Source organism: Balaenoptera ricei, chromosome 6 (assembly GCF_028023285.1).
Source record: "Balaenoptera ricei isolate mBalRic1 chromosome 6, mBalRic1.hap2, whole genome shotgun sequence".
In the NCBI taxonomy this organism is placed as follows: domain Eukaryota; kingdom Metazoa; phylum Chordata; class Mammalia; order Artiodactyla; family Balaenopteridae; genus Balaenoptera; species Balaenoptera ricei.
Window position 1 is genome coordinate 67,577,679 of NC_082644.1, and position 116,530 is coordinate 67,694,208.

Here is a 116,530-nt window from a genome sequence, read left to right on the forward strand (position 1 = left end):
TTGATGACACAGAAGGACGGTGAAAGACAGAAGCAGGGCCTGGGAAATGACAGGAAGGCACAGGCCGTGATTCTGCCATGAGCCCCAGAACATCACACATGTATATGCCTTTAAAAAAAATAAATCACTAGTCTCGCTCAACTCAGAGTGGTCTGTCTCTGTCAGCAGAGAGGAGTGGACAGGTCAAGATAGAAAGCCAAGCCCAAAATGCTGGAATCTCCCATCAAACTGCACCGGGGGTAGCTGAACCAATCAGGAGCTAAGCTAAGAACAAGGCAGAGAATGAAGGCGCGGAATGTCACTAAGATGTACCAGCAACTTCTGCCCAAGGAGTGCAATCGCTTCTCTTGGGCACCCGAGAAGGGGCTGGCAGCAGGCTGTTTAAATAAATATTAAATTTGTCCTCCTATTGGCAATAGCATCACCACTACCACTCCAGAAGCAGCTGTGCCAGATGAGGGCTGGGACACTTCCGTGTTTACAGCAGAGAGGGGCACACATCCCTTCTGCTGCTTGCAATGATCTGCCTGGAGTCTACATGCCACCCTAAACTGACCAACAGTACCACTTCCAGAGCTTGTCCCGAGGGACAGGAAGCCCCTGTAGGACACAGCCAAAGCCCTGTGGTCCCTCAGTTCTGTATCTGAGCATGGGCAGATCTGGATTCAAACATCAGCAGCAGTAAATAAAACTGCAGTATGTGTGGCAGGCAGAATTCTCAGATGTCCAAGAGTCCTGGGCCCTGGCTATTCAAACACTAATATAGGTACTGCTGTAATCAGATGACCTTAAGATAAGGAGATTACCCTGGTATCACAAGAAGTCAGATTCAAGCATGAGAAGGATTCAATGCCACAGAAGGATTCAGTGCATTGCTGTTGGCTTAAAGATGGAGGGAACCAAGTTGCAAGGAATGCAGGCAGGCTCTATAAGCTGAGAATTGTCCCCAGCTGACAGCCAGAAACAGGGACCCCAGTCCTACCACCTGAATTCTGCCAACAACCTGAATGCAGCTGGAAGCATATTCTTGCCCAGAGCCCAGCTTGGCTAACACTTTGACATCAGCCTTCTGAGGCCGTAGCCAGAGAACCCAAGCAAACCTACCAAGACCTCTGACCTACAGAACTGTGAGATGATAAATGGTATTCTTTTAAGTTGCTAAGTCTCTGGTAATTTGTTATGCAGCAACAGAAATCTAACATACTACATAGAGCTCTCAGTAAGTAGAGAGCCACAGTTCAAAATGGCCTGACCTCCTTCAGTGTTAGCCCTTCACCTCCGCATCCTCCCACATCCCCAGACACGAGAGCACCGACTCCTTCTGGACCCCTTTTACTGAAAAAGAAAAGGGTAGCAAGAGAACTGGGGAGGTAAAGACCTTTCCTTACTTCAAAAGCCCACCCTAGGTGGAAAACACCATTTGGAATCCTAATAGAAAGAATCAGATATTTCCCCTTCTACCAATTCTGACCCCTTACACACACCACGTGTAGCCTCTATTAGTTGCAGACGAAACCACCACAGGTCCTGAGTGTTCCTGCACATTCTTGCTGGGGAGGCCTTTACCACGACACTTTCTCATCATGTGTTCATAGCAAGCAATGTTGAGGGGTGAAGTAATGTCCCCATCTGGAACAAAGAGCAGGCTTGCTGCAAGAGGTGGAGTGCCCAAGTGTGCATGTTCCTCGGCTCTGACGCAAACCCCCGGCCTGCATGGCATCTACCTGCGGCCCCTACACATCACCAGTGTGGGACTTAGGGAGAAAGAAACCAATACTAACATGAAGCTCACGCGGCTTGCTGTGCTCTGAGTAATAACGTTCTCTGTCGCTGACCTGAGATATTCACGTCTTCTGCTAGCATCCATGAAACAGTAATAATCTAACTTATTAGCTTGCAAGCAGGGTAAAATTCTAGACTCTGACACTATTACACTTAGATCTTTTAAATCAGGGGATCTACTATCTTTACATTATCAATTTCAAAAGAACAAAATACCCTTTTTAAATTTTTCTTGTGGAGATAATAAAACCTACATCACTGGGTTACTGTGGGAATAAAATGAGAAAACACATAGCACACCTGAGATATAGAAAACATCCAATAACTTTAGTTAGATCCCTGCTCTCCCTAGTCACTCATCCTCCCCAAAATCCATATACAATGAACCAGATGGGGAGCAGTACGTCTCTAAGATAGCAGTCCACTCAGAAGACGAGGGATAAAATAGTCTACTACACCAATTTCTGACATTTGCATAACACTGCACTACTCATAAAGGGCTTCTACCAATATTATCTCATTTAATCCCTACACAGAAACCAAGGTTCAGAGAGGTCAGTCCTTGCAGAACGAACAGTAACTCCACAGGTCTGGAAAAATAGCCATATGGCAGAAGCCTGGGGATGTGGGCCGAGGAAGCATTGCTGAAATGCAGCTGTGATGTTGTTCTAGCAGCACGACTGTATCCTGAAGGCACACCTTCATCCAGGTAAGCCAAGGGAGCTCCCATCATGACTAGGCCTCCTGAGGAATGTCTGCCCTGGAGAAATGGCTGGAAACCACAAGATAGAGAGACATCTTTTATTCGGATATCCTGATTGTTTTTAAATGGAAAATTTTAAAAGTCCTTAATACAAGAGGCCATCCTGTCCTGGATGAACTTGGTCCCTTTGGTTCCTTGGCAGCTTCTGCTGTGTCTAGAGGCCTTGGGGCCTTTCATCTTGTGACAGTGTCACTTGAGGGTCTTGCTGAGGTTGGAGAAGCCAATGCCAACACAAGTCATCAGCACTTTATCCCCTCCCTTGAGTTCTTCACCACATGGCTTGGTTTCAATTTTAAACATAATCTGGAAAAAGCTCTTCAAATGCCGCAAAAATTCTATCCTAAAAAATAAAAATAAAAATTTAAAAAAGGGAGGGAGAAATGAAAGAGGAATTCGGTTTTTAAAAACTTCTTCTCCAGCCTAGAACTGAAGCTTTTAATTTCCCAGATCAGGAGGAATAACTGAAATTAAGAACTTCTATCAATGCTGATTAAACAGCATTTATTTACAGCCTGCCAGATTCCAAAGATGATTTTAAACAGCTTGCAGAGATGCACACAACATAAGACAAATTAAGTAAAGAAAAAGAAAGAAAAAGGTTAGAGGTTAGTCCTACACACGCATTAGAGTGGACATGAATACGGCATTAATCTTCAAGAGCTCATGCAGAGAGAGAAACACGTGCTTTAATGAGTCACAGTATCATGAGATTAAAACCAAGCAGAGTGACTGCTGCTGATGCTGAAAGAGAGAAGTCTCTCTCTCCATTGTTCAATCCCGACAGCCCTTTCATTCATTCAACAAATATTTATTGAGTGCCTACTATGTGCCAGGCACTGTTCTTCGTGCTGGAGATATTGCGGTCAACCAAAAATCCCTTCTCTTATGAAGCTTTCAATCTATATCCTTGAAATATATATATACTTCCTCCATAGTCAGAAATTTAAATAAAGTAAACAAGGCAGATGAGAAGGAAATGTAGGTATAAAATATTTGTGTGTATATGGCAGAAGGCAATACTAAATAAGGTGGCCAGGGAAGTGCTCACAGTAAACATGCAGAGGAGGTTGAAGGGGCTCTTTCTTGTCATCTCCCTTAAGACAGAGCGATGGCTTCACCCCAAGAGTACCTTGGGAACAGCAATTCCGTGGAAGGACCATGGTACTGGTCTGGCCTAGCAGATTCAGCATCAACCCAGCTAGACTGACCATAGGACTCACCTGCAGAGTTCATTTAACAAGCAGATTCCTGAAGGTTTCAATCAATTGGCAACTGGTGGAGAGGAAGTGTCCATGTGGAAGAGCCCAGAATCACAGGCCACATGTCCCCTCCTCACCCCTTACCAGGCCGTGTCTCCCCAGGGCACAGGGGCCAGAATCCTCCCTGGTGATTCTTACCAGCCCAGTTTGCAAAACACTGGTTTAGTTAAGGACAGATGATCTGCACGTCTTTAATGAAGTAGTTCAGCAACCCTGTGTTGTGCTGCCTCCCAATCAAACCATCCAAACAGTTCTCACCCAGAATGTACATGGAATCACCCACGGAGCTTTCAAAATACTGATCCTGACATGCAGATCAATGGAACAGAATTGAGAGTCAAGAAACAAGCCCACACACTCATGGTCAACTGATTTTCAAAAAGGTGCCAAGATAATTCAAAGAGGAAAGAATGATTTCAACAAATGGTGTTGTAACAACTTCACACGCAAAAGAATGAAGCTGGACCCTTTCCTCACATCACGCACAAAAATTAACTCAAAACGGATCAAAGACCTACATGGAAGAGCTAAAGCTATGAAACTCACAGAAGAAAACACAGGAGTAAATCTTCATGATCTTGGGTTAAGCAATGATTTCTCAGATACACCATCAAAAGCAGAGTGATAAAAGAAAAAATGGATTAACTGAACTTCATCAAAATTAAAATCTTTTCTGGACACTATCAACAAAGTGGAAAGACAACCCCCAGAATGGTAGAAAATATTTGCAAATCACTTATCTGACAAGGGTCTGGTATCTGGAACATATAAAGAACTCATACAACTCAATAATAAAAAACCAAATAACCTAATTTTAAAATGAGCAAAGGATCTGAATAGACATTTCTCTAAAGAAGATATGCACATAGCAATAACCACATGAAAAGATACTCAACATCATTAGTTACTAGGGAAACGCAAATCAAAACCAACAGAAAGGCTACGATCAACAAAAAAAGATAATAACAAAAGTGTGGGTGAGGATGTGGAGAAATTGGAACCCTCAAACACTGCTGGTAGAAATGTAAAATGGTACCACCACTGTGGAAAACAGTCTGGCAATTCCTCAAAATGTTAAACAAGGAGTTAGTTACCATATGATCCAGCAATTCCACCCTAAGGTATATACACAAGAAAAATGAAAACATACATCCACACAAAAACTTGTACACCAATGTTCATAAGAGCACTATTCATAATAGTCAAAAAGTACAAACAACTCAAATGGCCATCAATTGATGAATGGATAAACAAAAGATGGCTTATCTGTACAATGGAATATTATTCAGCCATAAAAAGGAATGAAGTACTAATACATGCTACAATATGGATGAACCCTGAAAACATTCTGCTAAGTGAAACAAGCCAGTCACAAAGAACCGCATATTGTTTGAGTCTATATGAACTGGACAGAACAGGCAAATCTATTATAGCGACAGAAAGCAGATTAGGGGTTGCCTAGGGCTGGGGGGAGTGAGAGGAATCAGGAACAACTGTAAATGGGCAAAAGGGTTTCTTTCCGGGGTGGTGGAAATGTTCTAAAATTAGACTGTGGTTACATTTACACAACTTTGTGAATATACTAAAAACCCACTGAATTGTACACTTTAAATAGGTAAACTGTGTGGTATGTGAATTATATCTCAATAAAGTTGTTTAAAATAACTATTTTATTTGTGAAGTTAAAAAAAAAAAGAAAAAAAGAACTGATACATGGCTCCCGTCCTCACACAGTATATACCAAACTAAGTATAGAGCCTACTGCAACGCATTTTCCACCCTCTCCTGTCCCTTTATCCTAGTTAACCTAGTCAAAGGAGGAAAAGGCAAAAAGGGGAAAAGAAAGTCTGAACAATTCCACATCCTGTCTGCCTGAGATGGGCTAAGAGATGGAACAGTAACTAGCCTGGACAGTAGGAGTCCCAGTGATAGCTGCACGCTCACAGAAAAATTCCTCACTTCTTTGCTCTCTCTTCCACCTTGGATTGTGTTACTTCATCTCCGTCTTTAAAATAACGTCCCATTTGCCACCTATTCTTCGAAGCCTTCTCTAGCCAGTAGCCCCTCTGGGTTTCCATAGCATTCTTGGCTCTGCTTATGGAGTCTAATTAAATGCTCATGTGTAACTGTCTCACAATTGCCCTTGCCCCGCTCTTGGTAAATTATATAAGCACCTCCAGGGCAATGACCTTAACCCATTACACCTTCTAGGCACTATATATATAAGGCACTCAGGAATGGGGCACCCAACAGAATGTGGGAGTTAGGGTTTAGGGATACTTTTGAGAAATGACTTCAACATTCTTAGCAATTAAGGGAAGTCAATTCTTCCCCTGCTGGCTTTCCCATTTTACTAACCAATTGAAATTTTCAGGTTTTTGCTCTGTCCCAGCCTCACAACCTCCCTAACCCTGCCCTAAGAAAGAAAGAAAACAAACACATCAAAAAACCCCATAGATAAACAGTCCACATCTGTGGGCATAGCTTCCAGCTGGCAGCAACGCAGAAAAAGCCAGCCATCTCACCCACTTGTCTGCATTCTAAGGAGGAAACAGCCTGTTCTCTCTCGCTGCTGCCTCGGTTCTAATACAGGCCCGAAGCACGCTCTGCTCCCAGAGCCTCCCCAGCCTACTTCATGCTTCACCTTGAATCATTCAACTGTGCTGGAAAAACCAGACACCCTCCCCAGCTGGCAGAATTCCTAAAAGGCCGCAGCCTGCCTCTGATCTCTTGGAGAAGGAGGGGAGAAACACAGGCTTGAGTGTGCAGGCCTGCATAGTTGCAGCTTTGGGGTATTTGTAGCCCTTGGAATCGTTAGAAAAAGCAAAGTCAGTTCCACTTTTTACATAATGTTCTGCCAACCCTTCAGCCTGTCTGAGGAAGACTGTGTAAGGACTGAGTTAAGGTACATTTCATGATGCCCTCCACTGCCAGCCCCATTCTCCCTAAGTCTCCTGTGGCTGGGATAGCAAAAAGCAACCATGCTCAGAAGCTGAGAAATAACCTCAGGCGATATGAAATACTAACAGTATCCTTAAGAAAATGAAAACCAAACAGAATAAACTCACCCACATCTATATGCAGTTGAACAAAGTCAGGTCCAGGGCCAGCCTGCATCCTTTTCCACAGCTCCATGCGGCACTGCTCCCCTTTCTTTCTCTTCCAAACACCATACAGTAGACCCACACTTTCTAGACACAGCCCCCCGGCCACAGAGCCAGGCAGAAGAGGCACCCCCGGGACACCGAGGGCAGCTCTGCTCCTCTACAGATAATCCCCGCAACAGTGTGACTGGAAGATTTTCAGACTAACCCTTTTAGGCAACTGGGACCCCTGACTTATGAGAAGTATCCTTAGCGAGCTTTCTTCCCCTAGAACAAAGTGATTTTTTTTTTTTTTAAAAATGAAAAAACAAAAAACCACCAACAACCTACTTTTCATGAACGCCTCCAGTCCATCTGACAAGTGGGTTTCAGAGAATCCTGGAGCACAGAGGTAATTTTTCCTGTGCATTTTCCAAGAGCGGGTTGTTCCCACCACCATTGTTGGTCAACAGGTGAAGGCCACTGGGCTCACAGTCATCTGCCCATTGGATCCCAACTGCCTGCAACTTGCCAGGTTGCCTGGCCCTGCCCCTGAAAATACAGCCCCTCATACCAGGTCCCCCTCTGAAGCCAGCTAGAGCATGGTGGTGACGGGGATCACGACGCGCTCTCTCTGGCGGCTCTACAACAACAAACCATGATAGAGGGTCCCGCCTCCTGCTCCACCAAGCCACTTGGACACTGGGGTCACCTACTTCTCAGATCTAAGGAGTTGCTCTGCAAATTGAGGGGATGGAAGATCTGGGGGGTGGGAAGAGAATCTGCTCAACAGGGCCCCCTGTAGTCACTACACGGCATCTTTTAAATATATCGGTGGTACTTTTTCTGCCAAAGAGCTGTTTTCCCAAAGACCAGCTGACCTCTGCTCCAGGAATGAAGTTATTAAACTCCGTTATAAAGGCAGCAGGAAACAGAGAGCCAGGTTGGCTGCACTCTCAGGAGACATGGATCCCAGGCCAAGTTCAGCCAAGAACTCACTATGAGCAGGTGACTGACCTCTTTGTCATCTGAAAAGTAAGGATATCACTTGTTTTACTATATGCCAAATATGTCCTGCGGCTCAAAGAGCATAATAAAGGAGACTGGGCTTTGCAGCGTTTAAACCATTTCCCAGATGTAAGGTGGCGTGTGCTGTGCTGGCTCCCAGAGAGGAGTTAGGCAACTGAACCCAAAGAGCAGCATCTCATTGATCTTCACATCACTGTGCTACACACTGGGTGAGCCAACTACCCCCATCAGTCTGTGTTTACAAGGACCCTGGGCTCTCGCTCCCCAGCACGTCACAAAAGTGAAGAGGTCATTTATTAAAACTAGAATAAAACAAAGTGACGTAGTTTATTTTAGACTTCCAATGAAAGACCGAAGGAGATCATTTTATGACAATTTGAAACGAGAACGCTGAAAAGATACAGCAGGGCACCCTGGGCTCAGGCAGGGAGGTGCCTGGAGTCCAATAACATGTGTGAAATCCCAGCTTTTACTAAATAGCACAGTGGGTCAGGGAAGCGTGCACTCTGGACGAGACGTCAGAGTCCGAACCCCAGTTGCTGCCTGTGTGACCCTGGGCACACGACTTGACCACTCTGTGTCTCAATCCGCTCACCAGTAAAATGGAGTGTACCTGCCTTCATCACTTTACCACCCTTGTGGGGTTATCATGAAACCTGAAAGAGTTCGTGTTTGTAAAGTGCGTAAAACAACATCTGGCCCACAGCGAACACTGTTAAGTGTTGTTAAATAAACATCCACTCACAGAATTCTCAGGAACAGTAAATAAGATGTGTGTAGTTTGTTTAGTAATGTGACTGCAGGAAGTTAGTCATAAATTTAAAAATCAGTGGATACAGGGACTTCCCTGGTGGTGCAGTGATTAAGAATCCGCCTGCCAAGGCAGGGGACACAGGTTCGAGCCCTGGTCCGGGAAGATCCCACATGCCGTGGGGCAACTAAGCCCATGCACCACAACTACTGAGCCTGCGCTCTAGAGCACGCGAGCCACAACTACTGAAGCCCACGTGCCACAACTACTGAAGCCTGCGGGCCTAGAGCCCGTGCTCCACAACAAGAGAAGCCACCGCAATGAGAAGCCCACGCACTGCAACGAAGAGCAGCCCCCACTCACCGCAACTAGAGAAAGCCCGGGTGCAGCAATGAAGACCCAACGCAGCCAAAAATTTTAAAAAATAATAAATAAATAAATAAATAAAATTTTAAAAAGTCTTTAAGAAAAATAAAAATAAAAATTAGTGGATACAGATTTAGATAGCTGAGCAGACGATTTACAGCTGACTTCAGGCCTGAGGTTACCCAAAGCAAGTTTACCAGGCCTCCTGGTGTTCAAAGTGAACTTCACAGGAGAGTGGACGTCCATGTGCGTCCAGCACTGATGGAGCTCTGCCAGGCACACCGCGCTGCTGGGAGAGCTAAGTGCCCAACCTCGTTTAAGCCTCGCTCCACCTTCCCAAGCCCATGACTTCAGGACCATTCACTTTCTCTGTGGATGAAACTGAGGCTCAGAGATGCCAAAGACCTTGTCCATGGTCTCCCAGTGCTGCAAGGTAGAGCCAGAACTGAAATCCAGATAGGCTGGACTCGAATACCTGTGCACTGGCAGAACGCAGGAACTTTTCTGGTCACCGCAGTCTCTGGTCATTAACAATTTCTGAAAGTGCTAATTAAGATGCTCGTTGATATATACTCTTACTTTCAAATAAAGTATAAATCATCCTTAAACTGTAAAATTAAGCTTTTTGAGGGGAAAGTAGAACCACCATCACTAATTGTAAACCACCTAAAACTCAGCAAATTGAAAAGAAATAGATTCTCCACATACCAGCACGTTATCCAATACTATTTTATTCTACTGAAAAAAAAACTCTCTGGCCTTCCCAAAGAATTTCACACATATAGATTTACTTTCTCAAATAACACAGAAAACCATTACCAGCCACGTCCTGCAGTAAAACAGAGAGAAGAGGAAAGGGGAAAAACAGAAAGACCCTTATTTTCCAGAAAGGGTTTGAAAGCAACACTGCTAGAAAACACTATCCTGCTTAATCCCAGTGCTCTGTAAATAGACATTTAAAAAGCTATTTATACAAATCAAAACATGCAAACTGCCAGAAAAAATACATTTCTTTAAACCAAGGAGGGTCTTGCTTCTGGTTTTCTTTAGAAATCTGAGGTTACAGAAAGCAGATTTTTATGATTTTAACTGCACATAAAAATACGTGTGATATTATGGTCTCCAAAGCTCTTGAATCCAACTAGGATAAGCTGTTCCCTCACCATGATCATCCTGACTGTGGATTCTGTCCTTTTCACCCTTAACTGTATGCAAACGCATGATGATAACTTTGCCTGTCCTGGAGCACGCCTATTTCTTCCCACCTTTGCCCTTCATCTCTTTGGGCTTCTAGAGCTTTCCACAATGATTAAAGGCAAGAAGGGTCCCAAACAGATAGAGCTTTCAAAAAGAAACTCCCTCCTCCTCCCTTGTGCTAGCTTACTGAAAGAAGGGAGGCTGCCGTTTCCAAGCCCCTGGCCGCCCCTCTTGCAGGAAGCCCTGGGGGGTGCAGGTAATCCAGAGGAAGACTGTCCTGCAAGTCCCAGCCCCAGGGCTCAAAACACAAAATTTTGCAATTTGTCCCACTCCTGTAAAGCTCCATTCAGAGCAGACCACTTTGTTTTCCCAGGAGATGTGTAATTTTAGGCAAGGTTTCTGGAAGACAAGACACTGCAATTAATGTTTGGTGAGGGGGTGTGTCAAGGACACAGGAACTTTTAAAAATGTCCAGTCACATCTTGACGGTCTCCACAGAGTTTGCTGACTTAAAAAGATTATACAAGGCCCTGTAGCCAAACTGAAAAAAAATCTTTAAAAGCAAAAAAAAAAAAAAAAAAAGTGTCAAGGAAAAATAAAAATATACATTCCATTTTTCACATAATGTTCTGCCAAACCCCATGCCCCACGACCACACACATTTCTAGACACCGCCTCATGCTGTGTGAGCAGCCAGGCCTTCTGCTGCCCTGAAGCCAAGGCTGGGAAAGCAGCAGACATGAGACCAGCTAAGAGGGTGAAGGGCACTGTGGCGGCCACACGGCTGTCAGCCACTTCCAGCAAACTCGCTGGGAAGCCAATCTCTACACTTAAGGTGCTGTGCTCCCAGCCCTCACCTCCTCTCCAAGTGCCTTAACTACAAAGTCTCTCTCGGCAATGTTGATTCCTGATGTCAGCATGCCATTTAGGACTACTCAATTTCAGGTTTCCTGTCCTGTGAAATACTTTACACAAGTTATCGGGAGATAATGTGGTCCTCACCAGTTCCCTGCTTTCAGTCTTCCCGCAATGCTAACAATGTATTCTCTTCCATTTCCTTGTTCCAAAAAGCCTTCCACCACCAACTTACAGAAAAAAAAAAAAGTCTCCAAAAGAATCTCCTGGGGCTTCCCTGGTGGCGCAATGGTTGAGAATCTGCCTGCCAATGCAGGGGACACGGGTTCGAGCCCTGGTCTGGGAAGATCCCACATGCTGCGGAGCAACTAAGCCCGTGAGCCACAACTACTGAGCCTGCGCGTCTGGAGCTTGTGCTCTGCAATGGGAGAGGCCGTGACAGGGAGAGGCCCGCGCACTGCGATGAAGAGTGGCCCCCGCTCGCCGCAACTGGAGAAAGCCCTCGCACAGAAATGAAGACCCAACACAGCCAAAACTAAATAAATTAAAAAAAAAAAAAAAAAAAAAAAAAAGAATCTCCTGGTCACTATACTCCCAGCGCCGGGGTCCAATGGTACACTGCCCCCTCTACAGTGCCCGCCCCTTTCTCAATGTGATGGCACCACCATTCTTCAGTTATCACAGTACTGTACCTTTCAGATATACAGCATCGGTACCATGATAACCGAAAAAGGACAGTTCAGTCTCATATCTACCTGAATATTTCCTCAAACTCAAGGCCCATTCCCCCCGCCAGCTTCCCACCCACAGGTGGCCACAGAATGATCTTCAAGTATATAGACACATGTACAGAGATGTCAGTGTTCAAACAGGTTGTTTCACAGCAACCTCACTATCAACAGGAGTGCTTCTTTCATTGTGCTGTTTAGAATTCAAGTCTTCTGAGGATCTGCTCTTTTTCGGAGAATACCTGCTTTAATACCCCAACAGTCAACTTCTGATAACATCTCATGGCCTCAAACTCACCTCTGCATTTCCCTCCTAGTCCAGTGGTGTTACTATGAACTTTGCCTCCTGGACAAAAAGGCAGTCCTTTTTGCTAAAGCTCGGAAAAAGAGGGATTTTTTAAAACTAACAATAAAACCCAAGCTATAACAGAAGCAGGAGTTTACCTCCAAAATGGAAACAATATCTAAAGCACAGACAGAACTGTCTAGTGTAGATCACGCAGTTTTAATGACACAGAAATGACAGATGGGAAGGAAGAAACGCAGGAAAGAAAGGAAAGCAAAATCCTTGTTAAACGCCAGATGAAAGCAACAACCTCCAGCTCATTTAAGGATCAGCATAATCAGGTGGGAACAGGATAGCACTCATCATTTCGTTCGACTGGAGGATTAAACTGGACAGCATAAGGAGGCTGAAAGAAAACAACTCACGTGTAGGGAGAGAGCGGTCCGAGAAGGACTTTGGAAACGTCCTGCTGTCCAAGGGTCATGAGTAACAGAGCCAGGCTTTGGTTGGTCGAGTCCACACATCCACCCTGTAAACACAAACACTTTAAGGATTAATCATTGTACCAAACCAGATAATGGAAAACCAACAAAACAGAGGGAAAAAAAAACAGACACAGATGCCCAGAGTATCGGAACCACAGAAGAGCAGACAGCAAAGTTCAAGCAATAATAAAACAGAATAAGTGTCTTTTAAAGAGTTATCCTCATATCAAGTAACTGTAGGGGGTTAAACTAACAGTTAATCAAAACAATTGTAAGAGCTGAGACTATCAGAGTGAATAGACATTTAAGTTTACCGAGGTATATCTAGTGAAAAATGAAACTTTCCCTTCGTAATTAAAGCCATAGCAGGACATATAAGCAAAAGAGCATAATTATTTATAGGCAATGCATAGTTAATTACCAAGGGTTAAGTGAATGACATTTCTACTTATTTAATCTGTCATAGAACACCACAGCTAATCGGACATGAGAGGACCCTTCCCTTTCAAGGGTCTTACCTACAACACATTCAATTACATTCAGAAACTGCCTGCCATGTCACATTAGATTCCCCTCTTTAACTCTTCCTGTGTGCCTTAGAACTGGAGAACTGTTCAGACCAGATCCCTCCATTCTTATTATTTATGCATTATTTTTCCCCATTTTCCCTGTTCTTCCAAATCAAAGGCAGGACAAAAGCCTCTTCAAAAACTTTCTCCTGAAGTACAACTGCTTCGGTTGCCTTTCTTCTTTCATTCTCGAATTTTTCAACCACTTCAGCCATTTTGCTTCTGCTTGATGCATGCATTACTGCTGTTTCCATTTGTGCCTTAAAGAATGTCTTTATTTCAGATCATCCTCTCTGGGATAACTCTATTTAAAACAATTTAAATTTACACTGTACATACTGAAAGCAGGATGACCTTGAATGTCTACATATTTTGCATATTTCACAACAAGAAATGCAGTTTCTAACCATGGCACATCACCGTTCAAGGCTAGACTCTCCCAGACTTGGAATGGGATAAGTGGTCGCCCACTGCTGCTTATGTGGGTACACCTCTCTCCTTTTTTAATGCATGTAGGGTAGGGAATAAATCGATTCTCAGGTACAGACACTCATTCTCTGCTGTTAGACTTCACTGAGGACAATGAAGTAGGAAAATCAGAAGGTGGATCCTACTGCCAGCCTTTATGAAATCTACTGCTCTTCCTAATCTACCTGAGTTAATAAAGGACAATATTTACCTCATTTAGCAAATTTTAGGACGAGAGGAGTTCCAGCACATATATTTCCATCTAAACGGAAAACCTGACCCATGGAGAATAAAAGAATATATAACAAAATATATTAATATAAGAAGATATAACAAAACTATTTGTTTTACAGAACTTGCTCCTTTTCATAAGACTGCCTAAAATTAAACTGTTCTCTTCAGTCTCCGCTTCCTAGCGCTATGTTGCTATTCTGCTACTCTCAATTGATTTTTATTATGTACTGAACCAACATTTTACCGCAGTAAATATATTAGGGTCTGTGTACAGGATACGACAGAGGGAGTGGTGGGGCCGCCCAGACAGCAGGACACAAGCCTTGTGCAAAGTAGCTTCAATCTCATTACAAAGACGAAATACGAGCAGGAACCAGTAACAAGTGAAGGTGAAGACGAAGTTACGCGGCAGCTGGGGCCTGTGGGCACCTGGACTGCCAAGGCGGTGCGAGAGGGGTTGTCACTCCCCTGGCACCAGAGGGAGGCTTTGGGGAGGTGGGGACTTGAGCTGGCCCTGGAGCGATGAGCAGGGTTTGGAGAGGGAGGAAGAGCAGGAGGATGGGGGAGATACAACCCAGGGCCGGCAAGCACCAGCCAGGAGGCCAGCCTGCAAGTGGCTGTCTGCTCTCTGCGGAGAAGTATGCGGAACCGCAGGGATAAGGTGGAGTAGGCAGACTGAGGTAGGGCTTTTCTAACTGGGCCACGGGTTTTGACTTTATCCTGGGGAAGTGAGAAGCTGGTGAAGGTCTCCGAGCACAGGAGTACCAAGATCAGGTCGCAGCTTTAGGGGGAGATTTAGGCTGAAGAGGATGCTGGAGAGGGTATGGAACGGATTTCCCCTCTGCAAGTAGGGAGAGCCAGTACCTATATCGGGGGAGGGGGAAATGGAAGGGAGGAGGGTGGTAGATGGGGGCAGAGAGAAGGATAGGAAAGGGCAGTTCCAGAAAGCCTGGGACAGAATCAAGAGGGCTTGGTAACTGATGAGACAGAAATGGAACAAGAGGAATTAGATCAGAGGATTAAAACTTTGGCAAAAATAAATGGTACCAAAGGGGATGGATTTTTATTACTTATTTAAACCATGTCACATCACAGACTTACAAAGAATTATTATAAAAACTGCATGCATTTTCATCCTTTTAGCAATTAAAGATCATAGACACACATAAAAGAAGTTTTCTTAATGACTTAAAACAAAAAACTCAGTCCAGCCACTACTGAACGGTTTAAAGCAGAACTTAACTAGAGTAAAGAAAAAGTAAAATAAAATAACCTCATCCAGATTGCATGTTTTCGCTTTTGGGGACTGGTGGACTGTGCTTTCACCCTGAGGCTTTTACTCTGCCATTTACGGAGATACAAAACCCATATTCCAGCTGTGTCTGGGGGCTCCCACTGGGCTATCCTGTAAGGGGATACATCCAAATCCCCCAGGTCCACTGGAAAGAGAGGGATGTGTCCCCACAGTCAGAGAGAAGGCCTGCCAGCCACCCCAGGACCAAGGCAGGGAAACCTGCACGAGTCAATAGCGGCTGAGGGACCCACGTGTCTCCAGCAGTCTTTCTTCACAAATATCTAGATGACAAACTTCCTGAACTGAGTAACTGGCAGGGCAACCTCTTGGTCATTTACTCCATTTACTCCTAAATTTTAGTTACTATCCCATCTTTCAAAAATCACTAAATTTAGCATCAAACATTGGAAAGACTTTGCATCGAAAAAGCTGAGGCCAGATCTTGACTGCTCAAGAATTATGAGAAGATACTTCCTCGCTCAGAGGGATTTCTTGTGATAGACTATTTCCTTCCTCCACTATTTCCTAGCTGAATGGTGAGTAGAGGGAATGGGGTCCCTCTACTGAGGACACAGTTATAGGTTCTTTGTCTTCCATTTAATTAGATAGACACTAAACAAGCTGGAAATTTTAATGAACTTTGAAACAGGTCATTCCTATTTGTTCCACCTTGTGACCAATGAGATATTTTCAAAAATGCTGACTTTGATCAGGGGAGTAGACTGTGGCAATAAGCTGTTTTCCTTAGTGAGGCCTATGCAGGGATCAATACCCATGACCCAGGCATCACCTTGCCACAATGATTAATAAATTACAGTGGCAAAAGGAAGAATTAAAGAACAAAATCACCACTGTACCAGCCTTACTGATTTTATTTCACTGGGCTCACGTGTGATTTTTGTGACTTTAAACAGAGCAAAACTTCCTAGAAGACTTCAGGAAAGAACCACAGAGATGTCTAATAACTGAGAATAAATACACAGGTAGTACAGAGATGAAAGGCTCTTCAGCTGGAGAAAAAAGACAATTTACAAACACTCTACACCATCCAATAGCAAATCACCCAGAGTACAGTTGGCCCTCCACATCCACAGGTTCAACCAACCAGACTGACTTTCAATTTCAGATGACTGAATCAGCGGATACAGAACCTGTGGATACTGGGGGGGGGGGGGGGGGGGGGGGATAATGAAACACAGACTTGAGTGGATTTTGGTATCCACTGGGGGGAGAAGGGGTCCTGGAACCAATCACCTGTGGACACCAAGAGATGAGTGTATAGTTCTTGCTAGTGCTCAGTTTAAGAATGTGGGCCCCAGTGTGCATCCGCAGCAAAGGACTGATCATCCCTGGAGCCTGTCCTGGATTCTGCATGTTAAGGAAAAGGTTTCATGTTCCTGAGGTGCAGACTAACAGAAATCTTGGAGACAGGTTTGTGACTCTCCTCTAACCAAGTATACGGGATCTTAAAGAATGAATTTTCAGGCAGCTTATCTTATTTCTCCTGCCATCATCTTTCCTTCTCTTCCAATTTCCTTCTTGTTTATTTTGGGTTGCCTCAGCTGTCCCTGGGAAACAGAGTAAAGTGTGTGTGTACATATGTGCATGTTGCTCTTATGGATCAACAGAGAAAAAGGACTGTGGCAACTGAGGGGACAGGCTTGGCCAGACTGGTCTATGCCATGTCCCACCAGTAGGGCAGCAGAAGCACAATGGTAATCAGTGCAGTCTTGTCTTCAGCATCGTGTCACCTTTTCTTTGTCCCCTCTTCCCAAGCCCCTACTGTGCTCTGACACAGGCCGGCCTTCCCTAGACACTCTTCTATGTGCTCCCAAGCACCCTACAAAATCGAGCCTGTTGACACTGTTCTCTATCTGAATTAACTGTCACACACAAATCCAGGTTCCCAGCTTCTCTTGAAAAATCTGAAAAGAATGAGCCCCCATCCCCCTACGGCAACGACAGGGGGCTGAGAGAAGGTCCCTGCTTTGCTCGGGGGGGGGTGTGCTCTTCAATTGGCCAGTCACTGCCTAACCTGCTTCATTTTTCAGCTTCTCTCTCCTGTATGACTCTGTTCCAGTTCTCTGCCCTCCCGATCTTTAAAACTTACCTGCCAGGACTTCCCTGGTGGTGCAGTGGTTAAGGATCGACACGGGTTCGATCCCTGGTCCGGGAAGATCCCACATGCCATGCAGCAACTAAGCCTGTGCGCCACAACTACTGAGCCTGCGCTCTGGCGTCCACGAGCCACAACTACTGAGCCCACGTGCCACAACTACTGAAGCCCATGCACCTAGAGCCGGTGCTCCGCAACAAGAGAAGCCACCGCAATGAGAAGCCTGGGCACGGCAACGAAGAGCAGCCCCTGCTCGCCGCAACTAGAGAAAGCCCGCGTGCAGCAACAAAGACCCAACACAGCCAAACATTTAAAATAAATAAATAAATAAATTTATAATAAAAAAAAAATTTACCTGCCATATGTAACAAACCAGTGGGGCTGGGCCTCTGCTCACTGACTAGTTTAGCTAATCCATTAAGCTAGTTAATGCTAAACTGTCTAAAGGGTAGGAAGAGGCTAACTCCTTGACTGAAGCCCTTAAAAGCGGAAGAAAGTTGCTTATGAATAAAAATGACAAAGAACTGCTTCCTGATGGCTCCTCTCCCGGACCTGCAGAAGCGGAGGACATACCCTATGGATTTCTTCGAGCAGCAGCTTGGCACAGTTCCTGCCGAGGTCCTCGGGAAGCACCGCTGCCCCCTGGCCCTGGCAGTTGGAGACCAGTTCAGCGCTGAGGAAGGTGCCGTTGGTGGTCTCAGCAACCAGCCACAGTCCAAAGCCCGGAGACCTGGGGATTCAAAGGCACAGACACTGAGTAGCATACGAACTGGGGTTCACATTCACCAGTAAAAAGAGAAGACAAACATCTTTTTGATGGCATTCTGTCTGGTCACATCAGGTCTTATTAAGAGTCCCTCCCAGCTCACAATGGACATATACATGATGCAGTGAGGGCACACACGTGACAGAACCAAAAGTGATGCAAATTTGCATTGCTTTTCTTTTTAGCCCTCCCTTCCCCTAGCTCTCCCTTACCTTTCCCCACTCACTACATTGTAAAAGATCCTGCTGTGAGAGTTTGTAACAATCAACATATAGAGCCCCTAGTTTCTTTTTATTTTATTTTATTTTATTATTATTTTTTAACATCTTTATTGAAGTATAATTGCTTCACAATGGTGTGGCCCCTAGTTTCTGAGCTAGGGGCTCAACACTATTCTGCAGAGTAAATAATACCATCCCCACCTTACAACTGAGGAAATGGACAAATCAAGCAACCTGCACCAAGTCCACACAGCTAGAAAGAGACTGAGATGTGCTTCAAACACAGATCTTCCAGACTCCAAAGCCCACGCAAGTTTTCCACCACGGCACGCACTCAGCCCTCAGTCACAACGAGCCCAGAAGTACAAGCAGCCTGGAGACCATCTGATTACAGCTCTCCTTGAGAGACAGCAGGCTGTTCCCCCGTGCTGAGAAATACCACATGAGGAGAAAGGGCCTAGAGAAGGCACACCTTTATGTTTTTGTCCCCAGGGGACACCTCTAACTCAGAATTCACTTAATATAATCAATGAGCCAGCACCATGTTCTCGCCTGTGTGTTTCAACCACCAACAGCCAGACCCTAACACCCTTCCTGTCCAGGACCACAAATGACTCCTGTATGCGTACATCCAACAAACATTTGGGGGAAAGCTTCCACAGACCCGGGAACTGGGGCGCCATGGTAAGCACAGGAGCCCCTGCTCTCACGAGGCTTAGTGAAAACCAGTTTGACGCAAAACAAAATCCGTCCACAAACAATAAAAACAAGCATCTCTCCACAAAATTTCCGGATTTGACACCTCACATCTACCTTGCCCAGTGCCTCTTAAACACACACAGCTGACCCTTGAACAACATGGGTTTGAACTGCACAGGTCCACTTAGAGACTTTTTTCACTAAATACGTACTACAGTACTGCATGATCCTAAGTTGGTTGAATCCGAGGATGTGGAGGAACGGAGGATATGGAGGGTCAACGGCGTTAAGTCCCACGCAGGCCTCTGACCGCGGGGAAGGTCAGCACGCCTAACCCTAGCGTTGTTCCAGGGTCGACTGTACCTACTTCCCAGCAGTACACTCCATATGCAAGCACAATACAGCTTTAATAAAGCCTCCTTTAACACAATCCAACATACATATTCATGAAGCACTTTCTATGCATCTAGCACAAAACCGCCAAAATATTTGTTTCAGAAAAACTATGCGTAAAATTTATGTTTCAAATGTACTACATATGAGCTCACAATAGGGAGGAACTATACTGGTCAGTCCTTAATTTCTTTTAAAAAGAAGTGATTGTCTACGTAGCCAAGGATTAATAACACCTGCCAAGGGAAGAGGGTGCAGTGAGAACGCCGGTTCCAGGACACTCTGAGTCACGCTTAACAATCTAACACTGCACCACCCAGCATCATCATGGGACATTTAAAGTACAATCTCAAGTTGCCGATGAGTCACTTGACCAGGAGGAGGGACTGGGCACCCAGCTCATCAGTAGAGGCAGTGGCATGCCAAAATGAAGAGGAGAAAATGCAGGGAGGAAGAACCAGGAGACAAGCCACCATCACTGCTCTAACCCACTTACCTGCATTTCCTAAGAACTTCTAAACTTTTCCATCCATGTGAAATTTTTGAGGCGTGTGTACTTATTACAATGAACTTCATATTTAATCAAGACCGTTCCATTTGATATTGTATATGTTTTACAGAAAACAACACAATGACATATTAAGCTCTATGTACTCTACGCCAATTCCCCCCCCACCGCCCCCCAATTTGGGGTATGTGTATTATCAGGCCTATTTCAAGTTATGCTGACAACGTAGCTGATCACCAAGTGACCTCATTGAAGATGTACATTGGTACAGTTTGCAAATGACAGGCTCCAAAACTTACCAACTGGTGAGGGACTAGATTTTTCAAAAAGTCATGACTGTGAGAATCAAAATGGGACCACACTGGACAAATGATCACTGGACAAAGAGCTGACACAGCCCACCAAAAATTGCTGGCCACCAAGGTTCCAGGCCATGGCCACACATAACTCTCACTCCCAGACTTCAATAAGCCTAACTTACGTGGATACTCCACTGAATTAGAAGAGGAAAATACCTACCCACGACTTTATAATTTCATAATGGAGAAGGAAGATCACCGTTTGTCAACTGTAGCTTGAGATTTAGAAAACGGAACACAAACTTAACATCATGCATTGGTTTTAGAGGTAAATTTTAAAGTGGAGCTTGGAGTTGATAACCCACAAGGCTACATTATGCCCACATCTCCATCCACGTGTGAGCTTCCTACTCATTATTAGCAGGTATGGGCCTCGACCAGCACTAGGGTCCGCTGAGTCAATGGCATTATAAAAAGCCACACTCTAGCTGGAGGCAGCATGGTCTTCAGGTCTGCTCTGCCTCTTTGTAGAGCGAGAGGCCGGATGACAAGGCACTATCGAGTCAGGCCATTCAGACAGCTGCTTCTGCTACCGATCCTCCCCCATCCCTCGTAATCCCCTCTCCCCAGAAAATAGCTGACACATAATTCCAGGCCTGTGGCCAAGAAAAGAAGAGAAAGGAAATAACGGCATTAGCAGCTACCATTTCTGTAGCACCTACTATGTGCCAGGCATCGCATTGGTGGCTTACATATGTGACCTTTTCATCTTTACAGTAACCTAGGGATGCAGTTGTTATCACTCCCACATTATGAATGAGGAAAACACTGATGGTATTTGAGCAATACACCAAAGGTTTGGGACCATCACTGACCTTTCCAACTCCCAGAAAAAGGGCCAGCTCTGCACACAAACCCTTTCCCAACTCTAACCTCTGACATCACCACCTCTGTTGCTCTGGACTATGAGGCACCACTGCATTTCTGAAGTCACCTTCATCTTTCCCTTGGGCCTCATGAAGGTCTGAGATCCCATAACACACTCACCCCTCCTTTACCCTCTTTTTCCTTCTTTTCCTGAAGTTAAAGAAAGCTCAGACAGAAGAGCTGTGAAAAAGGATGAGCTGTGGTACAACTTAGGAGAAAACTGATTTTTTATCCCACAACAGTCAGTCTCTGATGTTCTTATTTTTAGAAGACACAACCTGAAAACTTCAGATTCAAAGTGTAAAGATACTGTCATTCACACTGACGTGGTTAGGTAGAAACAAAGAAAACCCACGCACAAGGAAAGCAAATTTGGCAAAATATTCATTGTTAACTACAAGTAGTAGGAATATACAAGTGTTCGCTGTATTATCCTTTCAACTTTTCTGTATACTTAACATTTTCATAATAAGAAATTAGGTTTTAATTGCTTCCCTAACTCGCTGGTTTCTAAATATACAACCAAAGCCTAAAACAGATATTTTCATTACACAGATCATCATTAACTTTTTATTTTCTAAAGTAAGGTCTTCTGCAAAGGCTCTAACTAAACCAAACTCAAATCTGCAATAACAACTTTCTTTGGCTCTAGGGGTGTTTTTCCCCTTGATGGAGAGAGAAGCCGACTGGCACTTAAACCAACAAAGGATTTTTTCCCCTAAACTGTTATTTACACAGGATGGAAGAACTTGTTTACTTTAATTTTTTGTGGGAACAGAGGACAGATGGGATTTAAAGCTTGCAGCACTGTTTATTAATAGCTGGGCTTTAATTCCCTTAGGCTGGCGTCTCAACCCCTCATCACCCAGCACTGGGCACTGTGACACTTTCCATGTGATAGGTGTTCAAAAGATGCCTGTTGGGCTTCCCTGGTGGCGCAGTGGTTGAGAATCTGCCTGCCAATGCAGGGGACACGGGTTCGAGCCCTGGTCTGGGAAGATCCCACATGCCGCAGAGCAACTAGGCCTGTGAGCCACAACTACTGAGCCTGCACGTCTGGAGCCTGTGCTCTGCAACAAGAGAGGCCGCGATAGTGAGAGGCCTGCGCACCGCGATGAAGAGTGGCCCCCGCTTGCCGCAACTAGAGAAAGCCCTCGCACAGAAACGAAGACCCAACACAGCCAAAAATAAATATAAAAAAAAGTAAGTTAAAAAAAAAAAAAAAAAAGACCTAAAGAAGAAATACATGGCGAATATCTTTAAAAAAAAAAAAAAAAAAGATGCCTGTTGGTGACAATGGCGGTAAGTTGGAAGGAAAAAAATTGTGAATCATTCTTCCTCTGGCTGCCCAACCTCAGAGCTGGCAACTTTAGCTTCAATCAGACCAGGAGTATGACAAAGGCTAGGGTGGCTAGGGAATTAGGCTCCAGAAACGCACAGACACTTACCTCCCAGAGTTGACTCCTTTCATGTGGTCTGTGTATATATAGATATCGGGTATAAACTTGTTGAGGATGCTCCTTGCAGAATCCACAATCCGGTTTGCCATCTGAGGTGATACGCGTACCGAATACCTGCAACCTGGAGTTAAGGGTGTCATTCTGCTTGGACTCCACAACAGAGAAAAGTCAGTCATAAAGCTAGCAAATATTTGTGGAACTGTCATAACAAACTGGGGCTTCTAACTCCATTCTATTCTCCACCTGTACTTAATCACTTAACTTTGTAGTACCATAACTTAATTTTTACATTATTTTTATTTATTATTATTGTATTATTATATAATTTTTTGTATTGTTAAAAAAAGCCCTCGGTGAAAAACATCTAAACAATATAGGCACTTGGAAAGTATAAAATAAAAGCTGTCAACCCTGCTCTAGACTGCCTACCCATCCCGCCTCCCCTAGAAATGGTTCACCTCAATTTTGGAACAAGTAAAGGCAATTGCCCCCCTGTAGGGCATGAGCCAGGCTCCCTTTGAAGTATCATTCTCTGACCATCCCCACTGCTGTCACCATTGAGTCTTTCTCTTCGGAACCTAAGGCCAGAACAGACACCACACTGGGACTGACCTGGGCCCCTGTGTGACCCAATCCACCCCCTGGTAGGCTGACAGGAAAGGCAGAAAAACATTAGTGAAAGAGCATAGTGGGGCTGTTTATAAAGGTATAAACAGGTTTTTGTGTTTAACTTAAGAGCCTATTTTCAGTTATTTAAGTGTCGATGATTCTATTTATGGATGATACAGCCTCCTCACAATTCTATTTATGGATGATACAGTGGTCAAAACATTGGTCATTAGCACTTTTACAACAGGGCACCCTCAGAAAGGAAAGGAGAAAGATATTAGCAACTCAAATGAAAAGGTTGGTGCTTGAGAAAGTGGAAACTATTACCTAAAATTAGACTTTGTTACAGAGACTGGCTCTCCCCAATTCCACCAACCAAATAAAAAGTAAGTATGTACTAAGCACTTCCGATGTTCACTGTACGGTCAAAGGGGCAGCTGCATATGTGGGACGAGGGGCTACCAAAAACGGAGAAGTAACAACATGTGATCTTCCCACTACTCTGATCCAAACCCCATGCAGCAAGTCCAACAGGGAAAACAAGGTGTGTAGTCTGCCCAGCCTCGCCCAACTGTTCGAAAATTACTGTCAATAACATATTTAATTTTCATTTGAGCTGCAGAAACAATATGCTCAGAGACTGAGCAAAGAACTTGACTGGCATCTGGCTCCCCTTTCTGAGCCATCCTGAACATCCACAAAAGATCCAGCTTCCTCATGCTAAGGAGACTCCCCCAGTAACTCTGGGCCCTCCCAGATCTTGAGATTGGACCCCCTAGTCTGTTCGGTGTTCATCCCCAAACCGACACCACCACCCCCAGCTCCACCAACCAAAGTGTTCAAATCCTTCAGCCTGATCTGCCTGCCTTCATTCTTCAACCTGGAGTTCCCCCCTCTCCTGAAATCCTCTGGGCAGCACCGACTGTGGCCTGCTCTTGAACTTACCACACGTCTCCCTTCATATACACTCATGCTGTCCTTGTTCTTCGATGAGACCGCACACTCCATAAGGAAAGGGGCTCTACTTCTGTATCCCTCACAAGTCTCTAATACACTACTTTTGTACTCAGAAATGCTCGATAAATATTTGACTTGACTCAAAGGACAAACCCGAAATGAGGAAAGAGCAAAGAGGGATTTTTCAATACACACACTGAGCCCAGTTACATCACCACCTCTTCTGTCCAGAATGTACTTTTGACCACAGGCAGCTTAGACAAACAATCCCAGGTCTCATACCCTTTGGACCAGGAGGGTGCTATCCTTCTGAGGCCTGAAGCTGTCCACTCTCTGTGGGAAAATACAGATGTCGTTATCCTGACACATAAGCCCACAGCATTCACGTCTTCCAAAGTTCTTTCAGGTACATGATCATCTTATTTTATGCTCACGGTAACCCTGAGGCAAGGGCCACAGATTCCTGTTCCAGGGCTCACACTTAGGACAGCTGGGTCACGGAACTAAGATTCAAAATTAAACAGATCCGAATTCCCAGAGACAACCTTCTTCCCCCACCCTTCCAGGGATGTGGAAACCAGGTGGCTAACAACAGTGCTAATGAGGGCCAGTGGAAGCATATACTAGAATTCAGGCAGTGGAGTAAAGAAGGAAAGGGACTTTAAAGCGGGTTGCATCCCAGAGTCATTATGGAGCTATCTGGCTTGGCGTGGAGGCCCTACCACGATTGGCTAAGGGTTCTAGAATCAGATTATCTGTGTTAAGCGTCAGCTCCAGCAAACTGCATCATTCTGGGACTAATGTGCTATTCTTGGTGCCTCCACCTCTTCATCAGTAAGAAAAGGATAATCATAATACTCTCCTCACAGGGTCTGGAGGCTCAAATGAAGTAATGCACGTAAAGTGCACAGCGGTGCCTGGTGTGTGGTCGGAGCCCAGTGGATGTCAACTATTGCTTTTCCTACTGGCAGTCCAAGATTCAAATCCCAAAGCAGAGGTTCTTTCCTCTCAGGAGTAAGAGACCTCTCTGAGAATCTAATGAAAGCTATGAACCGTCTCTCAAGAAACACGTGAACACACAATTTTGCAGACAATTTTGGGGGGTGGTGAATGTCCTGAAGGCCATTTATGAGTACCACGCTGAGAACTCATATCCAAGAAAGACAAGTTCATGGCTACAGCCCACATGGAACTCCTGCCCTTCACCCTCCCTGGTGTTACAAGTCGGAGAAAGCTAAGGGGTGTGTGTGTGTGTGTGTGTGTGTGTGTGTGTGTGTACAAAGAAAGAGACTGATTCTCTAAGTACCTTCCCTATAGTTAGAGAAAGGAAACCAGATTGTCCAACAAATTCTACCTCACGCCCCTCTTCTGCCTCTACTCCAGCTTCTTCACTTAACTCTTATGTACCCAGTCATGAGCTACTGGGACAGCATCACAAAACTAAAACACAGTGTTCCTTTCTCACTCAGGCAGGGGGAGAATGAGAGTGGGTGGCAGTAAATAAAAGGCAACCGCACTGTCCAGTCACAGCTGCTGGCAGGAACAACACCAGCTCCCTCCCAGTCCCTGGCCAATCAGTCAGAGAGATGCACTCTGCTGCGGTGGGTGGGCTGGGGGATCGGGGTGAGGGGTGGAAGGGGACAGCGGGGAGCCCAGTTAAAACCACAAACACACACCAGAGAGCGGGGCTAGTTCTCCCAGCTCGAGCCCTCCTATGGGGAATACAACCTCCAAGCTCAGCCCAACCATTAACCGGCCTTGCAAGTAACAAACCACAAAACCAGCTAAAGCTTTTTCCAAAGGCAGCTCTTTTTTCCCAGGCTCCAAAGCTGGCCAAGAAGGTGATCTCAATTCAAACCCACATTCCTTTGAGGTGTTTGAGAAATAGGCAGCTTTGCAGACCAGTGGCTGGAACGTTTGGTTTGCAGACAGGGATCTGGGCAAGGGCGCTGTGTCAACTCTCCTGGGGAGTTCAGAGGAAGGCTCTAGAGTCGGGGCTGTATCGGGCAGGGTTCAGGTGTCCTACCCCCAGCCTCAAGGAAGGTGAGGGGCTTGGGACCTCACCGGCATCCTTCTGGCTCAGAGTCTACACAGGGAAGGCTCAAAGAACACCAGAGAGAAGCCGGGGAGGAACAATGTTGCACCCCAGGTGCCCGGGGCACAACAGCTCTTTCAGCTTTTATGTAAAACACTGTACAACCCCGTTTTCCACCGTCTTCATCAAAGGCTTCAAAGCTCTCACAAGGCTTTTGCACACCTGGTACAGCGAGTACAGGTGGGATCCCACTGTAACTGCCTCTGTGAAACCCATGTTGTTACCACAGGACTGTGGTAAACAAACAGAGCACATGCTGGAAATCACATTTCCAAACTAGAGAGAATGGATTCCAAGCAGAGTTCACTGCCACGACATAGCATTGAGGAAACAAATCTCAAAAGAGAAAAAACAAACTGAAATAGTCCTGAGAGTGTGCAGGACTCCGTGTACAAGGCCATTAACCCATTAACCGCAGCATTTTTGGCAACAGTGAAAAACAGAAGACACCCCAATGGCCATCAACAGGGTTTAATTTGGAATTCTTTACACAGTGAAATACAATGTTAATGAGAATGAGGTTGAGTTATAAGTAACTGACACGGGTCAAGCAGAACAGGCATATTTTAAAAAAAAACAAAAAAACCCACCTATTCACATCACATTTCCATTTCTCTATAACCTGTTTCTACCTGCTCTGAATCAGAGAACTTGAGAGTTGAACATCACCTTGGGACATCAATGGAAGTATCCATCAACCTGGGGGCTCCCCAGGACAGGAACCATTTCTCCCCCATTCTCTCCTCATATACACAGGTCTTGATCCATAATCCATGCAAGAAGCTTTGTTATAAATTCCTCTGTTCTTGATGACCCCTACAAAGAACTTCAGGTAGCACCCCAAGTTTGACCTTTTATCTCATCAATGGCTCTCTCTGCCCTGTGGCTATGCCACGCCCCCATACCGTGCCCTCACCACTCACTTTTCAATTTACTCAAGGCCTCTGAAAAGTCAGTCCACTCCATACTTCTTTTCCTCCAAGGACCACCCCAAAACCTCCTGAGAAATAGAAAACTTGACTTTAAGCCCCTACTACCCCAAGAAGCATACATCTTGGTCCACCCCACTCTGTCTAATTCCCACCAGGAAAGCCACACCCAACCCCATCCAGCCCCCACCCCACCCCGTCTCTAACACTTGCCCTCACCCAGATCTTGTTGGCACCTAGAATTCTACCACTCTTAATATCTGACACCCCAAAGCACAGTTCCCTAAACATAATTTCTTGTTCTTCTACACAGCACACATATCTACTTCCATTAAACCTGCTAAGGATTCCAATCCCATGACCAGGTGCTTTCTCCAGGCTGGCGAGCCCCTGCTGCATTACTCAGTAAGGAGCGCACTGGCCATCACTCCAATGCCATGCTCACCAATACGCCCTCTAACCCGTCCTTCTGCACAACCCACTCACCCTGCCAACCCACACCCAGCCCTGGATGAAAATGGCCCTCTTGCCTCCTCTACTTTTCCTTCTAGGCTGCCAACTGCTGCTGGACCCACTGCCATGCAGCTGGCACCATGATAACATTTTACTTCAGCTGAGCCCTTATTGCAGTCCCACAGCCTTTTTCTTATCTTTAGTTACTATGTCCCTATGGGCACCCCACCCCCAATAGTGGCCCCTATGCCACTGTGACAGCACATCTTTACCACCCCTGTTACATTCCCTTATCATACCCGTGCTGATCCCCTTATCCTAGAACCCACCCTAACCCAGTAAAATTGAAAACTCCTCCCACTGGCTTCCAATCATCATCAGACTGCTCCATCCTTACCATATACCTGCCATTTTCAATCCATCCCCTCTCAAACAATAATAAAAATAACAGCAGCCACAACTTACCAAACACTTACTTATATACCACCCCAGTGTCTTGTACTATACGTCTATTACCTCATTTAACCTTCTTTACAGCCCCATACAGTAGTCGTAAGCGGGCCCAATGATAAATGTGTCAACCAAGGCTTGGGGCCAAACATCTCCACCAGTGAGTGGCAAAGCCAGTTAGAATCCACATCTGTGTGACTCTAGTACCTGTGCTTTAATCACCTTGTTACCTTGCTTTATCAGTCTCCCTCTCTCATATATAAATCTACTTTACCCAACCTACAAAAATACTCAAATCATCACCAACCTTTTTGTTAAAAAGGAAGGGAATCTTCTCAATTCTCTTCCTCAAGTTACCACCTTATCTTTCCTTCTGTTCTCTTTCTTGTCAAGGTTCTTGAAAGAGTGGCCTCTGCTCTTCACCGTTTCCCTCCATCACCCTGCAACCTAGAACTGGTTATCTGGCCTCTGCCTCTACCACCCTCTGGAAAGAGCTCCCAGGGGTATCAGTGGCAGCCTGCTGTGAGTCCCTCAGCTTGCTCCCCATCCTAATGCTGACTCCTCTGAGCCCTCCTAAGGCGCTGACCTGGGTGGGCTTCCAAGAAGCCACATTTTCTTTTTTTCTTTGTTTTAGAAAAAAATGATTTGCAATTTATTCATAAACAAAGAGTTAACATCCCTGATATACACAGACTTTCCCTCACCAACTTCCCTTCATCAGTTTGTACAGGAAAAGCAGAATAAATGCTTGTCTCTACCAATTTTCAAAAGAATGAGTTGATTTCCACGTGTGATGAATAAAGGTTTATTTTTTTTAAGTATCATAATAAATTTGTGGATGTAAACTTATTTAATGTGTTTCAATCGACTGTAATTGTTCCTATTGGTGGTTGGATTGTCCCACCTTTGGCTAGTAGGAGCCTCTTCAAGTTGGCTTCTGTGTCTAGTTGATATGACTCTAGTAGCCTTTGACAGCTTCCTTGATTTCTGGGAATTTTGCTAGATATTGTCAAGTTCTTAACCATAGGGGTTATACTGTCACACCTTCCCACCAGCCCTTCGACAGAATATGATGTCAAACTTTAGTTTTTTACCAGTCTGATTAGTGAGAGATGGTACCTCAGTGTAGTTTAAAAATTTTTTTTTAATTTTTATGTATTTTTTTAAAATGAAATATAGTTATTTGACTTCCTTATTCTCCTCTCAACTCTCTGATTTTCCCTAGTCTTCCTTCCTGGGAGCATTTACTTTGCTTTTGCTTTCAAGTCTTAGTGACCTCTCACGGTTCCACCCTCCTCCCTGCCTTCTACATGGTACCTGACTCCAAACCTTTCATTTCTAGCTCTCCTTGCCCCTCAGTTACAGTTCTACATTCCTAACTTCTAATAAGTCCTTTCTAGACTTATCCACTTACCTACCTGGAACCACCAAACCCAACATGAATAAAACTAAACTTATCTTCACCACCACCCACACGGCCACACCCCACCCCAAACATTTGTAGCTTCTATCTGAACAGATATGTCTATTCAGGTGCATAAGTGAGAAACATCAAAGTCACACTCAAGGATTCCCTGTTCCTCTAGCACAGACACAGGTGATCGCTGCATCCTGCCCATCCTGCCTCTAGGACCTCCATAACTAGCAGCCCTCACCTGTCCCCCAGCCACTACCCTCACCGGCTCTCTTTAGGGCATGATAATTCCCCACTATCTTTGCCTCTAAGTGATTGCCATCAGGCAATTAGGTGTGGTTTTTTTGGTTTTTTTTTTTAACTTGTACCTACCAAAATTTCTACAACGAGCCAAAAATAGCCAAAAGTTCTTTCGGTACCACCAGAGTTATCTGCTTGATGTGCAAATTCTCTCTCCAAAAGAAAATTACTGACTCTGAATGAAGGTCAACTCCTCGGCACAGCCTCCCACTTTTACAGGCTCCTGCCCCAACTTTTTGTCCCATCTTCTACTACCAAACACCCTTAACTGACCTGCATTCAGGCCACACCACGTTGCCTGCCACTCCCCAGAACCACTGTGCACTGCTCCCTCCACACAGGCCCACATTTCTGCCTGAAGAACTCCGCCTTCTTTGCTCCACTTTACAAGCCTTTATTCTTCAAGGCTCAGTCCAAATGCCCTGTCCTCTCTATAGGAAAAAGCAGAGGTTAAAAGCCTGGGCTTTTAACAGAGACAGGGTCCAAATCCCAGCTCTACCATTACTAGCAATGTGACGTGGGAGCAAATTCCTTTTGAAGCCTCAGTTTCCCCATCTACAAAACAGGATGTAAGAGAATTCAAACTCACTTTGAGGCTTAAGAATAAAGTATATAAAATATAAATGTATTAAACTCCACAATCAAAAGACATAGAGTGGCTGAATGGATAAAACAAGATCCAACTATATGCTGTCCAAAAGAGACTCACTTTTGATATAAGGACATAAATAGGTTGAAAGTGAAGGCACAGAAAAAGATATTCCATGCAAATGGTAACCAAAGGAGAGCAGGGGTGACTATACTTATATCAAACAAAATAGACTTTAATCCAAAAAAGACTTCAAAGTCACTAGAGACAAAGGTTATTATATAACAATAAAAGGGTCAATTGAACCAGAAGATATAACAGTTATAAATATATGCACTCAACATCAGACCTAAATATATAAATATATGCACTCAACATCATACCTAAATATATAAAGCAAACATCCACAAATCTGAATGGAGAAATAGACAGCAATGCAATAATAATAAGAGACTTCAGTACCCCACTTTCAATAATGGATAGAACAACCAGAAAGAAAATCAGTAAGGAAAACAGCAGACTTGAACACTATAAACCAAAGAGAACCAACAGACATATACAGAACATCCAGCCACCAGTAGCAGAATACACATTCTTCTCAAGCACACGTGGAACATTCTCCAGGATCACATGGTAGGTCACAAAACAAAGTCTCAACAAATTTAAGAAGGATGAAATCACCCCAAGTATTTTTTCCAACCACAATGGAATGAAACTAGATATCAATAATAGCAAGAAAATGGGAAAATTCAAATACATGAAAATTAGAAACATGCTTCTGAACAAATATTGGGTCAAAGAAATCAAAAAGGGAAACTAGAACATATCTTGAGACAAATGAAAACAGAACAAACCAAAATTTATGAAATGCAGCAAAAGGAATACTAAGAAGGAATTTTATAGTGATAAGTGCTTACATTCTTTCTACAAAAGAAGAAAGATCTCAAATAAACAGCCTAACTTTACACTAGAAAAAGAAGAAACCACATTCAAAGTTAGCAGAAGATCAGAGCAGATAATAAATAAAATAGAAAAACGATAGGAAAGAAACCAACAAAACAGCTAATTTTTTGAAAAGATAAACAAAATTGACAAACCTTTAGCTAAACTAAGAGAAGACTCAAATAAGTAAAATCAGAAATGAAAGGAAACATTACAACAGATGCCACAGAAATTGAAAAAGATCACAAGGGACTATTATGAATGATTATATGCCAACAAATTGGACCACCTAGAAGAAATGAATAAACCTAATACCTATCAAGTCTGAATCAAGAACAGAGAGCTTGAACAGACCAATTACATGTAAGGAGACTAAATCAGTAATCAAAAACTTCCCAACAAAGAAAAGCCCAGTACCAGATGGCTTCAGCAGATGAATCCACTGGTGAATTCTGCCAAACATTTAAAGAAGAATTAACACCAATCCTTAAACTTCTAAAAAATCAAACAGGAAAAACTTCCAAACTCATTTTGCAAGACCAGCATCACCAAAGCCAGACAAAGACAATACAAGAAAAGAAAACTATAGGCCAATATCTCTGATGAACATGGATGCAAAAAACCTCAACAAATATTAGCAAACTGAATTCAACGGCACATTAAAAGGATCATACAACATGATGGACTGGCATTTATCCCTGGGACGCAAGAATGGTTCAACAAATGCAAATCACTCAATGTGATACACCACATTAACAGAATGAAGGATAAGAATTACATCATTGTCTCAATAGTTGCAGAAAAAGCATTTGACAAAATTTAACATTCTTTCACGATAAAAACTCTCAACAAATTAAGCATGGAAGAAATTTACCTCAACACAATAAAGACCATATATGAAAAGCCCAAAGCTGACGCCATCTTTAATGGTGAAAAACTGAAAGTTTTTCCTATAAGATTTAGAACAAAGCAAGGATGCCCACCCTTGCCACTCCTATTCAACATAGTACTAAAAGTCCTAGCCAGAGTAATTAGGCAAGAAAAAGAAAGAAAAGGCATCCAAACTGGAAAGGAAAAAGTAAAATTATCTGTTTGCAAATGACATGATCTTATATGTAGAAACCCTAAAGAATGGATCAAAAAAAAAAAAAAGAAAAGAAAAACTATCAGAACTAATAAATGAATTCAATAAAGTTGCAGGATACAAAATCAACGTACAAAAATCAGTTGCATTTCTACACACTAACAACAAACTACCTGCAAAGAAAATCAAGGAAACAATCCTATTTACAATAGCATTAAAAAAAACCTAAACACTTAGGAATAAACTTCACCAAGGAAGCTAAAGACTTATACACTAAAAACTATGAAACATTGATGAAAGACACTTTAAAAGACTTTTTAAATGGAAAGACAGTCCATGTTCATGGGTTGGAAGAATTATTGTTAAAATGTCCATACTTTCCAAAGCAATCTGCAGATTCAATGCAATCCCTATCAAAATCCCAATGTTCTTTTTAATAAAAATTGAAAAAACAATCCTAAAATTTACAAGGAACCAAAAAGGACTCCAAATAGCCAAAGCAATTTTGAGCAAGAAGAATAAAGCTGGTGGCATCACAGGTACTGATTTCAAAATATGTTACAAAGCTACAAAAATCAAAACAGCATGTCACTGGCATAAAAACAGACATATAGACCAATAGAACAGAATAGAGAGCCCAGAAATAAACCTACGCATGTCTGGTCACCTGATCTTCAACTAGGATGCCAAGACTACACAATGGGGAAAGGATATTCTCTTCAATAAACAGTGTAGGGAAAACTGGATACCTACATGCAAAAGAATGAAATTGGACTCATCTTACACCACATACAAAGATGGACTCAAAATGGACTAAAGACAAACATAAGACTTGAAACTGTAAAACTCCTAGAAGAAAACATAGTGGGGAAGATTTTTAGCTTTGGCAATGATTTCTTGAATACCAAAACACAGGCAAAAGAAACAACAAAGTGAAAAGGCAACTTACGTAATGAGAGAAAATGTCTGAAATTCATATATATGATTAATACCCAAATATAAGACACTCATACAACTTAGTAGCAAAATAAACAAACAACCCAATTTAAAAATGGGCAAAAGACCTGAATAGACATTTCTCCCAAAAAGACATACAAATGGCCAACAGGAACATGGAAAGGTACTCAACAATCACTAATCACCAGGGAACTACAAATCAAAACCATACTGAGATATCACCTCACCCCATTAGGATGGCTATTATCAAAAAATAAATAAATAAATAACAGGTGTTGGTGAGAAAAGGGAATCCTTGTATACTGTTAGTGGGAATATAGGTTGGTGTAGCCACTGTGGAAAACAGTATGGCGATTCCTTGAGAAATTAAAAATAGAACTAACCATTTGATCCAGCAATCCCACTTCTGGATGTATATCTAAAGGAATTGAAATCAGGATCTCAAAGAAATATACACACATTTCCATACTCTTTTCAGCATTATTCACAATAGCCAAGGCATGAAAGCAACCTACATGTCCATTGACAGACAAATGGATAAAGAAAATGTGATATTTGCATGCAATGGAATATTATTCAGCCTTAAAAAAAGGAAATGCTGTCCTTTGTGACAACATGGGTGAACCTGGAGGACATTATGCTAAATGAAATAAACCAGACACAGAAGAACAAATACTACATGATCCCATTTATATGAGGAATCTAAATAAGTCCTAGAGACCTACTGTACACTGCAATGCCTGTATTCTATACTTAAAAATTTGCTAGAAGGGTAGATCTTATGTTAAGTGTTCTTATCACAAAACAATTAAAATTTTTTAAATGTAAAATAATAAGGAGGGTGAAAAGAAACTTTTGGAGGTGATAGATATGTTTATGGCACTGATCATGTTGATGGTTTCACAGGTATATATGTATCTCCAAACTCATCAAGTTGTACACATTAAATAAATACAGCTTTTTGTATGTCAATCACACCTCAATAAAGTGGTTTTTAAAAAATAAATAAAAATAAATTAAGTATATAAATTATCATAGTGCACACGGAGTAGGCACTTAATAAATGGCAGATGTTATTCATTATTATTCATTCCTCCCACATCTTCCAGACAAATTTGCTACTCTTTACTGTTAGCTCCCCCAACCCACTGCACATCATCTATATCACTTTACACATTATAGCAGAATTATGTGTTTGTATATTTGTTTCCTTCACCAGACGATGAGCTCTTCTGAGGGAGGAACTGCGATGCATTGGTGGCCCCCAAATCGAAGCCCTCAGGATAGTGTCACATACACTGGAGCTGTTTGCTTAAGTGTTAACTGAAAAAATAAATGAATCAATCAGTCAATCTAGTTATGGTGAGGCAGGTAATAAAATATCCTATCTCAGCCAATAATTATAAATTAATTGTTAAGACTTTTCCAAGATTGTTGTCTAAAATGTAAATAACCCTGGGAAGAAGTAAATTGTTATGAGTTATTCTTATCTTAGGAAGGCAAGAAAAAAATAAGAAATCTGAAGCAAATGCAAAGGATACGCCATTCCTCTGATACGTTTGATCTTTCCTGGATCTGTGAGCTGAATGGGCTTCAGGACCTTCCTTACAGGACATGAGAAAAACACTTCACCTCCTCCTCCAGGGAGCATTCCCCGTCGCACAATCTGCACCAAGTGAGAAAGAAGAGGTGAGGGTTCAGTAGAGTGGATGACACCCAACCTGGCTGGTTTACACCAAGAATGAAAACCACCATCAGAAAGCAGCAAGCTCTTTCATACACAACTTGTCAATCCTTTCAAGATGAACAGCACCTGATGTTAGCTCCACGGGGGCATGTGCTGAGCAAGGAGACCGTGTGGTGTGTCGGAAAGAGCAGTGGACACAGAGCCTGCCTGTCCCAGTCAAAGCCAGACAGGTCACTTCACCACCAGAACCTGTTTGTTCAACCTTAAAATGAGGGACTGGCCTAGTTCATCAGCTTATCCCACTTCTTAACCATCAGGAACCCTTTTCTCCTCCCCTGGAATTAACCGATCTATCAAAACTCTACATTATTAAATAAAAATGAAGTCATTTTCCTTGTTTAAAAACATCATTTTAAAAAACAGAGATGCTAAACAGCTTAAGATATCCAGTGTTATCACATTGGATTGATGTAATTCCCTTAAATAGCAGACAAACAGATGCTTAAATTACTTCGACTAAGTTTTGAAAGTAATGTACTAAAAATTCTCAGGGACATTCAGGTTGGGAGGCTCCGGACACAAATTAAGATAAATGATCTAGACCAGAGAGGCAGCATGGTCAGAATCCTGGCTCTACTACTCATTAGCTGAGTTGTTATGAGCCAAGGAGTAAATACATGTAGAATGCTTACAACATCGCCTACCACGAAGTAAGTGCAGTATAACTGCTGGCTACTCCTGTCATTACTAAAGGGTCCCTTTCAGATCAAAGTCTGCAATGTTTGGTTCATGAATCCTGTGGGTCTTCTAATAAATGGCGACTGCAAATGTGCCACGCACACGTGAGGCATATAGCGCCTCCAATGAGTTGGTAAGAAAATCTTTCACACTGATATATACCACTAACAATTTGTACATTCTTACCTTTAGCTCAAACGATTCACTATCAATCCCAAACTGTTTCAATAGAGGGAGCGCTGTTGCCTTAAGAACATCAACCTGTAGAATTATTTCAGAAAAAAAAAGCTTAGTTAAACCTTGAGAGATGGAAAGAAGAAAGAGCCCGCGAAGCAGGTGAAGGCTTAGCCTCCAGGTAGATGAAGCAGCCTAGTAAAGAGAAAAGAGGCTGGCTTACAATTGAGGGTGTGGGCCGGCTCTGCTCCCGAGTATAGACTGTGACTTTATAAGCCACTGGCTCCTGTGGGCCCCTTTTCCACATTTACAATATCATACACCTACCTTATGAGTCATCATGAGCATCACGTGCATCAGGCAAAAACCACCAAGAAACTGCTGGGCTCATACAGAAAACAGAGACCTGTGCTCAGTCTTAAGAGGTATAAACACTATGCAAGAAAATCACCTGTCTTAGTATTCTTTTTCCAACATGACTGTTTAATGTTTAGAGCTGGTGGCACTCGAGGCTAAAGCAAACCAAATGAACTATTCAACCTAAGAGTCCTACCTAAGAATCCTGCTGACACCCACCACAAAGGCAGTTAAAGGTGGTGATTCTACAAGGCAGTGAGGGCCTCGGGGGAAGGACAGCCTCAAACTGCACGAAGCAACACAAACCCCAAAGTGCAATGACAGCATCCACAGTTGATGACAAGACAGTGCCAAGCGTAACTGTTACCTCCTCCTCAATCAAAACTCCTTCCTTGTTCATTTGTGGATTGCTCACAGAGGATAAGGTGACATTCAAATCAATGGCAACTTGCAAAAGAACAGCAATCTCTTGCTTGTTCCCAATGGAACAAGAGATGTTTCTTGGCCCTGCGGGGGCTGACTCTATAGCAGGAGGTGCTGAGGGCACAAGCGGCACAAGCAGAGGCTCCAGGGAAAAGTCCTGATCCTGGCCCAGGCTCTGTCTCCAGTTAGCTGCGTGGCCTCAAACAAGAAAATCTCAACTGTCTAAATTTCCTTGTCTCTAAGGTAAGGAGCTCAGCCTGCCTGTCTCCGAGTTGCTACCAACTCTAACATGCTAAGAGTCAAAAGAATGACACTCCAGCAAGGCTTTACAGCAGAGAATGCGCCCCAGCTAAATATTCTCATATCAGAAAATTAACCAGAGGTGGCAATGACCTATGAAGCCTAGGAACATGTTCAGCACGGATCAGGTGGGACAGAAGCAGTTACCGGGAAAATTCATTAAAGATGAGCTCATTTCAATTAAATATTAAAGCTACACACACCCACAAACTTAAAATATGCAGATGGGATTGCCAGAACCAAGACGAATCAGTCTAGGGTAGTGTTAAGGGCAGCTGGGGAGAAGGCCAAGCCAGAGTCTGGAAAACGTGAGGGCTGCAAGGATACAGGGCACTCTTGCCCACGTGACTCCTGGAACTAGGCAGCCTCCAGCTCTCCAGGGGAAGAGAAAGGCAAGAGGACAGAATGTCCCTTCAGGTCACCCTACTTACACCTGGCGTCATAAAGGATGAGGTCAAATTGACTCTGAGGGTCAGCCAGGAGCCCAAGTGTAACTCCAGATGTGGTCCTGGCTCCTAAGTCACTCTCCATCTGACGTGGAAGGCAGGCAACTCGGTTCGGTGTGACAACGGCTGGAAAAGCAGTTGTGGGCTCAAGCCCCACTCTGCCTCTTACCAGCTCTGAGACCTGGACATTACCTCCCCAGGGCCTTGGCTTCCTGCTGTATAAAGAGGGGCTGGACTGGACGAGTTCCACAGCCTACCCGGGCTCCGCACACTGGTTCTAGCAGGGCGAGGGTGGTCTGTAGGTTCTGCTTAATGGAAACTGAGCTGTGACTCTGTGCTCAGAGAGGAAAGGCAAAAGTCTGACCCAAGTAGAACCTCAGGGCAAAGGTGTCACCCTTACAGTCCAGTCAGTCAATCAACAGGTAGAAATATGATCAGACCGCACCAAATAGAAAAAGGGAAGCAACCTGCTCTTCACTTCCCTTGTCTGAAACAGTGATAAGAACACCCACCTCACCTCACAAATCAAATAAATATGGACGCAGACGTAAGTACACCTAGAACAGTGCCCAGCACACAGTAGACTTCTTTACCCTTTCAGGACAGTACTGAAAAAGAAAGGACTCTTCACACACCAATTGGCCAGCTGTTGGCACCAGTAAATATCTACTGGGGGCTCTAGTATCAAATCACTAAGATTCAAAGGAGACCTCCTAGAAGTTTTCTTCTCAAAATTTCTCCCCATTTCCTATCTTTTTGCCTCCAAGGAAAAATGTCCCTACCCCTTTATACGGCACATCCCATTGTTGCCGCTTTCAACTCTCATCCTTGCTGGATGTCTGCAGAGCTACCCTTATTAAATCCCCCTACCCTTCTTATTTCAACTCTTTCCTTCTCCATTACAGCTTCGCCTCAGCCTACAAACAAGTTTAAGTTTTGTTCGTTTAAAAATTCGCAACCTCAGCTCTTAAGGAATCATCCTATCTAACTTGTGGAAGAATCTCCTAACCTTCCATGGTTCTATTTCCTACTCATTCTGAACCTGTGCCTGCCCTTGCATTCCAACGGCACTGCTCTCTCAAAGGTCAATAAAACTTCTCACTGCCGAATCTCCCTGCCCAATTCCAACTCAACTCCTGCAAAGATTGACTCTTGGATCATCCCTGGCTTCTCAGAATTCAACTCCTGCTTGGCTTCTCCAAATACTTCTATCTCCACAGTCACTGTCTGCAGCTCCTCTTCCCCCCACTCACACCTTACACACTCATTCCTCTTCTTTATTATTCTCAGTCCCTGGAACCATGGGGCCAAAATTCTACTGCTCACAGAGGCCAAAAAGGGAAGTTAAATGAATGATGAGGTCAGCTAAGACCTGTATCCAACTGAAGATCTCATGCCTCATCCAAAGAGGGCAGGTGCTACTCAGCTCCAACAGATGGCTGTCATGGAGAAACAGCCATCCAGTGCTGCCACACCGACCTACTACCATGTAAACTCTGGGGTTTCAAACATGAACAACCAATTCAGATACACACACCACCACCACTACCAGCACACTGTACAGGCCAAAGGAAAGACACCTGTCAGATTAACTGAGCCAAAAAGCCGCCAGTGTTCAGCCTCGGCACTGGTCAATCTCGGTCTCCTAGGGAGTGAAATGTCAGTAGGTAAGATCCTGATGACCTATCTCTGAGGCTCCAGACAATAATTTCCAACTTTCAACTGGACATCCCCTAGGGATGTCCTACCAATATCTCAGGAAACAGGACCAAGATCAAACATGTCATCCATCACCCCACCACAATTTTCCTCCTTCTGATCACTATCCTTCAAGTCAACCAGGACAGAAATCATGGAGTTATTTATGACCCCTCCCTCCTATCCCATCTCCAATTAATTATCGAGTTATGAAGTCCCTCCCTCCACACTGCCCATCATATCTGTCCCTACCCTTCCACTTCCCTCTGCATAATGTTCAAATTAGTTGATACCTCTGCAATTCACCCTTCTCTCAACCTCCATAGTTATCTTCCTAAAACTATGACTGACTCTGGGGCTTCCCTTCCTCCAGAAGGCCCTCCCTAGCCCTCAGCACTTTGCCAGAGCCCAGAGGTATTCAGCCTTGTAGCCTCCCTAGCTGTGTTCACAGCTGTCTATCCCATGAGACCACGTTCCCTACGGGCAGAACTCATCGTATTCATCCTTGTGTGCAGACAGTAGATGTGGACATAAACTGATGGGGAAACCACACATTAAAGAGAAAGTTCAAAATGAAGAAGCCACAGGTTGAAGAAGTTACTCTTTATCCAGGATTAGATGTATTTATTTTATCCTGGGCTGGAGCCAGGTACTAACCAAGGTCATTTTAGTCATGCAGCTAGCAAAAGCAGAAAGTCCTGTGGCATGTGAAAACAAACAAACAAACAAAAAAAGTTTTTTAATACTCTGCAAAAAAAAGAATTAAGTACCCTTTCTAGGGAATTCATCAATTAATCTTTGTCACTGTTAATATGTAAATTTTAATACTGCCAGTGATAAAAGCTTTTAAGATCACTGGCAATTACAGAAAGAGAACAAAACTGGGACACACAGTGCCAGCGTCTCCTGTCTGCTTCAGGGCCTTTTCCCAACATTCAAGGCACCTTCCCCTCCCCCTCCCAATCGGAAATGGTAGAGATCTCCTCTCATACTTTTAACTGAAGGACCCATTTCCTAGAATCTTCTGGAAAAAAGCAATCATTTGAAATTACTTTAAAATTCTAAACAGTTTATGCAACATTCCTATACAGCTAAGAATTTCAGATCGTGCACTGTACTCAGGATCCTGAGAAGAGTTTATGCACCTGAATTCAAGAATTGGGGAGTAATTCTCTTAATGCCTAAGAACATATTAACTGTGTTTATACCCTAGTCAGTGTCCTGGTGAATACCAGCAGTCCCCACTTTGGGGCTAACTGCACCACCTAATTGGTCTTCCCTGGTTAGGGAAGCCACACACTTTACATTCTGCCACAGAAGCCACCCCTTCAGTGGTCTTGGTCCAATGTCTGCAGAGGTGAAGATAAGCCTGCTCTAATCAATCTATCTCCCTCACCTTCTGCTCCACCCTCCCACACACACACAAAACAAACCCATCCCAGACTGGCATTTAGACAGCTGTGGTAGCCACAATGACTACTCTATCTGTATATGAAGCTATCCTCCCTACACAGGCAGGAAAATTAGCACGCTTAATAAGAAGTGTGCTGGTGCCCCAAAACTAGCAACGCTCATATATACCTTCCCTGCCCTTGTGCCCTTTTTCTACACCTGCAGACTCTTCTCAGAAGAAGGAAGTCTTAAAGTGTATGGCTGAAGCCTGAGTCCAGATCATGCTGCAGCAATGCCAAGGAGATGTTATTCTCGGCCTAAAATGTCGGTCTGCTGCCTTCCAGCCTCAGCCATCACACGACCTTTTGAAAACTCCACTCTCATGCACTTCAGCCAACGGAGCCATATTTCATGTCAACCATGATGAGACGGCAAGCATCTGTTCTGAAGGTTCTTAGACATGACAATGAAAGGCACCTTGACGAACATTAACCATCGTGACTGAATGTGGTGATTATGAGTCTTGGCTCATCTCCCTCCTGGAGTGATCAACCCCTAAATTTCTAGGTAAGTAACAAAACAAACACTCTCTACAATACACCTGTGCGTTATCAGGAACTGGTTTCTCAAAAGTTGGGTTGTGACAAGAGACAAATAAAACTCACATCTTGGTATGGCCTCACTACTCACCGAAGGGTCCACCTGGTCATTGGTCACTCCTCGCAGAACTATTCTCAGCGGGTGCTTCATAAATGGAGCCAGGCAGAGAAGACTTTCCAGATAATACCCAATGCTGCGAAGGATGCTGCAGTCATGTTCCACAGACCCACCATACAAGAGGCCAGGCTGATAATATAAGGTGGTTCCTTACACCGGAGAAAAGAAAGTCAGCAGAAAAAAAAACTTAGTGTCACAAAGGCAACGAAGGCAGTAAGTCCCAAGGGGAAAGTCTGGCAAGGGCATCCAAGAGAGTTCAAAATGCCATTCCTAAGAGTCCACATACTTCACTCCAAAAGCTGACTCATTACTGTCAAGTCCCTGTAACAATAACAAACTGTGAGTGTAATTTAATAAACAGTAATAAATTAAACCCCTCCCTGAGCCATCTGAACTGCCAAAGCCGTGGCAGGGCACAGAGGAGATATCCTAACAGGCACCCTAGTCTCCCAACAGCACACTCTCAGACTGTGCTGATGTGGGGTTTACAAGTGATGCTCTGAAATCATCATGCCAGCAATCAGCTGCTTCTAGGCCCAGTAAATGAAATTCCCCATATACCACACTCACCAAACAAGGTACCTAGAGAAGGCAAGTACTTTATGGCACTTACCTCCATTAATAGTAGCTATTTTAATTTAATAGTAACAAATGGAAATGGCTAAAATTATTGAACAGCTTTAGTGGAAACTCTGTTATCTTTATTTATTCTTTCAACTATTCACATCATCTAAAAAGTTTCTTACTAGGTTTACATATTAGAGGAAGAACCAAATAAAATAGATGATTCAGGGAGTATGAATAAGTGAACACAGTATTTTTGATGCTAATAATCTTTGGCCAATGTCTTCTGGCACAATTTACCAATAAAGAAATTTAACATTAGAGGAAGGAACTATGTTCAGTCACCAAAAGAAAAGCAGCTCTTGGGAGTTTCATAAAATAAATATAGGTTTTACTATATTAAAAACCAAAATCCCAACCATCACAACCAGAATCATATTCTGATCAAAGTGGGAGAAACTCTACATCAGTTATTCTAAACACTATTAAAGTCACAAAACAATCTTTTAGGTCAAAAATCTCTCCTCCCTCCCCCCAGAAAAGACTCTATAACCACTAAACTCTGCAAATCTGTTATGCCTGCAAATTAACCAAATGATAAACTGACCAGATTATCAGAATGAAGGCTTCCCGGGGTGAGGGGAGCGGGGACAGACACATGAGGTGGAAAGAAGCAGGATCATGTAAATGTCTTACTTCTCAACCTAAGTTGCAGATATGACCAGAAAATAGAATTACCTGTCCTCTGAATCACCAATAAAAATAGCTGAAAAAAATCCCCAGCAATTTCAAAGTAAACGAGCCAAGGAAGACTAAGGGAATCATAGCTTGCAAAGGGCATCTGATGTTTTATGCCTGAAACCTGCTACAGATCAACAAGTCCCATGGCCACTTATGAAGCCAAGCTTGTCTTCTTTCTTAAGAGAGCCAACACACAGAAAAGTTCAGTTTCCTTTGTTGAATATATGAGCAAAGGCACATAGTAAATGGAGCCAAAGGATGCTTGCCATGATCGTCTAACAATGTAGATAAAAGAGTTTCTAGGGGGCTTCCCTGGTGGCGCAGTGGTTAAGAATCTGCCTGCCAATGCAGGGAACACGGGGTTGAACCCTGGTCCGGGAAGATCCCACATGCTGCGGAGCAACTAAGCCCGTGAGCCACAACTACTGAAGCCCACACACCTAGAGCCCCTGCTCCGCAACAAGAGAAGCCACCACAATGAGAAGCCCGCACACCACAACGAAGAGTAGCCCCTGCTCGCCACAACTAAAAAAACCCCGCGGGCAGCAACGAAGACCCAATGCAGCCATAAATTAATTAATTAATTTTATTTTTTTAAAAAAGAGTTTCCAACAGCAAAAAAAACCAAAAAACAAAAACAAACAAAAAAAACCACTCAGACAAAAAACTAGAAACAACCTAAATGTTTATCAGTAGGGAACAGTTAAATAAGTTATCATGCTTCCATACGGTAGAATACAATATAAGGTCCACTGAAATACTAAGATGGACCTGCATGTGCCTGGCAAGAAAATTCCCTAAGACATCTGTGCTAATGAAAAAAACTGGCTGCAGAACAACATGAAGAGCAAGACCCTGTTGATGGTTTGAGATACAAAAGTGCCCACGTAAGCAAATGCACATAAACGAGACCAGGACACAGTCTCCACACTGTGACCACGGCCGCCCCTGGGAGAGAGAATGGAAGAGGAAACAGGGTGAAGGGATTTTTCACATTTTTTGCATATACTTGTATAAACTTACTTTAAAAGACAAAATAAAAAAAAAAAAATTCAGCACATATAACAACCTCAGACAGTTTGTTGGAAGATTTTATTGTGACAACATAAGTTAAATGGACATTGAAAAGTTGTATATAAATGTTAGGTATAAAATGTTTTTATTGTTTAAAAAGAAGAGGTGCTCGTCTGTTGATCTGAAATTTTCACTCTTCTAACTTACTTAAATCAAGTGTATTCTCCTTAAATTGGCAGATTTCACATACCATCTCCAGACAATTGTATCACAGATAGAAAACTGGGTCTTTCCATCCACATACAATATTTATACCATCAAAAAGAGTGAATAACAGAGGAATATTTAAGTATTACATGTAGGTGCTTTCAGGAATGGGAAGAAAAGGAGCTCACCTGTTTGGTTTATTTCAATTCGAGAACCATTAGTTATTTTGTCCAACAGCCTTATGAAGCTGGCTTCAAAATCTGGGGGGAGAAAAGAAAACAGATTGGCCTCATGTTAGGTCACCATTTCCAGAGCACATCCCATTCAAGTACTGCAGTGCGGGGTAGGTTACTTCCTGCATCATACCTGGGTTCTTCTCAGGGCCTGGGTGGCTCACTGGCTAAGGAATCTGAAGCAGTTGAAAAGCACTGACTAGCATATATATGTTTAGTAGAACTATTAGAAACAACTCAGTTTTCGTATTCCACCAAAAAATAGCAACTCTACCAGCAATCTAATAGGATATTAATTTTAGCAGAATAACACCCACTTGTCCTTCTGACCTCAGGAGTGTGTGCCAAATAAGGGAGAAAGAACAGGAAGTAGGAAAGAGTTTTAAACTCAAATTCTTACTTGCCGCAGAACACCTGACAGGGAAAATTAAACCGAGGACCACCCTTCAGTCTCAGAGGCAGTAAGAGGTTACCGTCTCTCCCATTCAACAAAGCATCCCTGGCTCCTTTCCTCTATCGTTTACTGATCTAGAAGGTATCTAATCAGTTCAGTTTTTAATTTTATTACAAAGGTGCCTGAGTATACAGTATTACTGCCACCTTTTTAATGAATGAAAAAAGACTGGAAGAAAAAATACCAAATGTTAATAAATAGGTTTCTCTTCACAGTAGGATTTTATATGAATTTAGTCTTCTTGTTTAAATTTTAATGTGTAAATTTGCTTCAATTACTTTTATGAATAAATTGTTATCTAGAATATAAAAGCTGGTTATTCTTTACAAGGTGGGGGAGGGTAGATTTTAAATGTGAAATATGGGAAGAGGTAGAGTGAAGACTCAGGATTAAACGTACTCTGTCCTCCTCAGTAGATTTTACATACACACACACACACACACACACACACACACACACACACACACACAGGCTTTAGCTTCAACCTCCCTCCCATGAACGGGGACAAGGAAGACCAAGTCTTCTGCACTGAAGGCATGGTGACTGCCTGACGCTTTCAGTCAGTTCCTACTCCTATAATAGACTAGCAGAGTTTGAGAGCACAGACCTTAGAAGTCACCTAAACTGATCCCAAAGGGTGAAGCAGATCGACTAAGCAATTCCCATCTACCTGTTCTGTTACTTAACACTGTCCCATAACTCCTGTCATAGCAGATTCTGTAATCTGTACAAAGAGCGCTGGGCCAGAAGTCAGAGAAACTCCCTTAAGTCCTGAAACAAGGCATAATGGCTAATAACAGCAGCTGTGTATTAATGCTTACCTATGTAATCCTTATAACCAGTAAGCAGGAAGTGTTTCCCATTTTACAGAAGGCTGAGGCCCAAGAATGCCCTCTAGCTTGCCCTGGTTAAACAACTGGCAAGTGGCAGAGCCAGGATTTGAACCCAAGCCTGCCTTTCTCCAATGTCCATGCTCTGAACCACACCATAACTCAGTTCAATCCCTCAGAGTCAACCTCTTCCTCTAGAAAATCATGGTACCTTTCAACTGTAGGCAGTGATTTAACTGAAGGACCCTGCAGACGATTTAATAAGTTCCCAGTCTACATTTATTTTTAATGAAATTAGAACAGAATAAACAATATCAGAGTTACATAGTAAGGGTGTTGTTTATGAAATTTTAGTCTCAGTTTTACATATACTTGTATGTGTATTAGGTTTGTGGTGTAAGTAGCAACACAAAAGTTCAAAAGTAACTCAACTATAAAATTGAACTAGAAATGATTTCTATGGTCTTTTTATATAGAATATTCTATGTTTTTTAAAAGTAGGCATGATCTATACAACATAATGCCACTTTCTACTTATGTTTATAGAAAATGCAAGGTATTCTGCACAAAAAAGGAAAACCCTTGATTTGCTCAAGCTTTCACAGTGCCTAAATGGGAGAGAGGAACAAACATTTATGAATAAAGCCCAAGATTATCAACTCCATAGCTTTTACAGATTAGGAAAGAAAAGAAAACAAAATTACTTTAGATGTAGTTTTTTTCTGTTTTTTTTTTTTTTTTTGCAATCCACAGGGGCTCTTGAGCATGAACACAATTAAAAACGCTCAGCAGAGGAACATGAGTAGGAAAAGAATGGGCACCTAAAGAGACCTCCAGGCAGGACCATCCCCTGGTCACAGTAAACAGGTGCTTCAGAAGCAGTACTTCAAAGAACCAACACAGAGCTACTTCCAGAATCCTGGTAACAGTGAAGATATAGCTCCATCACCTGGTATGAAAAAGATCTCAAGCTCACCTAGTAATAGTCAGACTGAAGTCTCAAACTTCATTAAGACAAGATGTATAGGATTCCTTGCCCCTTCACTTCTTCAAGACTGCTCCTAAGAGTACAGAATGTCGGATATCTAACAACATTAGGGGGGAAAAAATCCCCAAAATAAGCACAAGCACAGTTTTACTGGATGGTTTAGGAATACATAATTAGGCTACACAGCTAGAAAGAGAATCAACATGAAGACCATAATGGTCAGGAGACTGGCTACCATTAGGGGCATGGAAGGGAGTGGTGAATGAAAGAGGCACACAGGTGTGCACAATGTTCTATTTCTTGACCTGGATGGGATCACACAGATGTTCACTTTATAATCCTATAAGACTAGTTTTATGTCTTATGAATTTTTTATATTATTGTATTTCATATTTTAAACAAATCTGTACTATCAGGACCATCAGTTTCGGGATTTCTTAAATACTAACTCCCATCCTACTGCCCTCCCCGTTTCCCTTGCCCCCAAAGAAGTGAACTCATCATTTCTTTAAAGGGGCTGGTAACTTCTAGAAGATTTAGTGGAGGTCATCAACCCGACCTATTCCTCACTAAGAAAGGCAAAACCATGTCTCCAAGAAGGGGAGCAAGAGAAGGAATACAATCTAAAGATCTATACTTTAAAAACAAGGAGCAAATCTCAATGAGCATTTTCACTTAAAAGTATTGTAACGCAACTCAAATTCTAGAAATATTAGTCTGCTTAAATAAATTATGACACATCTACATACCAGAACACTCTGCTGCTATAAAATTAATAAGGTTTTTTTATATACTGATATGAAACATCTCCATAGTATAGTGAGTGGAAAAAAAGTAAGATGCAGGTGGTCTTTGAGAAAGGAAAAAGTGTGTACTTGCTTATTTATGGGAAAAACAGCCCTGAAAAGAAACACAACAAACCAACGACACTGTTTCCTTCACAGGGAAAGAAGATTGGGAAAGAGACAGACAGACAAACAGAGACAGACTTTGTAAACCATTTTGTTCCCTTTGAATTTCATGTCATGTGTACGCGTTTTAAAAAAATACATAAAAATTAAATTGAAAAATACAAATAAAGGTATTGTAACACAATTTAAAGAGCCAATAAACAATGCTCTCATTAAATAGCCTATGAAAAATATTTATAATACAATATAGCCATTATTTTTTTTAAAACTGCTTAATTACATAGGGAAATGTTCACACTATATTAAGGAAAAAAATTTTAAGCAATATATACAGTGTGATTTCAGTTTCGTTAGAGATAACTAAAAGGTAAGACAGCAAACTATTAACACATGAAATTAGGAGTCATTATTTTCATCATTAAATCCAAAAAGGTAGAAATTACAAACATATACCCAAGTCTCAGAATAAATTAAAAGATGTCTGCTCACTTGAAAATAAGGTACATATAAAAAATTTATGTATTTTATGTAATTATGCATAATGTGATAGATAATAAATTATATTTTAACTTAAATATTTACATAACATCTTTCCTAAATTATGAATAGGTCAAGAAAAATATTAAAGAGACATATCAATTTTATCAAAATATATGGGAGTCTACAAAAGAAAAATTTACCACTCTAAACACTTTAGTAATTAAGAAAAAGAAAAGCAAGAGAACAATGAACTGAGATTTTAGAAATGGAACAAAATTTCAAGCCAAAAAATAAATGACAATAATAATCTCAAAAGAAGAGATAAACAAAATGGAAAATATAGCAGAAAAAAATCAAGCTAATTCATTGAAAAAAATACAACACAAATCAATAGCCTCATTCATTTGTAAAAGGAAAGAAAATGTGAATTAATAAAATAAAAAATATAATTAATACAAAAGATTTGAGAGCTTTTATGGTAGACTATTCTCTATTATTTACTGACACATTTGGAATTAAAATGGATGGTTATGTAAAAAGATAACAAATCAAAACCAATGAAACAAATTTTAAAAAAGGCACAAAAAGATATACCCAAAACAAAGGGAATGCGAAAATTTATCAAGTAATAAACAGAAAAGAGCACTGATGAAGTTATTTAAACATAGATAGAGTACATAAATTGTGACGACATATTAATAAAATGTAGTATCATGACACAGCAATAAAAATCCACAAACTATTGCTGCTACAACAAAGATGCATCTCACAAACACAATACAGAATTAAAGCCAGACACACACAAAATATGTACTCTATGACTCCACCTACACAAACCATGGTTAATATTTTAGAAACCTAATCTATGGTGTAAAAAGTCAATTTAATGTTTACGCTGGGGATGGGAGGAAATGGTGTGACTGGAAGCAAGCATGAGAGGGGTTTTGTGGGTTGCTGGTCATGTTTTATTTCTTGACATGCATAATGGCTACCTGGGTATATCCACTTAGTCATAATTCATCAATTCATTAAGCTTGTGCACTTTTCTTAATGTGTAGTATAATTTGATAAGTTTATTTTAAAAAATCAAGTTCAAAGTAATAACATCTTTTAAAATATGAGAAAAGCAAAGAAACCATCTCTCAAATTTACCATACTAGAAATGTGATTAAATATATCTCAAAAAAACACAGCATCACTACAAGGAAGAAATAACAATTGAGGGAAAGGTTATGTTACCAATTAAGCAAAAGGATTTCACACACTTTGATTTGATCCCACATTCCCTTTTTTTTTTTAAAGCATAATTTTTGACCTGCCAATTCCACATCTAGAACTCTATCCCACAGAAATAGAAATATGCTAGACTATTGCACAAAAATTTTTTTTACTGCTGCTTTACGTATAATAACCATCACTGAAGGTTACTTTTTTGCCCCATACCTTCAAATTTTCCTAGATATTTTATTTTGCTTATGTAAAAACCTGTAAAAGAAGTGAAGTCAACAAAGGGCAACTTATTTCTCTGATTTATGCTGTTTTTACCACCTTCAAGTTTCCTATTTGTATCCAATTTCTTCAGTTCTAGTCCTTTTCTTTCTCTAACCTAACCTTTCTCTAACCCTAAAGCACTAGAGTATTTCCTCCACCTCAGGAAATTACTAAAGATGCAGCAGGACATTACATAATAATGAAAGGGCCAATCCACCAAGAAGACAGAGCAAGCCTAAATGCACCAAACAACGAAGGTGCAAAATATATAAAACTAAAACTGTTCAAACTGAAAGGAGAACTCAACAATGCCATCAACCAACAGGATTCAATCAACATTTATAGAACACCCAACTCACAACAGCAGAATATACATTCTTTCCAAGAGCCCATGGAACATACACCAAGACAGACCAAATCTTGGGCCATTAAAAAACATCAACAAATTTTAAAGTAATTGAAATGAATACAGAGCATATTCTCCAAACATAATGAAATCAAACTGAAATCAATAACAAAACGATAACTGGAAAATATACCCACACTTGGAAGTTAAACAACGCACTTATAAATAATCCATGGATCAAAGAGGAAGTCTTAAAGGCAAGAAAAAACACATTAAACTGAATGAAAATTAAAACATGACATATCAAAATTTGTGGGACACAGCTAAAGCAGTCTTGAGAGGGAAGTTTATTGCACTAAATGCCTACATTAGAAAAGAGAAAAGGTTTCCAATAATCTGTCTCACCTCAACTTAGAAAAAGCACAAAATAAATCCAAAGGAAGTGAAGGAAATAATAAAAATAGCAGAAACAGATGAAATTGAAAACAGAAAAATCAGTGAAACAGCTGGCTCTTTAAAAAGATAAATAACATGACAAACCTCTAGCAAGACTGAAAAAAAAAAAAAAAGACACAAATCATCAACATCAGGAAACAGGGAATACCACTACAGATCCTGCAGACATCAAAAGGATAATAAGGGAATACTATGAACTCTACATATATAAAACAATTTAGATGAAATGAACCACTTCTCCAAAAAACACGAACTACCACAACTCATCAAATGAAATGGATAATTTAAATAGCCCTATCATCATTCAGGAAACTGAAAGTATATTTTTTAAAACTCCCCAAAAAGATATCTCTAGGCCTTTATAGTTTCAATGGAGAATTCTACCAAATGTTTAAAGCACTAAAATCAATTCTACACAATCTCTTTTAGAAGACCAAAAGGAAACTGCTTCCAATTCATTTTAAGCTAGTATTATTCTAGTTTAAAATACCAAAACCAGACTAAGACAGTACAAAAAAGAAAACTACAAATCAGTATAACTTATGAATATATACCCAAAAATCCTTAACAAAATGTTAGCAAATAAAATCCAGCAATATAGAAAAAGAATTACACACCATGAACAAGTAGGGTTTATTCCAGGAATGCAAGGCTGCTTCAATATTTGAAAATCAATCCATGCAATATACCATATTAACAGACTAAAGAAGAACAATCACATGATCACATCAATTGGTGCAGAAAAAGCATTTGACAAAATACAACACTCATTCATACACACACACAAAAAAATCTTAGAAAAATAGGAATAGAAGGGAATTTCCTCAACTTGATAAAAAAAACATCTAAAAAAATATACAGCTAACATTACACTTTGTGGCAAAACAGTGGACACTTTCTCCTTAAGACAGGGAACAAGGTAAGGAAGTTTGCCCTCATTACTTTTATTTAACATAGTGCTAGAAGTCCTACCCACTGCAATAAGGGGGAAATAAAAGGCATAAAGTTCAGAAAAGAAGAAATAAACTGTTCCTATTTGCAGATGACATGACTGTCTACATAAAAAATCCCGAAGAATCTAACAACAACAACAGGAAAAACACACACTTAGAACTGTTAAGTAGGGGACTTCCCTGGTGGCACAGTGGTTGAGAATCTGCTTGCCAATGCAGGGGACACAGCTTCGATCCCTGGTCCAGGAAGATCCCACATGCCATGGAGCAACTAAGCCCGTGTGCCACAACTACTGAGCCCATGTGCCACAACTACTGAAGTCTGCACTCCTAGAGCCCGTGCACCACAAGAGAAGCCACCACAATGAGAAGCCCACACACTGCAACGAAGAGTACCCCCTGCTCGCCGCAACTACAGAAAGCCCGCATGCAGCAACAAAGACCCAATGCAGCCCAAAAAAAAAAAGAAAAAAAAAAGAACTTGTAAGTAAATTCAGCAAGGCTGCAGGACACAAAATAAACATCCAAAAAAAATGAATTGTATTTCTATATACTACCAATAAACACATGGAGACCAAAATTTAAAATAAGATACCATTTACAATTGCTCAAAAAAGTGAGACATTTAAGTGTAAATTAACAAAACATGTACAGGACTTATATGTTAAAAACTACACAATGCTGATGAAAGAAAACAAAGATCTAAATAAATGGAGAGATATACTATGTTTATGAATTGGAAGACTCAAATACAGTAAAGATGATAACTCTCCCTAAGTTATCATATAGGTTTAACACAGTTCCTGTCAAATCCTAACAAGATTTTTTTGTATAGATAAAGACAAGATTATTCTAAACTTTATATCAAAAGGCAAAGGAACTAGAATAGCTAAAACAATCATGAAAAATAACAATAAAGTTGGAGGGATCAGCCTACCCAAATTCAAAATTTATTATATACATATAGTAATCAAGACAGTGTGGTACTGACAAAGGGATAGACATATAGATCAGTGGAATAGAACAGACAACCCAGAAAGAGACCCACACAGTATGCCCAACTGTTTTTTTACAAAGGTGCAAAAGTGATTAAATGGAAGAAAGATAGCCATTTCCACAAAGGGTGCTAGAGCAGTTGGACATCCATAGGCAAAAAAAATGAACATCGACCTAAGTTTTAAACCTCATACAAAAAAATTAACTTAAATATAAAATGTAAAACTTTTAGGAAAAAAAAGAAAATCTTCAGGATCTAGGGCTAGGCAAACAGTTCTTAACACCAAAAGCACAAGCAATAAAAGAAAACTTTGATAAATTCTATTTCATTAAAACTTTCCCTCTGCAAAAGACCATGTTAAGAGAATAAAAAGACAAGCCATAGAGTGGGATAAAATACTAGGAAACCACATATTTGACAAAGGAGTAGAATATGTAAAGAACTCTCAAAACCTAACAGAAAAAGAAAAAAATCTTACTAGAAAATGGCAAAAGACATGAAAAGTTGTTCAATATCATTAGCCATCAGGAATATGCAAATTAAACTAGAAGACGGCACTACACACTAATCAGAATGGCTAAAATTAAAAATAGTGACAACACCAAATGCTGGCAAGAATGCAGAGAAACTGAATCATTCCTACATTGCTGGCAGGAATATAAAATCTACACTTATCATTAGTATAGTCGTCAGGCCTCCCCCAATTCTAGTTATCAACAACTTTGAGTCCCAAACAATACTGAAATAAAGTATAGGTACATCCTTGTGGTATAACAAGAAATGTATTTGGTCTTTGTTCCTGGCACAGAGCTCCTAAAACCCCTGAAAGTTCCAGAGCCACAGGAGTCACTTTTAAGTTATTCATACAGAGGCCCTTTTGAGCACACCTGAGTTTATGCTATGAGTTGACTTAGGGTGGAGCCCCTAGACAGACTCAGGATGGGGCCCATCACCAGAAAAACCAAATGATTAGAGGGTTAGAACTTTCAGTCCTACTCACTGACTTCTGCGGGGGTGGGGGGGTGTCAAGGTATGCCTAGAGATTAAGCCCTATAAAAACTCTTGAACAAGGAGAGAACTTCCAGGTTGGTTAAAAAAAAAAAAAAAAAAAAAAATCCACATTCTGGGAGAGTAACAAAACCCCATTCCACAAGAACAGAAGCTGCTATTTCAGGACCCTTCTGGACCTGGCCCTATGTACCTCTTCATCTGGCTGTTCATCTGTATCTTTTATAATATCCTTTATTGTAAACTGGTAAATGTAAGTAAATGTTTCCCTGAGCTTCATGAGACATAATTTTATCAAATTATCTGGGAAACCAGAGGTATGAGTGACCTGGACTTACGACTGGGACTTGTGACTGGCACCTGAGGGGGTGGAGGGGAGTCTTGTGGGATTGAGCCCTTAACCGGTGGGATTTCATGCTATCACCACCGAGACAGTGTCAGAACTGAGTTAAATTTGTAGGACACCAGTGAACATCCACTGAGAACTGGAGAATTACTTGGTGTGGTGAGAAAAACCCACACATCTGGTGTCAGAAGTATTGAAAGTAGAGGATAAAAATAGTTTTCCCTTACAATCCTCCTTTTAGAAGATCCAATTTATGAACAGCCAGATTTATCCCCAAAACAATATATCAGTTTGCCAAAAGATATTTTACCTTTAAGGATCTCTATGTGGTATATTTCCTCGGCACATTTTAAAGGATTCTTTTCATTAAAATGCCACTTACCCCTCCTTTTTCAGAATCTCATCTGCTTAAGACCAAATAACTCCTCTCTCCAGTTTCACAGCGAGGCTTAGTCATGTGACCTACTCAGGGACTTGGGTAGCGGCAGTCCCGTGTCCTAACTGCTAAACCAGGGCTCTTGCCCAAGTCCATCATTTCTGTATTCCCACTTTAAAAAATTATCATTCTTGTGGAATTCTTTCCTTATGGACCTCACCTTATCCAGAAAATGTTAACTCAACTGAACCCTGCAAGATACAGCCCTCGTGAAACCCAGAAACAGAAGCACTTTGGACAGCTGCTTTATAATCTGAGGAACACTCAAGTCCACCAAGCAGTCAGATGGGAGAACAGGCCTTCCAGGCTGGAGCTGGCTGCCGTCTGTTTCCGGTTCTGTCACTGACTGGATATTCAACTTCACCAGCTATCTTACTTAACTATGTCTTGCCTTTTTTACCTTCAGTAAAACAGCAACAAAAAAATATTTATTTCCTCCTCACTGATGGAAAGAGTCTAATGAGACAATATAATCCTTCATGTTCCTCAAGAGTGAAGTAAAAATTACACATGTGGCTGCATAATTAATAAAAACCATCCCAGGATCATCTTTCTTTGGGATTCAAATTCTTCTCATTCTTTACAATTCCTCTTTCAAAGGAGGCAGTTTTATTTAAGAGATTAACAAATCTGCCAGAAGTCACAGAGTTTGACCTGTGTCTCATCCCCTTCTGAATCTTTATGCAGTTTTCTTAGTACCTCATGCTGCTATTCCCAACCATTAGGGATACGAGGAAAAGAAAAGGTTAATAATTAAGTCTAGTAGACCAGGGTTTTTCAACATCAGCGCTGATATTTTGGACAGAATACTTCGTTGTGTGGGGAGCTGTCCAGTGCACTGTAGGATGTTTAGCGGCATCCCTGGGCTCCACCCACTAGGTGCCAGGAGCAGCCTCCCAGTTGTGACAACCAAAAATGTCTCCAAACACTGCCAAATATCCCCTGGGGAACAAAACTGCCCCTGGTTAAGAACCACTACATTATACATATAACACACAAATATTTGGAAGCCATCACCTAAAAGGAAACCTTTAGACTGAAAAGAAAACAGAAAAGACATAATTCTCTTTAAATATTTGAAAAGTTTCCATATAGAAGCAGGAAAAGATTTCAAATGCCAGAGAATAGAACCATACCAGTGGACAGAAGTTACATAATAATAAAACCAGCTCACATTTATTCTTCCTACACACCAGGCACTGTTGAGTGCACTTTCAAATATTATTTAATCCTCACAATAACTCTCTGAAGTCAGCAGTATTGGCCCCACTTTACAGATGAAAAAACTGAGGCTCAGGAGGTCCAATAGCTAATAGCAAAAGCAGAACCCCATCTCAAACTGAGATCTAACTGAGATCAAGCTCTTAACTCCCAAGCTACTACGACCATGACAAATGAAGATTTTACCTCCACATAATAAAGAAAATGAAGAACTTTTTGACTTAAAAGCTGCTTCTTTCACCAACGGTGATTCCTGCAGCCACCATCTCAATCCTATCCGTTCAGATCAGAAGATCCAGAGAGCCTTCCTTCATAACCTCAGGGAAAGCCTCTGCTCTATCTAACTCTGCTGAGCCCCTTTACAACTTCCTACTTCAAAGTACTCAGGCTACTCTCTCAGCTCTTCCTTAGAAAGCTCCTCGAGAGTGGGGCAACTAGCTTCTCGCATTTACACCTCCACAAAGCCTTGCACATACTGGGGCTCAATAAACCTTTTCTGAATGACTATTCCAGAGGCACCATCCCCACCCTCCAAAGCTCACACCAGAGGGGATATTTAAGCAAGCACCTTCAGGAGATACAATTCTTGCACTTGAGCTGAAGATTTTATTGCAAATGCTGAGTTTTTTCCAACTCTCAGAATCTGGGTCAGGAAGAGTCAGAAAGGGATATGACAGAAAAAACAGTCCGTTGGCTACATGTCCAATCAAGCTACCACAGACTCGTTTGACTATGATCACATGTCATGTGTCAGGGGCTACATGTATTTATGTATATGTGTGCATGTATATACACTTATACTTACTTACACTTGGGTATGTATACAAAGACACATATATATGTCTATGAATGCATGTATATACGTATATCTCAGTTCCCTCTTTAGAAATTAAGCAAATGTCTATAGTGTTCCTGAGGCCTTGAATCCAGCCAAGGAAGTCTAAATTAGGGGTCTCTTTTTCCCCCTAGTATATTAATAAGGTAAGGCAAATAAGGCTATACATAGTGTTCCTCATAAAATACCAGCACGTGTGCCAACCAGTACTACCTTCCCCAGGTACCAGAGTCTGGTATCTTTTCAGGAAAATGCCAAGTGGCCAAGCCCCGTTCATGTGTGTGGCAGTGAAGAGATGCTCACGAACAGTGCACAGGGGAGAAAGGGAAACATCACTAAATTGTATCTTATGGGCACTATATTTCCATTAGAAATTGCAGGTCTCCAGGCTAAAGTACTTCTATTTCTCTTTTAAAAGAAAAGCTATGCCCAGTGTTCCATAGAAGTAGAAGCCTGTCTTCTTACCACATCCAGCTAGTGGTGAGTTCTCTAGGCTAATTTAGGGGTGAAGGGGAGAGTTGGCTGGGAAGGCCACAGAGTAGAGCAGTCAAGCAATTGCTTTGCCCAAGGGCCAGACTCAAAATAAAGGCAAGGAATGTTGAGAGGAAGAACACCTGGCATAAACCATGCTAGGGGTCCCTCAACTTCTTCAGTGTTTTTGAGCTGTACAGTGAGGGCAGTAATAATCATGTACCAACACAATCCTTTGTTACTGTCACCTGGTTCCTCTCCATGGTACAGAGGTTCATCTGATTCTTTCCTTCCTAATCTTCTATCTCCATCAATGACATGGCATTTTCCGCTTATGTGCAACCAATCACCATTCAAGAGAAGCAGAAATGTAACCATCCAGAAGATGCATTCAGACTGATGATGAAATAGGCTGGCCACCTAGTACAGGAGCCAGTGCAAAATTAAACACATCAATAGGGCCCAGAAAGCTTTGAGGACCAACCACAAACCCTCTCCTCCTTCAATTTGCAGATAGGCTTTTCCTTTTTTTTCTTGAACTGATTTTCCCAATTTGGGATAACCAGACAGAAGCTTTTAAATATATGAGTCATTCCAGGGGACCAGTTGAAACTCGGAGACAATTCAACTTCATATGGGTTTAAATGGGGCCTTATTTTTCATCTATCCACCTTCGCAGGGCAAAAAGAGAGCTTGGAAGCCTATAGTTTAGCGCTTGTCACCAATCCTTTACTAAAGTCAAAGCAATTAGGCCCATGATTGTTAAAATTTCATCTCAAAGCTCCTATCCTGCACAATCAGTGGCTGTCCTTCACAGCCACTGCTGAAAAAAACACACAGAATTAAAAAAAATTTTTTTAATCCACACCCAAGGAGATGTGTGAGGGCAGCCGAGAAATCATGACGACAGGGACAGCCGGTGGCGTCCAAGGGGGCAGCTGCTTCTGAGACCTGTTTTGGGACAGGGGACAAAACCAACCAGTGGTACTTTTCTCTCCAAATCTCTTTCCATCTTTACATTTGCCCATTCACCACATTTCGGTCCAACAAACTGTTTTTCTCCATTGCGAGGTTTACAGCGAGAGCAAGAGGGACTCAAGACAAGCGAGGGGGCGATGGCTGGGATATGTTGCAACACGTAATGCTGGAAAACGTGTAGCTGTTTACTACCAGCTCCCGGGAGACGCCGAGCGCCGAGCGCAGAAGAGCTCAGCCCCTGGTGCGCGGCCCCGCCTCCCACACAGCCTCCGGCGCGTTCATTCGGGTGTGGGGGCGACACGCGATAAGCCCTCCCCAACGCGCCCCGGAGGCTCCTTGTGCGCCGGCCCCCAGGGCATCAGCAAGGTCTCCCTTCGCGCCCCACGCCCACCCTGCGCGCTGCCCACCCCGGAGTTACCTCGGAGGCCGGGGTTGTCGTCTCTGGCCCGAATCTTTCGGATTTTGACAGGGCGCCCGCTCAGAGTAGACAGGACCAGACGCTGGCGCAAGAAGTTGCAGCCCGCGTAGCTGAGGGAGTGCGCCTGGGTCGCCATGTGCACGCCCTCTGCAACGGCGCGGGCGGCCGGGGCGAGGCGACTTCGGATGGGCGCGGGTATCGCGGCGACGGCGGCGACGGCGACAGCGGCAGTGGCGGCCCGGGCTCCTTCCCGCAGCCCGCAGCCCCAGGCGCGTCCACGTGGTTTGGAACAGGAAGGGAGAGAGACGATACACCGGGTCAGAGGGGAGTGGGGCGGAGCTGGTGACCGCCTCTCCGCCTCCTGGCCCGGCTGCGGGCGGACCCCGCACCGGGCCACTCCGCTATTGGCTGGTGCAGGATCAGTGAGGTGCCCGGGACGCACCGCTATAGGCCTGCACTGGGGCTAGGCGGTGCCCGGGCCACGCTACCATTGGCCTGCGCTGGAGCTGGGCGGTGCCCGGGCCCCGGCAACAGCGCTTGGCTGGAGGAGCGCGGGACGGGGGAGAGGCCTGGGAGCGGCGGCGCTGGAGCACGCCTTCCCCACCAGTTTCCGCGGGGTCTTTCACCGCGTTGGGGCAAGGGGAGGCGATGGACTGGGGTTGAGTTCCTCCTACATGCCCGGTACTTAGCCTCACTACTTACGGCAACCTCTGGGATGTGTATGCTATTAGCTCCCCCGCCTTTTTCTTAATAGAAGAGAAAACAGGATTGGCGCGCTTTACCCTGTTGCAGACACCGTGCTGAGTGCGCAGCCGGCCCTATCCCCTCGCGCCCGCTGTAATCCTGAGAGGTAGTGCCATTCCCGCCCTACACTTGGGGAAAGACTTGAGGAACATTGCAAGGCTGGCAGTGGCAGCATGCACAGGAACCAAAGTCTTCCGACACCAGGCCATTACTTATGAGACACCAAGCTTTGCCCTTTTCACATCAGTGGCTTCCCTTTACAGCCACTGTGCTTTTTGTCAAGTCAGGTCCTCCCATTTTGCATGCCTCAAAACGGATAGTTGCAATAACTTATACACACACACACACACACACACACACACAGCTCTTCCCTCTTTCCCATCCTCTTCTAATCTTGCACACCAAAAGCTTCCCAAAGATTGGATTATGTCACTCCTCTGCTCAAAAACCTTCAAAGATAACGCAGTTATCTATAAAATGATTACAAACTTGGGAGTCCAATACCATAATACGGTTGGTTTGTAGCGATTCTCGGACAATGTCACCAGATCATGAGTTCCAGAACACATGGGGGAAGAGGGGGTTCTGGAAGGGGTCAGAGCTTAAGTAAGATTAAAGAAGGTGGCTAGCGTTATGTGGGTAAGACTCAGTTATGGGGAACCACTGAAAGGTCTGAACTCCTATAGGGTGACAGGTTATTAGAGGTGTATGTAGAGTTTAACAGAATCAGCCCTGAAGTTCATTGAGGGAGGTGGGTAATCCATGCACATTATTGCCATTTCTTGAGACTTCTTTTAGGAAGTTGACAGTATTGAAAGCTCCAGGGCCTCTGAGGGCCTCCCTTGAATCCTGCTGTGGAGGATGCCAAAGCAAGGAGAGGAACCATCACACCAGGAGTGGATGTTTTGTATATCATCTCATCTTAATTACTCAACAACCTTAAAAAACAACTAATATCTTCTGTAGCAACCCCTGTCTGTGCCCTGTTCATATCCCTTCAGCTCTTACTATTTTCAGTGCAAACCTGCTTAATTTTCCTCCAACAGCACCTAGATCTCTTTGTCTGAGGGTTTTTCCCACCTCAGCACCACTTTGCCCTGGAACTCAGCAGGGCAAAGGTGCTGGGGAATTAATGCCCCGCCCCACCTCCCCCAGAGTCCTCAACCAATGGCTGATGGGAGTTGATGTATGAATATCCCAGCACCCTTAAACTTTGGGTGAGATAGCTCTGAGACATAGATTCTACAGCGTTTCCCCAGGGACCCCCAGAGATTTTAATCTTCAGTTGCCTACAGCAGGGGTCCCCAACCCCGGTAGCGGTCCGAGACCCATTACGAACAGGGCCGCACAGCAGGAGGTGAGGGGCAGGCGAGCAAGCAAAGCTTCATCTGCCACTCCGCGCCGCTCGCATTAACGCCTGAACCATCCCACCCACCCCCCTCCCCCGTGGAAAAATTGTCTTCCACGAAACCGGTCCCTGGTGCCAGAAAGGTTGGGGACCGCTGGCCTACAGGGGTTACTTGCTTAAGTACCTTTTACCGGCTTCCTTCCCTTCCCCGTATCCTTCCTAGCTCCCTTCTGATATTTCGTGGGAATTCTCAAATAAACTACTTTCACTCAAATTACTGCCTCAGGGTCTTCTTCTGGGCAACTCCAATATAAGTTCTGATTTTTAATATTTGAGAACTGAGATTCAGAGAGAATAAATGACTTGTTTAAAGTGACATCACTAATAAATGGCAGAACCAGAATAAAAACTTCGTCTGCCTCTCTGTCACTGTCTGTCTGACTGTCTCTCTCATCTCATATCTTTGGAACCCTGAACCTCTAATAAGAAGTCTGGCTACCATGAAGCTGCCATGCCAGAGAGACCACAAAGATTTAGTGCCAGCTGTTCCAGCTGACAGCATCAACTGCCAGACACGGGAGTGAGGAAGCCTTCAGATGATTCCAGTCCCCAGCCAGCCTCTGACAAGTCTTTGGAGCCACCCTAGCTGACACCATATGGAGCACAGATGAGCTATCCTCACTGAGGCCTGCCCAAATTGAGCTAAATAAATGATTGTTACTATTTTAAGCTTTGGGTTCAGGGGTAGTTTGTTACACAGTTATGGATAATGAAACTACATATCCCTGAATCCCCTTCCCTGCATAATTCTGGGTTAGCAAACCACAAGAAACATCTTGCTTGAGATTTCAAAGGCAAACGTGAAGTCACAGCCACATTTTTTTATGTCTGAAAGGTCACTGCAGGGGACCAGGCTCTCTTGCAGCTCACGTACTTATTACCTTGTTGGCATGGAGTAGCAGCCAGGCCCAAAGCTCCTCCAGCTGCCACCTGATCCTACTTAGCAACTCCGACTCCTGGGCCAGCTCTGTATCTACCTCCATGACAAAGGACACCATCTTCTGCTGGTCACTCCCATCACTGGAGTCAGAGGCTTGGAGTCAGTGAGAGACTGATGCAGGTTCCAGCTCATCCTGCTGGCTTTGGGCTCTATCACCAGGCGCAAAGACGACAGCCTCATACAGACTGTGAAACCAGCCCCCACAATTGCATAAGGTCAGATCCCTACAATAAAGCTCTAGTGAGTGGTTCTGCTTTTTTGAGTGAACACTGACTGGTGCACAAGCCATTACTGAAAGCCTACTGAGATTAAGGCTCTATGCTAAAGGCTTTACACACATGATCTCATTTGGTCCTCACACCAACTACCTCAAAAGTTGGGTTTTAAGTGCATAGGGGTTTATAATACAGTTCTCTCTACTTTTGTTTATTTTCAACATCGTCCACTACAATTTTTTAAATCTGCTCATAGATTTTTCTTTCACACTAAATGATAAATGACATATACCTTGCTTTGTAATCACTTCCACAAATACTTCCACTTTAATAATGATAAAAGTGTACTTGGCTCAGTAGTGGATTTGGGGGCCAGAGTAGAAACAGATTCTTCCCAGTCCATAAAGAAAGTTACTCAACACCACATTTCTACCCACTCTGCTATCTCATCATCTCCTTTATTCAAATCATAATGGTTCAATGGGCTTTTTCTCACCTCAGCCTGGAACTAATGCTTACACCACTCCAATTTTAGGATGAATGCTTGTGTCCAGTGCTCCTCCTTTGGGCTCCCACAATAACTATTCACAAGTACATTTCTGCATATATATCGTCTTTTTTTTATCATTAATTAATTAATTAATTAATTAATTTTTGGCTGCATTGGGTCTTTGTTGCTGCACGTGGACTTTCTCTAGTTGCGGCGAGCGGGGGCTACTCTTTGTTGCATTGTGCGGGCTTCTCATTGTGCTGGCTTCTCTTATTGCGGAGCACGGGCTTGACGCACAGGCTTCAGTAGTTGTGGCACGCGGGCTTCAATAGCTGTGGCTCGCGGGCTCTAGAGCGCAGGCTCAGTAGTTGTGGTGCATGGGCTTAGTTGCTCCGCGGCATGTGGGATCTTCCCAGACCAGGGCTCGAACCCGTGTCACCTGCATTGGCAGGCAGATTCTTAACCACTGTGCCGCCAGGGAAGCCCCCATATATATCCTCTTCTAACCTCTTGAAACCTGTTTATGTGGCAGCCTACCTAACAATACTTTGTGATCCAGTGAGTGTGAGGACTGTGTCCTATCACTTAAAGCAGAAATCGTCTTATCATTGTATGCCCAGTGCTTAGCACCTAGTAGGCGTTTAATAAGTGTGACTATAATTAATTCTAGTTTAATAAGTGTGACTATAGTTAATTAAAACACACATGGCTAGCCTAAATCAATAAACTCAAACTGTCTAAAACGATGGTTCTCAAACTTTATCATGCATCAAAACTGCCTGGAGTGCTTGTTAAAACACATATTGCTGGGTCTCATCCCCAGAGTTTCTTCAGTACATCTGGGGTAGGGCCTGAGAATTTACGTTTCTAACAACTTCCCAGGTGATGTTGATGCACCTGGCCTAAGGATCACACTTTGAGAAGATTAAAAAAAAGCGGGGGGAGGGGGGTGGAATTCCCTGGTGGTCCAGTGGTTAGGACTCCATGCTTACACTGCAGAGGGTACACGTTCGATTCCCTGGTTGGGAACTAAGATCCCACAAGCCATGTAGCATGGCCAAAAAAAAAAAGGCATATGCTTACATACACAGAATGGGAGTCCAGAAGGAGAGGAGAGAGACAGGGACAGAAAGAATATGTGGGCAAAACTTCCGAAATTTGATGAAATGCATAAATCTACACATCCAAATAGTTAAAGTCACTACTTTAGAAGTTGAAGTTTTATTAGAAGTGGAGCCTCCAGACAAGAACCCAGTCCTGGCTGACACCTTGATGAGCACCTTGTGAGGCTGCGAAGCACAGAACCCAACTAAACCATGCCTGAACTCCTGAACCACAGGAACTGTGAGATAATTAGTATGTGTTCAAGCCACTGAGTTTGTGGTAATTTGTTACACAGCTATGTAAAATTACCACACTGGTTTTCAAACCCAGGTCTGTCTGGCTTCCAAAATCTGTGCTCTCTCTCCTACACCTGATTAAACGTCTTGTGAAAGGTGTTAACCGAGGAGTTGTTGGAGGTGATAGACCTTCCAAGTTTCAAGAACACAAGTCATATGGTCCAGCCTGTCTATGACAAACAGATGCCCCTCTCTCAAGGGAACATCAAAGAACAGCGGCCCCAAACCGTTTCAGCACCAGGGACTGGTTTCGTGGAAGACAATTTTTCCACAGACCGGGGGTGGGGGGTGGTTTTGGAATGATTCGAGCACATTACATTTATTGTGCACTTTATTTCTATTATTATTACATTGTAATATATAATGAAATAATTATACAATTCACCATAATGCAGAATCAGTGGGATCCCTGAGCTTGTTTTCACTTGCCACTCACTGACAGGGTTTTGATATGAGTCTGCAAGCAACTGATTTATTATACTCTCTGTGCAGTCAAACCTCTCTGCTAATGATAATCTGTATTTGCAGCCGTTCCCCAGCACCGCCTCAGCCCCACCTCAGATCATCAGGCGTTAGATTCTCATAAGGAGCGAGCAACCTAGATCCCTTGAATGCGCAGTTCACAGTAGGGTTCGCACTCCTATGAGAATCTAATGCCGCCGCTGATCTGACAGGAGGCAGAGCTCAGGTGGTAATGCGAGCGATGGGGAGTGGCTGTAAATACAGGTGAAGCTGCGCGCTCACCCGCTACTCACCTCCTGCTGTGCGGCCCGGTTCTTAACAGGTCACAGACCAGACCAGTCCATGGCCCAGGGGTTGGGGACCCCTGTCTAAGTAGGTTGGGACATTGAACTATAAGACAACACCCTGAGTCCCACTTATATTTAGATGATGACTAGGGACAACCATAACTAACACTTTTAAAGATTCTTATGATTCTCAGAGACACCCTGATTGTGATATTTAACCTCTGTTTTTCTATAATTGTTAACAGTAAAAACACTGACAAAATTTGAAAAAGTTTCTGTGCTTGTTTCAGAGCCTTTGGGAGAAGAGCAGGGTGGGGGACCTCAGTCTTCTTTCACAATCATAAACTCTCTTCATTGACTGTGAGAGTGAAAGAGAAGTGGATGATCGGCAGGTGATAAACAATCAGAGCAGAATTTTTAAGGCACCAGTTGTCAATCCTTTTTTTTTGTGTTTTTGTTTTTTTGGCCACATCACGTGGCATGCGGGATCTTAGTTCCCCAACCAGGGATCAAACCCGTGCCCCCTGCAGTGGAAGCATGGAGTCTTAACCACTGGACTGCCAGAGAAGTCCCACAAGTTGCCAATCTTGAAGCCATCATATCATAATTTTGAAATACTAGGATTTATAACTATGAAACTTCAAATGTTAACTGACGCCTAATACACAAATGCGGCATTGTTACATAAGTGATACATTCCTGATTTTCTAGGACTGTCTTAAGTTCCTATATTTTATTCACTATCTCCATCAAATCATACTCATCACTCAACAAATCACATGTTCCAATATTTGATTCAGAACCATCTATATAACAACTCTTTCACTGTCTTAAAAATGCTAAACCATAAAAAGGAGTGTATTGATTCATTAAAAGTTAAAGGGTATCCAAATGTCCATTAACTGATGAATGAATAAACAAAATAGAGTATATCCATAGTGGAATATTATTCAGCTATAAAAAGGAATGAAGCACTAATACATGCTACATCATGGATGAACCTTGAAAACATTATGCCAAGTGAAAGAAGCTATACACATACACACACACACACACACACACACACATTTTGTATAATTCCATTTAAATTAAGTGTCCAAAACAGGCAAATCTATAGAGACAGAAAGTACATTAGATGGAGGCAAACATGGTCATTAGAAAATCCAGACTCATGTTCTACCAGTTTGGCAAACCCACTATGAATAAGCCACCTCTTTCCCAGCAGCATCAGCAAATGTGGGGTAGAGCATTCACTGGCCCTGCTTGGATCACATACTCATTTCTGAACTGACCACGGTTGTCTGGAGGAGTATGGTGCTCTGACTGGCCAAATCTAAGTCACATGCTCATCTCCTTTGTAGAAAAAGTAGTATCAGTGTCTCTCAAACTACAAGAATGGAGCAAGAGAGAGGAGTGGCTCCCCTAAGGAAAATTAAAGTTCTGTTATCACAAGAGGTAACAGATACTAGATAGGCAAAAACAATACATGACAACTTCACCAAACCCACGCAAAGCCCAAGAGTCTCATTACCTAGAATCTCTTCATGACTTTGTGGAGTTAAAACTTCACAATATGTGGATATTTTCCCAACTCAATTCAATTCCATAAAAATTTATCTAACACCTACTAGAGTGCCAGGGTTGGCCGTGCCAAGAAATGTACAAGGATACAGGATAAAGGACTAAGAATGTAGAGATGAGAAAGACTCAGACTCTGTTTCCAGGATATTCACAGCCTAATCTAGTGATTCTTGACTTTATTGTACAAAATATTCACCTGGGGCTCTTATTAAAAATGCATACTCCTGGGCCACAATCTAAGATTTTCTGATTTGGTAGGTGTGGGATTGGCTCTAGAAATACATCTTTAAAAATTCCCAGGTGCTCATGCTGCAAGGAGTCCAGGAACTACTCTTTGAGATTCTCTGATATGATGGAGAAGAAAGACATGCAAAAAGGAAAATACAAGGCATCTGAGAGTAGCTATACGACCAATATGAATGTCTGGGAGGTACAGAGGAAGTAGTGCCCTTGTTTAGCTTATATCACACATTTTGCACAAGACAGGGTTTTCAATAAAGGAAACTATAGGATTACATCCAGCCTACTGTGAATGTTTCTGATTATGACGAGCCTGGGGATATCTGAGCCGTGAGAAGCTAAGAGCTGGCTTCATTCATTACTTGTAACAATCCTGTATATTTGCTCTCCTTTAATCCCACTGAGCATTTTTAGTGATATTACAAATGAATTTACCCTTCAGAATTTATCCTACCCTTCAGTACTTTCTTAACTGAAAATCTTCATCCTTATATGTTCCTTTCAAATTGTTTCAACATATAATTTTCACCTTTAAAAATAACTTACTATTATCTACTACTAGGGTTCCGTTTAGATTGACTCTTCTGATCATAAGTAAGAAGGCACCTTAACCTCATGAGTAAAAGGTAGGTACAGTCCTTCAATATATTGAAAACCAACTCTGTAGTCTTTTTTATATTAGGAGAGTTTCTGAGACTATAGTTTTATCACTTTAGGATGTTACAGACCTGTAAAATTAAAAGGAAAAAGGAGACCAATTGTGATGATTTAAAAATGTCCACAAATTCTCTGATACTCCCTTCAATAGGTAGATCTTAATTAACCTTCCTTTTAGTGTGGTTGGACTCAGTGACTCACTGACTCACTTCTAATGAGTAAAATATGGTAGAAGTGACAGTTTGACTTCTAAGACTAGGTCATAAAAGGCACTGCAGCCTTCTGCCTGTTCTTTGTCTTGGATTTCCTGCTGTGAGTGAAGCTAGTTGCCATGCCATTAGGTCACTCCAGCAACCCTGTAGAGATACCACGTGACAAGGAACTGAGGCCTCCAGGCAACAACCATGTGAGTGAACCATCCTGAAAGAGGAACATCCAGGCTCAGTCAAGCCTTCAGATGACTGCAGCCCCAGCCAATATCTTGACTACTGCCTTGTGACAGATACTGACCCAGAATCACCCAGCTACATGGCTCTCAGATTCCTAACACTCAGAAACCATATGAGATAATAAAGTTTGAACCTGAAAAGTTTTGGAATAATTTGTTATGCAGTAACAGACAGCTAATACACTGACAAAAAAAGATGCCACCCTTTTATTTTAAAGTAAAGGTCATTAAAAAAAAAAAACCTACCATCTATTATCACCATCATTTTATAAAATACATGATTAAAATCTTTTAACGTTTTAATGTGTACAATTTTAACATACCAGAGAAAGAACCCTCATATACTTATCTACCTAATTCAACAATTATTAATTCACAACCAATCTTATTTCATCTAGACTCACATCTATACATCCATCCATATTCATCTTACATTATTTCAAAGGAAATTCCAGACAAGATAACGTTTCATCTGTAAATATTTCTAAAAGATCCATATCTCTGAAAGATAAATACCCTCTTTTAAACGTAACCAGAGCTTCCCTGGTGGCACAGCGGTTAAGAATCTGCCTGCCAAAGCAGGGGACATGGGTTCCAGCCCTGGTCTGGGAAGATCCCACATGCCATGGAGCAACTAAGCCGGTGTGCCACAACTACTGAACCTGTGCTCTAGAGCCCATGAACCACAACTACGGAAGCCCTCGTGCCTAGAGCCCATACTCCGCAACAAGAGAAGCCATCGCAACGAGAAGCCCACACATTGCAACGAAGAGTAGCCCCCGTTCGCCACAACTAGGGAAAACCTGCACACAGCAATGAAGACCCAACGCAGGCAAAAATAAAATAAATAAATAAATCTATTTAAAAAACCCATAAACAAATACCTTTACAACACCTAAAAGGATAATGTCTTAATATTGTCAAATATCCAGTCACTATTCAAAGGTTTTAAAATTTGTTTAGTTTGTTTGAATCAGGATCAATTGCTTGATTTGTTTCACAGGTCTCTTTTAATTTAATGGCTCCTCATTTCTCTCTCTCTCTCCCCTCTTCCTTGCAATTTCTTTGCTGAAGGAACTACTTTGTCTTTTATGTAGAGTTTCCCACAATCTGGATTTTGTCGATTGCAGCCCTAAGATGTCATTTGACATGTTCCTCTGTTCACAGTATATATAATTGTATATAAGTTGATTTTTTGATCTCAAGTGGGTTTCCTCAGGCTCAGTTTTCTCACTATTGACATTTTGGGCCAAATATTTCTTCATTGTGGGTAGCTGTCTTATGTGGTGTAGAATGTTTAGCAGCAATCCTGGCCTCTAACCACTGGACACCAATAGCACGCCCTCTCCCAATTGTGACAACCAAAAACAATCTCCAGATCTTGCTAAATGTCTCCTAGGAGTAACTGATATTGGACGACTCAGAAGATTCAGGTTCAAATTTGGAGGGGGCTACGGAACAGGAGGCATACTTTACAGGTAGGATGTGCACTCCTGTCATAAGGCATGTAATGTCTAGATGTCTCTTCTTTTTGCCTGTTGGCAGCCATTGATGAGCATTGCCTACTTCCATTAATTCATTAAAGGTTGCAAAATGGTAATATTCAAATTCAATTATTTATTTTTCATTTATTATCTCAAATATTTCCATAAAGAGAAACTTACTCTCATCCACTATTTGGTTACCTGAGGTGCAGTTCATAGAGGAAAGGTAAGATGTGTGTTTGTTCCTTTTCATTTATCTACCAATTTTCAAAATAATGAGTTCTTCAAAGGAGTCCACTGGGGATTTGGGGGTATGTGAGCCTTTATGAGCTCATTAATTTAAACATATTTGATGTGTTTCAATCCATTGCAGTTAATATTCTTAATAATGTTCAAATTATCCCCTCTCTCCAAGATGTGACTCTTCACCTTGGTTGCTGAGGATTTTTGCATTATTCAAGTGTATCCTGATAACTTCCTTGCTTTCTTGGATGAGATGATGTTCCAGCCTCAACTTGTATATTTTCTGTCTCTAATCTGGAATCAATCATTTCCCCAAGAAACTCTGACTTCTTTTAGTGAGAATCAGAGGCCATAATCTGGGCACTCTTTGTTACTTTGTCCTTGTTTCTAGGCTTTTTCAGTAGGCAAAGCAGAGAAATACCTTTTCTTTTTTAAGATGAAATATACTGTGAATTCATAGTGGCACTTCCCATTCAAATTCAGGATTCAAGGTATTTAAGTTAACTTCATCGTTCTTACATTTGTATCTCTTTGCTCCCATTGCAAAAAAAACTTGGTTCCCAAGGACCCCAACATAATTACTTATTTGCTTTATCCCACAAAACACAAAACTAGTCTCAGAACAACAATACTAACACCAACAATACAGTTACAGAAAAGAGTTTACAATATTTTTTTGTCCCCAGAGTATACTCCAGGAGGGATGTATAGTGAATTTACTGTGTTTTAAAAGTCCTGAATAGTTCCTCTCTGTGTAGTTGTGCCATCTACTCAATATAGACTTAGGCTTATTTGTTTCATTTTGCTTCCAATTTTTAGGGATTTTTAAAAAAATGTTTAACTTTGTTTCACAATTATATAAAATTTACAAAACATTGTATATATAGAAAAAGGTAGCTACTATCTCCATCCTTTCTACACTGTCCCTTCCCTCTCCCCTATAAAAGACTGATTTTTAAAAAGTTTTTAGTTTATCCTTATTTTGTAAAATATAATTTTATTCCCTTTCCCTTCAGCTTTCTTAGATAAGCAGTACCGTATCACACGGAATTTTCTTCATGTCGGTTTTCAACTGACAGATATACGTTAGAAATCACTCCACAGCAATAAATACATAGGGTTATTTCTCATTTCTCTTTACAACTTCCTTTGTGTGGATGGGCCATTTTATTAAACAATCCACAACAATTTCCAGGGTTTTGCTATTACAACACTGCAGCAGTTAATAGCTCATTTGCACTGTTCCTCAATGTCTTTATTTCCAGACCATTCTCTTTCCCAGTCCCTCACCTCTGGACCATTCTTCAGTCTAAAAACCAGGAGGACTCTGAATTTGACATGCACTAGTCTCTACTCATTTCCCCTGCCCGCTCCTCCCCACTCCCCACTGCCACCTTCCCAAGCTGGTAGCTGCAGGATTGGAAGCCCTACTATAGTAAAACCCGTAAAAGACACTTTTGTTGTGACAATCCTCTAAGAGATCAAAACCACACAGAGTAGAAGAGCTAGTAGTTAGGTCTGGGACTAGAATAATAAAAAAAGGACAAATCCCTGAATTTTGCCTTCAGGGAGAAGTACTGGAACAATGGGCTTATTGCATAATTCCAGCCCATTGATTTTGGGGACCAAAGCTGTCTAAAACCAGAGAAGGGAAACCAGCTGCAGGGAATTCCAAGAAACATCAACATGTGTGTACTTCTTGGAGGGAAATCTCCAGTGAGTTCTGGGAACATTTAGTAACTTCTGTATTTACGTATGTTTGGTGTGTAAAGGCAAGTGCTCACCCCAAAGATATTCATTCAGAAGTAGATATAGTGAGTCTTTATTTTTTAGTTAAAAAAATGTTTCCTACATTTTTCCTGATTTATAAAATACTATACATTATCAAAAAAATTGGAAAACACGAAAAAATATACATAAGTAGAGGGTAAATCATATGTGACAGGTACTCATACAATAAAACCTTTTCACATTCAAGAGACAACAGCATACCTATTAATGGTCATGTTTTATGTAACAAAATTATGGCACAAAATTATTTGTGTCCTTTAACACAGGATTCATAATTTTCAAGTTTTAACTCTCCTTTCTGCTAGAATTAAAGAATTTATTGTAATTCCTTAATTTAATAAACCCGATGACTACTTCAAGGCTGACGAAATTGTCAAAGAAGTTTCCCAGTTTGGCTGCTTTCAATAGCCCATAAGAAATACTTATAGTCATTTCAAACTCAACATGTCTAAAAACTGAACTCTTCCACTCAAATCTGAGGTTTTTTTCCAGTCATGCCATCGTTTTTCTTTCTTTTTTTTAAATTAATTAATTAATTTATTAAAATTAATAAATTTAATTTATTAAGGCTGCATTGGGTCTGCGTTGCTGCACGCGGGCTTTCTCTAGTTGCGGCGAGTGGGGGCTACTCTTCGTTGCCGTGCGCGGGGCTTCTCATTGTGATAGCTTCTCTTCTTGCGGAGCATGGGCTCTAGGTGCACAGGCTTCAGTAGTTGTGGCACGTGGGCTCAGTAGTTGTGGCTCACGGGCTCTGGAGTGCAGGCTCAGTAGTTGTGGTGCACGGGCTTAGTTGCTCCACGGCATGTGGGATCTTCCCAGATCAGAGCTCGAAACTATGTCCCCTGCATTGGCAGGCGGATTCTTAACCTCTGCGCCACCAGGGAAGTCCCATCCTTTTTCTTTTTAAGAGATGAAGTAATGTTATTTTTCTGGTTCACCAGACTTACAGCATCAATGCCTCTCTCTCTTCTTCCAAGCATATTCACAAAGATAGAAATTCTCCCTTTATCTCATCACAAGAAGAAAAAGTTTTTCCTTTATTCTTTTTTTTTTTTAATAAATTTATTTATTTATTTATTGGCTGTGTTGGTTCTTCCTGCTGTGCGTGGGCTTTTCTCTAGTTGCAGAGAGTGGGGGCTACTCTTTGTTGCAGTGCGTGGGCTTCTCACTGCGGTGGCTTCTCTTGTTGAAGAGCACGGACTCGAGGCACACAGGCTTCAATAGTTGCGGCACATGGGCTCAGTAGTTGTGGTGCACGGGCTTAGTTGCTCCACAGCATGTGGGATCTTCCCGGACCAGGGCTCGAACCCATGTCCCCTGCGTTGGCAGGCGGATTCTTAACCACTGTGCCACCAAGGAAGCCCCTTTCCTTTATTCTTTTCTTCTTTTTTAAATTGTATCTTTATTAGAAGATGGGTGTTAGCCAAACCTATTTTAGTTATCATTTCACAACATATGTAAATAAAACTATCATGCTGTACACCTTAAACTTGTACAGTGATGTGTGTCAATTATCTCTCAATAAAACTGGGGGAAAAAAGAACTCTCCTTTAAACTGTCTAGAATTCTATCTTGACACCACACTAGGCCTCATCAACAGGAAACATGTTAGTAAGAGGGTTCAAGTTAATGTCCATCCAGCTGCCTCCATTATTCCCCCAACACGTCCTTATGTTTTATCGGTCCTTTTTCTGAACTGTGTGATAGCTCCTCATTGTTTATTGACTAAAATCTAAACTATTTGACCTAATGTCATTCATTTTAAAACTATTCACTCTGTGCCAGGCATTGTGCGAGGCAGAAAGGATACAAGGATGCATTTAACAGACAAGATTCCCTGCCCCCTGGTGCTGCATCTAGTGGGGGAGACAGACAATAAAGTGCATGACAAGATAAGCGTGCAACTTGTGACGGATGCTCTGAAGGAAATGACCAGGGCGCCCAAGAATCACAGGGAGGGTCTACGGACTGGGGGCAGGAGGTTGCTGAAAGAGGAAGTGAGGAGACCAACAAAGAGACTCCTCCCATGGTCTGGGCAGCAGATGACAATGGTTTGGATTATTGTGGTGGCAGTGGAGAGAGAGGGAAGTGGTCATAGTACAGATTAAGAAGTAGAAATGATAGGACTTGCTAATAGATTTGATATGAAAGGGAAGGTCTGAATCAAAGATCATGTCTAGCTCTCTGGTTTAAACAATTTGGCAGATGGTGGTACCAGTTCTGAGCTACTCAACCATCTAAGAACCAGCCCTAGGATCACAATAGTAACAGCCACCGGGGAACAGGCTCCTGTGACCCCATCCCTTAAACCCAGCTCTCCCAGACAGAACCCAATCCTCTGGGCAGCCAGTGGCTGACCCTTATCCCAGCTGGGGACCCAGCCCAGGGCAGCTTTGACAGAGTGGTGAGTTTCTCTTCTACAGCCTCCGGTACAGGAAGAATCTGGTCAAAGTTCTTCCCCTGCAGCACCTGCTCCTAACCCTCCCCTGGCTTAAGGGAAGGAGATTTCTCCAAAGGCTCCCACATCCAGCAGGGCCACCCTCTCTAGACTGCCTGTGGAATAGAAGGGGAGCTCCTCCCTCCCAACCTTCCAAGGGTAGGATCCCTTCCAGGAGGAAGCATTGCTCTCCACAATTCCCTGTTGATTAGGAGGAAGATTATCTTCCTCTCTCTGATATGGAGGGTGTGCTCTCCCTGCTATGAGCAGAGAGAGTCAACGTCAGCCCCTCACTGGTCCACGGCCATCCTGAGGCTGAGTCCTGGCATCGTTGGCCAGTGTGGATAGGGCCTCTGGCTGGCTGGCCTCCTGCCCTCCTCCAGGCAGCCCTCCCAGGACAACATGAGCCAGATCTGCCTCCCTTGATGCATCACGTGTTGTGTTGTGCGGCCCCTGGAACCTGCCCCCAGCTGCTTACTCTCAACTTAGCCACCAGGGCAAGGCCCTGGACTTTCTGGAGAGAAAGATTACTGGTAGTGCTGCTGCATTTACCACTCAGGCTGCCCAGAATCTGTAAAACATGTTCCCTGAGGCCCAAGGCTCACTCTGGCCAGAGACCATCGGTGCTGTCCACAGCTGGGGCAGACTTGGCTCTCCTGCTTCCAGGGGACAGCTCCCTTGGGCCCAGACATGCCCTTCCTCCCGCTTTGGGAGGACACTGGACAAAGACAAGAACATCTGCCACCTGACACTCTCCTTCTTGGTGCTCTCCAACCTCCCGGCCACTGGCCCCATCCAAAGGTGGCTGTGGGCCTACCCCTCATCATGAGGACAACCAAACCCATGGGGGGATCTGGGAGGATGCTCCCACCTGCTGCTGTGACCAGGAGCCGGCCAGGAAGTCCCAACTTGCTTGGCTCCCCACCTAATGAGTTTTGAACTTGACAGTTCAAGGAGTAAAAAGAAAGAGAAAGGGAAACTGTATCTCCTCTCATTCCTTTTAAGCACTTCCATCTAGTTTATGCTGGGTCGCTCAGAACTTGAAAGTTCTTTCCACCGTGTCAAAATTACTGTGATGCCTTTAAATTGTGCCTTCCTAATAAGACTGAGACTGCGCTGAGGGCAGGGGTTTTGCTTCTCCGTCTTTGCGTCTATCATTGTGTCTACTGCTCCCCTCCCTTTGCAGAGCGCTGGGAAGCCCCTACCCCGCCCCCCTCCCTGCCGAGAGCCCCCGGCAGAAAGCTCCGTGCTGGGAGGAAAACAGCTCAGCCTCTAGCTCTGGCCCTGCCTGATAGTCTTCCCAGGGCCCCACGCCAGCCCTATCAGTTCTGTGCACGTGGATGCCCCTGGGGGTCGAGAGGGGAGGCTGGAAGGGGGAGCAAGAGTGGGCTATGGGGCCCCTGGCTTCTAGACTGTGAGGCTCACTTCCAACACCTCGGGAGAATCAAGTATTCAGCCCAGGAGGAAGATTCAGGCTTTCAGACTTTGCATTGCAAAGGAAACGACTTTAAAAGGTTAGTCACATAGGCATTTGACAGTCTGTAAAGGAAACGTGGATGACTAACAGAATTACAGGATGGCTCCACCCTCTTACTGAAATGGCTTATTCTTTTGAATGCTTTGGGTAATTTCACAACATTTAGCGCTCGCTGGGAGCAGCTTTCCATCAGGAGGATGGAATAGGGGTAATTAGAATATCTTTCCCTTCTCTTTCATTACCTGCTCAGCTTTCTGTGACCAGCCTCTTTCCACTTGTTTTTCTTGTCTAAGTCTTCATGCCTTCAGAAAGCAATTTATTCATGCAAGTGGGACAATGGTAGACAAACTGGGTAGGAAAAAATAAATTCAATTACTCAGCAGTCTAGTGTTGAATTCCCGTAAAACAAAATTTCCCATCTTCCTCCTCCCCTCCCCCGGCGTAAAAGCATATATGTCGTCACAGCGCCATCTGCTGGTATCTGGAATCGCAGTAGCCGAATATTCGCTTTATATTTGTGTGGCCTTGACCAGTGCTGCCCATTTCACTCATTCATTAGGAACACATTCATTGTGTGCCTACTTTGTGCCAGGCACTATGCTAGATGCTAGAAGTACAAGAAAGCATGGCCGCTGTTTTGTCTAGTGTGGTCAGGATCCTGGCACAAGTCAGAATCTTCTCAGGAAATTTCTAAATGCAGACTCCTGGGCTCTATCCTGTGAAGATTTTGAGTTGGTGGGACCGAGACAGGTCCCAGGAACCTGAATTTTCAACAAACTTCCCAGGTGATTCTGAAGCAGGGGGTCCACGAATTATATTCTGAGAAAAACTAATGATGGAGAAGCAGACAGTGGAATCTAATATTGAAGTGTAGCCTGGTAAATGCCACATGCTAAGGCAGGGTCTACTGGAGGCACAGAGAAAAGATGTCTAATCAGCATAGGGAATAGACTGGAGAAGGCTTCCCAAAAGGTAAGACTCTAGATACATAGGAGTTGATGAGGTGAAGAAGGGGAGCAGAGGATCCAGGCAGAGGGTGCAGCATATGCAAAGGCAAAAGGTCATGAAACTTCACGGGACTGCAGGTAGTGTGGGAAGCTAGTCTGAAGTGTGGCAGAGTGTCAGAAAATGAAAGGCCTGGAATACTAGGCTAACTTTATCCTAAAAGCTCCAGGGAATACAGACACTTTTTAAGCAGGAGAATGACCTGGCCAGATCTGCATTTTGCAAAAATCCCTCTGGCAGCAAACTCAGGGTGCAGGACTAAAAGCAGGGCATCCCTTGGGAAAGAAGTGGCAGGGCTGTGAGTGGAAGCAATGGCAGAGGATGAAGAGGAGGGAACAGATCGGGAGGAGTTAAGAAGGTACAGACAGTAGAACCTAATGGCTGACACACGGGGCAGGGAGCAAGTGAGAGGGGTCCAAGGATGACACTAAGGGTTCTGGTCTGGGTGACCAGATGTCATTTCCCAAGACAAGGCACACAAAGGGAGGGACAGGGCTGGGGAGGGGCAGGGAAGAGTAGGAGAGACACAAAAGGGAGAGAGGAAATGGACAGTGTCCCTTTCTAACATAATTGTCACTGCCCTCCTCCGCCGTTTACTGTGTGATCTTAATTCTTCCTTAACCCCACTATGCCTTGGTTGTTTCGTCTGTAAAATACAGATCGTATTAGTATCTACCTCATAGGGTTGTTGTGAGGATTAAATGAGTTAATACATGCAAGGTACTTAACAAAAGTGCCCAACACTTAATAAGACTCAATAGATGTTACCTATTGTTTTATTACTTTTTATGTATTATTCATAATAATGTTTATTGCCAGATTACTAATTGTGGTAACATTGGGTCATTGCTCCCAATGCTTCATTCCCTCCATGTTTTAGAATTTTACATCCACGTCCTTTGCTAAAGGACTTTGCGCTAGGCTAGAGTACATGCCCCTGTTTGGCATCCATGACTTGCTCTGGCCAGTGCAGTATTAGTGACACTGTGACACAAGCAGAGGCTTTAAAGGTGCTTGTGAGGTTTGGCTTGCTCTTTTGTGCTTATGCCATTCACCAGCCATGACCTTGTTAGCCACTGGGCCTGGAATGATGAAGACCAGGCAACAGCCTCAACCCAGAGGGGGCCAAGCCAACCTGTAGACTTGTGAGCAAGAAAACAAATGTTTCTGGTTGTGTGTCACTAAGATATGAGTGTTGTTGTTACAGAGCATTATGGTAACAATTGCGAACTAATACACTGATGTGGGAAAACATTCTCTGGCCAAACTTTTACACTGTTTCAGAGACTCTTGTGTCTCTACACTAGGTTCCTCGCAAGCAGAGGCTGCCTAGGCATCCTAGATCTCTGACAATATACCAGGCCTTTTCAGCCTTTGTCAAGAGTAATCATTTTAGAGGCTTCCCAAGTGGTAGCCACCGAGGGGTTACTTTGGGTGTCTTCATGTCCACAGAAGAGAGGCACTGAGCCGGAAAAGTGGCAGGTGCCCAACCCACTTCTGCTTATACCCTTCCTTCCCCTTGACCAAGCTCAACTCATGGCCCTGACCACAGAATGAACAAACAAAGCTAAATTTAAGTGTATGTTTGAAACCTGGGGGTGAGCTCAACTTGACCTCCAACTCTCCTAAGAGCAGCACTGTTCCCAAAGCCATTCTCTGCATAGGTTGGCTACTGGAGTGGGTCTTCTTTCCCTTTGTCAGGAGCTCTTGTATTTGACAATCCATTTGCCCACATGCCATACAGCAACTAAGCCCGTGCGCCACAACTACTGAGCCTGCGCTCTAGACCCCGTGAGCCACAACTACTGTGCCCACGTGCCACAACTACTGAAGCCTGTGTGCCTAGAGCCTGTGCTCCACAACAAGAGAAGCCACCACAATGAGAAGCCCGCGCACCACAACGAAGAGTAGCCCCTGCTCGCCATGACTAGAGAAAGCCCGCACAGAGCAACGAAGACCCGACACAGCCAAAAATAAAAAAATAAATTAATTAATTTAAAAAAAAAAGAATAAAAAAAAATACAACTCCATTTCTCAGTTGTATTTGACAATCCTGCTTTACTCTAGACAGCAGAGTGGGAAGGGCACTGGCTCAGGAGTTGAAAGACTAACTCTGCCTCCTAATTGTCTGACATTGAATATTCACTTAAAATGGCTGACTCTCAGTTTTCCATCTGTAAAATGGGGATAATAGAACCAGCCTCTAATTATCATCTAGTTATAAGGACCAAATGAGAAAGTGCTCACAAAACTGTAAAATGAAATATAAGTGATAAGTCCTATCACTAGAAGCTTCATTACTGGGGGGTTGGAGCAGGAGGAATAATTCAGGAACGGCGCCTCCTTCTGTGCGTCTCAGGAACTGCAACACATGACTGAGGGGCAGCCTTCATCCACAGCGGGGATTTGGGGCCTCAGGCATTACAGGTTTCCCCTATCTCAGGTTCCCATCATCAGTTGCTTTACAACTTTCCTCCTCATCACCACTCTCCCATCCCTCAATTTGGCTTAGTCTGGGCACAGGATCTTCAGAGCAGCTTAGAATTCTCCACCTGACCTGTGATAATTTCTTACCCCACTGCAGAGCTCCATTCATCACTGTGGGCCTTTCCTGGAGGAAATTTGTGAGATGTTTAGGACAGATTCGATTCTGACAGAGTTAATCTCGTGTCTTTTTAGCTCAACAATTAGTGCTTGCTGAGAGATAGTCGTCACCTGCTTATCCACCTATTCTGCGTTGTTCTCCAGACAAGTGAACCACAAGCCCAAGGCAAAACTGCAAAGATGGTCAGGGTTTCTCTTGAGGGTCCTTCCACTCACCTTTCTGTCTAGGGGTTTTCTTTAAAAGCACCAAGAGCCAGGAACCAGGTTGTTCTTGAAGGACTTCCCACCATATCCAAACCCCAATCTCACTGTGCCCTGAGGCATCACAGTTCTGCTGCTTAGACTAACTTGAATAACTAACTTTTAAAAAGTTATTTTTTAATAAATATGTTTTATAATAAATATATTTTAGGTGATAGTATCTTAATGTGCTATCTTAAAAGACGTTTGTCTTTTAATAGCAATCTTTAAAACCTTGATTCGAAAATGGGGGTGGTAGGGAATAAAGAGAATTTCAATTTCAAATCACAAGCTTTGCCTAAAGAGATAATTTGGAGACAGAGCCTTTGTTTACATAATGATAAAACGTGCCCACATCACTAAGATCCTAAGTAAGAGCCTCACCACCTCTCTGTGACAGGCGTGATCTCCATTTTACTGTTGAAAGTGAGGCGCAGAAAGGTCAAGTACTTGCCGAAGTTTACAGAGCTAATGAGTGACTGAGGCAGGACTAGGACCCAGCTCTTCTACTTTGCACTTCATTCTCTGACACTTCATTCTGTTGTAGAGAGTATTTGATGAGGCAGATATTGCAAATATTCACTGAAGAGATAGTGATATTTAAAAGAATTCCCTGCAGATTTAAATTTTCCTTTGCTTTATTATTATTATTCTTTATTTTTTTCACAGTACTCATTACTATCCTCTTTCCCTTCCACATACTGGAAGGAAAACTCCTTGAGTATAGAGGTTTTGCTGCGTTCACTGCTGCTACATTCCTAGAACATCAGTAAATGCTAATTGGATTAAAATGAATCTAATTCATGAATAATAAAAGCGTGATGTCATCAATTATACTTCAATAAAGTTTTAAAAAGCTGAAGAAAATCCACTGTCTTTTTTTTTTTAATAAATTTATTTATTTATTTATTTATTTATTTTTGGCTGCGTTGGGTCTTTGTTGCTGTGCGCAGGCTTTCTCTGTTTCTCTAGCTGCGGCAAGCGGGGGCTACTCTTGGTTGCGGTGTGCAGGCTTCTCATTGCGGTGGCTTCTCTTACTGTGGAGCATGGGCTCTAGGCGCGCAGGCTTCAGTAGTTGTGGTTCACGGGCTCTAGAGCACAGGCTCAGTAGTTGTGGCTCACGGGCTTAGTTGCTCCGTGGCATGTGGGATCTTCCCGGACCAGGGCTCGAACCCATGTCCCCTGCATTGGCAGGAGGATTCTTAACCACTGTGCCACAGGGAAGCCCTGTCTTTTTTTTTTTTTTTTTTTTTTTTTTTTTTAATTTTTGGCTGTGTTGGGTCTTCGTTTCTGTGCGAGGGCTTTCTCTAGTTGCGGCAAGCAGGGGCCACTCTTCATCGCGGTGCGCGGGCCTCTCACTATCATGGCCTCTGTTGTGGAGCACAGGCTCCAGACGCGCAGGCTCAGTAGTTGTGGCTCACGGGCCTAGTTGCTCCACGGCATGTGGGATCTTCCCAGACCACGGCTCGAACCCGTGTCCCCTGCATTAGCAGGCAGATTCTCAACCACTGCGCCACCAGGGAAGCCTTTTTTTTTTTTTTTTTGAGGTGATGTATTAGATGGGATTTGTTGGGGTTTTTTTTAAGGTGATTTTTTGGGGGTAAAAATTATATATGCTCATTAAAATTTTTTTCAAATGAAACAGAAAAGTAAAAAAAATCAACATGTCACATCCGTTATGATGGCATGCACACACAGAAAAGAGGCCATGTGAGGATGCAGTGAGAAAGTGGCCATCTGCAGCCCAGGAAGAGAGCTCTCACCAGACACCAATCCTAATGACACCTAGATCTTGGAATTCCAGCCTTCAGAGCTGTAAGAAAATAAATACTTAAGCTGCTCAGTCTATGGTATTTTGTTACGGCACCCCGGCAGATTAATGCTGGAAATATGTTTACCTTTCTCTTGAGTAAATGCCTAGGAGAGAGACTGCTTGGTTTTTTTGGTAGGTGTGCATTTAACTTTACAAGAAACTGCCAAACTTTTCCAGAGTGGTTGTACCATTTTGTATTCACATCAGCAATGTATGAGAGTTGTAGTTATCCCAAATCCTCTTCAATACTTGGTGTGACCTGGTTTTTAAAATTTTAGCTGTTCTGGTGGAATACACTGGTATCTCATTATGGTTTTATTTTACATTTTCCTGATGACCAGTGATATTAAGCATCTTTTCATATGCCTGTTTTTCAATCATATAGCTTCTTTTTTTTTTTTTTAATTAATTAATTAATTAATTTATTTATGGCTGTGTTGGGTTTTCGTTTCTGTGCGCGGGCTTTCTCTAGTTGTGGCAAGCGGGGGCTACTCTTCATTGCGGTGCGCGGGCCTCTCTTTGTCCTGGCTTCTCTTGTTGCGGAGCACAGGCTCTAGACGCGCAGGCTCAGTAGTTGTGCCTCACGGGCTTAGTTGCTCCGCGGCATGTGGGATCTTCCCAGACCAGGGCTCAAACCCGTGTCCCCTGCATTGGCAGGCAGATTCTTAACCACTGCGCCACCAGGGAAGCCCCATATAGCTTCTTTGATGAAGTATTTGTTCAAATTTTTTGCCCATTTTGTTATCAGGTTGTGTGTTTTGTTATTATTGATTTGTAAGAGGTCTTTACATATCTTAGATACAAGCCTTTTATTAGATATATATTTTGCAAAGATTTTCTCCTAGTGTATGTTTTGCCTTTACATTCTCTAAACATTGTTTTTCAAAGAGCATAAGTTTTTAATTTTGGTTAAACTCCAGTTTATAATGTTTTTCTTTTATGGTTCATGCTTTTTGTGTCCCATCTAAGAAATCTTTGCCTAAACAAAAGTCACAAAGATTTTCTCTTAGGTTTCTTGTAGAAGTTTTATCATTTTAAACTTTTACATGGAGGTCTATGATCCATTCTGAGTTAATTATGGCATATGGCATGAGGTAAGAATTGAGTTTATGTTTTTCCACATGGATATCCTATTATTCCAGCAACATTGTTAAAAAGACTATCTTTTTCTCCTTTGTCAAAAATGAATTGACCCTATGTATGAGTCTATTTCTGGACTCTATTCTGTTCCATTGATCCATATACCTATCTTTACATCAACACCACACTGTCTTAAATACTGCAGCCTTATAGTAAGTCTTGAAATCAGGTAAAGTTCTCCATTTTTGTTCTTTCTCAAAATTGTATTGGCTAATCTAGGTTCCTTTAATTTCTACAAACTTTAAAATCAGCTTGTTAATTTTTATTTTTAAAAAAACCTGCTGAGATTGTGATTGAGACTATGTTGGATCTATAGATGATTTGGAGAGAACTGAGATTGTAACCAAACTGAGTGTTTTGATGCATAAACATAGTATGTCTTTCCATTTATTTAGATCTTCTATAATTTTTCTCCAAAATGAGTTTTCAATATTCAGTTCTTGTATTCAATTTGTTAGATTTACCCCCAAATATTTTTTGATGTTATTACAAATGGCATCTTAAAAACTTTTTATTTGCAATTGTCTGTTTCTAGTGTGTAGAGATACCAATGTTGCTTTGTATTTGACTTTGAATCCAGAACACATTAGTTCTAGTAGCTTTTTTGTAGATTCCTTATGACTTTTTATATACATGCTCATTTGTGAATAAGACAGTTTTGTTTCTTCCTTTTCAATCTTCCTTGCTTTACTGCACTGTCTAGGAGCTCCAGAACACTGTTAAAGAGACACGATGAGAGCAGATATCTTGGTCTTGTTCCCCACATTTGGGAGAATACATTCACCATTAACTGTGATGTTAGCTTAGGTTTTTTATAAATGCCCTTTATCAGATTGAGATGGTTCCCATCTATTCCTAGTTTTCTGAGTTTTTAATCATAAATCGGTGTTGAACTTTATAAAATGATTTTTTGCCTCTATTGAGATAATCATATGGTTTTTCTTTTTAATTTGATAATATGGTAAATTATATTGATTTTTTTAAATGGCTATTGAGATATATTTCACACATCATACAATTCACTCATTTAAAGTGTACACTTCAGTGGTTTTTAATATATTCACAAAGGTGTGCAACCATCACTACAGTCCATTTTAGAACATTTTCGTACCTCAAAAAGAAACTCTGTACCCTTTAGTTATTACCACCCTATCCTCCTTGTTCCCCATATTCCCCAGCCCCAAACACTACTAATCTACTTTCTGTCTCTATAGATTTCCCCACTCTGGACTTACATATAAATGGAACTATATAATATGTGGCTTCTTTCACTTAGCATAGTGTTTTCAAGATTCATCCATGTTACAGCATGTATCAGTACTTTATTCCTTTTTATGGCCAAATAAAGTTTCATTGTATGAATATATTACATTTCATTTATCCATTCATCCATCAACGGACATTTGAAATGCTTCCACCTTTTGGCTATTATGAACAATGCTGCTATGAACATTCATGTACAAGTTTTTGTGTGGACATATGTTTTCCATTTTCTTGAGTGTATACCTAGGAGTGAAATTGGGTTATATGATAACTCTATGTTTAATTGTTTGAGAATTATCAGGCTGTTTTCCAAAGTGACTGAATCATTTTATATTTCCAACAGCAGTGCATGAAAACTCAGATTTCTCCATATTTTCACCCACACTTGTTGTTATCTGGCTTTTAAATTTTAACCTCCTCCTTTCTTTCCAATTTTTCTCTTTCCTTCTGTCCTTCCCTTATTTCCCTACTTCTCTCTTCCCTTGGACAAATCTGCACAATTTATAATATTATTGGGACTAAAGTATTTCCACCAAGAAACCCATTCCTCTGTGCTTTTAACCCCTAAACGCCTCTTCACTTAAAATCACCATTGACCTCTACACCCACATTTCTACTACATTTATCTTTGAATTTCTAATTCTAGCGGCCAAGCCTCCCCATCTGAATGCATTGCACTTCATCAATACTTCTAAGGACCTCAGAGTTTGAGAAGAACCTTAAAAGTTTCCTAGTCTAATTTATTTTGTTTAATGAAGAAAAGGGTGGAGGGAAGATTGAATGAAAAGAAGGTGGGAAAGAAGAGGAGGGAAGCAGAGCAAGGAGAAGAGAAGCAGCACCTAGCATATGCCTGGCATTTTACATACACGATCCTATTTAAATCTCACAACGACCCCATAGGATTAATATCACCCTCCCCCTATTTCATAAATGAGGCAACTGAAGCTAAGAGAGGTTAATTATTTTGCTCAAGGTCCCTCAGCTTGTGAGAGTCAAATTTAGCTGTGTGCAACTCCAAATCCTGTGACCCAGAAAACTCTTGAATTTCAAGGAGGAGGACTACCCTCAGGGGCATATGATTACCCTATCCCTGGGTCCTGGGACAGAAATGCCCTGGATGGACCACAACTTCAGAACCGACGAGGCGTTATTATGGGAATAACACAGTATCTCCTCTCTGGAGGGAAGTCAGTGCTCTGACAGGAGTAGTTTTGTCTCAAAGGACAAGCAATGCCTCAGGCTAGGACAAAATGGTGAGGAAGTATGTTCTATGGCCAAGTTACAGTATTTGTCACCCGGCAGGAACGCCAGAGTGAGCTATGTGAGATGGTATAGAAAATTCCAAGATAAAACTTCAGAACATGCGTTACCTCAGTAGCAAAGGAAGCAACTCAGATTTCTGCAAGCTATTCAAAGAGCAGTAGCAATTTATAAAAATAGACAGAACTGGGCTTCCCTGGTGGCGCAGTGGTTGAGAGTCTGCCTGCCAATGCAAGGAACACAGGTTCGAGCCCTGGTCTGGGAGGATCCCACATGCCGCAGAGCAACTGGGCCCGTGAGCCACAATTACTGAGCCTGCGCGTCTGGAGCCTGTGCTCCACAACAAGAGAGGCCACGATAGTAAGAGGCCCGCGCACCGCGATGAGGAGTGGCCCCCGCTTGCCGCAACTGGAGAAAGCCCTCCCACAGAAACGAAGACCCAACACAGCCAAAAATAAATAAATAAATAAAATTAAAAAAAAAAACTGGAGCATTTGCATGGACCCTTCCTTCTGTTTCAACTATTAAAAAAAAAAAAAAATAGACAGAACCAAGTCATTACACAGCCATGTCCATTTGTTTCATTTTGCCTTTAACTTTTTTTTTTTTTTAAACTGCCTTTAACTTTTAAGGCTTGCTTTTGGAAACATTAAAAAAAATTAAGTCTTGCTACATACTTAACAAAGTCACTCATATAAACCAAAGTACAGTCAGAGAAGTCTGACCTCCATCTGCCCCATTCCTTCTGCCCTTCTGCCCCATTCCTTCCTTCTGCCCCATTCCTTCCTTCCCCTAGAGGTAATCAGTTTTTGTTTGTTTAAATAAAACAAAAATTTTAATTTGTTTTATTTTTTTAAAAACTTTGTTTCTATTTTATCCTTCTATTTTTCTAAAACATAAAGATATATTCATATCTTCCTCCCCCTTCTGGTTAAGTGGTAGTATATAACCTTCAGCTTTGCCTCCTTGCCTTTTTTTCACTGGCAATCATGCCATAGCACTCTATAGAGATATTTCTCATTTGCTTTTACAGCTGCGTAGTATACCAATATGTGAGTGGATCCTCGTTTATTTGACCATTCTGATGGACTTTGGGATTGTTTCCACTCTTTTGCTATTACAAATAGTGTTCATTGAACAACCCTATGTATATATCTTTTTGTATTTTTGCTAGTGTATCTTTAGGTTAGATTCTTAGAAATGGAATTTCTGGATTGACAAGTGCACGTATATGAAATTTTGCTATATATTGCCAAATCTCTCTCTCCATGGATTGTACCATTTTTGTATTCCCACTAGCAAAATATGAATGCCTGTTTCCTCACTACCTTGTCAACACATTATGTTGTCAAACTTAGATTTTTGCCAATATAATAGTTGAGAAATAGTATCTCACTATAGTTTTAATTTGCATTTCCTCTGTCATAAGTATGATTGAACATCTTTTCATATGGCTCTTTCAAGGGCTGTTAAACAGAGCCCTTTATTTTCATTTCTTTGTGCCTCCTCTGTTCTCTTCCCCTACTTTTGTCTAGATCTTCTATTTCTTTTTTCTCTAACATCCTTGTTCTGGACAGTTTGAATTCTACTCCCAGAATTCCCTCTCAGAGAAAGCATTTTCTATATTTCACCTAACATTTTTTGAAATTACTAATTCAGTTGTTGAATAGCTATGGGATTCTTGGCAAAACTATCCTCTGATATTTTCATTTACACATTGTAAATGAAAAACAATCTCTTTTTTTTAACACTTAGAAATAATTTCAGTCAGTTCTCAGTCCTATCAGCAGAATCTGACTCATTTAATCACTCCCTCCTTCTTGAAACACATTCCATCGACTTCCAAGATACTGCACTCACCTGTTTTCTTCCTAATTAACTTGCCTCTCCTCTCAGGCTCCTTCAGTGTTTCCTCCTCATCCCAAAATGCTGGCGAACCCCAGAACTCAGATTTCAGACCTCTTCTCCTCTAGTCTAAACTCACTCCCTAAGTGACTTTGTACTAGCTCATGAATTTAAATATATCAACAACTTCCCAGATTTTATATCTCCAGCCTGGACCTCTACTATGTAGTCAAAATTTGTACATCTAACTGCTTCCTTATCAATTCCTGTGGATGTCCCAAAGGCATCTCCAACTTAACTTACCCAAAACAACACTGATATTCTCCCCAAACCTGTTTCTCCTACAGTTTTTCCAATCTCAGGTAATGACAGTTCTATTTTTCTAGTAGCTCAGGGAGAAATTCTTTCTCCACTCTCTAATCCACCTACCCCTGGGTTCAGTCCTGTGGCTACAACTGGCAGCTCAGCTGCAATGGCTGGACCGACTCAGATCGCTGGCCCTCTCTCCACATGGTCTTCTCTCAGACTTCTTTGGATCTGGCCTCTTCAGGAGTCCTAGAGGGCAAGCCCCAACATACAAGCATTTTTAAATCTCTTTTTGACTCACACTTTCTGTTGTATTAATGTATTATTTGAGCTCAGTGTCTTTACCACTGGGGCAAGTTCAAGGGTGAAGAACCAGCCCATACAAATGTGTGTGCATGGCCAAATGACTGTGCTAAGCCCAGCTGCCAGGAGATTTCTCAGTTTGACAGTTACTTATTCATTCCTCATTCATAATCCACAAACTTTAGCAAACCTGCAGTTAGTTGGCATTTTGTGGGGCCTGGTGATGTGACCACAACACTCAGCTTTTCCTCCCCAATGATGGGATGATTCCTCCGCTATTTTGTTTGTTTTCTTTCTAAGCCAAATATCCCCAGGATTTTCTTTCAGGTTTCTTTTGCAGCTAAACCCTCAAATGTTCCCAGCTTTGGAGATTAGAAGGACTCTCTATGCACCTAGTTCTCTAGTGTTTCGTAACTTGTACTTGTCCAGACCTTTTCATTTTTTTGTTAGTTCTGTTTCTTAAGTTCTCTGATCCTTTCATTTATGTTCTTTTTCTTTACTTAATCCCTTCCTCTGCTTTCCATGGGTTATTTTGATGTCTTTTTTCTAACTGTATGAGTTGAATGCTTAATTCATTTATTTTCATTCTTTCTTTCTTAGTAATAAATATGTACGAGCTACTAAATTTCTTTCCAAGTACAGCACTGTCTACCTATTAAATCCCCCCATCCACTCACCCAGCTCAGATTCACTGGGGAGCAAGATTTCCCTTACCACCTCACTCTGAAATAATTTCTATCTTTTAAATTGAAAGCAGTTTTGGGTCACTCATTCGGCAACTTCTGAAGAGGATGGAACTGTTTATTTTCACAGAGCCTTCTCTCTGCCTTAGCACAGTGACCTTCCACAAAGAAACGATAATAATAGTGGATGACTTTAATGTAACATTGAACACTAACCCTGTAGCTGGCATTACACACATTATTTTAACAACTCCATACTAATCTTCCATGCCTATTTTACAGAGGAAATGGGTAGGAAATTTTTGTCTTGTGTTTCTATTCCTGGAACATGACAAACATTCCATGTTAGGGCCTTTTCCCCTTGACTTTGTCCCTCTCCCTCCACCTTCCCATTCAGTGCTAAGAGCAAATGCCATTTCTTCAAAGCTTTACTAACCACCCAATCTAAGACAGCCTCCCTCCACACATTGTATTTTATTTTGTTCATAGTACTATCTCAAATTACCTTGCTCATTTATCTGTTTCCTTGTTATGACCTGCTTCCACCACTAGACTTTCAAATCCAAGGAGCAGGAATTTTACTGAATAAATATTTATGGCATCGATGCAAACAGTGGAGCCTGAGGAGGAGCCAGTACTTTTAGGCTCGGCTCCGTAAAAGCAACAGTTCCTTTTGAATCCGAAAGTGTGATCCTGGGAAGTAAGAGACACCCCTCAACAGACCTGTGACTTAGAGCACCTCACTCATTTTCAACTGGGATTCCTCTTCTGTGAAATGAGGAGGAAGGCCCTTTTGGTTCATTGCCACCCACTGGGAATCTACCTAGACAAACGTACCTTAACGGCCTGCGTGAGAAAGCAAGCGAGCAGGAAGAGTCGCTCAGCAGCAGAGGAGGAAGGGAAGGGAGGGGAGGGAACTGCGGGCTTGGGAGGAGGAGAGGGGGGACCTCTGACGACCCAGGGAGACGAGGGGCAAGGGTGGTGGCGAGGGGGGGCAGCAAGTGGGAGCCGCGCGGAGGACGGCGCTGGGGTTGGGAGGGGCCCCGGGCGGGCGCGGTCGATCCGCTGGGACTGGACAGGACAGGGCGGGGCACTGACAGGTGCGAGGTGTGGATCTGAGGGAAGTGGGGGCCATTCAGGGGTCACGGAGGAGGGCCCCCAGAGGCGGAGGAAAGCAAAGGGGATGCGGGGGGAGCTGGCGGGTGAGGAGAAGGCGCTGAGGGCCGCGGGCTGTGTAGGGCGGCCGAGGCGCTCGCAAGTGTCGCTGCTGGAGTGCCGAGGGGGCGCGGCTTGCGTGGGCCGGGCGGGGCCAGGCGCGGCGGAGGGGGGGGGTGTTCCCGGGTCGCGAGGGGCGGGCGCGGCAGCCTGGCGGGGCGCGGGCGGGGCTGGCCGGGAGGCTGTCGCCTCACTTCCGGGAGCGCCTGGGCGCGGAGGTCGTCGCTTTCTCGCAGCGCTGCCAGCTGGCCGGCCCCGACCCGCGGAGCGGGTGGGCGCGCAGCCAGGCCGAAGGCCCACTGTCCGCGCGGTCCCGGCCTCTCTCGGCGGCCATGGGGGCGTCTGCGCGGCTAGTGCGCGCAGCTATCATGGGGGCGCCGGGCTCCGGCAAGGGCACCGTGTCCTCGCGCATCACCAAACACTTCGAGCTGAAGCACCTCTCCAGCGGGGACCTGCTCCGAGACAATATGCTTCGGGGCACAGGTGGGAGCCCGGGCGGGAGGGGTGGCTGTGCGCTGTCGCCCCGGTGGGGATTTGTGGGCGGAGGGACCGGGGCGCGGGAAGTGCGTCCCAGGAATGTGGGTCCAGGCGTGCGGGCGCAGCATCTCCCAATTGCCGCCGGCGGGGTGGGGGAGACCTCGGGCTGCTGAGCTACTGTTCCCTGAAACCTCTGGCCTCTGTGGATAGCTTCAGGTGGGTTATTGAGGGAAGGCACTAGGAAGTTAGGACACATTCGAAGTTCAAAGATTAAAGGAAACCACATGGCTTTGAGAGGTATGTCCAGCCCCAGTCGCAACTGCTCCTAAGGGTCCATGATCTGTGTGTGGCTTATTCTCTGCCTGCCCTTGCGCTTGGAGAACTGTTAGAGCTCTCTTTCTTTTTCTTTTCTTTTTTGTTTTATAAATTTATTTATTTATTTTTGGCTCTGTTGGGTCTTCGTTGCTGCGCACAGGTTTTCTCTAGTTGTGGCGAGCGGGACTACTCTTTGTGGCGGTGCTCGGGCTTCTCGTTGCAGTGGCTTCTCTTGTGGAGCATCGGCTCTAGGTGCGCGGGCTTCAGTAGTTGCAGTGTGTGGGCTCAGTAGTTGTGGCTCACGGGCTCTGGAGCGCAGGCTCAGTAGTTGTGGCGCACAGGCTTAGTTGCTCTGCGGAATGTGGGATCTTCCCGGACCAGGGCTTGAACCCCTGTTCCCTGCATTGGCAGGCGGATTCTTAACCACTGCGCCACCAGGGAAGCCCAGCGCTTTCTTTTTTAACTTTTTGTTTGTTTTTTAAGCGCTATGGAATTTTCTGGTTTTGACCTTTCCCCCATAATCTGCAGGCCAAGTATTATTCACCCTCGTTGCTGTCACAAAATTGGCTTAGATCTTTAGACACGAAAGCTGTTCTTTTGCAGGGTTATCTGAAAGATTGTTTTTTTTCTCACGCCAAACAAATTCTTGCAACTCAGCACGAAATCTAGTCAACAAACTGCACACTTTACAATGGGTGGATTTTATCTTACGTAAATTATATCTTAAGAAAGCTGTTTTTCAAAAGTAACAGCAAAGTTAGTTTTTTTTTTCTCTCAAAAGTGTTGACCTTTACTTTCCAAAACAAAGTCATTTTGAAACTCCTTTTAAAAATTAGAACTAATCCCTTGCACAAGGTAAAAAAGGATTGGAAACAGGATGGAAGTACATAATATTAAAAGTAAAACTCTCTCTCATTCCCTGCCTCAGTCTCATTCTTCAGAGGGGAGCAGTGTCATATGCTTGCTTTTAGAAATCTGTATTTGTGTATAAGCACATACAGGGTATATGTATATCCCTTGTTTTAATGCAATATGTAACCCTACTAAATATGTGTTCTGCACCAGTGTGTTTTCACTATATCTAGGCTATTTTTCCACACGAAAACACAGAAATCCATTTCATTATTTAACATTTGTATAGGTATCTATTTGCTGGATCTGCCATGGTTTATTTAACCGATCCCCTACTGATGGGTTATATAGGTTATTTCTAAGTGGGTTTTTTTTTTGTTTGTTTCAGAATACTGACATTCAAATGAAAAAACCGTTTTTAGCTTGTCTCGTGGCGTTCTTTGGTTTATCACCTAATCTGGTGAATTACTACTTTTATTTTTCTCTTCTAACATTGATCTTTAAAAAAATCATAAAGTATTAAACTTAAGAAGGTTAAACTGTTTGGCTCACTTCGTAGTGTTCTTGATGCAACATATTGCATTAGATAACAATAAACAATCCCCAGTACTGCACCTGCTTGGGGCAAGATTATTCAAAGTGGGAAGGAGTAAAGAATACTTAAGCGATTCTCTGAAAAATAACTTAGCAGTGAGGCATAATTGCGTGTTAGGGAACACCTTCAGTGAAGAGTTAAAGATATGTTAACTTGGGAAAACACAAAACATTGAAAAAATTAAATTTAAAGCAAATTAAGTAAACTTTTATTTTAAATTAAGAAACAACCCTCTTTGTTTATCCTTAACATCCCATGACAAGCCTGCCGTCCTCTTCCTGACTCCACAACATGAAAAGAGAGGCTAGAGGGAGGGAGGAGAGGATCACTTGGAAGGATGTGCAGCCTGCCTTAGCCGCCTGCTCTTTCTGGAGTCTCTACAGGCAATTCTTTAACAAAGAAAACAGAAGATGGAGTTGAGGGAGGTGTCATGAGATTGTTATTACAGATGTTCTGTATCTCAGGACTAAGAATATATTCTCAAAAAATATTTGTGAATGGATTGGATATTTCCCCCAGGATCAGAGCCAAAGGAGAGGTGTAACCTTTTATTTAAAAAGTACTGCTTAATGTTTTTTGATACTAAGAATAAAGTATATTTACTATAAAGTAAGAAAAACATGTCATGAGAGTATAAAAAAGAAAATTAAAGTCCTGTATAGTTCTACTACCCAGAGACAATTATAATTAACTCTTTGGTGCTTTTTCTTACATTCTCTTTTTCCTTTCTCCTTTTTCTTTTTGTTTCTTTTTTTGTTTGTTTTTTTAAATGTATATTTATTTATGTTATTTATTATTTTTGGCTGTGTCGGGTCTTAGTTGTGGCACGTGGGATCTTCGTTGAGGCATGCAGGATCTTTCGTTGCAGCATGGGCTTTTCCTTGTGGTGCACGGACTTCTGCCTAGTTGTGGCGTGCGGGTTTTCTCTTCTCTAGTTGAGGCGTGCAGGCTCTAGGGCACGCGAGCTCAGTAGTTGTGGTGTGCAGGCTTAGTTGCCCCGTGGCATGTGGTATCTTAGTTCCCTGACCAGGGATTGAACCCGTATCCCCTGCATTGGAAGGCAGATTTACCATTGGACCACCAGGGAAGTCCTTCTCATTTTTTCTCTGTTGCATTTGTATGTCTTTGCAGACTTGTTATAGTCTAAATGATTGCTTAGATACCTTTTTTCACACTTACGTGAGCATGTTCACACATCACTAAGCAGTCTTTTAATTTCATCAAGATTGCACAATTGTTAATTGAAACATTTTCCTATTATTATACACGTATGTGGTTAACCATTCTTTGTTATAATTAATACTGTTACGACTATCCTTGTACACGAACATTTGGCAGCATCTCTACTTACTTGCTTCAAATAAATTCCCTAGTGTTGAATTTCTATAAATACAGTACCATCAAATATGCTAAGGAAGGATGGTGCCAATTTACTTTCCAACCACCATTTCATGATGATGATGTATTACGTAACCCATGGCTGTATTTTATAGCTAAAGTTTAAAATCATCCCAGCAGATGCGAAAAAGACACTGGAAATATGTGGGAACCTGTTGACTGTAGCAAATCTGGAGTAACTGTAGACCACCATTGAACACTGCAGTCAGGAAACTTGAGTCTGCCCCTTTGTCATTAGTCCAGCCCTCTCATTTAGAGATGAGGAAACTGAGTTCAGGAGAGGTTAAAGAACTTGCTCAATAATAAAAAGCAGTCACTGGGAGACAGAAGTGGACACCCAGGTCTCCTTGTATGCCAATTAAATTACTCTCTCCATTATGCAGCATTTCCAAAATTGAGGTTCATGAGATAATTTTAGGTAGACAAAAAAATTTCTCAAAAATTTTTCTCAAAAATTAAATGCAAATAAAAAATCAATAAAATTTTTTATTTCAAAGTGTATTTGAAAAATGATAACTAGCACACCAACCCTTTAATTTTGTGAACATTATAGCTTATTAAATTAAAAAGCTGGACTTCCCTGGTGGCCCAGTGGTTAAGAATCTGCCTGCCAATGCAGGGGACACAGGTTCTATATCCCTGGTCCGGGAAGATCCCACACGCTGTGGAGCACCTAAGCCCGTGTGCCACAACTACTGAGCTTACACTCTAGAGCCCGCGAGCCACAACTACTGAGCCCATGTGATTCCACTACTGAAGCCCACGTGCCTAGAGCCTCTGCTCCACAGCAAGAGAAGCCACCGCAATGAGAAGCCCGTGCACTGCAACAAAGAGTGGCCCCTACTTGCAGCAACTAGAGAAAGCCTGCGCACAGCAACGAAGACCCAACGCAGGCAATAAATAAATAAATAAGATTTTTTTAAAATTAAAAAGCTGAGTCACTTTAAAGAAAATTATATAGTAAATAGTAGTTCAGCTATGGCAGAAATTGTAAGGTTGCCATGTGGTTGCCCAAAGTTTGAGAAACTGCACTGCAGCTTAGTGCTTCTCAAAGACATAATCCTGGACTAGATGGCTACCCCTTTTGAATCTCATTTGTTCTCATTTGTAAGTCGGGGAAGTTGAACTCAGTAGGTAATCCTCAAAGCCTCTGTCAGCTCCCAAGTTTCTGTATGTCTAACAAAACTTCTATTATGTACACACAGACAGCATAGATGTGCCCAATTAGAATGATATTGACAGAGCAAATTATTTTTGTAATGGCAAAAATTTTGATTTGTATTGAAAATAGGCAATACATTTACATGGTTTTGAATTCCAAAAAATTTAAAAGGACATTTAGTGAAAAGATCCTTTCAGAGCTATTTCATGCACATACAACCCACAGTTTACCTATTCTTCCCTCTGTTCTTTTTTTCTTTTTTACACAAGTGATAGTAAACTGTGAGTAGTTTCCTACCTTTAACAATATTGCTTTCTGTGAGGATTGCTCCATTTCTTTTTTTCTACCAAGGTAAGTTAGGCCTTTCTAAAATTCCATGGCTAGAATCCAGGATAGGGACTGCCTGGTTAAGTGGTTAAGGATCTGCCTGCCAATGCAGGGGACACGGGTTCAAGCCCTGGTCCAGGAAGATTCCACATGCTGTGGAGCAACTAAGCCTGTGCGCCGCAACTACTGAGCCTGCGCTCTAGAGCCCACGAGCCACAACTACTGAAGCCCACAAGCCTAGAGCCCTGCAGCAGGAGAAGCCACCGCAATGAGAAGCTGATGCACTGCAACAAAGAGTAGCCCCCGCTCGCCACAACTAGAGAAAGCCCACGCGCAGCAACAGAGACCCAATGCAGCCAAAAATAAATAAATAAATAAATAAATATTTATTGGGGGGAAAAAAAAGAATCTAGGATAATCCAGGCAGCTCATCTCTCCAGCTATCCATTCATTCATCCATCCATGGACTTGTCAAGCACCCAGTGTGTGCTGGGTACTGGAGATACAGAGACAAATATATTTCATTGCAGGTGCTCACAGTTGGAACATGGGCAGGCCGATGGCCATAAGTCTGCTCAGGCTGCTATAACAGAATAGCACAGACTGGGTAACTTAAACAATAGAAATTTATTTTCTCATAGTTCTAGAGGCTAGAAGTCCAAGATCAAAGTGACAGCAGGGTTGGTTTCTGGTGTAGCCTTTCTTCCTGGCTTGCAAATGGCCACCTTCTCACTGGGTCCTCATGTGATCTTTCCTCTTCCTCTTCTTGTAAGGACACCAGTCTTATTGAATTAAAGTCCCCCTTTATGACCTCATTTAACCTTAATTACCTCCTTAAAGGCCCCATCTCTAAATACAGCCACATTGGGGGTCAGGGCTTCAACATATGGATTTTAAGGGACACAATGCAGTCCATACCAACATGTAAACAGGTAGTTTCAGCAGTGTGATAAGTGCTCAAACAGAGATAAGTCTGTGACATTATGGAAGTCCAGAGGAGGAACTTTTGGTTGCCTCGGAGGTTGAGGGACACCACATCATGAAGGACCCTTTAAGATGTATCTTGAAAGATGAGTGAGAGCTTATCAGGCAACAGAGAGGAGAAAGAGGCTTGTGCAAAGGCTAGGAGGACCCAGAGTATGTGGAGCTCCTTGCTGGGGCCATGGTTTGAGGGTTGGGTAGAAATGGTGAGGAGGTAGGTGGGAGAGAGATAAGATGAGGCCAGACCCACTTGGACCTTTATACAGTTCTTGAGTTGAGATTCTATCCTGAAGCACAGTGGGAAGGGGAGGAATATAGACCTGGAATGGGAATTCTTTCTAGATGCTTCACTGAAGAGGAGTCAGATTGAGTGATGGTTGGAGGGAGGACCAGGGTCAAGGGATGTTTTGATTTTCAGTATAATTCTTGTGAACTATCCCATGCATGAAAGTATTATAATGTCTTTGATGGTTAGAAGAAGAATAAAATGAACACCCATTTACCCACCATCAGACAGAAAACCAGTACTTTTGGGGTCCCCATGTGTGCCTACCCATCACATTTCCTTCCTGCCACCCCAGAGGTAACCGCTATGTTGACTCAGTCTTTATTATTTGAGAAAGTTTTTTTTTTTTTTTTAAGCCCGTGATTGGGTGTAAAGCTATCACTTGACTCATTCTTGTTGTTTTCCTAGTTTTATTTTGTTTTGTTTCAACATGTTTTTAAAGTAAAGTTTTATGTACGTTATAATATAACAATGCTAAAAGCACTTTTGTCAGGAACTAGATTAATTCTCTGTAGCCCTTTCTCTTGGCATATATAAAAGAGAACTGTATTTACAGGTTGGTCAGGCCCTCTTTTGTACTTCACAGCTGCTCAAACAATAAGTTGTTTCCAGTTAGTTCGGATATGAGGTGTGGTTGGTTTGAGTAGTCTTATAAGAATGAGCAGATGTTAAAAGGAGATATAGAATTAAAAATGTTTTTTTGTGTAATACAAGCACCATCTCTCAGATTAATATTTCTGTGTTTTAGAATTTCTGATTATTATCCTTAAAATCAAAAGCTGGTTTTAACCCTTCCCATTCCCTTTTAACCTTCCTTTTCTGTTTTTATTTGTGAATAACTTTATAGAAAATCAGTTTATTTTGAATGATTTACTTTTAAACTAGCTTTTTGTGTTTTGTAGATGTGGAAGCTCCCAAATTTGTTAATTTTTTTAAATAAAAAAGGAAATAGTTTTTTTAATGAGGAGTCTATTTAGATACAACATTAAATTATAGGCAATCAAGGGAATAAAAATTTACTAAATGTCCAAAGAATATGCTAGACAAAAGTCCTTGCGTAATTTTGAGAGTAAAAACTTGAAATGTAGGGCTTCCCTGGTGGCACAGTGGTTGAGAATCTGCCTGCTAATGCAGGGGACACGGGTTCGAGCCCTGGTCTGGGAAGATCCCACATGCCGCGGAGCAACTGGGCCCGTGAGCCACAACTACTGAGCCTGCGCGTCTGGAGCCTGTGCTCCACAATGAGAGGCCGCGATAGTGAGAGGCCCGCGCACAGCGATGAAGAGTGGCCCCCCCCTTGCCACAACTAGAGAAACGAAGACCCAACACAGCCAAAAATAAATAAAAATTAAAAAACAAAAACAAAACACTACTGGACCTTCATTTAAAAAAAAAAAAAACTTGCAATGTAATAAACAAACTGCTTAGACTATGACATAGAGAGTTGAATCATTTTTATTTTTCTTTTAAATGGAAGCATTACAGGCTTCAGATTTTAATAACTATTTGTGTTTAGTGATATAGAAAGTTGTTAGTGATATGAAAAAGATTATTAGACTATGCATGGGACTATCTACTCATAAAATATTTGGAGGTTTTTATGTTATCAGTTTTGATGATAATTATTCCTGAGTAGTGTTGGTTTTATGAGTGGCTTTTTTTTTTCTTTTGTTTTGCTTACCAGGTATTTTTCATCTTTAATTTTTTTTTTTTTTTTTTTTGGCTGTGTTGGGTCTTCGTTGCTGTGTGCGGGCTTTCTCTAGTTGCGGCGAGCGGGGGCTACTCCTTGTTGCGGTGCGCAGGCTTCTCATTGCGGTGGCTTGTCCAGTTGCGGAGCATGGGCTCTAGGTGTGCGAGCTTCAGTAGTTGCAGCATGCAAGCTCAGTAGTTGTGGCATGCGGGCCCTAGAGCATGCAGGCTTCAGTAGTTGTGGTGCGCGGGCTTAGTTGCTCCACAGCATGTGGGATCTTTCCGGGCCAGGGTTTGAGCCTGTGTCCCCTGCACTGGCAGGCGGATTCTTAACCACTGCGCCACCAGGGAAGTCCTACTATTTTTTAAAAAACATCTTTATTGAGATATAATTCACATTACATAAAATTAACCCTCTTAAACTATGAATCAGTTTTTTTTTATTACATTCAAAGTTGTGCAACCATCACCACAATCAATTTTAAAACATTTTTATCACCCCAAAAAGACACCCTATTCCCATTAGCAGTCACTCTCCATTTTCCCCCAATGCTCCCAGCCCTGGACAACCACTGATCTTCCTTCTGTCTCTCTAGATTTGCCTACTCTGAACATTTTGTATAAATGTTGTGATGTAATACGTGGTTTTTTGTGTCTGGCTTTTTCCACTTAGCATGTTTTCAAAGTTCATACACTTTGGGACTTCCCTGGTGGTGCAGTGGTTAAGAATCCGCCTGCCAATGCAGGGGACACGGGTTTGAGCCCTGGTCCGGGAAGATCCCACATGCTGTGGAGAAACTAAGCCCATGTGCCACAACTACTGAGCCTGCGTGCCACAACTACTGAGCCCGCATGCCGCAACTACTGGAGCCCGCGTGCCTAGAGCCTGTGCTCCGCAACAGAGAGAAGCCACAGCAATGAGAAGCCCACGCACCACAATGAAGAGTAGTCCCCGCCTGCCGCTACTGGAGAGAGCCTGCGCACAGCAACAAACACCCAACGCAGCCAAAAAAAAAAAAAGTTCATACACTTTGTAACATGTATCAGTACTTCACTTCTTTTTATGGCTAAACAATATAATTTTGTATGGATATTCCACATTTTATTTACCCACTTGTCATTTGATGAAGATTTGGGTTGTTTTCGCTTTTTGGCTATTGTGAATAATGTTGCTGTGAACATTCACATATAAGTTTTTGTGTGAACTTATGTTTTTATTTCTCTTGGAAAAATATACCTGAGTTGAATTGCTGCATCATGTAGTAACTCTGTTTAAACCTTTGAAAAACTGCCACACTGTTTTCCAAATTGCCTATACCATTTATAATCCTACAAGCAATATATGAGTGTTTCAATTTCTCAACATTCTTGCCAACACTTACGTTTTTTTTTTTTGTTATGTCCTTTTGATTACAGCCATCCTGGTGAGTGTGACGTGATATCTCATTGTGGTTTCCATTTGTTATTTCCCTAATGATTAATGATGTTGAGCATCTTTCCATGTGCTTATTGGCCATTCGTATATCTGTTTTTTTGTATTCAGATCCTTTGCCCATTTAAAAACATTGATTTCCTTTTTAAATGCTGAGTCGTAAGAATTCTTTAGATAGTCTAGATAAAAGTTCCTTATTAGATATATGATTTACAGGAATGTTCTCACATTCAGTGGATTGGATTTTCACTTTAGTGATGGTGTTCTTTGAAGCATAAAAGTTTTAAATTTTAATGAAGTCCAGTTAAGAGTTTTGTAGTTTTAGCTCTTACATTTAGGTCTGTGATATACATATTGAGTTAATTTTTTAATATGGTGTTAGGTAGAGGCCCATCTAACCTAACCTGTTCTTTTGTGTATGGATATTCAGTTGTCCCAGCACCACTTGTTGAGAAGACTATTTCTTCCCCCATTGAATTGGCTTGGTATCCTTGTTGAAAATCAATTGACCGTAAATGCGAGGGGTTATTTCTGGGCTCTCATTTCTGTTCCATGTGTTCACACAAAAAGTTATATATGTATATTCATAGCAACATTATGTCTATCCTTATGCCAGTACAAACAGTCTTTTGAAATCCAAAGTGTGTGTCCTCCAACTTGGTTCTTCTTTTTCAAGATTGTTTTCAGCTATTCTGGATACCTTGCATTTCCATATGAATTTTACAGTCATTTTGTCAGTTTCTACAAAGACACCAGCTGGGATTTTGATAGGATTGCATTGAATCTGTAGATCATTTTCAAGGAGTCTTGCCATCTTAATATTAACTTCTAATCCACGAATATAAGCTATCTTTCCATTTAGTTAGGTCTTCTTTAATCTCTTTCAACAATGTTGTGGTTTTCAGATTACCGGTTTTGTGCTTTTATAAAAAAGTATATTGCTAAGTTTTTTATTCTTTTTGATACAATTGTAAATGGAATTTTCTTAATTTCATTTTCATATTGTTCATTTTTGTATACTTTTGATCTTGTACCTTGCAACTTTGCTGAACTCATTTATTCTAATAGTTTTTTAGTAGATTCCTTAGGATTTTCTGAAAACAAGATTATGTCACCTGGAAATAGAGATAATTTTACTTCTTCCTTTCTGGATGCCTTTTATTCTTTTTCTGGACTCATTGCCCTGGCTACAGTCTCTGGTACAGTGTTGAAATGGCAAGAACAGATCATCTTTTCTTTTTTTTTTTTTTTTTTTTTTTAATTTTATTTATTTATTTATTTATGGCTGTGTTGGGTCTTCGCTTCTGTGTGAGGGCTTTCTCTAGTTGTGGCAAGCGGGGACCACTCTTCATTGCGGTGCGCGGGCCTCTCACTATCGCGGCCTCTCTTGTTGCGGAGCACAGGCTCCAAACATGCAGGCTCAGTAATTGTGGCTCACGGGCCCAGTTGCTCCACGGCATGTGGGATCTTCCCAGACCAGGGCTCGAACCTGTGTCCCCTGCATTGGCAGGCAGATTCTCAACCACTGCGCCACCAGGGAAGCCCAGATCATCTTTTTTTAAGGCTATTCTTATACTTAATATAAAATTAAGTACTTTATTAGTTAATCCCATCATCTCAATCTATTTGTTGCCATTAGTTGAGGGCTTGGCCTGAAGAGTGAGAGGGGAGGGAAGGGACCAATACTAGTTTTAGGGACTCAGCCCTGGAGAATTATGATTTTCCTCAGTACTGAGTTTGAGCTCTATGTCCCCCAGAGCAGTGGTCAAAACCCTGACAACAGAGAGGTGCACACATATTAAGTATGTGGACCTTTCCGAGAGGGTATTTTAGAGAGTCCTGGGTGCTCTCAGAACCCAGGGCCTCTTCCAGATGCTGTTTATAAACCCAAGCAGTACACCTGTCAAATGGCAGCCAATTTCCATGTAGTTAATGTCCTTAGTTAGAAATCTGGTTTCATGAATTTGACAATTTAGGATATGTTCTGAAGTCAGTATGTCAATCCATACCAAGAATTAAGAAAACAGTCATAAACTTTTTAAAAAAATTTTTATTGGAGTGTGGTTGCTTCACAACGTTGTGTTAGTTTCTGCTATACAGCGAAGTGAATCAGTTATATATATACATATGTCCCCTCTTTTTTAGATTTCCTTCCCATTTAGGTCACCACAGAGCACTGAGTAGAGTTCCCTGTGCTATACAGTAGGTTCTCATTAGTTATCTATTTTATACATAGTATATATATGTCAATCCCAATCTCCCAATTCATCCCACCCCCTCTCCCCCCTTGGTATCCATGAAAACAGTCATAAACTTTGACTGTTTTATCTCTGAATCCTGGGAATTTATCCATCAGAAATAACTCAGAAGCCACCCCCCCAAAAAAAAGAAAGAAAAAAGAAAAAGAGTGTTAAGATCTTTAAAAGCAGAAGTTGTAGGGAAAAATCAAGACTAATTTTAAAATTTAAATGTCCAACAGTATATATTGCCATGATAGAGTATATATTTTTTAATTTTTTTTTTTAGAGGTTTTTTGTTTTGACGTAGACTTTTTTTTTGGCTGCGTTGGGTCTTCGTTGCTGCGCGTGGGCTTTCTCTAGTTGTGGCGAACAGGGGCTACTCTTCGTTGCTGTGCTTGGGCTTCTCATTGTGGTGGCTTCTCTTGTTGCGGAGCACGGGCTCTAGGGCATGCAGGTTTCAGTAGTTGCGGCATGCGGGCTTCAGTAGTTGTGGCTCGCGGGCTCTAGTGCGCAGGCTCAGTAGTTGTGGCGCACGAGCTTAGTTGCTCTGCGGCATGTGGGATCTTCCCGGACCAGGGCTCGAACCCGTGTCCCCTGCATTGGCAGGCGGATTCTTAACCACTGTGCCACCAGGGAAGTCCGAAAGAGTATATTTTTATCAAACATAGATATATACTGATGGAGTATTAGTTACCAAAAATGACTAAATGACTATATAAAATCACTGAAAAGTATTTACAAAATGATGCTAAGTGAAAAAAGAACACAAGGGCTTCCCTGGTGGCGCAGTGCTTGAGAATCTGCCTGCTAATGCAGGGGACACGGGTTCGAGCCCTGGTCTGGGAAGATCCCACATGCCACAGAGCAGCTAGGCCTGTGAGCCACAATTACTGAGCCTGCGCGTCTGGAGCCTGTGCTCCGCAACAAGAGAAGCCACGATAGTGAGAGGCCCGTGCACCGCGATGAAGAGTGACCCCCGCTTGCCACAACTAGAGAAAGCCCTTGCACAGAAACGAAGACCCAACACAGCCATAAATAAATAAATAAGTAAAGATGGATCTAGTGTTGTAATTAAAAAAAAAAAAAAAGAACACAAAACTATAAGTACACAGGTTTTTACAGTGGCATTAAAAATTCTGAATGTGTGTAAATAGTTTGGTAAAAGATGATGAGGAAATGAAAATACTGTTGTGTAAGAATGACATACAATTATAGGTAATATTTAAAAGTTGTTCATAAATTCTTTTCACGTATTTTATTAATAAAAATGTAACATGATCACAGTGCTGATCTGGTCAAAAACTGAATTGTGACAGCAGCATCTCTTTTAGAGGATTAGAAAAATCTCTATAGTAACATGATTGCCAGCACTTAAACTGAGCCACTTAAAAATAATGACTATTTCAGTTTCTTATTTAAAAAGAAAATAATTTCCATTAGTATATATATTTTTTCCCATAGAAAATTTAGAAAAACACAGAAAGTGAAAATATGTTAAAAAAAAAAAAGATAACATAATTCTATCACAGAGATGACTACTGCTAACATATTGGTTTATAGCTTTCCATTATTTTTATGTAATGGAGATTTTGAAATAGGCTTAGATTATTTTGTAATCTCTGTTTTTATCACAAAAGTTGATGATGCACATTTTCAAACGAGTGTGTTATCCAGGGGGGTTCTTTAGGTAACCAGTTTCCTAGAGGCCTAGAATGGGGTAGAATAGATACACTTGCTGACTTGCCTTTTTTCCCGCCTCTGCTATAGAAATTGGTGTGTTAGCCAAGACTTTCATTGACCAAGGGAAGCTCATCCCAGACGATGTCATGACTCGGTTGGTCCTTCATGAGCTGAAAAATCTCACCCAATATAGCTGGCTATTGGATGGTAAGTGGAATATTGAGAATATTTCAGCTGCCCAAAAGGATGCGTGAAGACAGGAGAGTGAGGATTTCATGCGCTACAGACATGGATGGTGGGCAGGGGGCCTGAGTGCTGCCACTCCCCACCCTGGGGCCTTGGGGGCCAGTCATCTTCTCTGGCCTGCTTCTTTTTTTAAATGCAAAGAGGGAAGTGGACTGCATGATTTCTAAGCTCCTTCAGATATGACTTTTGTTCCTTCCCCGCTTTTTGAGAATATTTAGGATAAGGGAGGATCACAAAAGGAAGAAGGAAGGCTGGAGGGTAACTTACAATCAGCTGTAAACATTCCCCAGCCAGAGGTGTGGCGGGATCCTTGAGGGTATGTTGATTTTTAGTTTCTAGAGAGAGGTGTTTATTATAAGGAATTTGCTCACACAGTTGTGGAGGTGGACAAGTCCTAAGATCTTCAAAGCGAGTCAGGAACCTGGAGACCCAGGAGAGCCGGTGGTGTGATGGTGTAGTTCCAGTCTGAAGGCAGATGAGACCCAGGAAGAGGTGATGTTTGAGTCTGAGTTCAAAGGCAGGAAAAAGCCGTGTCCCAATTGCAAGGCAGTCAGGCAGGAGGAATTCCCCTTTATCTTCTGGGGAGGCCAGCAGCTTTATTCTATCCAGGCCTACCCACATTAGGGATAACAATCTGCTTTACTCAATCAACTGATTTAAGTGTTAATCTCACCCCAAAAGACACCCTCACAGACACACCCAAAATACTGTTTGACCAAATATCTGAGCAACCTGTGGTCTGGACAAGTTGACACATAAAATTAACTATCACGGTTGCCCTACAACTACAACAAGGTTGTCATCAGCCTTCCTGGTGTTATTGCTTTTGTTCAGATTGCTCATTTTCTTCCTTCTCCCCTTTCTCCCCATGGCTCTTTCTTCCTTTGTTCATTTTTAATTTACTTTGTAAAGGTTTTCCAAGGACACTTCCGCAGGCAGAAGCCCTGGATAGAGCTTATCAGATAGACACAGTGATGAATCTGAATGTGCCCTTTGAGGTCATCAAGCAACGCCTCACCGCTCGCTGGATCCATCCAGGCAGTGGCCGTGTCTACAACATCGAATTCAACCCTCCCAAAACCATGGTGAGTATTTAGGGGGGAACTGACTTGGCCTTCCGCGTAGCCAACTGTTTCCAGTCCTCTTGCACTCACAGGTGACCTTGGATACCCTTGGATGACCAGAACTCCTGAGGGCATGTTCTCAGGTTACTTGCTGTAGTCAGCTGGTCTAGTCCAGTCAGCTTGGTAGTAAAGGCATCCCCAGGAGCAAGGGGGGTTTGTTATTCCTTCAAAAGCATGTATTGATTTCCTACTCTGTGCCAGGGAGTGTGTTAGAAATTGGGGCAGTAGGGATTAACGACACCTTGGGTTATTTAGGGCTTGCAGTTGAGATTCCCAGTCTGTAGCTGAATCTTTTCGTATATATATGTTTTTAATATAATATATATAATAATATATAACATAAATATAATATATAATATAAAATTATCTAGAGGCTGCTTAGAAAATCTTTTGCTCTAAAGAGGTGATTGACACTGTGGAAATGATCGTGGGGTCTCATGGCTCTGTGTTGCAATGACCTGGATTTGGATTTGATTCCATTTATTTAAAAACACATTATTGTTTGGTGCTTGCATAGATGTCTGTTTAAAAATCAGTTAACTACCTATAAAAATATCCTTCAAAAATATGATATTTGATGCCAGCATCTTCTAACTCCCATTTAGGGCATTGATGATCTGACTGGGGAGCCTCTCGTTCAGCGTGAGGATGATAGACCAGAGACGGTTGTCAAGAGACTGAAGGCTTACGAGGCCCAGACAGAGCCCGTCCTGGAATACTACCGGTGAGTTGGTCACTTTTCACAACTTCTCTTGTATGATGAATCACTAAATCATTTTCTGATTGTCCATGCTTTATAGCCAAAATGCTAAAATACCAGAAGATCCAATTCAAATTGGTTTAAATAATAAAGGAAATTTATTTGCTTGTGTAATAGAGAAGTCCAGAAGGTAGTTTGGGCTTCATTTGCCCCTAGGTTTGATGAGAATTTTGCTCTTCTCTCTGTTTTGTATTGGCTCTGTCTTTAGGCTTCCTGCATAGTTATACATGGTTGCCAGGAACAGCCACAGCATTCTCTTTATGAAAGGCTGAGGGGTCACCTTTCCCCCAGTGAACAAAAGCCTTAGATTGAACCAACTTGAACAGCCACTGTGATCAGGGAATGCTTTGTATTCTAGGCCTAGGTTACTGCCCATTCCTGAACCAGTCACTGGGATGGGAGAGATTACACTCATTGGTCCACACCCAGAGCAGGGAGTGGGTCAGTCTCACCCAAACTCTGTTGTCTAGTGGAGGGAGGGCTGGAATGAATGCCGGGGAGGCAAACCTAATGGTGCCCACTCCCTGTGACAATAGAGGACACTACAGCACAGAAGACTCTCAAAGGACATAATCCTCAGGTCATTTATTTGCCAAACAGTCTTTAGAAGTTTATATTCAAACATAGTTTTGTTAACTCTTAAGGGAATTCATATCCCACCACAAATATGGGAACTCTACTGGATTAATAATTGACTCAGGCTAAGAAACAATTCCGTTTCTTTACTCAGCCTTCCCCTCTCCTAACAGAGGATTGGTTACATTCACTTTCCTTTCATTCATTCACTTACTGAAAAATGACTCAGCATTAGGACAGGACAGTGCTGTGGTTAGAGCACAGACTGTGGAGCCAGAGTGCCTAAGTTCAAATCCCAGCTCACCATTTATTAACTTGACCTTAACCTCTTGCTTAACCTCTGTTTTCTCCACTGTAAAAGGGGGATGAGACTAGAGGGTTGAAAGATGGAGTTAATATGTGTAACTCTTAGAATTGTGTCTGACACACATTAAGCACTACATGATTATTAGCTATTATTATTGTTGTTGTAATGGGGTAACTATGCAGTGAATTCTGAAGCAGTAGTCTCCAAATTATTTTAATAGTTATTTCTGGAGGGTGAAATTACAAGGGAGTAGCTGTTACTATAATTTTGTGATTGATTATATAAAGAGCCTGGCTCTGCAGATTACCAGCTGTGTGGCCCTGGGCAAGGTGTTTCAACTTCTGTGCCACAAATTCTTCATTTGTAAAATCAAAGCGGTATTAAATAGTACCCACTTTATAGGGTTGTTAAGGGAGTGAAGTGAGAGAGCCCCTGTAAAGACTTACAGCAGTCCTGGCACTTTAACACTTTTAACTTTTACCACTCAGTGGTAACGATTATAATTTACTCGGTTGACACTATGCTAGCTAGGCCCCTGGTCCACACAGATAATTAGACCCAGTCCCTGCCAGCCCCAAAGAAACTCACCTTCTTTATGAGGCAAAGTGCTAGGTAAACAATATTCATCATACAATGTGATACGTACTTATGTGAATCAGAGACCTAATTCACCCTAGCTTAAGCAAAAGGGAAATTTATTGGTCATGTAACTAAAGAGTCCAAAGGTAGATGGTTTGCGTCCAGGTGTTCAAACAGTGTCATCAGGCCTCAGTCACTCCATTTCCTTGTGTTGGCTTCAATCTCAGGTGGGCTCTCCCTGTGTGAGCCCCTCAACATTCCAGCTCACCTCCTACCAGTTTATCTACCCCAGCAGAAAAGAGAGCCTCTTTGCCTGCAAAAGTCCTGGAGTTGGCACTAACTAGCTCTGATCATGTCCACCCTTGAGTCTGGGAAGTAGGGACAGTACCATCTGAATCTCACGGACTGAGTTTGGTGAAAAGGTTGTTTCTCTAAAAGATGTTTGTTATTCATTCAAAAGTAACCAGAAGAAGGGAGAACACATTGTTGCTGAGCAGATAACAACACTGTGAGGCTATTAACAGAGGTAATAACAGAATGCAGTGGAAATACAGTGGCTGTAGGGATTAGTTCTGTAAAATGTGGAAAGGGAATTTGCGGAAGACTGTAGAGATGAAGTGTATGGCCCGGGTCCCTATCTCAGGAGGTACCCTAGTCTTTCTCGGCTTCTGGCTTTTGCTACCTCTTGCCATCAATCAGAGCATTTCCGTCTAAGCTCCTGCACAAAGAACTAGGACTAGACTTAACCAACAATTAAAAGTGGTATTTGCAGCAGCCTTAGTGAGAGTCTGCATTGTTATTTTAAAATACCGACAGTTGTACTGTTGCTCTTAAAACTCTTCTCAGCTGTGGGACATCTGATAGTGTAATTAAGTCTGTGTTTACAAGCAACATGATGCTCTTACTTTTTAGAGGACCAATAGCTGAAGCTGGCTCCGTTTTATCACGTAGAAATTAAGGTGACACATGTTCGTCCAAGGTGCACAGCTTTAGGACTGAATAGGTGCCTATAGTTGTTCCTTCAGTAATTAACCCACTTCTGACATTGGCTTGACTTTAAGGTGGCTCTTCAAGAGGCTTACAACAGTTAAGAAGCTTGTTCTCTTGAAAGCTTTACAAGATGTCTGTGAATTTAGAAACAGGAGGGCTTTAGCAGATGTTTCTTACCAAGAAAACAGTGGGAATTATTTAACTTAGTCTTAACTGGCAAATCTTATGAGGTATCCAGAAAGGAATGCTTTTGTTCCCAGTGAAACATCTTAAAATCTAGTGAAAAGGTTGCAGAAGTATGACAGATCCTGGTTTCAGAAAGTAATAAACCAGAGTTCTTCATTTGCTCTTCTGCAGCCTTTAAGCCGGTGTGTATATGAGTAGCTGGAGGAGGAGGGTAAATAAGAGGAATGCCAGAATCTCTGGCAGGAATCTGTCTGTTTTGAAAAGCAACCCCTGGATTCTGATACTTCTCACCATTGAACCCCCAGGAAACTGGAGTGAATAGACTTTGGCTGCTGGCCTGGTAACAAGCCAGACAAATCTGCCTGGGGAGAAATGGAGAAACCCAATAGGAAACACAATAAAAACAACGTTTTAAAATTCCCTTTTCCCTAAAATGCAGAAGGAGAGCATAGAGAAAAAATAAACCAAGTGAAAGAAGGAAGGATAATCAAGTATTAGAAAGCTGTCTTGCAAAGGGGTAAGTAGACAAAGAAAGCCAGGGATGTTCTGGTGTTTGGCAGGACCTGTGTTTGGAAACCTACTACCGTTTTGGTGATTTGGGTTATTGCTTTACATCCCTAACACATAGTTTTATCAGTAAAATAAGGAAACTTGAGCTCTAAAGAGGATTAAATGAATTATTAGCACTTAGCACATGCTCAAAAAATGATAGGTGCATCTTCAAAGTGACCATTTGTATTAGCCAGAGGGCACAGCTGAAACCAAAATCTAGGTTTTCCAACACCCAGCCAAGTGCCTTTCTCTCTTGATCACACAGACCTATACTTACTGACACCCTTAAATCTACACTATCATCTTTTAAGAATCATTTTGAAAAGCTCATTAGGAAAACTCAGACCTGTGGGGTTTTTTTCTTTCATTTTTTAAAAATTGAAGTATAATTGACTTACAATATTATATTAGTTTCAGATGTACAACATAGTGATTCAATATTTTTTTATTAGAAAATGATCACAATAAGTCTAGTTACTGTCACCATACAGTTATTACAATATTATTGACTATGTTCCCTATGATGTATATTACACCCCCATGACATTTATTTTATAACCAGAAGTTTCTATCTCTTAATATCCCACACCTATTTCCCTTATTCCCCTGTATCCCTCCCCTCTGGCAACCAGCAATTTATTCTCTGTATCTGAGTCTGTTTTTGTTTTGTTATGTTTGTTCATTTGTTTTGTTTTATAGATTCCACAAGTGAAATCATACACTATTGATATTTCTCTGACTTACTTCACTTAGCTTAATACCCTCTAGTGCATCTATGTTTTTACAAATGGCAAGATTTCATTCTTTTTTTATGGCTGAATAATATTCCATTTTATATACATACTACATCTTCTTTATGCAATTCGTCTGACACTTAGGTTGTTTCCATATCTTGGGTATTATAAATAATGCTACAATGAACATGGAGGTGCATATTGCTTTTTGAGTTAGTGTTTTTGTTTTCTTTGGATAAATGCCCAAAAGTAGAATTACTGGGTCATATTGTAGTTCTATTTTTAATTTTTTGAGGAACCTCCATACTGTTTTTCATAGTGGCTGCACCAATTTCCATTTCCACCAACAGTGCGTGATGGTTCCCTTTTATCCACATCCTCACCAACACTTGTTATTTGTTGTTTTTTGATAAAAGCCATTTTCATAGGTGCGAGGTGATATCTCATTTTGCTTTTGATTTGCATTTCCCTGATGATTAGTGATGGTGAACATCTTTTCATGTGTCTGTTGGCCATCTGTATGTCTTCTTTGGAAAAATGTCTGTTCAGGTCCTCTGCCCATTTTTTAATCAGATTGTTTATTTTTTTGATGTTGAGTTGTATAAGTTCTTTGTATATTTTGGATATTAACCCCTTATCAGATAAATCATTTCCAAATATCTTCTCCCATTCAGTAGGCTGCCTTTTCATTTTGTCGATAGTTTCCCTGGCTGTGCAAAACCTTTTTAGTTTGATGTAGCCCCATTTGTTTATTTTTGCTTTTGCTTCCCTTGCCTGAGGAGACAGATCCAAAAAAATATATTGCTAAAACTGATTTCAAAGAGCATACTCCCTCTGTTTTCTTCTAGGAGTTTTATGGCTTCAGGTCTTACATTTAAATCTTTAATCCTTCTTGATTTTGTGTAAATGGTGTGAGAGAGTAATGCAGTTTGATTCTTTTCCATGTAGCTGTCCGTCTTTTCCAACACCATTTACTGAAGAGGCTGTCTTCTCCCCATTGTATATTCTTGCCTCCTTTGTCATAGATTAATTGACCATACAAGTGCAGGTTTATTTCTGGGCAGCTTATTCAGTGCCATTGATTTATGTATATGGTTTTGTGCTAGTATCATACTGTTTTGATTACTGTAGTTTTGTATTGTAGTCTGAAGTCAGGGAGCCTGATACCTTCAGCTCTGTTCTTCCTCAAGATTGTTTCAGCTATTTGGGGTCTTTTGTGTATCCATGCAAATTTTAGAATTATTTGTTCTAGTGCTATGAAAAATGCCATTGGTATTTTGATAGGGATTGCACTGAATCTGTATATTGCCTTGCATAGTATGGTCATTTTAACAATATTGTTCCAATCCATGAACATGGTATATCTTTCTATTGTTTTGTGTCTTCTTCAGTGCCTTATAGTTTTCTGAGTACAGCTCTTTTACCTCCTTGGTTAGATTTATTCCCAGGGTTTTGTTTTTGTTTTTGTTTTAGTGCAATTGTTAGTGGGATTGTTTTCTTAATTTCTCTGATAGTTTATTAGTGTATAAAAATGCAATAGAATTCTATAAAAAGAGGGAGAGGACTCAAATCAATAAAATTAGAAATGAAAAAGGAGAAGTTACAACAGACACCACAGAAATACAGAGCATCCTAAGAGACTACTACAAGCAACTCTATGCCAATAAAATGGATAACCTGTAAGAAATGGACAAGTTCTTAGAAAGGTATAACTTTTCAAGACTGAACCAGGAAGAAATAGAAAATATGAACAGACTAATCACAAGTAATGAAATTGAAACTGTGATTAAAAATCTTCCAACAAACAAAAGTCCAGGACCAGATGGCTTCACAGGTAAATTCTATCAAACATTTAGAGAAGAGCTAACACCCATCCTTCTCAAACTCTTCCAAAAAATTGCAGAGGAAGGAACACTCCCAAACTCATTCTATGAGGCCGCCATCACCCTGATACCAAAACCAGACAAAGATACTACAAAAAAAGAAAATTACAGACCAATATCACTGATGAATATAGATGCAAAAATCCTCAACAAAATACTAGGAAACAGAATCCAACAACACATTAAAAGGATCATACACCATGATCAAGTGGGATTTATCCCAGGGATGCAAGGATTCTTCAATATACAGAAATCAATCAATGTGATACACCATATTAACAAATTGAAGAATAAAAACCATATGATCATCTCAATAGATGCAGAAAAAGCTTTTTGACAAAATTCAACACTCATTTATGATAAAAACTCTCCAGAAAGTGGGAATAGAGGAAACCTACCTCAACATAATAAAGGCCATATATGACAAACCTGCAGCAAACATCATTCTCAATGGTGAAAAACTGGAAGCATTTCCACTAAGATCAGGAAGAAGACAAGGATGTCCACTCTCACCACTATTATTCAACATAGTTTTGGAAGTCCTAGCCACGGCAATCAGAGAAGAAAAAGAAATAAAAGGAATACAAATTGGAAAAGAAGAAGTAAAACTATCACTGTTTGCAGATGACATGATACTATACATAGAGAATCCTAAAGATGCCACCAGAAAACTACCAGAGCTAATCAATGAATTTGGTAAAGTTGCAGGATACAAAATTAATGCACAGAAATATCTTGCATTCCTATACACTAACAACGAAAAATCAGAAAGAGAAATTAAGATAACAATCCCATTCACCATTGCAACAAAAAGAATAAAATACCTAGGAATAAACCTACCTAAGGAGGTAAAAGACCTGTACTCAGAAAACTATAAGACACTGATGAAAGAAATCAAAGATGACACAAACAGATGGAGAGATATACCATGTTCTTGGATTGGAAGAATCAATATTGTGAAAATGACCATACTATCCAAAGCAATCTACAGATTCAATGCAATTCCTATCAAATTACCAGTGGCATTTTTTACAGAACTAGAACAAAAAATCTTAAAATTTGTATGGAGACACAAAAGATCCTGAATAGCCAAAGCAATCTTGAGGGAAAAAAACGGAGCTGGAGGAATCAGACTCCCTGACTTCAGACTATACTACAAAGTTACAGTAATCAAGACAATATGGTACTGGCACAAAAACAGAAATATAGATCAATGGAACAGAATAGAAAGCCCAGAGAAAAACCCACGCACCTATGGTCAACTAATCTATGACAAAGGAGGCAAAGATATACAATGGAGAAAAGACAGTCTCTTCAATAATTGGTGCTGGGAAAACTGGACAGCTACATATAAAAGAATGAAATTAGAACACTCCCTAACGCCATACACAAAAATGAACTCAAAATGGATTAGGGACCTAAATGTAAGACCGGACACTATAAAACTCTTATAGGAAAACATAGGAAGAACACTCTTTGACATAAATCACAGCAAGATCTTTTTTAATTCACCTCCGAGAGTAATGGAAATAAAAACAAAAATAAACAAATGGGACCTAATGAAACTTAAAAGCTTTTGCAAAGCAAAGGAAACTACAAACAAGACGAAAAGACAACCCTCAGAATGGGAGAAAATATTTGCAAACGAATCAATGGACAAAGGATTAATCTCCAAAATATATAAACAGCTCATGCAGCTCAATAAAAAAAACAAACAACCTAGTCAAAAAATGGGCAGAGACCTAAATAGACATTTCTCCAAAGAAGAGATACAGATAGCCAAGAAGCACATGAAAAGCTGCTCAACATCACTAATTATTAGAGAAATGCAAATCTAAACTACAGTGAGGTATCACCTCACACCATTTAGAATGGGCATCATCAGAAAATCTACAAACAACTAATGCTGGAGAGGGTGTGGAGAAAAGGTAACCCTCTTGCACTGTTGTTGGTAAGAATGTAAATTGATACAGCCACTATGGAGAACAGTATGGAGGTTCCTTAAAAAACTAAAAACAGAATTACCATATGGCCCAGCAATCCCACTACTGGGCATATACCCAGAGAAAACCATAATTCAAAAAGACACATGCACCCCAATGTTCATTGCAGCACTATTTACAATAGCCAGGTCATAGAAGCAATCTCAATGCTCATCCACAGACGAATGGATAAAGAAGATGTGGTACATATATACAATGGAATATTACTCAGCCATTAAAAGGAATGAAATTGGGTCATTTGTAGAGACGTGGATGGATCTAGAGACTGGCATAGAGAGTGAAGTAAGTCAGAAAGAGAAAAACAAATATCGTATATTAATGCATATATGTGGAACCTAGAAAAATGGTACAGATGAACCGGTTTGCAGGGCAGAAATAGAGACACAGATGTAGAGAACAAACGTATGGACACCAAGGGGGGAAAGTGGTGGGGGGGGTGGTGGTAGTGGGATGAATTGGGAGATTGGGATTGACATGTATACACTAATATGTATAAAATAGATAACTAATAAGAACCTGCTGTATAAAAAAAATAAAATTTAAATATTCAAAAAAATACAACAATTCTATATATTAATTTTGTATTCTACAACTTTACTGAATTCATTTATTAGCTCTAACAGTTTTTTGGTGGTATCTTTAGGATTTTCTATATATAGAATCACGTCATCTGCAAAGTGACAGTTTTAGTTCTTCCTTTCCAATTTGGATTCCTTCCCCCCCCCCCCTTGTCTGATTGCTGTGGCTAGGACTTCCAATACTATGTTAAATAAAAGTGGTGAGAGTGGGCATCCTTGTCTTGTTTCTGATCTTAGAGGAAATGCTTTCAGCTTTTCACCATTGAGTATGATGTTGGCTGTAGGTTTGTCATATTTGGCCTTAATTACATTGAGGTATGTTCCCTCCATACCCACTTTGTTGAGAGTTTTTATCATAAATGGATGTTTAATTTTGTCCAAAGCTATTCTGTATCTATTGAGACAATCGTATGATTTTTATTCTTCAATTTGTTAATGTGGTGTATCACATTGATTTGTAGGTATTGAACCAACCTTGCATCCCTGGGATAAATCCCACTTCATCATGGCATATGATCCTTACTGTTGAATTTGGTTTGTTAATATTTTGTTGAGGATTTTTGCATCTGTGTTCATCAGTGATATTGGTGATTTTCTTTTTGTATGCTGTCAGACCTTTTTTTGTTTGTTTTTCATCCTTAGGAAAAAAGGGGTGTTGGAAACATTCTCCGGAACAGAAACCAACAAGATCTGGCCATATGTATATGCTTTCCTACAAACAAAAGTTCCACAAATAAACCAGAAATCATCAGATACTCCTTGAGGAAAAGTGCGTGTAACTAGTAAGATGAGCAGAAGTTCCTTGTCTGTGCATTTAGAAGTTCATTGTCCTAAGACTCTGGCATGTATAAATTCTTTGAAAATTGTGTGTTTTATTTCTGCTGATTTTATTCTGGAAATTAAGGATGTGCCAATGAGTCAGATGTGAAGATTCATCTTTTGAAATGTCTGTTGTGTTTTATCCAATTATCTTCTATGGATGCACAATTAAAAAACATCAGAGATGTCTAACTAAACTTTTGAAAATTACTGACCATAATTAAAAGAGCAGTTGGTAATAATCTAAGTTTTGTTCAGAAGAGAAGTGGTTGATAAAGTTTCCTTATTTTTCTTGAAAAGTAAAAAAAGAAAAAAAAATCCATGTCACTTGTGCAAAGTGTCTTATCAGAGGCTTTTGTGTAGACTGATGCTAAAAAAGAGATCTCTAGCACTGTGGTACACAGTTTTGTGGGACACTGTGTCTACAGAATTCCAGAAAAAAAGCAATGGGATTTACAGATTAGTTGCAGAATGCAAATTCACTGCTGCCTTTTATTGACCTAAAACAAATGGACTGCCAGATATTTCTCCAGCAACATGGGTTTATTCGAGATCAGCAGATAATTGCAATTTGGGGTCTGCAACCATGGTGAGCCATGTGCAAGTCCTCCTCACAGCAAGGGAAGGAGAACGCTTTTATGGAGGGAAAAGGAAGTTGGGAGGGCTATAGTAAACAAAGAGTCCGTGGCTTTTCATTGGCTGAGTCCTTGCCAGGAAACGAGAGTCTGTCTTCTTCTGTTGGGCTCTACTATCTTCACAAGTCATGAGAGCTCCCCCTTCTGGTCTCCTGACTCTAATTGAGGTGTCTATTTACACTAGCAAACTTACAGTAGCCATATATGCTATATTTTGTTGTTAAACATACTTTCAGTTTACTCCAGATTTTCAATTTGCTATAAAAATGTATCAATTAGCATCTAGGAAAATATATTTTTCTATGACTTATTTTCTTTTGAAAATAGTTGTGTACTGAGGCATATGATTTGTTAGAAATTGACATCATAAGTTCTTGCAAAAGCACCAAAGTTGAATTTTCAATAGAATATGTAATTAAACTCTTATGTTTTCAGGTGTTACTCAGGTTAAGAAATGTGTGCTTTAGGATCTACTTGCCAGTTTCTCTTTTTGATCCAAATGTATGATCTGCCTTGATGAGTAACAAATTAAAGAGAAAGAAAGAAAGAGAAAGCGAGAGAGACAGAAAGAAAGAAAAAAGCATAAGAGAAAACCCATGGCACTACGTAAAATAAGCATACTTTTTCATTAGGAAATCGATCATGTTTGCCTGGGGAAAATTCCCTTGACATAAATAACAATCATAATTAGTAAAGGTGTAGCAATTTAAAGGATTTACATGACATGTTAAAACAAACAGGAAACTGATTGATTTTGCTTGGAAGAGTTCTTTATTCCTAATCAAAGAAGTTGACACCTGCTAGTGTTAACTGCTATCCTACCTTAATGGCGAAGAATTCTGCCGGTGAATGTAATCTGAGCAGCCATTTTAAAATGAAAAAGATTTGATTCCTTAGTGGGGCAACGGGATGCGTGCTTATACAGTGGCCTGGTAGGAAGAGCAGGGCAATGAGAGGTGAAGGAGAAATCCGACAATATCTTCAGTTTCTTACTTGGTGCTAGATGAAATGAAACAAGTCATTGTATAAGCAATTATTAACTGCCTTTGAAAATTTGGCCCATTTTATTCTAGGCACTGAAAATACAAATGCCAGCAAGCGATTCTTACATATCTTGTGGGGAAAAAAACTTACTTTTCTTAGATTTTTAAAAATTCAATATTGATCTTTCAAAAATGTACCAAGGCTTTAAAAAAGTATTATGGTAAACATTTCATCCTTCACAAAACTTCCTTTAATGCCTTATTTGAATGTTAATATTATGTGCATTCTAAAAATGTTGGGAACTACTAAACTTATGAATTATCAAACATACATTAATATGAGTGAATTAGAATTAAATGAAAATTTAGAACTGTGGATATTGTCTTTGGTAATTCACAGGGCCCACTCTATCTCACCTTCCCTTCTGCTGCCCTGATGTCTCATTTGCTTCTGAATTAGTGTCTGCTTTCTAAATAATCATTGTCTTAAAACAGTACTGTTTTAGGTACATAGGCTGGTTTCATTTTACACCTTATCTCCTGCCATAGTACTGCAGCCATACTGGCCTTCTTGACACCTTCAGGAGATTTGGAAATCAAAAAGAGGGATAGAAGAACATAGCTATGAAAATTAAGACCCTTCTTCCTGTGATCATTCCCTCCCCACTCCCAAAACAACCCAAAGTTTTGCACATACATCCATTACTTTGGGAAACGCCTGCACTATTACAAAAAGAATTTTTCTGCTGTAACTATCATTATGATTTATGTGTCACATGAAAATATGTCTGGAGTTGAATGCCATGGCCAGAAGCTACTATGCCTTAGTTAAAAGCTAATAAGACTTCAACCCATTACCTTATTTTCTAGAGTACCACAAGTTATTTTGGTGCACCTTTCATAAGCAGAATGTGCTGTGGGAAATGCAAAGTGGCAGTTAGTACCATCCAGAAATCTTATTTAATTCCATTTGAAATAGTTCAGATTTCTAAACCCTACCCCACAGCTGCTTCCCCTCCAGCTATTTACAATGGTATTTGAGCAAATTATTTTGGACATTCATACTTTGTGACAAAAGTTACCTATGTTAACAACAAATCATGGTAATTACAGACCTCAAATTATATTAAATTGCTGTAATACTGTAACCAACAGCAATAAATTTGTATTTTAAAACATGTTTGTAAGTTGTCTTTTCATTAACAAAAGAAAATATTCCAAGACACTGGTAAACTGCAGAAATAGCCTTCCTATCTTTCCAATTCAAGATTCTGATTTTAGAAGTTATAGTTTAAAATATTTTTTTATTTTTATTTTTTTAAATGGGATTTATTTATTTATTTATTTATTTATGGCTGTGTTGGGTCTTCATTTCTGTGCGAAGGCTTTCTCTAGTTGCGGCAAGCGGGAGCCACTCTTCATTGTGGTGCGCAGACCTCTCACTGTCGCGGCCTCTCTTGTTGCGGAGCACAGGCTCCAGACGCGCAGGCTCAGTAGTTGTGGCTCACGGGCCCAGTTGCTCCGCAGCATGTGGGATCTTCCCAGACCAGGGCTCAAACCCGTGTCCCCTGCATTAGCAGGCAGATTCTCAACCACTGCACCACCAGGGAAGCCCTATAGTTAAAAAATTTTAAACACAGAATAGTCTAGCTGTGTTTAAAGCTTCTGGTAAAAACCCATATGCTTTGTAGAGTCCACACCCAGCTCTAGCTTTTTTTTTTTTTTTTCCTTTAGCTCACTAATGATCACATTTTTCCATATAGCACTGAGTAAAAAGTTAAACTGTCGTGCATGTCAAATTGCACGACAAAGTGTAAATCAGTCTGGTGATGTCATATTTTACCAAAGGACTCTAAATAAGTGTTTGAAGAGTAAACAGCATGACAAATCATGCCATTTAAAGAAACAAGTGAAATATGTGAGAATTTTAAAAAATCATTTTCATACTTAGAAAAGATCAAACCTTAAATCTAATTCTTCAAGGCTTATGAGAATGGTTTCAACTGCATTATTAGATGGTAAGCAATTCATAATCAACTTTTATTCATCTTTGTACCCTCCCCCCCAATTAGCTTACATAGTAAGCAAGCAAATAAATACTTATTAGATGAGTCAGCTTCTTAGAAGACCTGTGAAATAGTACGTACATGTCCATTACAGATGGGAAATGAATGCATAGGCTTTTAAAATGCATATGATATAGTAGCAATGAAATGAAAATCCTGGCCCTCAACTGAGACAAGTACATTTCTGTCCCACATCAATTTAAGAACTGAAATACATGACTGACTTTGAGAACAGTAAACTGACATCTTTTTATTTTTCTCTGAAAATACGCCAAGATTAACTTCAGGATCACTTTGCCTAAACCCACAATGTTTTCATCCTGTAAGAGAATCTACTTACTAAACTATATTCATGTTCTTTGGGCACCATTTTAGTTCACTCTTAAAAGGGTAATAGGAATGCCAGGCGGACAGAAGTCCCAATTTTCCTAGAGAGAAGTTACAGGAGATTGTGAGCTTTTAGGCAA

The 116,530-nt window shown here is 41.7% G+C and overlaps 2 protein-coding genes and 1 long non-coding RNA gene across 4 annotated transcripts; 1 reads left to right on the forward strand and 2 right to left on the reverse strand.

Annotated features, from left to right (window-relative positions):
- Positions 1-2,569: 2,569 nt before the first annotated feature.
- Positions 2,570-58,276, reverse strand: RCL1 (RNA terminal phosphate cyclase like 1). Its single transcript, XM_059924785.1, has 9 exons — positions 57,628-58,276; positions 43,964-44,035; positions 41,223-41,398; positions 35,929-36,003; positions 34,859-34,983; positions 22,527-22,652; positions 17,839-17,995; positions 12,525-12,628; positions 2,570-2,885 (listed from the first exon to the last, which is right to left on the reverse strand). Exons 1-9 carry the CDS (start codon positions 57,761-57,763, stop codon positions 2,735-2,737), a joined length of 1,122 nt encoding a protein of 373 aa, XP_059780768.1. The 5' UTR covers positions 57,764-58,276; the 3' UTR covers positions 2,570-2,734.
- Positions 58,277-70,365: 12,089 nt separating this feature from the next.
- LOC132367077 (uncharacterized) lies at positions 70,366-87,661 on the reverse strand. 2 transcript variants are annotated; one of them, XR_009503663.1, is made up of 4 exons: positions 87,231-87,661; positions 85,531-85,656; positions 74,174-74,279; positions 70,366-71,417 (listed from the first exon to the last, which is right to left on the reverse strand). It is a non-coding gene; the product is annotated as an uncharacterized LOC132367077 (long non-coding RNA). The 2 variants fall into 2 exon arrangements; XR_009503664.1 differs by lacking the exon at positions 85,531-85,656.
- A 111-nt stretch (positions 87,662-87,772) lies between these two features.
- AK3 (adenylate kinase 3) lies at positions 87,773-115,173 on the forward strand. Its single transcript, XM_059924786.1, has 5 exons — positions 87,773-88,091; positions 101,130-101,249; positions 102,201-102,373; positions 103,018-103,136; positions 112,203-115,173. The coding sequence occupies exons 1-5, from the start codon at positions 87,941-87,943 to the stop codon at positions 112,321-112,323; spliced, it is 684 nt and encodes a 227-aa protein (XP_059780769.1). The 5' UTR covers positions 87,773-87,940; the 3' UTR covers positions 112,324-115,173.
- Positions 115,174-116,530: the final 1,357 nt, after the last annotated feature.

Bases quoted from the DNA above. Each gene is read 5' to 3' on its own strand.
- AK3 (XM_059924786.1), top strand. From the start codon at position 87,941: ATGGGGGCGTCTGCGCGGCTAGTGCGCGCAGCTATCATGGGGGCGCCG. The intron at 101,250-102,200 runs GTAAGTGGAATA...TACTTTGTAAAG, and splicing joins ATATAGCTGGCTATTGGATG to GTTTTCCAAGGACACTTCCG. The intron at 102,374-103,017 runs GTGAGTATTTAG...ACTCCCATTTAG, and splicing joins TCAACCCTCCCAAAACCATG to GGCATTGATGATCTGACTGG.
- RCL1 (XM_059924785.1), bottom strand. From the start codon at position 57,763: ATGGCGACCCAGGCGCACTCCCTCAGCTACGCGGGCTGCAACTTCTTG. The intron at 22,653-34,858 runs GTATCCTTTGCA...TCCAGGTTGCAG, and splicing joins AAACGTATCAGAGGAATGGC to GTATTCGGTACGCGTATCAC. The intron at 12,629-17,838 runs GTATGTCCTCCG...TTGTGTTTACAG, and splicing joins TGCTCGAAGAAATCCATAGG to GGTGGATGTGTGGACTCGAC.